Here is a 144179-nt window from a genome sequence, read left to right as displayed (position 1 = left end):
AGGGAGATGTCCACCTTCACCTCCTCAATTCTGGAGGTAAGAGTCGTGCGGCAGAGCGTAACAGCCTCCAGGATCCGCGCGGTGTCACCCGATGGCGCGGCGTCCTCGCCCGGGCCTGATGCGGCGCCATCTTCCTCCACGAGGTCCGGGCCATCCGCCCGGAATTTCCCGAGCTTCGCGATCGCGCTCTGGGCCCTCTTGGTCGGTGACATGCCACCGGGGTATGCACCGAAGGTAAGTAGTCCAAATCGCCCCCAGGGAAATCAGAATCGGTCCTCCAGGATAATAGTAGGATAACAGGCAGCCGGAGCTCACACTAGAAGCGTCCTACGCCATGCAGCTTCAGGCCACGCCCCCCCTTTAGGGTTAAATTTAATTGCGTGTTATTATGGTACAAAGTTGGGAAACACCAATGGGTTATGATATTTGGGAATCACCAATGGGTTATGATATTAAGTTGGCTGTACTTAATGAAGATAGGTACCCTAGTAGACTCTATACTTGATAAGCCTTATGTACCCCCTTCTTGCTTGGTTGCATGGTGTTTTCTGTTTGTCAGCATGTCTTCTTTTATAATAGATGGTAAATCTGATGCAGGGTAAATCTATTAATATTGGGTCTTGGAACGTGAGGGGCTTGGGTACTCCAGCAAAAAAAGCGATAGTTTTTGCTATGCTGGAGAGATTTGATATTGGACTGGCATGTTTGCAGGAGACCCACCTAACCAATATGTCTAAATCACTGTTAAACAATAGGAAATATCAACAACAATACCACTCAGTTTACTCCTCCTATTCAAGAGGGGTAAGCGTGTTAATAAAGGAGGGGGTGAGTTTCTCCTGCATCCAGGCCAGCATAGATGAGTTGGGGCGATATGTTTTCCTGTTTGGTAAACTTGAGGGTAATAGCTGTATTTTGGCAAATATATATATACCCCCACCGTTTAAAATGGAAGTTATCTACAAACTGATGGAATTTATTGGGGATAAAGAGGACATTCCTATTATCGCGATGGGGGACTTCAATGAAGTCCTAGATGTAAACTATGATAGGTTTCCCCCTAAGGTGCGGTCCGGGGACTTGGGTGAAACTAGGCTGAGCTGTTTCCTGAGTGAAATAGGTTTGAGGGATCTTTGGAGAGAGAGACACCCGAGAGTTAAACAATATTCCTGCTTGTCAGGATCGTATGGTACCCTGTCTAGGATAGATATGGTTATAGGAAATATGGAAATGGCACAAAATATAAGGGAGATAGAATATCTGCCAAGAGGGGTCTCAGACCACTCTTTGGTGAGGGCTGTGTTCAACACGGGGGTTAAAAAAATTCAAGGGTGTTGGAAGATTAGTTCTTTTTGGCTGGAACTCATGAAGGACGAAACGGAAGTCAAATTAAGATTAAGAGAATTTATAAGCTTTAACGCGGGCTCTGCGCCAATGAGTGTGGTCTGGGATACCCTAAAGGCGTTTATTAGGGGCGTGTTGATCCAACAGGTAGCAAGAATGAAGAGAAAATCCAGAATATGGGAGGAGAATATCAGGAAGGAACTCTCAGAAGCAGAGAATGCCTATGTCATCGACCCAACTCCAGAAAATCAAAAAATTTGGTTAAATAAACAACAAGGTTATAAAATAGCGATTGTAAAAAAAGAAGAGAGTAAACGAATCTTTGTGAAACAGCGATATTTTGGAGAAGGAGAGGGGGTGGGAAGATTGCTTGCACAGTTGGTTAAGACAAATTCTTCACCTTCACTCATTTCAAGCATTAGAAATTTAAATGGGGTGACAACTTGCAATAGTGAAGAGATAGTAGAAACCTTTGGAAATTACTATAGGGAGCTGTACCAGTCACAAGGTACAGGCGAGGCAGGGGCAATGGATAGCTTCTTGGAAAATTTAGAAATGGCGACCCTTACCCGGGAGGAACGGGAAGTTTTAGACGCCCCGATAACCTTTAGCGAGCTTCAACAGGCAGTGGCCGGGATGCCAAATCATAAGGCTCCAGGCCCGGACGGGCTCCCGGTAGAAATATATAAATATTATGGAGAACTGTTACTCCCTGAGTTGTATAAAACTCTAATAGACATAACGGATGGGAAACACCTACCGGCATCAATGACAGAGGCAACGATTATAGTGATCCCCAAAACGGATAAGGACCCGCTGGAAGTGGCCTCGTACAGGCCAATTTCACTACTGAATGCGGATGAAATTTTTTTAGCTAAAGTACTTTCAAATAGGCTGAATCAATTTATGACAAAGTTAATACACCCAGATCAAACAGGGTTTATTATGGGAAGATCTACTAGTATGAACATCAGAAGAACCTTCCTAAACATGCAGATCCCAGCAGAGAATGCAGGAGAGAGGGCTATAATGTCTCTGGATGTAACGAAAGCTTTTGACAGCTTAGAATGGAACATTCTGTGGCGGGTGTTGGAGAAAGTAGGAATGGGCCCCATCTTTATTGGTTGGATCAAAAGGATGTATAACGCCCCTAGCGCTAGGGTAAGGGCCAACGGCAGGTATTCTGAGAGGATCAAAATGAGCAGAGGGACAAGACAGGGTTGTCCCCTGTCCCCTCTGCTCTTTGCGTTGGCCATAGAGCCTTTGGCCATAGCCATTAGGGCAAACTCCGGGATTAAGGGCTTTCAAAGAAGCGGAGAGAGACAGGAAAAGATAGCCCTATACGCAGACGATGTGTTACTGTTTCTGGGAGATACTGGTCCATCCTTGACGCAGGCAGTCACTTTAGTAGAAAGCTTTGGAGATCTTTCAGGGCTGGCCATTAACTGGGCGAAATCCGAACTGCTTCGAGTCGATCCCCCGGATGTTGCATCTTCGCCGCCGGGGATAAAGGTAAGAGAGGTAGACGCGTTGAAATACCTTGGCATATTCTTGACACGGAACCCTGATCAATATATCAACAAAAATTTAATTCCCCTCCTGCATAAATTTAAGTGTAAAGGCGACGTCTGGAGTAAACTTCCGCTTTCAGTAATGGGCCATTGCAGCCTGATCAAGATGATTTGGTTGCCACAGTTGCTGTACGTTTTGCATAATGCGCCGGTATGGATTTGTAAAAAATGGTTTAGGAAATTGGAGACCCTCTTTCGGGAACTTATCTGGAAGAAAGGCACGGCCCGGATACGACTCCGGACGCTGCAAATGCCAATAGATAGAGGAGGCCTAGCGGTTCCTCATCCTAGGAGCTACTACTTGGCGGCGCAGATGCAGCACCTGGCGGGTTATGACTCGGAGCAGGGAAGGAAGCTAAAAGGAGGGATTAGAATGATAGGAGCCCCACATGAGTTTATAGCTGAGGTCCTGGAGGCCGACTCCTTTCGACATAACAACTCGATAACTAAAATGTTAGCCAAGGTATGGAAAGCGGTGAAGTTAAAACTGGGTTATTCAGGGTTATTAGAATCTACACCCCTCTGGGACAACAAAAACCTACCTGAAATATTTACTATCGGTAAGATTAAATCATGGGAAAAAAAGGGTATAACTAAACTGATCCAGCTTTATGATGGAGGGGCCTTAAGGACATTCTCGGATTTAAAAAAAATACATGATATACCACAACATTCATTCTTTAGCTACCTGAGGGTGAGACACGCCCTAGCAGCACAATTTGGGGGAAATATGCCCTCGTGGGATAAAATACCTCTACTTCAGAAGTTGCTCACCACAGATAGGGTAAAGGGGTTCATCTCAGGTATTTACAATCAATTAGGTATGGTTTCTAATCAGGAAGCTGTTCATCCGAACTTGAAGAAGAAATGGGAAGAGGATTTAGGAGAAATATTAGATACACAGTGGAGGAGAATTATGGAATTAGGGCCGGTAACTTCAATCTCCCCTTCCCAAAAGATCTCACAGTTGATGTTGGTGCACAGGGCTTACTACACACCCAAAAAATTACGTCAGTTTGGTAGGAGGATAGACGACAGATGTCCTAGGTGTCAGGGACAGGGAGATCTCCTACACATGTTGTGGTGTTGTCCGAAGCTTTTTCGTTATTGGAGAGATGTGTTGGCGAGTATTAATAGGATCTTTAAGTTAGAAATGGTAATGGATCCGATTCTGTGTGTATTGGGATGCAGGCAAGAGCCGAGAGAAGGGAGATATGTCACAGTGGCAGTGGTAAGATGTCTGTTTCAGGCACGTAGATTGATCATGCAAAGATGGCAAGCTGAAAGAGCCCCCACAGGAGGAGAATGGACCCAATGCATTAATGAATTAATCTGGAAAGAGAAGACACTGTATGTAAGGAGAGGAAACTATAGAGAGTGGAAGGGAATATGGACCCCTTGGATAACAGAGATGGGACATCCTATAGATTAGACCGAATAGGAGATATAGCGGTAGTATATTGATGTGTTTGAGTACATGGGTGTTTGGGAGGGCTACGGGAAGGGGGGGTTGGGGGGGAGGGACTAGGATGGGTAGGGGTAGGGTGGGTAGGAGATAAATAATACTGGTAGTTTGTTGCCGGTTAGATATGATTTAGGAAGGTTTGTAAATGTTGTTCGGTTATTTAATAAAAAAAAAAAATAGTGAAAATAAGAATTATAAACCACGATGATGAGATATTGTGCAGTGATATAGATGAGAGGCAATATGAATGAGTCTCTAGCACACGACCCCTGACGTGAAAAAAAAAAAAAAAAAAGTCAGTGCTCTCTATCACGGTGCTGGTGTCAGATCACTCTATCACGGTGCAGGTTTCATTGCTGTATGTCACGCTGCTGATGTCAGTGCTGTATATTACGGTGCTGGTGTCAGTGCTTTATGTCATGCTGCTGATGTCAGTGCTCTCTATCACGGTGCTGGTGTCAGATCACTCTATCACGGTGCAGGTGTCATTGCTGTATGTCACGCTGCTGATGTCAGTGCTCTCCATCATGGTGCTGGTGTCAGTGCTGTATATCATGGTGCTGATGTCAGTGCTTTATGTCACGCTGCTGATGTCAGTGCTTTATGTCACGCTGCTGATGTCAGTGCTCTCTATCACGGTGCTGGTGTCAGATCACTCTATCACGGTGCAGGTGTCATTGCTGTATGTCACGCTGCTGATGTCAGTGCTGTATATCACGGTGCTGGAGTCAGTGCTGTATATCACGGTGTTGGTGTCAGTGCTTTATGTCACACTGCTAAAGTCAGTGCTCTCTATCACGGTGCTGGTGTTAGATCACTCTATCACGGTGCAGGTGTCATTGCTGTATGTCACGCTGCTGATGTCATTGCTCTCTATCACGGTGCTGGTGTCAGTGCTGTATATCATGGTGCTGGTGTCAGTGCTTTATGTCACGCTGCTGATGTCAGTGCTCTCTATCACGGTGCTGGTGTCAGATCTCTCTATCACGGTGCAGGTGTCATTGCTGTATGTCACGCTGCTGATGTCAGTGCTTTCTATCACGTGCTAGTGTCAGATCACTCTATCACGGTGCAGGTGACATTGCTCTATGTCACGCTGCTGGTGATCATCTCCTGCACCCTCTTCTTTGCCTACCCTGACCTTCCCTCTCCTCCATTGCCTTCATGCGCTCCACAGTCCTGAATTGTCACAACAATTTCACATATAAAAAAAGAATGCTTGTAGTTGTCGATCCCAGATTCACCTCATACATGTGTTATGTCATTGGCCATGTGGTGGGACTATGTTTGCACAGCTAGTAATTATTTTGTGGCTGCAAATTTGACATGTAGGTTTGCAAAGTTCGCCTCCCATTGAAGTCAATGGGGCCCGCCGCGAACGTTGCGGTTCGCGAACTATCAGCCGCGTTCGCGGTCCGCGTTTGCGAAACGTCCCGTCAGAAGTTCGTCCATCACTACTAATGAGCATAGCAACATCCATCCTTTCCTCACCTCACCCATGCAGTTTTCCTGTTAAGGTCCTATTCTTCCATTGCCTGTAGTACTTCCTAAACCAGTTTTATCCTGTTGATTGGATGGGGTGTACATGCCCCCTTCTTGTTCAGATCTTTGCAGTCCTTGCTTTCTGTTTTTGCTCCCTTTTTGTTTTGTTTCTTCTTTTTTGAATTTTGCTCTGCCCTTACGCCTGCTGCAGAACTATCCAAGGTGTTCTGTTTGGGCTCTCTGCCAGCTAAGTGTGGTGTACCCCATGGCCTGTGTCCCTCCTTCTGATTATCCCCTTTATCCTGGATGTGGGCATCAGAGAAGATTCATTGCCATGATGGCTCATCACTCCTCTCCCTCGAGTCTCCCCAGAAACTCACGGAACAGCCCTTATGCATACAAGAGTGCTACTACAGCACACACTGAGGAGTTTTTTAAGGACTCTTGAGTAAATTTCATCTGAGTAGCGAACTTTTTTCTGCAGTAGTTCAGGGATCAAACTACTAGCCTAGTTATGTCGGGGGGTAGGCTATGTAGTAGGGAGTTTAATTTCAATGTTTTTACTGCTCGTGTACCCATATATATTTTTATGCTAACCATCATTGTACCTTATTCTTTGCATTTCTGTGCATTATGGGAATTTTACATATGGTTACCACTGAGGGACATGACATTGGTCTTCACTTACTGTTTGTTTTCACCCCAATATGGCTGTGTCTGACATTAGATTGGTCTCCTGGAACATACAAGGTCTCAATGACAAATTCAAACGCTCCCTAATATTCAAACTTCTATCATCACACAAACCCCAGATTCTCTTCTCACAGGAAGTCGTATACTGGTATTACGTAGATCTTGGGTGAGACAAGCTTTCCACGCTACTTATGCGAGAGGAGTAGCCATATTTATAAATAAAGCACTGCCCTGTAGAGTGGAGAGGGTGATACTGGACCCTGGTGGCAAGTACATAATCTTACTGTTGGAACTTCACTCAATACTTTGGGCTTTTGTCAATGTATATCTGCCTCCACAGGTGGATCACACTTTGCTATTCTCCATTTATGAAAAACTAGCGCCCCTTCCTTCTACACACATTCTATTTGCCGGTGATTTTAATTCTATCTTAGACCCTGTCCTTGATTCCTCTAATTCACTGTGAGCAGCTTCCCTATATCTCACCCAATGGGTTGACACTTGCGCTCTTACAGAGCTATGGTGCTGGAAACACGCTGACTCCAAGGTTTTTTCCCACCTTTCCGCAGTCCACAAATCAGGTTCTAGAATAAACCTAGCTTTCGGTAATTCTCAGGTACTTCCAAAAATTTCAGGGGCCTCGTATCTTCCAGGAGGTTTGTCTGATCACTCCCGTCTTGAGTTGTGCCTCCAGCTGGGCAGTTGGAAGGATCCAGGTACTTGGAGACTGGCTCCCAGGTGGATTCACAATGAAAGCGTGGCTGAACTAATATCCCCTCAAATTGACTCATATTGGTCTCAAATACCAAGATGATGTGGGATGCCTTTATGGCCACGATCCAAGGCTGCTACATATCTGCTATTAAAGCCACAGGAACCAATTGTAATGCTGAAAACTTGAGATATGAGAGTTTGGAAGCCTCATTTGAGGAGCATCCCAGACCAGCTAACCACCTCCAACTTGCACAAGCCCGGAGGGACATTGCGTTGCATTATACTTCTTTGACTCAGACTAATGTTCGCCGACTGACATCAAAATATTTGAATATGGGGATAAAAACAGTCGCCTACTAGCTAGTCAAGAAACTAGAACACATTTGTATCAATGAGTCCCTTTTACCCTTTAATTCTCTCAGAAATGTGGGTTTGTCTGTTGTAAATGTGGGTTTACCAATCGCCAATTCTTCAGATACCTTCAACTCCGTCATGCCTACACCACTCAATTTGGTATTCTCTCAGTACTTCTCATATAGACCAACCTTAAATCTATGTTATGGAATAAGCAACTGGTTAATTCCACATCTAACATCTATAAAGCACATTTACCTTAAGTCCATTTTGGTACGGAGTAATTGTTTGCCAAATGGCAAAGTGTAATTCCAGACCTGGATTCAGAGGATTGGAAAGATGTTTGGGAATACCTGTTTCTACAACTGATCTCTATAAGGGATATGTTAATCCAATTTAAACCGATTCATCGTGTTTATATGTCACCTCAAAAATTATGCAAAATCTACCCAAATTCCTCCTCAAACTGCTGGAAATGTGGAGATGCTGGTTTTAACTATTTGCTCTGAGGTTCAGGCCCTTTGGCTGTATGTCACAGGCTTTATCACTAGTTTAACTACGATTCACATCCCCTTAAGTGTATCAGTTTGCTTGCTGGGCTTCCTAACCCACTATCGAACAACCAGGACCTTAATTGGACTTCTGCTGTTTTATGTTAGGTAGAAGCTGCTTCTAAAATGGAAACAACCAGAGGCGCCCTTTCTAAATATGTGGAAATCATTAGTCAACTCTGCAGTCCCGCTTTACAAAGCCGCTTATCTAGTTAGGTACTGCCCATCCAAATTTGATCAAATCTGGCACATTTAATTAGAGTTGGATACAACTAATGCTACACAATAATGTTCAGATTCCCTTGTTAAACAACATTATCAGGCCGGTATATAGACAGTGAGGGTAGATATGCCAGTCTAGCCAAATTTTTTTAACTCTTTGCGCAATTTTACTTGTTCAATTGAACCGCTTTTTAATTTTGAGATGTTGGAAGATACACTCAAAAAATAAAATCTTTTCTGTTTACTGGATTTACGCTATGTGGAGGCTCCCTTTTTTTTCCCTTTTTTACATACTTTGGATAAATCTGAATGATCCACTGGGAGAAATATTGGAGCTATTAAGGAGTCCATGCGAGGCTGTGAATGCAGAAGTCGCATGTTGGAGTCCCAGCTTACCATCCTTGGAAAGGTGTTGGGTCGGGTCTGGTGCCTTATCAGCAGCACCTCATTGGCATGGATTTGACCTCCGTTCACCCCTGGTTGGGGTAGGCTCGTTTGACTTACGGCCTTTGGTCTGGAGTCCACCACCATTGGTAAGAGTACACTATTTATTACAGTATGATTATGTCCATGAGAATGCTGGATGCCTATTAGAATATATCTATCAGTAACACAGAGATTTGAACCCTCTGGTTGAGGCACACAAACTTTCTTTACATTGTTGTGGACTTAATTTGTTTTTCACATATATATTTACTGCACTTTTTTCAGGATTGCACTATTTTTGATATAATTAGGATTCCATTTTTTTTGTGATTTAAGAATCACATTATAGTACATTTTGTGTGATTAGGGTGTGGTGTGGAACTTCACTTTTTACATCTATCTCAATAGATCATTCATACTTTAATGTATATAGGTTGTAATATCACCATCCCTATATTATTTTTATATTGAACGCACCTTGATGTATATGCTCACATAGGTCGTACCATCATTATTTATACTTTTTGATGGCTTCATAATTTTTTCATTTTTGATGAGATTTATATCAGGACTTACACTTGATATGCTTCTTTGAACATCACCAGCGCTACACTTTGTTTTTATTTATATAGACAGTGAAGCTATGCCATTGTTGCCCTTCTGAATCATTTTTGTAAAACTCATCTTCTCCCACCGTGAAACTTCTGAAGATGGTTGGTTAAGTTTTACTTAACCCATATCCTCACCCAATCCTACCAGTCACGGCAGTATATGTTTGTATTTAGCCATATGTATTTACTGGTAATGTATACGTTTGAGCCAGGGTATGTCCAGAGGCTCTAAATTGTAACTCTCTTTTTCATCAAAATTCAATAAAAAAAAATATAAAATAAAAAAAATAAAGGTGTGTTGCGCTACAGTGATTGAAAATAAAAATACAGAAAAAATTATAAATAAATAAACGGTGCAGAAAGATCAGTTTCTCAAATGGACCATATTGGTCAAATGGCAAACTCCATTATTCAACTGTGCCTAAGGTTATCCAATCCCTTCACCAAGTGAACACGCCACCACCACAACAGGTTGGACTCTTTGTCAGGTCAACTGAGACCAGGCGATAGATGCAATCCGTAGGAGTCAGAAGTGCACCACTAAGATAGTGGACCCTAGGACTGACTGCTGCTGATAGTACTCAGGGAGGTTCAGGAAGCAGGTCTACTGGATCACTAACACAGATCCCAGTGGGAGCTAGAGCATAGATTCCTCAGGGTGCGGAGTCTAAGAGCCAGCAGGTGTTCACCAGAGCCTCTAGTGGTGACAATGGACTGCGCTGCAGTCTGGCTCCAGGTCACGGCCCCTAGGGTCTCACAGCTCACGGTCACGGTAGACTACAGGAGAAGGAAGCAGCAGGCTGGAATAACAAGGATAGTAAAGGGATAAGGCAGGGGTCAGGGTGACTAGCAAGGAGGAACAACAGAGTACACACCAAAGGTTCAAGGTCACAGGCAAACAGGGATAGTCAGGGACACGCCAAAAGGTTAGGGTCATGAGCAGACAGGAATAGTCGAGAACACAATAAATGTGACAAAAAGTTGCGATTCTAGTGAATCTAAAAAAAAAAAAAACAATAAAAAAATCAGCAGCTAGCATCAACAATGTAATAAATTGCGTGACAAACAGAAAAAATATAAAATGCAGCGCTAGTGAAAGAGAGGAGGAGACGTGTGCTGCGGACCTGTGATTGGTTATCACAGTTCTCGGGTGTCATCAAGGCACAGCTGATCGGTTTTAAACCATATTAATAGTATTCTTTTATTAGCGCAGTGGCGGTGCGTCCATAAAGGGCACAGGAGCGCTGCCCCCTCTCTCCTGCACTGCTCTATCACCAATAGATAGATTCATGCATTGCATGAATCTGTCTATTGTCGCCGCTGCCGCCCCCTATTCAGGTGTCCGGCCCCTTGTTGGGCGCCAGGAATCTTAATTACAGCGGTCGGGGTTTCTTTGGAAGCACCTGATTACAGCTGTCCGCTCTAATAGGCGTCCTGATTGGAGCCGTGGGCTCTAATAGGCTTCCAAAAGGGTAAACAGCAGGCGCACTGCTGTGCGTTCGCTGTTTACACAGTGTTGTGTTGGAAAAGCAAATACATCGCTTCCCTAACACTGACCTGCCTCTCAGCCAATTAGGTTGCCGGGTCTGTGTTACCTGTCACCTGATTGGCTGAAATCACAGGTTTCCGGTGTGTAACATCCATCCCCTATCATCCCAGATGAGGTCATTGAGGTGCATCTGCATATTATCTAAGTTTTCCACCGCAGACCTGCTGGATTGAATGGTGTAAATGCCTGGTTGACTCACCACTATATGGTGTGTGTGTCCACTCCCTGCGGTAAGCGTATCCAATCTTCTTATTTACATCTGTGAATGCTGTATGGAGAAGTCTGTCTACTCACATTCACTACCAATTTGAAGAAGCACCACTCCATTTTTCCTTTGATATAAGACTATATAACATCCAATAGAGGAATGTTTAATTGTATTTTGTATTTTTTATCACGTTATTGTTTGGTCTTTATGTCATAGGCACTTTTTACTCATTTGTCTATATTATACAAGGCCTTTTTTTGTGTTTACTGCACAGTATTACACTTATTGGGTAATTGAATGATGCCTTTTTTCATTAACAGACAGTCAAGAACACGCCAAGGTCGGTAACAGAGACAAACGAAGAGCACACGGCAAGCAGGAAACAGGAAGCCAAGCACACAATGAATACACAATGGTTGATCAGCACCGCTGGCTTGCAGTGCACAGGTTAATATAGGGTTCCCTGATAGGACCTGGGGTGGAGCCATGCTTAGAGGAGAGGTTATAACAACAGCCAGGTGAGAGTGGCTGGCCTCTTAGTCTGAACACATGAGGAAAGGTAAGCTGACAGAGAAAGATTACTACATAACCATGACACTCTTACATCATGCCTCTGCTTCTAGCAGTCATGCCTGTGATTGTCAGGGTCTTGCAATGTCTCATGGGACTTGTAGCTTCACCACAGCTGGAGGGCCGAGGTTGCCTACCCCTAGCTTAGACCCTTTATTACAGGGATATGCAATTAGCGGACCTCCAGCTGTTGCAAAACTACAAGTCCCATCATGCCTCTGCCTCTGGGTGTTATGCTTGTGGCTGTCAGAGTCTTGCTATGCCTCATGGAACTTGTAGTTCTGCAACAGCTGGAGGTCCGCTAATTGCATATCCCTGCTTTATTACGAAGGGTCAAACAGGCTTGATGAATATCTTCTCGTAGGGGTTATCAGCAGGGGATATACAAAAGAACCATGTCAGGAACAGTTCCAGAGCATCCAGGGGACTTCACCCAAACAACGATTTTGTAGTCAGATCCAAATAAAACATAGAACGCTGGATAGTGTAAAACCTCTTAAGGGTTGCATTAAATATGAAGTATTGCACTTACACGTATCCATAGTATAAACAGCAATGCATGGTAAAAAAGGAAGGCAGCCGCCACAGAACATCCAAACATGTAAAATGCACGATAACAGGAACTCACAGCTCAGCCTAACCAGTTTTGTCGACAAAAGGACTTCTTCCGGGGCCTGCGATTGACAGCAGTCTGCTGCTGTCTCAGCCAATGAGGAGGGAGAGTCTCTGGGCAGCCAAGGCTATTGTGAACATCGCTGGATTGGAGGGAGCTCAGGTAAGGATTGGGGGAACTGGGAGGGGTGGGTGCACACTGGAGGTTTTTTCTTCTACCTATGTGCATAATGCATGAAGTTAAAAAAAAACTTCAGCCTATAGAACCACTTTAATATTTTTCATTATTTCATTTAGGGTGGCACAGTGGTGTAGTTGTTAGCACTCTCGCCTAGCAGTAAAAAGGTGTCACTGGTTCAAATCACAACCATGACACTACCTGCCTGGAGTTTGCATGTTCTCCATGTGCCTGCATGGGTTTCCTCCAGATACTCCGATTTCCTCCCACACTCCAAAGACATGCAGGTAGGTAGGTTAATTGGCTTCTGTCCAAAATTGACACTAGTATATGAATGGGGACCTTGGATTGTGGGCTCCTTGAGGGTAGGGACCAATGTGAGTGTGTGATGTACAATGTACAGGGATAGGGACAATTGTAGACACTCACTCATGTTGGACTGGTGTCTTTATTCAACCTTACTAACGATGTAACTATTATTAAAAAATAATGCATTACATATGTAATGGAAACATATTGCAATAAATACAGTAAGGTATAAAAGTAAAATGTGTGTGTGAATAAATTACTGCGCCGCCTATGAAAATGAGCTGCCAACCAAACAATGAGACTAATTGTGAAAAGACTATGTGAATGAATATGTAGCACTAGAAATTAAAATCTGGGAATGATTCCAGGAAGGTGAATATGCACTCCTATATGCTGCTGGCGTGTGGATCCACAACTCAAGGTAACCAAATACCAAATACCCCTTACCCTTAGACGGTGGAGGCACAACCCTGGGTGTTGTTGAATTTTTTGAATGTCTGATCATCAGCATTTGCAAATGCATCAACATTTCATCTAAAGATCCTATTGTGATTTTACTGTGATGTCCCATGCATATGGACTTACCATCACATTCTTATCACTTGTTGACACATAATCTTTGCGGACTGATTATGTTATAGCTCATTTCATTTACATCAGGAACATATTAAAAGATCGCTGGTGATCCATGATGTTTTGGAGCATTTTATTTGGAGACAGGAAGTACAATTAGGTTATAAAACCTATTGACGCCAGCTAGACTCAGGTTCATCCCTACATAAACATACCAGATACAGTGTCCTTAAAAACATTCACCCCCCTGAGATATTTAATCTTTTTTCATAGAACATTAAATCACAGTGGATTTCATTTTTTTTTCATTTTTTTTGTTTTGTTTTTTTGTTTGTTTACACTGATCAACAATTCTTCTATATTAAAGCGAAAACAGATCTTTTAAAAGTGATTTAAATTGTAATGAAAAAAAAAATTGTATAGGTATACACCCCTATCAATTTAGTGTTCCATGGATGCATTGTTGGCATCAATTATAGCCTTGAGAGTGTGTGGATATGTCTGTATCACCTTTGCACATCTGGACTCCACAATGATTCCTTATCTCGCTTTGCAGAATTGCTCCAGCTCTGTCAGGGTCCACAGGGATAGTAAGTAAACAGCCATTTTCAATTGCATGCACAAATTCTCTATTGGGTTTAGATCTGGATTGACTCAGGAGCAAAAAACTAAGTGCTAAACTTCTAGTAAACAAACACCCAATTGAGAAAGGATTATCCTCAAATGTCACTCTGTGTGGGGGCAGTGCGAAGGGGTCAATCTCTGTGGGGGACTGGAGGTAGTGCAAAGCGGTCACTCTCTGTGGGGCAGTGCGAAGGGGTCACTCTCTGTGGGGATAGTGGAAGGGGTCACTCTCTGTGGGGGGCTGAAGGCAGTGCAAAGTGGTCACTCTCTGTGGGGCAGTGCGAAGGGGTCACTCTCTGTGGGGATAGTGGAAGGGATCACTCTCTGTGGGGGGCTGGAGGCAGTGCAAAGCTGTCACTCTCTGTGGGGCAGTAGGAAAGGGTCACTCTCTGTGGGGCAGTGCGAAGGGGTCACTCTCTGTGGCGGCAGTGCGAAGGCGTCACTCTCTGTGGTGGCAGTGCGAAGTGGTCACTCTCTATGGAGGCAGTCTGAACGGGTCACTCTCTGTGGGGGCAGTGCGAAGCGATCACTCTCTGTGGGTTTGAAAGTTTCCCAGCCATCAGAATACAGTGATCACTGCTGCCAGCTATAGCAGCCAGCAGTGATCGCCAAAAAAAAAGAAAGACACACTGCCTGTACTGAAGTCAGTTGATAGATTGAATTCTGTACAACCAGTCTGCACGTAGATAGATCAAAATTCTGATGGTTCAGCAGAAAATTAAATCTGTCTATGGTGGCTTAAGTTCACCAGTCTCTGGGTTTAATAATATCCTCAAATATTCTGAAAGGGGTACATCACTTAGGTGTAGAAATTCACTTTGAACTCCACCTTATTTCTAGAACTTTTTAGGTATTAGATGTGCAAACAATAAGGTGAGAGCGTATCTAATACCTACAGAGAGTAATGGAAATAAGGTGGAGTTCAAAGGAAACCATGTCATTACCTGGAGGGATTGGCATTTAGGGTGTTAAAACAGGCAGGGAGGAAATGTGATATCACCTCCTCACTGCCTGTCACTTTTCAAGTGGAGTGGTAGTGCCTATTGCAAGTGAATACACGCCTTTGGGCTCACACTGGTGTACAGACAGTTTTCCATAGCCATAGCTCCCACTGCTGTCAATCAAATCCAATGATGTTGGGCATTAGGGGGAGGGGCAGGGAGGAACCTTTCGTTTTAATCCATGAACTTGAAAAATAAGCTGGATATTGTGACGGGAGTCACTTTGGGCCCATGTAACTCAGAATCCCTTGGAGAGATTTGGAAACCCTTGTTTCAGCTACCTATGCACCTCCTATGTCTAAGTCACCCTGTGTATATTGGGGGCACAGGGTGACTGAGAAAATGATGGAACACTGTAAGCCCACGTACACACGGTCAGAGATTTTGCCAACCAAATCCGTCGGATTTTGCCCGTCGGATTTAGTCCGACGGATTGTGTCCGAAACTGTTGCATACACACGGTCAGGCCAAGTTGGTGAAAAATCCAATCTTTCAGAACGTGATGACGTAATTTTGTTACGATGGGACTACATTCAGGCTAGTAGCCAATAGCTTTGATGTAGGAATTTGATCTGAGCATGCGTGGCACTTGGTCTGATCAAAATGCTCTACACATGATCGGATTAGGTCCGTCCGGCCCAGTTGGTCGGGAAATCTTTCCAACATGTTGGAAAATTGGGTCGGAAGGAGATTCGGACGGAATCAGTCCAATGCATACCACACACAGTCGGATTATCTGACGACACGGTCCGATTAGACTCATTCCGACAAATTCTCCGACCGTGTGTACAAGGGCTTAGACTTGTAGACTGTTGCCATGCCATCTGCAAGCCCTGATTAATCAAAGCATTGCTTAGCTATTGATTTCAAGGTCTTCAGTGTAGGAGCCAGTCCGTCTGCTACTGGGGGCTCCTGTTACTGTGTGAAGGTGTTCTGTGTTTATACTTATGATAATGTGTATTCTGTCTTCTGAGCTAGAAGACGGCAAGTCTGATCTAAAAGGTCAGACCTCTGAGCCACCTAGGCTGGTTAAATGACTAGTTAGTTAGCTCATGTTAATTTATGTTTCTGGTTAAAGTTTGTATTGTTAGGGTAATATGATCAGGAGGGGGAACTTCCTACTCAAGTGTATATAAGCCTGTATTCTTGTTCAAACAAACTGTTCCAGATTTGCAGCCAAACAAGTCCTGCCTAGTTCTTGGTTGTAATATGCGGCTATAATATCTAATATCTATATTCAGACTGGAGAAAGTGGTATATGACGGAAGCACTCAAGCAGAGTGTGGGACATTCCATTACAGATATAAGGCGGGTTTTGCGACTTTACATAATGGCCCATGACATTCTATAGTCATACGCCACAATCCCTGAATCTGAAATGTAAAAAGAAAAGGTTTGGGACTTTGAATGATGCAGGTAAAACATAGCTGGTAAAGTGGTCAAATGCATTTCTTTCTCTTCTGAGGACATTGGACACCAAACCCAGATTATGTTACTAACATGTGGGAACACCAGAATTCCACTAGAGCTGTCACCTTTATTTATAACTACTATGACATGGAGCCTTATATCCCTCTGGGGATTTGCACGGTTGTACCTTGGTTTTCCGCAGGCCACTACCACAGCTCCCGGGACAGACACATCCTTGGCAGCCCTCAACTTGCTGAATTTGGAGCTGACTTATACGCACTTGCATAAGCTATTGAAGAAGTCGAGTGAATTCCACAAAACACACGTCAAGTTTTTTTAGATGCATTATAATCATGTGTTTACAGCTTAGATTTTTAGGAACTTTCTGCAATCATTAATTATTTTAATATATATTTTATGATATGGATTACAAGTCAGCCAACAACAATTATACTTTATACTGTACTGAATAAATGCTCCATCATGCATTTGACCACTTTACCAGCTCACGTGCTTCATTCAAAGTCCCAAACCCTTTGCTTTTAAACCTGAAAAATTATCTGTAGAATCCAATGGGATAAGGTGGACTTCGCAGCTGCGTGACCTATTTTTTAGGACCCTCGAGAAGCACAAAGTGGGAATCTGAATGCCTAATCGCTGCAGTTGACTTCAAGTAACTTGAGATAGCATAGACCACATCCAAAGTATGGAGAACCTTGTCTTCTGGTGACTGAAGCCTGAGACAAAATGAAGGCAGGACTATGACTTGATTAAGATAAAAAAAAAGCCAAGACAACTTTCGTCAAGAAAGACAGCTGAGGTCCAAGCACCACCTTGTCATCATGGTAGAGTACTAGAACTGGCTCTTTACATGAAAGAGACACCAACTCAGAGAACCTACATGAGAAGAAGTAATGGCTACCAAGAAATCAACCTTTTTTGTCACACAGGACCAAGGTAAGGTCTCAGATAGGCAAACAATTGAGATTTCTGTAAAAGATTGAGATCCCATGGTCTCAAGGGTGGCTGGGACAATCTGTGTGACACCATGCAAAAAGGGATGAACCAAACCAAAGAATGAGAAGCAATTGGCCCCTGGAAATAGGCCGCCACCGCCATTATCTGATCCTTGATTATGCTTAAGGCCAGACGCGTCTCAACTCCTGTCTGTAGAAAGGCCAGAATATGGCACACTACATTTTTGAGGATGAAAATGTTTTTCATTGCACTAGGATATATTATTTATAGGTCCTGTAATAGATATTCCTTGAAGTTGCCTTCCTAGCTTTTAAAAATGTAGAAATAACGGAATCCAAAACTCCTTTGTCGCTTAAGACTGGCTTTAATAGACATGGTGTTAAAGCCAGTGACCGTAAAGAAGGTTGGAAGATCACATTTTGTGACAGCAGGTCAGAAAGATCCAGAAGGGTCTGACATGTTTACAATTTCCTAGAACCATGTTCTCCTAGGTCAAGCCAGAGCTGTCAGAGTTTCCTTTGACCCAGATTCTGCAAAGTATCTGCAGAAGAAGCTGAAGTGGAGGGAAGGCATATATCAGGGAGAACTGATCCTGAGCAGAGCATTCACCACAAATGTCTGAGCATCCTTGGTCCTGGAAAGAAAAGTGTCCAGTTTTGTATTGAACCTGAACACCAGAAGATCCAGTGCCCTGTCGCTGACAAAGCTCCTTAAACACTTCCCAATAAGGAGTCATTTCCCCCAGCGACAACTATTGTCAACTTATGACTTCCGCCTGACAATTTTCCAATATGAACCACACATTAGGGCAAAAACGTGAAGCTCCACCTAGACAAGGATGAGATCCACTTTTTCCTGGGCCGCTTGACTTTTTGTGCCTCCTTGATGATTGCCTCAGTTCCAGACAAATTTACCTGCACTGCCAAGATACCCAGCACTCATCCCCAACCCATCAGGCTGGCATCTCTGTCATAATTACTGTCCAAGAGATGGGGAGAAAGGATCTTCTTGTCTCCAACAGAGTTAAAGATATCCACCAATCCAGAGACTGGAGGTAGGTAAGGAAAATGGTAAATTCAAGGACAGTGTCCTTCTGTCCTATTCTAGGAGAACATTACTCTGCAGAGACCTGGAATGAAACTGAGCAAAGGGGAAAGAGGTAATCATCTTTCATAAAAAACTCACATGCAAATGTGAATTGAGTGAAAACTCAGCATTCTATGTGAATCCACCTCAGCCTGCAGGTCAAGGTAGTTTTCCTGAGGAAGGATAATCTTCACTTGGCCAGTATCAAGGATCAGCCCTAGAAATTCCAACCTCTGAGTCGGAATCAGTGTGGACATTTGAAGTGTTAGTACCCAGCTGAAACTCTATAGTGTATGAGCTGTTATGGATATCGCACTGTTCAGAAGGGGATCAGATTGCTCCTGCAGAAGCAAGTCATCTAAAAACTGCAGAATTGACACTCACTTGGTCTGCAGAAGGCTCAGAACCGGATTCATGACTTTGGTGAACACTCTGGGACTCATGGACAGGCCGAACAGCAGGGCTACAAAGTGGAAATGGTGTTCCTCTACAGCCAGGGCCGTTTTTAAGGCAGGGCAAAAGGGGCAGCTGCCCTGGGCCCTGTCATTGTTGTGGGGCTCAAAGCAGCTGCCTCATACTTGCCAACTAACCCAGTTTAAATGTCTCTTTCTGTGTCCTGTGAAGTGCTGCTACTAATTCTGCCCAGCTCTGCCCCATTGTTGTGTACAGATGACTCACCTGCAGACCCTGTGTTTACATGTAAATAACCAGCATTCATATGTAAATAACAGCAGCATTCATATGTAAATAGATGCATCCGGCGGCAGAGATATGTATAGCATGACCCCTGGAGTGAGGAGATGATGTGCTGTAACCTCTAGCAATGAATCAGTGAGCAATATTACTGTACAGTAATCTCAACAAGCATAAATCATGTACTGTAACCTCTAGTAACTAATCAGTTAGCTGTAATGTGTGCTGTAACCTCTAGCAACCAGTCAGTGAGCGGTAATGATACACTGTAACCTCTGGCAACCAATCGCAACAGATGCCTGATCTGATTTTGAGTCTAGCTGCTATTTATTGTATGTCTCAGAGCAGGTGGAGAGCAAAACTGCATGGGGGGGGGGGGGGGGGCAAGAAAAGTTTTGCCCAGGGTCCAATCAATATTAAAGACGGCTCTGTCTACAGCAAACAGCATTTGGTGAGAAGGAAATATTGGGACATATACATCCTTTTGTCCACTAAAGCTAAGAAATCCCCTGGCTGTAGAGATGCTACCACTGACCTTACCGATTACGTATAGAAATTTGTTGAAGTGGTTTAAGGTCCAAAATCAGATAAACATTACCGTTTGTTTTTGGAATTGGAAAGAGATTTGAATAAAACCCACTGAACTGTTGGTCCTCTGGGATGATCACTCCCTCAACAAGAAGATGATCCAGGGCCTGCAAAAGATCCAAACGTTTCTGTGGATTCAAAGAAACATTGGAAAGCTTGAAAGGGAAAGCTTGGTAGCCACGGGTCACGACATGTTACCCACTCGTCTGCTATCTCTGCCTGCCAAACTTCAGCAAAAGCTTTCAAGCACTTCATTGGGAAGATGACTTAGCATCTGATTTTGCTTGACCTGGGTTTGGGGTTTGGACTTATTGGGCAAGGCCTAAGGGCAATGAAAGGAACAGAGCAGATAATATTTGAGGTGTGTGCTTGCCATTCTTAAAAGGAAAAAGGGTACTCTTACCATTCGAAAGATAGGGGACAAAAAATTTAAAAACTTTAGCCAAAGTATCCTGCGCATGTTCACAGATAGTAGACAAGAAATCCTCTGAATTAAATCTTTCAAGGCATCCAAAGCGAAACAGAGGTCACAAGGAAATTCTGCCAGATGGCCCCCATCACCATCTCCATTAGAGAACTCCAACTCTCTGGAGAGACATTTTGCCCCAACCTTAAGGCTCTGACCCAAAAAATCGTAATCACTGGCTGTAGAGCCATCCTCGTCAATGCAAAGGATGCTTTTAACGATAACTCTAACTGTTTGTCAAAAGTCTCCTTGAAAACTGAAATGTTGTCCAACGGGCAAGTCAGATTCTTGTTGAGATAAGAAACTGCTTATCTCTTGGTGAAGTCTTCCTCCATGTTCAGATACATAATAATTCTTTATTCTTCCTGGTTCCATGGGGTTTTATATATGTGAACGACTTGTGCTGTGAGGGAGTACATCGTTAGCACAGCTTTATCTAGATACTTGTAGCCTCTGATTGGCTATGTTCATGTGGTGAACTTCCTCCTGGATCTAGGTGTCATCACCTTGGGTGTAATCCTGGACGGAGGTGCCATCTTAGTTATACATTCTTCATTTGATGGGACCCTGCTGCTAGCAGCCATTTTGAGCAAAGAATTAATAAAGCACTTTTTATATACAGAAAAATATAGACTTTGTTAGTATAAAAGCTAGAAATAGAAAATGGACATTTTATCTGATTCATCACAGGTATTGCTGTGGTGGAGCAAACACCTTGTCGGGATGGGTTCTGTCTGCATATAGAACATCAGTAAGGTCAGGATGCATCAGAAAGGATTGATGATCGGGTGACAATGGATGCCATGATCCTAAGAGCTGAACTCTCTGAGAAGATTTGGGTAATAGCAGACTTAATTGAGTATGGTCCATTTCCGTGAAAGACTGTATAAATACCTTTTGGGTTAGAGTTAAATTGTGACTCTGCGTTGCTTCAGATGCAGAATCCTTAGAGGAGGGGTCTTCCGCATCCCCGTCCACAGGGATATCCTTGTATGTGTCATCCTCCCTGAGGTCCTCTTTCATTATAAAGAGAGAGGGGCAATGCTTGCGCTTGTAACCTTGATCATTAGAATCAGCTAAAATACCAGAAAGCTGTTTCATCCCCACTAATGCAGACAACTGGTCCTCCTATGTCATGTAGGAACTATAGACAAGTGCCTCAGAAGCAGCAGAACTGCCCTAAAAATTAAGGGGGCCACAGCTGCAAGGAAAAGGTTGACCTCCAGGGGACAGTTTACCAGGGTGGCTGCATATAGGTTCCTCCCTGCCTAGGAGTATATGAGACCACTCACCCCACCTCTCTGCCCTTTTGTAGACATGTGGCCTGTCGACTGGTAAATAACTGGGCCTGTGCTGTCCTGAGGCAGTCAGAGAGGGCACTATGTAAAAAAACACAAGTGCGCTGGTTGCCATAGAGATGTACTCCTCACTGATATACAGTGCTCCCATTGCCCCCAGGTGTGTGGATGTGATTCAACGGGAATACCTGCTGTGCCCCCTTGTGGTACTACCCTTAGTGAAGATCCAACCTGCTGCCCTCCTTTGACTGCCTTTTAGTTAGTAGCCAATCTGTAGCTATCCACATCACTCAGTGTGAATTTTTTACTCCACAATGTCCCATCTCCCTGTGACGTCACGTGCGGGATCCTGGGGAGAGCAGGGACTGGGTAGAAAAAAAATCTCTGCTCCTCTACAGGCGCAAAAAATTATACTTTACTCCCCCAAACCACCCCCAGCCACAGAATTGGATAGGCTTGTTTCCTGATCCCTTTGTAACTGTTGAGAATCTGATAGAAAGTGAAGAGAACTGCACAGCAGTGACCATCACCTTCAGACGCTTTCCAGTTAGGGAGGAGTTACATCTGGGAGAAGACTTCCTGTCTTTTTCTTGCCAGTGTCCATACACCTGTAGGTGGCGTATAACCCTGTTAGTGAGGATTACTAACCTGCTCAGGTGATGTATGTACAGGTATGATAAAGAAATCTATATAAACTACATTCACAAGCCTTTCTCTATCCAAATGACTGCTTACTTTCCCATAGAACATTAAAAGGTTTCATCTGGAAAGAACAATCCTTCATAAAGCAATGTTGGTTGCTACTAATAATACAATTTTTACTGGCAAATTTTGGATATGGTCCCTAACCAATGCTTCCAATACTTTTTACACCATTGTTGCTAGGCCGCTGGTCTGGAGTTTCCTGGTAGATTGTGGACCTTTTTATGATGATTTTTACCACATTTGCTTTTTGAAAATGAGTTGATACCATTTCAGTCAGTAAGGTGTCTTAAAAGAAATAGAAACAATTATTTCACAATAACATGGTTAGGTTCTTTGAGGACTGTCAGGTGTAATCTGTCCTGGTGATGTATCCACATTCTAATTTTCTAGTCCCTTTTTTTCTTTTTAACAGGGCCCTTCAATCTGGATCCTTCTGTCAGTTTTCAAACTGAACACCAGTGTATGTTTATGAGTAGGCAGATGTAAATGGATTATCATCTGTATACATCTGTGTCTGCTCAGGTTCGTTTTTTTAAACGGAACAGGGCTGTATCATTTTCCACTTAAAAGATGCATTAAGTAAATCGTGGGGGTGCCTTAACACACACTGAAAGTCATGAAAATAATATACCAGGGATCACTAACCCAAGTAAATAGCGAAAAGTGATATGAAGAGAAATAAAGAGGGTGTTCTAAAGGTGGCCTGCAGGTATTTACACGATTGCCCAGTTACACACACACAAAAAACCCTTATATATAAAAATACATAACTTTTATTGTACAGCAAATAAAAAAAATCTTAAAAACATAAAATTGGATCCACATATGAAACCATACAGAAAAAGGAAGAATTAATGTCCAATTACGCATTTCATGGTAACATTGCCAAATATGCTTGTGATAGTTAATAGACAATACAAACCATATATAAAAACAATCAAAGAAACAAAAGGAAAAAGTTCAGTTCATCTTAGGTTGTGGGGAGGCAAGAACAAAGACCAAAAATGAAGGGAGCCAGTCCATCTCAGCAACTTATTGCTGAGTGGTAGTAAGGGCTTAAATGTAGGGTAGATATACAGTATCTCACAAGTGAGCACACCCCTCACATTTTTGTAAATATTTTATTACATCTTTTCATGTGACAACACTGAAGAAATTGCACTTTGATAAAATGGAAAGTAGTGAGTGTACAGTTTGTATAACAGTGTAAATTTGCTGTCCCCTCAAAATAACTCATCACACAGCCATTTATGTCTAAACTGCTGGCAACAAAAGTGAGTACACCCTTTAGTGAAAATGTCCAAATTGGTCCCAAAGTGTCAATATTTTGTGTGGCCACCATTATTTCCCAGCACTGCCTTAATCCTCTTGGGCATGGAGTTCACCAGAGCTTCACAGGTTACCACTGGAGTTCTCTTCCACTCCTCCATGAAGACATCACGGAGCTGGTGGATGTTAGAGACCTTGCATTCCGCCACCTTCTGTTTGAGGATGCCCCACAGATGCTCAATAGGGTTTAGGTCTGCAGACATGCTTGGCCAGTCCATCACCTTTACCCTCAGATTCTTTAGCAAGGCAGTGGTCATCTTGGAGGTGTGTTTGGGGTCGTTATTATGTTGCAATACTGCCCTCTGGCCCAGTCTCCAAAGGGAGGGGATCAGGCTCTGCTTCAGTATGTCACAATACATGTTGGTATTCATGTTTCCCTCAATGAACTGTAGCTCCCCAGTGCCAGCAGCACTCATGCAGCCCCAGACCATGATAATCCCACCACCAAGCTTGACTGTAGGCAAGACATACTTGTCTTTGTACTCCTCACCTGGTTGCCGCCACACATGATTGATACTATCTGAACCAAGTAAGTTTATCTTGGTCTCATCAGACCACAGGACATGGTTCCAGTAATCCCCCCCACCCCTTAAACCTCTGTAATAATGCTGGCAGCAGTCATAAATCGATTTCCCAAAGGCAACCTCTGGATATAACGTTAAGCGAGTGCACTCAACTTCTTTGGTCGATCATGGCTAGGCCTGTTCTGATTGGAGCCTGTCCAGTTAAACCACAGTATGGTCTTGACCACTTAGTTGCAGCTCAGTTTCAGGGTCTTGGCAATCTTTTTATAGCCTAGGCCATCTTTATGTAGAGCAATAATTATTTTTTTCAGATACTCAAAGAGTTCTTTGACATGAGATGCCATGTTGTACTTCCAGTGACCAGTATGAGAGTGAGAGCGATAACACCAAATTTAACAAACCTGCTTCCCATAACACTAACAACTCACATGACATTGGGGAGAGAAAATGGCTAATTGTGCCCAATTTGGACATTTTCACTTAGGGGTGTACTCACTTTTGTTGCCAGCGGTTTCGGCTGTGTGTTGATTTATTTTGAGGGGAAAGCAAATTTGCACTGTTATACAAGCTGTACACTCACTACTTTACATTGTAGCAAAGTGTCATTTCTTCAGTGTTGTCACATGAAAAGATATAATAAAATATTCACAAAAATGTGAAGATGTTCTCACTTTTGTGAGATACTGTAGATGAATATATCCAAAGTCCTATGTGTTGGTTAAATGTTCTGGGGTCTCCAAAAGTAGAGCTGATGATTGTGTGCAAAAAGGGCTCATGGATATTAGCCACATTATAAACTGCTACACACTCACTTCCCTCCAAGTCAGAAAGTCAAATTAGCCAATCTCATTTTCAGAATATGTCCTCACAAGCCCACTTCATCTTTGGCTTGTGAGGACATATTCTCTGTATCTGAAAATGAGCTTGGCTGATTTGACTTGGAGGAAAGTGATTGTGTAGCAGTTAATACTGTGGTTAAATACCAGCAGGTCACCCTTAAAGAGGAAGTAAACTCTCCCACTCTGATGCTTCTTTTCATTTAGTCCACTATAATAAGTCATTATCAGACTATAGCCACTGTAATCCATCCCAAATCGCATATTACTTACTGTTTAAATAAACGTTAAAAAACTTGTTTGCAGGGGTTAGGCAGCGCCATCTTAAGTATTGTTTTCTGAGTCCACAGTGGAGTGTATTTCCGCCCTTACATTGAGCACTTCCTGTACTGTTAACCAAGCCTCCTTCTCAATCAAACGTTTCTATGGCAACCCTGCTTCCCTGTTCATAGCTTACTTGTTTATTTCATAGTATTTACTTGTGCCGATGTCTAATGTTTCCCTTTGTCAGACTTATCAGCTTCAGCTGATAAGACTGCAGTAATGGCCAAGTTTAGACTGTATGTGAGTTCACATGGTGCGTAGGAGGAAGCTCTGAGTGATTAGCAGAGTTCAGTGTTGTGCCGTAGGAAGTCCTGATAAAAAATAGATAAGACATAGAGAGTGTGCCTTAAATCAGGGGAGATCTGGGCATGCTCAGTGACTTCATTCAACAGAACAACAAGGATTACAACAATACTAAGCAAATAAGGAGATTTCTACCAGCAGTGTTCATTAGGGTTTTTTATGCTGATTTACATGGGACAAAGTTGTGGGGGAGGGTTTACAACCACTTTAAACACCTGTTTGTTTCTCTTATTACTTTTTGCTATTTACTTGGGTTGGTGACCTCCTGGTATATTATCTTCATAACTCCCAGTGTGTGCTAAGGCACCCCCATGATTTACTTAATACATCTTCTAAGTGGAAGTCTGATAAATTGACAGAAGGATCCAGACTGAAGGCCAAGTGAAAGGGCACTGATGTTAGTAACATTGTATTGAATGTACCTCTGTGGTAGACATAAATCTGTGTTCAAAAAAAGACTAAAAAAACTTAGAGTTGTAAAGTCAGAAGGTTTTCTTATCTTAATGCATTAAGATAAAAAACCTTCCGTGTGCAGCAGCCGCTCCAGCACCCCCTAATACTGCTTGCTGTGGGGGCACTCGACAGGAGGGAGGGGCCAGGAGAGCCGAAGAGGGAGCCGAGAAGAGGAGTATCCAGGCTGCTCTGTGCAAAACCAATGAGGTAAGTATAACATGTTTGTTAGTTTTAGAAATAAAAAAAAGAGACTTTACAATCACTTTGATGGGGATACATTACCAGGACCAGATGGATTACATCTGAGAGTCCTCAAAGAACCTAGCCATTGTATTGCGAAACTAGTGTTTCTGGCTGGAATGGTACCAACTAATTTTCAAAAGCAAATGTGGTACCAATCATCAAAACAGGGTCCAATATTTACCAGGAAACTCCAGACCAGTCAGCATAGCAACAATGGTGTAAAAAGTATTGGAAGCATTGGTTAGGGACCATATCCAGAATTTGCCAGCGAAAATTGTATTAGTAGTAACTAACATTGCTTTATGAAGGATTGTTCTTTCCAGACAAACCATTTAACTTTCTATGGGAAAGTGAGCAGCAATTTGGAAAGAGAGAGGCTTGTGAATGTAGTTTATATAGATTTCTTTATCCTGCATCACCTGACACAGAGCAGCTTAGTAGTCCTCACTAACAGGGTTATATGCCACCTACAGATGTATGGACACTGGAAAGAAAAAGACAGGAAGTCCTCTCCCAGACATATCCCCTCCTTTGCTGGAAAGCGTATGAAGGTGATGGTCACTGCTGAAGGTGATGGGCACTTTCTACCAGATTCTCAACAGTTCAAAAGGGATTAGGAGACTGGCCTATCCAGATCTGTACCTACGGCTATAATCGGCAAGAGGATGGTACCTGTACTCAATACCGGATGAAGATGGATGTGACACAGGGATGGCCTGTAATGTTACCAGTTGGCACTGAACCCTGCGTTACAGAATTCTGCGCAATTATATTTTGCCTGGTGATCCAGTAGGGTGCCTTTACTTTACTACCGCTCAGAAATAAGTTGCGAAGACGGGCTGGCTCCCTTCCTTTTTTGGACTTTGTTTTTGCCTCCCCATTATCTGAGATAAAGTGAACTTTCTCCTTTTGTTTCTTTGATTGTTTTTATATATGAATTTTATGGGTCGTCTTGTGAAACTCTTGTACACCGCGTTACTTGCAATCCAAGGTATCACTGTATATGGTTTTTAAGATTTATTTTTATTTTTTTAATTGCTGTACAATAAAAGCTTTGTATTTTCATATATAAGTTTTTTTGTGTGTAATTGAACAATCATGTAAATCCCAGCAGGCCATTCTTAGAACACCCGCTTTGTTTCTCTTCATATTACTGCTCATCACTTTCCACTATTCCATATATACCTGTTTTTAGGCACAAAAATAGGATTTTTTGTACTCACCGTAAAATCCTTTTCTCTGTAATTCACCGACCGGCACAGCTCCAGTCTGTAACAAATGGGTTGTTAGCCTTATCACTAGGAGAATACTAGGCATAGACAACACAGCGGTCCCTTGGGCTATAACCCTCCAGTCTGCCAGACAGACCTCAGTACGTCAACAAGCAGTATAACGTAAAGATAAAAGGAGAGGCGGGTGCTGTGTCAGTCGGTGAATTACAGAGAAAAGGATTTTATGGTGAGTACAAAAAATCCTATTTTCTCTTATATTCACCGACCGACAGCTCCTCTCTGTAAGAAATGGGACATCCCCAAGAAGTGCCAAACGAGGGGTGGGAAAAACAGCATAGAAACTCCATTCACAATGGCAAGTGGGAACTATTGAAACTTTACCCACAAAAAACAACAGTGCGTGGGAAAAAAAACCACCACAAAAACCAGGGTACCCTCAACAGGAGTGACTACCCATAACCGCACAAAAAACTGTGGAACGGAATGCAACAGCGCATTAACTTAACAGTACTGTGTTTTTATCGAAAACCAGGAAAAAAGGAAATATATATTGCATATTCAATTGCAACTATACGACCGCCTGCAAAACTTTGTGGCCAAAACAGGCATCAGCCGATGCACTGTCTACCTTGTAGAACTTGGTAAACGTGTGGACAGATGACCAGGTCGCCGCTTTACACACCTGAGCGACCGACGCTTGGTGTCAGAAGGCCCAAGATGTTCCCATTGCCCTTGTGGAGTGGGCCGTGACCGAAAAGGGGGGCACCTGCCCCTTCAAGGCGTAGACTTGTACTACAATCTGTCTGATCCACCTGGAAATGGTGGCCGATGAGACCGCCATGCCTTTCTTTGGACCAGCCACCGAAACAAACCGTCTGACTTCCGAAAAGGAGCCGTGGCAGACAAATACACCTTCAGAGCCCGAACCACGTCTAGAGCGTGAAGGGCCACCTCCTTAGGGTGCTTCGGCTTAGGACACAGAGATGGCAATACAATGTTCTCATTGATATGAAAAGCCGAGACCACTTTCGGTAGAAAAGACGGTTGCGGACGTAACACCACCTTATCCTGGTGGATAACCAGATAGGGCGACTTGCAGGACAAGGCCACCAGCTCTGAAACCCTGCTGACCAAGGTAATGGCCACTAGAAAGACCACTTTCTGGGAAAGAGTCAACAGGGGAATCTCCCTATTTTCAAACAGCAGTTTTTGAAGTACCAACACCAGGTTCAAATCCCATGGGGGTATCAGTGGACGCACCAAAGGGACTACATGTCGTACCCCCTTAACGAAGGTACTCACTAAGGAGTGTGATGCCAGGGGTCGCTGAAATTTGCCCTTTGATGGTGCTTAATGCCAATTTCTGGTCTACTCCTTGCTGAAGAAACAGCAGGATCCTGTATATGGAAAAGGAATGCGGATGCCATCCTTTCTCCTTACACATGGAGATGTAGGCCTTCCAGGTATGATGGTATATCTTCAGAGAAGAAGATTTCCATGCTCTTAACATAGTTGGGATCACCGAGTGTTGACAGACCCCGGTTCCTCAACACCTGGCTCTCAATAGCCATGCCGTTAAAGCCAGCGATGCTAAAGCAGAATGGAGACTTGGACCTTGAGACAGAAGGTCCTCTCGCAACGGCAGTCGCCAGGGAGCGTCTGTCACCAGACGCACCAGGTCTGCGTACCAAGGACGCCGAGGCCAATCTGGGGCAACCAGTATAACTGGTATCCCCTCGGCTTCCACTCTGTGAAGCAGACGTGGTAACAGTTTCAGTGGAGGAAAAGCGTAGATCAGCTGGTACTGATCCCACGAGGCCACCAGCGTGTCTGACGTGTCGGCCCACAGATCTCTTGTCCTGGACACGAATCTTGGCTCCTTCCGATTGATACAGGAGGCCAGCAGATCCACGTCTGGTGTGCTCCACCTCAGGCACAGCATCCTAAATGTCTCTGGATGCAATGCCCATTCTCCTGGGTCCAGCATCTGTCGACTCAAATAGTCCGCCTGCCAGTTCTCCACTCCCGGAATGTAAATGGCCGAGAGGGCCGGTACGTGTCGCTCTGCCCACCAAAGTATGCAAGCGACTTCTTGTTCCTCCTTGGTGATTGACGTATGCCACAGCCGTGGCGTTTTCCGACTGGATCCTGATCGGATGCCCCTGCAGTCTCATCGACCATGTGGAGAGGCACAGCCTGATCGTTCTCAATTTGAGCAGATTGATCGGCAACTTGGATTCTTCCGTCGACCAGAGGCCCTGAGCCGACTGAACCCCCATCCCTCCACCCCAGCCGGATAAACTGGCGTCTGTTGTGATCACCGTCCCTTTCCGGACTGAATCACCGAGGACCTCAATCCCCAGATCAGAGGGTTTCTGACCGACTGGCTCACCTGGATCTGTCAATCCAGGGACAACTGAGATTTGTCCCATTTTGTCAGAATCTCCTTCTGCAGGACTCTGGTGTGGAACTGGGCATAGGGTACTGCCTCGAAGGATGCTACCATGAGTGCCAGTACTCGCATGCAAAAGTGGAGCGACGACCACTTGCGGTTCATCAGAAGTTTTACCGCGGATCAGAGAGTCTGCAGCAAGCCTAGGTACTCCAGCCGCTGGGTCGGCACAAGCACCGACTTCCTTCTTTAGGTTCAACAGCTACCCAAATTCTTGCAGGGTCTGCATGGTGATCGCCACATCCTCCTCTAACTCTGAGGCAGAAGATGCCCTCAGGAGGAGATCGTCTAGGTATCCCACGATCGCGATCCCATGTTGCCGCAGCAATGCCAAGACTGGAGCCAATACCTTGGTAAAGACTAGGGGGGCTGAAACCAGACCAAAGGGAAGAGCCACAAACTGGTAGTGAGCTTCCCCAATTGCAAACTGCAGAAAAGTTTTGATGCCGGAGGCATATGGGTATGTGCAGGCACGCATCCTGGATGTCTAAGGACGCCAGGAAGTCCCCTTGATGGAGTGCAGCAACTACTGAGCTAACCGATTTCATTCTGAACCTCTGCACTTTTACAAAGAGATTGAGGGCCTTTAGGTCCAAGATCGGACGTCACCCTTCCTTCTTGGGAACCACAAACAGATTTGAGGTAGAATCCCTGGAAGCGTTCCGATTCTGGAACTGGTACAATCACCCCGCGATTCAGAAATTCCTTTACCGCCCCCAACAGGGCTTCCCAGTGAGTCGGGGATACGGGTATGCTGGAGGGGAAGAATCTGTTTTGCGGCCAAGAAAGAAACTATCTTGTAGCCTGTGAAAATCAGATCGCAAACCCATTGGTCGGATAACCCGGAGGACCACCGGGCTGCAAACTCCCGAAGGCGACTCCCCACCCGAGACATGGGTTGGGGAAAACCTTCATGCGGTAGCACTTTTATTCACAGGCTTGCTGTTCCGGGGACATTTTTGACCATCCATGGGCGTCCTGTCGTGCTGGGGGAGTTTCGTCGAAGCTCCGGCCTTTGGGAGTAAGGTACTCTTACCACCGGTGGCATTTTTAATAATGTCATCTAATGAGGCTCCAAAGAGCCGGTCGCCAAGGAAGGGAAGATCCGTCAGGGCTTTTTTGGATGCCTGGTCAGCAGACCAGCATTTTAGCCAAATTAGGCACCTCAGCACCACAGCTGACACTGAAGCCCTAGATAGCAGAGGGAGAGTATCCAGGGCCATGTCACAGACGTACTTAAGGCCTGGCACTAGTTGGTCTGCTAGTTCCACGCAGACAGGGGAAGCCTGTTGCTCTCCCAATTCACGGTGCAAAAATTTTGCCCACTCTGTCAGTGTCTGCGACACAAGTCCGGATGCCGGTACTGGCTGACCCCACAACCGTAAACAAGGAACGAGCCACTGCCTCGGCCTTCCTGTCCGTGGGATCCTTGAATGCAGGAGTCCCCTCAACCGGGATCGTGGTTACTTTATATGGTCTGGATACTGGGGGTCCACGACCAGAGGAGCCGACCATTTTTTGAGAAGGCTCTCCTCAAAAGGGTAACGCACGCACCGCCATTCATTTGGGGACCGAAAAGGTCTGTTGCAGGCGACCCTATTCCTTGTAAATTAACTTGTCAATATAGGTCAAATACGGGAACACCTTATGTGAACGTGCTGGCTTGCGGGACCCAAAAGGGACCGGTACATCAGCAGAGGGATCCGCTGGCTCCTGAATCTTCAGGGTATCACGCACAGCTGTGATAAGTGCTCCAACAATCGCTTTGTCGTCCCCTGACCCGGACTCATCACTGTCCGAATGGTCCTGGTCAGTGTCGCCTGACAAGACAGACCAGGGATCATCACCGGCCTCAGCAGGACCCAAGTCTGTGTCAGAGCTCTCCCCAGAGGAGGGGGGGGGCAGGGGCCTATTTAACGCACCTTTCTTCCCACGCACCGCCTCCATCTTGGCAACGAACGAGTTGAGGACCAGGGTGTCCATGGGCACAGTCCGCAGGTTACCCTGTTGCAATTGCCTGGATTTCGGGGGAAGAAACACTAGTTTCTGAAGCCATGCTGACCCTACCCTGTCTGCCACCCAAAGGGGACTTAGGACAGTGACAGTCCCACCCTCCTTGCTGCCGCTGACTGAGGGGCTCTTTCCCACCAGACTCACCATCCTGAGGAGCTCTGCGCTGTTCACAAGTAGTGCCTATAGACCCTGAGTGCTCCCAATTGCAGAGGAAACAAATGCTGCGTCGGTGGCAGCCGCCAGAAAGAGAGCTAAATATTCTGAAAAACGTGCTCAGGCTTCAATAAAGTGGCCGCCCAGCGTCCAGTACACAGACAGGAAACACAGGGAAAATGGCTGAGAGAGAACCTAAGCCATGCTGCTGCTAGAGAACACTGAAAAAACGTGTTCAGGCTTCCAGAAAGTGTCCGCCAGTGTCCTGAATAGGAGATCACTTGGAAAATGGCCGCTGAAGCCCAGGAGGGCATGCTGCCTTGCCCACACCTAAAATGGTCGCCAGCAGCTCCATGAGGTACAGAAAGAAAGCAATGTGACAGACACAGCGCCGCACCTGACCACAGCAGACCCTCACAGGCACCTTCCGGGAGCTTAACACAGATAACCCAGGACACCGCTAGCCAGCCAGCCAGCCGCCCGCCCCCCCATCCCAGGTGAGAGCCCAGAGAGCACACATACTCCGCTCAGCAGCCACATGCAGCATCCCCCCAGGGAGGGAGGGAGGGGAAGGTTGGGACAGGGGAGAGAAGAGAGGGAGGTGAGGGACCTCCGAAAGTGATGCAGACATCAGTAGCCCGGTCATATGTACGCCCCAGAGCATAAAAGCTCACCGACTACCTCTGGAGCGGAGATTTCGTCGTAGCCTGCCAAGCCGTAGCTGCGAACTGCACATACTCGATGGCCGGACTGGGGAGACTACAAGGATAAGGGTATCCAGGCTGTCACCCAGCCGACTGTGGATAGCTGATCACAGGATCATTCATCTTGCGCAAAAAGCCAAGCTTCTGCATTAAAAAAAAAAAAATGCACGGACCGATGGGCCCGCAGGGTTCCTAGGTCCTTCTCCTTCACTAGGCAAAATAAAACTGAGGTCTGTCTGGCAGACTGGAGGGTTGTAGCCCAAGGGACCACCCCCCTGGGCGGAACTAAGAGTTCTGAGTGTTGTGTTACAACTATGCCTAGTATTCTCCTAGTGATAAGGCTAACAATCCATTTGTTACAGAGAGGAGCTGTGTCGGTCAGTGAATATAAGAGAAACATTTGTTTTCTTTTCTAGTTGTCTCATAGGTGAGAAAAGTATAAATGGTTGCAAAAACAAATGAAAACTGAACACGGCGGTGCAAATTGATTTAAACTAAATACATATTCATAAGTTTTTCTGAACAGATGACACCCATGTGAAAAGACCCTTAAAGTGGTTCTAATGGCTGAAGTTTTTTTTATCTTCATGCATGAAGGTAAATTATCATTATGCAGTCTGTCCCCCCCCCCCCCCCCCCAATATTTACCTGAGCCCAATTGTGATCCAGCGATGTGCACAATAGTGGCTGTTCTCCTGGGTCTCTTGCTCCTCAGTAAGTAAACAGTAGTAAGGAAGGAGAGGGGGCAGGGCCTAGCCCCTATGTATCTTATGGGCACAGAGCGGGGCTCAGGAGTAAGCTGCTTCCTATGGTTGCACTCGAAGAGGAGGAGTCAGGAGCACTGGAAGGAGACCAGGAGGATCATCTGGGCTGCTCTATGCAAAACAATTACACAGAGTAGGCAAGTATAACACGTTTATTTTTTTTAATTTACTTTAAATATCAATTTAATGTATTTGGTTATTACTGTATAACCCCCCCCCCCCCCACCCTTTTTAATTCATATAAACTGAAGAGAACAATGCAATTGAATCCCATGTTCACCTTTTAGAATGTTACATCTAACTTATTCTAGTTCCAACCCTCCGCCTCAGTGCGACAGATTCTTCTCCTCACACCCACGGTCTCATTTTGAAAACAGTGCAGGCGTATAGGGCCCGTGTATGTTGCCGTGGCAGATGGACTTGTCGTTTAAATGAACTGTGAGCATGCCAATTAGTAGCTCTGAAAACGGACAACCCATACAGGTACAGACATACAGTTGTAGGCAGTGTCCACAAGAGCCTGACATTGCACCTGCGATCTGCTGATTGTGGGTGCAAAATTTTGCAGGCTCCCATTTAAAAAAAAAAAAAAATGCACTTTTTTTTACCTCAACTTAGCCTGTAATACAACTGCCTTATACATATCACTTGTGGCCAACTTCCCCTGTTAATTTGTTATGAGGTCTATACATTCTGTCCTAACCTTTTTACTACTGACCCACTTGAAACTATTTTGAGGGCCTATTCACACTAGGCAGTGTTAGGCCACTATTCCAGTGCGGTCGCACTGCAAGACAAGGAAAATGTCATGTCTTCCATTTGCCTGGTACACACCAGGCTGTACTTTTTTTTTTTTTCACAGCAGTGCAAGGCAATCCACTGGACTCGCACAGCGTGACAGCCAATTCAACTTAAAGCGGAGGTCCACCCTAAAGTGGACCTTCCGCTCATTGGAATCCTCCCCCCCTCCAGCGCCACAATTGGCACCTTTCGGGGGGAGGGGGGTGCAGGTACCTGTACAGTACAGATATCTGCACCCACTTCCGGGATAGCTCTCTGCGGAAAGGGGCGTAGACTACGCCCCTTTCCGAAAGTCCCCCGCTGCCTGCTGGAAAACACACAGATCCCAGAGGCAGCGGGTCCCCCCTTATTGCGCAGCGCGACTCGCGCATGCGCAGTAGGGAACCGGGAAATGAAGCCGAAAGGCTTCACTTCCTGATTTCCATACCCAAGATGGCGGCGGCAGCACCCGAGAGACGATCGAGAGATTGGCTTCGGGTGCCGACATCGCGGGCGCGCTGGGCGGGTAAGTGTCCTTATTTTAAAAGTCAGCAGCTGCAGTATTTGTAGCTGCTGGCTTTTAACCACTTCAATACCAGGCACTTAAACACCTTCCTGCCCAGACCAATTTTAAGCTTTCAGCGCTGTCGCACTTTGAATGACAATTGCGCGGTCATGCTACACTGTACCCAAATGAAATTTTTATCATTTTTTTTTTTCCCCCACAAATAGAGCTTTCTTTTGGTGGTATTTGATCACCTCTGCGGTTTTTATTTTTTGCTAAACAAATAAAAAAATCCTGAAAATTTTGAAAAACAAAATGTTTTTTTTTGTTTCAGTTTCAAAACTTTGTAAATAAGTAAATTTTCTCCTTCACTGATGGGCAATGATAAGGCGGCACTGATGGGCACCGATGAGGTGGCACCAATGAAGTGGCACTGATGAGGTGGCATTGATGGACACTGATATGTGGCACTGATGGGCGACACGGATGGGCACTGATAGGTGGCACAAATTGGCACTGATAGCTGGCATGGATGGGCGACATGTATGGGCATGGGTAGTCAGCACAGGTAGGCATGGATGGGCACTGATAGGTGGCATTGTATTGTAATATACTGTACTAATGGATGCCAATCAGTGCCAAACAATAATGCATGCCAATCAGTGATGCCCATTGTGGGCACTGATTGGCATCCATTGTGGCACTGACTGGAATCCCTGGTGGTCTAGGGTGGCATACCTTATCCTGGGCATCCCTGGTGGTCCAGTGTGGGCATCCTGGGGGGGCTGTGCTGATAATCGATCAGCACAGGCCCCCCGTCAGAGGAGCAGCCGATCGGCTCTCCTCTACTCGCGTCTGACAGATGCGAGTGAGGAAAAGCCGATTACCGGCTCTTCCTATTTACACTGTGATCAGCCGTGATTGGACACGGCTGATCACGTGGTAAAGAGTCTCCGTCGGAGACTCTTTACCGAGATCGTAGTTGCAGGGTGTCAGACTGACACCCCGCAACAACGATCGCCGCGATGCGCGCCCCGGGGGCGCGCAGCGGCTCATGATTCTGAGGACGTCATATGACGGCCGATCAGGATTATGAAACCACTTTGCCACCGTCAATTTGTAATAGGGCGCGCGGCAAGTGGTTAAAAAAAAACAAAAAAAACGGCGGAACTCCCGGCGGACTCCCGCTTTAAGGAAAGGTTACTGTGTGGCATTTCAATAAAGTGCAATGCACCACGACTTGTGCATTAGCACCGTAGCAACTATTGAAAATAACGCAGGAAGCAGAAACACAAGAAACTATTTCACAGATGCTATTTTTTGTATTAGCAAATATAAAAACGCCAGAGCTTTAAAACGCTTTGAAAAACTTGTGACGCTCAGGTGCAAATGCATTCATTTTCTTGTAATGTAATTTTTCTCTATTTACAGGCACATACTCCAAGAAATAGAGGGGGACAGGGGGAAGACACTCCAGCACAGAACATATGATTGACAGCTTCAGCTCTTCACGTTTCCTATAGGTTGTGTGGAGGGGGTGTGCGTCTTCCTTCCAATCAACTTTTCAGAGTGTGACTCCTCTAATCACCAGCTCAGACATGTTGTGTAAAATCATGTACTTTGAACTGAAGGAGGAGAGAGAAGATTGCAGATAAAAACAGATACAACTTATGTATGAGGGTTTGTTTCACCCCTGTGTACTGCCTGTGGCTGATCTCTTCACTGTGTATGTGTGTTTACAAACACCTTAAGGCCAAGTTCTAGTCAAGTGCCTAATGGAAGAAGGCCATAATGCAAGGCAGAGTAATCTTTGGGGTTTAAGTGCCTATGTTCACACCAAGCAAAGGAGGATTTCCAGGTGCAACAGCTTATCTTTCTAGAAGTGACTTTCCTTGCTTATAGCAAAATGGAAAGGATTATACAGCGTCTACAGTTTGCGCAGAACTTTACATGAGGGCAAACCGTACAATGACAATTCAATACATGGGGAATCATTAGGCCCTAGTCGTTCGAGCTTACAGTCTAAAAAGAAATTAGTAAATTGGAGACCCACGGTCCCTCAAGAACTTGGCTTCAACAGCCTTGCCATTAACCACTTGCTGCCTGCCCTATAGGCAATTGATGGTGGCAAAGTGGTTGCATAATCCTGATCGGACGTCATATGACGTGATCAGGATTATGAGCCGCTGCGCGCCCCCGCGGATGCGCATCGCGGCGATCGTTGTTGCGGGGTGTCAGTCTGACACCCGGCAACTACGATCTCGGTAAAGAGTCTCTGATCACGGCTGATCACAGTGGAAATAGGAAGAGCCGGTGACCGGCTTTTCCTCACTCGCGTCTGTCAGACGCGAGTAGAGGAGAGCCGATCGGCTGCTCCTCTGACTGGGGGGGGGGTCTGTGCTGATCGATTATCAGCACAGCCCCCCCGAGGATGCCCACACTGGACCACCAGGGATGCCCAGCAAAAAGGTAATCCTCCCTAAACCAACAGGGATACCAGTCAGTGCCCATAATGGATGCCAATCAGTGCCCACAATGGGCATCACTGATTGTCAAGCATTGTTTGGCACTAATTGGCATCCATTAGTACAGTATAAAATACAATGCCGCCTATCAGTGCCCACCCGTGCCGCCTATCCGTGCCCACCCGTGCCGCCCATCCATGCCACCTATCAGTGCCCATCCATGTCACCCATCAGTGCCACATCATTGGTGCCCCATCAGTGCCCATCAGTGTAGCCCCATCAGTGCCCATCGGTGAAGGAGAAAACGTACTTATTGACAAAGTTTTGAAACTGAAACAAACATTTTTTTCTAAATTTTCTGTATTTTTTTTTATTTGTAGAGCAAAAAATAAAAACCGTAGAGGTGATCAAATACCACCAAAAGAAAGCTCTATTTGTGGGGGAAAAAATGATAAAAATTCCATTTGGGTACAGTGTAGCATGACCGCGCAATTGTCATTCAAAGTGCGACAGCGCTGAAAGCTCAAAATTGGTCTGGGCAGGAAGGTGTTTAAGTGCCCGGTATTGAAGTGATTAAACTCAGAGCCGGATGGAACAGGGGCCCAATGCCCAAAAGCATCATAACAGGCCCAACAGAAGAGGGTCAACGTACAGTTGCCAAAGTTGAACAGATTTAAATGCACTGAAGACAGTGAGTTGATTAACCACTTGCTTACTGGGCACCTAAACCCCCCTCAGTCCCAGACCAATTTTCAGCTTTCAGCGCTGATGCACTTTGAATGACAATTGCGTGGGCATACAACACTGTACCCAAATGAAATTTTTATCATTTTTTTCCCCACAAATAGAGCTTTCTTTTGGTGGTATTTTAGTTACAGCTCGGAGTTTTATTTTTGCTAAATAAACAAAAAAAGATGCAAAAAAAAAAAAAAAAATCATGTTTTAATAGTTTGTTATAAAATTTTGCAAACGGGTCATTTTTCTCCTTCATTGAAGTGCGCTGATTAGGCGGCACCAATAGGCTGCACTGGTGGGCTGCATTGGTGGGCACTGATGGGCTGCACTGGTGGGCACTGATAGGCACAGATAAGGCGGCACCGATGGGCACAGATAAGGCGGAACTGATGGGCACAGATAAGGCGGCACTGATGGATGGGACTGCTGGGCACTGGTAGATGACACTGATGGGCACGGATATGTGGCACTGGGGTGCAGCACCTTTGAGGCAGATTGTGGGCACTGTGGGCACTGCAGGGGGCAGGTGGGCACTGGCAGGGGGGGTAGGTGGGCGCTAGCAGGGCTGGCCGTGATTGGGACTGATGTCCCGATCACGGCCGCCGGTGATCGGCTTTTTCTTTTTCTCCTCACGCTGTCAGCGCGAGGAGGAATAATAGCCGATTACCGGCTCCGTTATATCACATGATCAGCTGTCATTGGCTGACAGCTGATCACGTGATAAGGGGTCGGGATCTCATGGACTCGCCGATCACAGAGCGCGCCGCGCGTGCCCCTCAGGGGGCGCGCAGGCCGCTCGTACACGGGACTACGTCTATTGACGTCATCCCGGAAAAGGAAATCTGAGCTGTAGCCGTCATTTGGCTATAGCGCGGATCTCAAGTGGTTAAAGAGACTGAAGTTAACCACTTTCAGACCGGACCAATTTGCTGGTCAAAGACCAGACCACTTTTTGCGATTTGGCACTGCGTCGCTTTAACTGACAATTGCGCGGTCGTGCGACATGGCTCCCAAACAAAATTGACGTCCTTTTTTTCCCACAAATAGAGCTTTCTTTTGATGGTATTTGATCACCCCTGCGGTTTTTATTTTTTGCGCTATAAACAAAAAAAAAAAAACGCATTATTTTTTACTTTTTGTTATAATAAATATCCCCCAAAAATATATAAAAAAACATTTTTTTCCCTCAATTTAGGCCGATACGTATTCTACATATTTTTGGTAAAAAAAAAAAACGCAATAAGCGATTATTGATTGGTTTGCGCAAAAGTTATAGCGTTTACAAAATAGGGATAGTTTTATAGCATTTTTATTAATAATTTTTTTTTTTTTTTTTTTACTAGTAATGGCGGCGATCTGCGATTTTTATTGTGACTGCGACATTGTCGGGGACCCATCGGACATTTTTGACACATTTTTGGGACCATTGTCATTTATACAGTAATCACTGCTATATAAATGCAGTGATTCCTGTGTAAATGACACTGGCAGTGAAAGGGTTAACCAGTGGGTGGCAGTGTAGGGGTTAAGTGTTCCTAGGGGTGTGTTACTAACTGTGGGGGGGGTTGGGCTTTCATTTAGTGTACACTGATCTCTGCTCCAATCACATGGAGCAGAGATCAGCGTCACTAGTTGCTAGGCAGAATGGAAAAATGTTGTTTATACAGCATTTCCTCCATTCGGCCGCTCCGTGAGACGATCGCGGGGATGCACGCGGCGATCGAGTCCGCGGGTCCCGTGACCGGACTCACGGGGGTCCCGACCAGCGCGCCGCCGCGCTCCCGATGGCAGGGCGGCATCGAATATTGGACGTACATGTACGCCAATATGCCTGCCCGTGCCATTCTGTCGACGTACATCGTCGTGCGCTGGTCGGGAAGTGGTTAAATAAAGTAAGCTTAGAATGATATTCCAGAAGGGGGAAAAGGTCTGTCCCACAATTCATGGAATGGGGTAGGGTAATGGGGGGAGAAACAGAGGGGGCATGTCATTGAATACTTTGCCAGTGTTCAATCACCTGAAATTGCACCAGCCTATAACCCACAACCTACATTTAAAGACATTGAGATTTGGGTTACATTAGCACAACCATTATGTTATCTACAAAATCAGTAACTCCATCTTTTTATTCAAGTGGTATATGAAGAATTTAGGCAAAATCTTAAGTGGAATTGTTAAAAAGTACAGACAGGCAGGCTTTTTAACAGAAGATACTATATATCTCTTCTGACATAGATGTATCTGCCTGCCTGCCTGCCAGCACGGTTAAGCCTCGGGTTAAGCCTTGTACACAGGATCAGATTCTTGGCCAACCGAGCATCTGATTCCGTTCAAAGGGCATGTGCTAGGAACTTGTCTTGCATACCAAATATGGGTGAAGTTGAAAGTGCCAGCAAGAGTGCAGACATTGATGCGCACTTAGGCAAGTCTGTCATAATGTGCAAAAACCTCCTGGGGTTCCAACATTTTTCATTTAGTCTGGTGGTTTAATTCCACTTTAAATGGGGCTAAAACTGGATAAAGTGTGTGCTTGAAGCTCCTCCCTTGCCTAATGCCAAGTTTTCCTTACAGCTATTAATGCTACTGTTGTGAATCATCAAATCATCAAGAAAACAAGGGTTAAGTAGACAGGGGACACATGTGAAAAGCTGGGGGTCAAATACTCATGTAGGCAGCGGTCAGAATTGCCTCACATTTGAATATAATTGGAGGGTTTGCTGCATGAATATGCAGTCAACTCTAGGCCTTTTTAATCTAATGTAGCACATCTATGAATTCAGTATTAACACCTAGCTACATTTTTCAGTTACACCTGGGCATAGAAGACTCCAGAACAATTTATGAAAAAGATTTATTCCAAAGATTTTATTTTAAAAATGTTAATCTCTGTCAAGCAAATTAATCATACTTTTAAAGAGCAATGGAAAATAATCTACAGTCAAACACACCCATGCCTTTGACAATCACTGAGTATTAAAAAAATAAAGCTATTTAGCATGGTCAACAAAACCCAGAGACTTAGGAGCAGGGCAGACATTTTCCTCTGTGATTTAATGAGTAGTAAGACAAAGGATGAGCCATGGTCACAGTAAAGGAAAAACAATGTTAAAAATACATGAAAAAATTAACTCTAAATGGAGACAGAGGGCAAAAAGATGACTGTATTAAACACTGGGCTCACACAAGAATAAAGCCACACTTACCGGGCTAAGGGGAGGATCTTTGTGGAAACTACAGTAACCCAAAAGGAACCAATCTGACTGGCAGCTTTGGGCTAAAGAACAGTGCACATCACTACCCCTTTTTCAAAGCTGTACAAAGTATGCCCGTATGGCTATATCCACATGAGTGTTTTGTCACACTCAACAATTTTTCATAAAAACTCTTTAATAAAAAAAGTGGTTACAGTGTTTTACAATTTTCAGAAATATGATAATAGGTGCAGACATTTTTTCATGCAAAAAGGAGAATTAAAAAAAAAAAAAAATTTAAAATAAAAAAAACAAACAAAAAAAAAAAAACAAAAACAAAGAAGACGACAGGCATACATTCAAGGTGAATTCCCTCTGAAGTCTGAGGAACACATGATAGCTGGTGTTTCTGAAGTGTGAAAAAAAAAAACTCCCATGTGGACAAGCCCAAAACACAATAGAAGCTGATGTCAGATAAGGCAGCCTCTCACAAAGAGGATTTTGCTAATTTAAGGTTGATTAAAAAGTCCAAAGGTGGCCCGCTTGAAGAACAAGAGGCTTAGAGTAGGTCTCCATTTAGCCAATTGCTAATTCATGATAGCGTCCGTCAGCTGTGATCTTTCACTAATAGGACAGTGTGTTGACCTCCACTTGACACGGACAACACATCTCTGTTCTCAAGCTGCTTTCCTGTCATCTCATAAGGACTGCAAACATCATCCTCTTCACCTGTACCAAGTTGCTGGTTAGTTCCCATACCCCAGGAGAAGACATGGCCTGTAGAAGAGAAACATTAACGAAAAACAAAATGTCAAATGTGTCACGTGTACATGAAACTGGCCATTCCATCACATGAATACAGTTCACATAGTAAGAAATACATTTTTTCTTTTTAGAAACTATGTTAAGTTTCACCTGGTTGAATTAGATCATAACCAAGAGGGTTGCATAGGAGTCTCTTCATTGTATATTAAATCCTTTTCTACTATGTTGTGTTGATATGCGTGTACTGCCATTATGCTCAGAAAAGAATTTCCATAACACAAACTGTTTAAATCGGTTTACTTGTGATAGACAGCATTGTTAGGTTTCAGACTTCTTCTGCCTGGAGGCCTAGGGACCAGGGAAAGGGAGAGTGGGTTGTCATCAAGACAGGTTTGCTACTTGCATGTAGCAAGGTCGTGCTATGTGGGGAGGGGGGGTGTAGGGGGGTGGATTTTGTGTTTTTCTTTATAAAGAAATTGTAAAATCTCTTTTTTTTTTTTTTATTCAAGAACAAACACCTTTGAAGAGGCAGTACAAAAAGGACACTTTCATCACTTTAAAATCTCACGGGGGGCCTTACCATTTCGAGATACGGCATAACTGACAGAAGCTCCACATGCCACAGAAGCAATTTTAGGGAGACCGGGTATCAGTGTTGGTTCACTTTTCTCTTCAGCGTTCTCTCCAAGGCCAAGTCGCCCATACTCTGCACGCCCCAAACTGTATGCATTTCCTACAAAATTAAACCAGCAATATTAAAGTACAGTGCTGAAGGTACTTAATATATTTACAGGTTTTAGAAACCTCCTTAAAACTTACCTTCAGAGTCAAGACACACAGTATGATGCTGTCCACCAGAAAATCCCACCCAGGACTTTGTAGAGTTTTTAAAAGAGGTCAAGTTTTTGGGTGCAAAGCATGAGCTAGTAGTTTTGGTGCCTGCAGCAAAAGAATTACACATATTAAAACATGTATAAGCACAGAGCTACTGTACAAAACTTTAAATCCAAAACTACCCCCTGCCTCTACTCCTCATCTTTGTCACACCCAGTCAATGAAATGCAAAGACGGTGTACAATGGGAGAGGGAGAGGAAAGTAGCGCTAGTCAAAGATGGGTGGATCAGGTGAGATGCAGTTTACTCAGCAAGCTTCTTGCACACACTATTTAATCTTAGACTTTTTTGGGGGTTGGTATAGTTTTACTACAATAGGAATCACACCATTCATCTTTTCTCTTCATTGGGAACTGCCTGAGCAATCCCTTAAAAAAGGGGAAACAGCTGAGATACAGAGACTGGATATGAAATCATGGCAAGCCCTTAAACGCTATTGCTCATCAGTAATATGATAAGCATGAGGAGTTGGTGAGTGCAAAAGGAGTGTTAGATATTGGGCACATGGTGTGGAATATTTGGAAGTTTGCAATGTACAGTGTTTAATGTAATTAAATGGGAACATTCGGGCACCTTATAGTTAGTGGAGAGAACTGTTTACATGTTAAGTTCTAGATTTACACACACACACACAAGCTGGGCATAAAAACGCCAAATGTGGCAAAACTTGCCCAAATGCCAGGTGCATTTAGTACTTCAGGGGTTTCATTTCAATGGCAAGAATAAATTCAAAATTCTGATCAATGAAATAAAATGCCCAAAACACTAATCACTGCTAAACTCACCTAAGCTGGTTTGCAATAATGCAGCTTAGGAAGGTTTTTTTTTTTTACCACTTCAGCCCAGGAAGGTTTTACCCCCTTCCTAACCAGAGCACTTTTTACAATTTAGCACTGCGTCACTTTAACTGATAATTGCAAAATCATGCAATAATGTATCCATACGAAATTGACACATTTTTGGGACCATTGACATTTATACAGTCATCAGTGCTATAAAAATGCACCGATTACAGTTTAACACTAGGGGGCGATCAAGGGCTTAAATGCGTGTTCTAACTGTATAGGGATGGGACTGAGTAGGAGCTGTTCCTACTTACTAGGAACAAACATGTCTTCTTTCCTCTGACAGCACAGGGATTTGTGTGTTTACATACATACATATTGCTGTGCTGGTGCACATGACCACACACATCGGGTCACCCGCTGCTTCTGGTGGCTTTTAAGGGAACCCCGTAAGAGGTTTCATGCAGGGGAGCCATTCTGTCCCCGTAAATACACGTGAACCAGTTAATGCATTTTAACAATAGTTCTGGTTTGACAATCCAATATAAAAGCTTACATCTGTCTGCTGGTCATCTCTATACAACTTTTTGGATTCCCTGCATGCTTTGCAGCTTCTCCTAGGACTACATATCCTTTGGTACCTTCCTACCTGCAAACAAACGATTCCTGTACCCCCTCCCCCAGTTGAGAGCAGGCTTCTGAATTCCACAACACAGCAATGCCTATGTGTAACAAAATCCAAAAGGTAATGTGGGGGTTCTTTCACAAAGTTTACAAAATTTCAGGATCATTCAAAATAGCCTAGGATTAGGCTAAAAATTATTGAAATTCAATGTGAAAATGAATATGATTTTTTTCATTTTGACCATGGATATGCTTTAAGAGAAGTATGGGGTTGGAGAAAAATTAAGCCAATCATAATCCCCTAAATGGCTGCAGCTGCCCCCCGCCACCTCCAAGACTGAGAATTGAGAGAACAAAGACCACTGATCACTCAGCCTGAAGAGAGCCAGTAACTGTCAATGACCGGCTCTCTGCTCATCGAGCTCACTGCACCGTGGGATGTGGAGGAAGTGGGAGTGGCTAGCTCAGCCTCTCAGCAGCCGGATCCCAATCATATGGTTGGGAACTTTTGAGCCTGAACATGCTCTGCGACGTCAGCAGAGGGCTTTAGCCAGCAGTTGCCTGAAAACGGTTCACAGGCATGCAGAACTAACTAGGAGATGTATAGCCAAAAGCTTTTCTGGTTTTACCTTCTTTAAAAATTGTACCAGAAAAAAATAAAATAAAGCCAAGCAGGTCACAAAGGTATCCTGACCCCGTTTTCTCTAGCATAAGCCCCCTTTCACAGCAGTGCAAATTGTCATGCAATTTGACAGTTTCAAATTGCATAACAAGTCGTACCCTATTGCTGGCAAAGGAACAGCTCATGTCACAGCAATTATGAAAAAGGTTCCTGCACTACTTTGACGATATCATTGCAACTTGCATAGACTTCAGTTAAATGAAGTTACAATGAAATCAGCTGTGAAAAAAAAATAAAATAAATAAAAAAAAAAAAATCGCATCAGTGTGCAGTTTTTATAGTACAATTTCAAAGCTGCACTGGTGTGAACCAGGAATAAGTTTAAACTAACATTTCACATACAGAGAAAGAGGTCATCGTGATTTTATACAGTGACATAACTGTACGCCTACTCTCCCAAATTTAAAATAAAAAACAGTTAAGCACAGATTAGAATTTAAAAATAAGGAAGCATCAAAGCCAATTAAAGACCCTATCCACTCACCCAGCTGATGGTAGTTGGAGAGGCCAAATCCATAAACATGACCTTCTTGCGACACAGCAAATGTGAAATAAGCACCACAGAAAACATCTCGAAACGCAACACGTCCACAACCTTTCTCCTTAAGTCGGATGCACTGAGGAACAAGCAGCCTCTCTGCAGCAGGAAAAATAAAATAATCTAAGCATATTAAATCTACCTGAAAAAGGCATTCATTATTCTATAGTGAGCATTTTTAAAAAGTAAAAAATGTAAGAAAATAATAAGAACACATTTGGGCTTTATGTACACTGCTGCTGGTAAGTGGACATTTAAGAGTAGTTGGCCATTTTTTTTTCAGCTGCCTCTGAACTCTCCTCTATGTCATCTTATCAGTACATGTACACAGTGTCATTTATAGTTGTTTCTAAGCAGTTGAGTTTAGAAGTATTCCCCCCCCCTTCAAAAAATGTCTGTAACAGCTTGTAAACACGGCAACTCACATTTTGATTACACACGTTTTCTTGATTTGACAAATTGCAGAAAGGGGGGGGGGGGGAGCTTCTAAAAAACGCAAATGCGGCTAAACTCGGGACGCAACTGTGGCAAAATGGAAATTTTTAAATGTCCGTTACTATCTGTCAAGGTAAATCATTTAGGAGATTTAAAATGTCCCCTGTACATTAAGCCTTAAAGTTGTTGTAAACCCTCAAAGGATACACAGCGATTAAACAAATCCTCCTACATAAGTTTTACTTGTGCATCTGCCATCTTCCCTTCTCTACACCCTTTGAAAGGTGCAGATCTAGTTACAAATCTTTCAGCAGTACATTGGGGGTGGGTGGAGAGTATACCTACACTGTTTGAGAGTTGACGATAGGAAAAAGACAACCCCCTCCCCCCCTTCACATGGGCAGAGGGACAAAACATGTAGACTAGCTCCCTGCTCATCTCCCTCAGACACAGCTCATGTTATCTCATGTGTTGCACTTATCAGAAGTAACTCATGCTAACAGAGGAACAAAGCACCAGAGAGAAACCACACAGAGTGAGACAAGTAAATACTACAGATATTACAGGTGCATCTCAAAAAACATCTGAATATCAAAAAATGAATTTTTAGTAATTATATAAACGTGACCTGACAACCTTTAGTATCAGCAGCAAGCCTCCATCCCTAATGTGTTCAACATTTGCAGAGAGGGAAATGGGACTTTGAATGAGGGGTGTCACTGAATGGATACTTTGATTAAAAAATTGTTCAAATCACATCATGAAATCCATTTTTTTAATCATTTTTTTAAATTATTGCATATCATTAATTTCATTCACCTACAAGTATGGATTTGTCCCATTAATAGTAAATTTACTTCACAAGGTCTTATTTCTATATTCCTGCAGAACAGTATGGCCTGGTAAGCAGACATCATACATTTATGGTTGCGACATGGTCACCTGGTTTTTACTCAGCTGCTATCCTCAATCTAGATGCGATTCCTCACCTCAGCCCCAGGGGAGATCGATATTCCTGTCCTCTGCATCCCCTGGACAGATGTTGGGCATCACCTTTGGGCCAGATAGTAAGTTATAGCACCCCCCTTTTCTTGAGAGATGGTTCTCCGTTTAAAGGTTATCCCATATTTACAGATATTCTTGATTTTCAGAGCATTTTTACTCCTGATGATTGGCAAGACCCATGAAATGTGCGTCGAGTATATATCCAACTGATGCCCAGACCAGTTTGACTTACTATGAGCAATTGCTTATGTTTTTGGTTTTATGAATGGATGAGTCTGTCTATGCATTTGCATTGTTGTTAATGATGTTGCATTATATTTTGTACAATAACGGTATATTTAAACAAATGTATTTAAACAAGTGTACTATAGTAAATTGTGTCCTGAATCCGAGAGTGACACTTTTCATGATGTGATTTGTACTTAATAAACAATTTTAATCAAAGTATCCATTCAGTGACATGCCTCATTCAAAGTCCCATTTCCCTCTCTTTTCCAATGTTTCATAGTTAGTAAGGTTGAATAAAGACACCAGTTCAACCTGAGTGAGTGTCTACAATTGCCTCTATCCCTGTACACTCATCACACATCCCTACCCTCAAGGAGCCCACAATCCAAGGTTCCCATTCATATACTAGGGCCAATTTTGGACAGAAGACCCGGTAGACCCCGAAGACCCGATGTTGAACATGAATTTTTAGTACCGTAAAACACGCACTTTTCTCCCCCCCCTTAAAATCAGGGGGAAAAAAATTGCGGGTACGTGTTATACGCTGATCCTCCGTGATTTTTTGAGCTTCTGGGCAGCTCTAAGCCGCCTTTGGCACTTCTCGGCAGCCAAAAACCGCAGAGAACTACCGGGCACCATTTTTAAAAATAGAACTTGAAAATAACACTGACAAGGGGACAACGATGGACAAGGCTGCAATGATAGACAGGCTGCAATGATGGACAAGCTGCATGACAAGGCTGCATATGACACTGACAAGGCTTCAGATGGACACTGATAAGGCTGCATTGATGGGCATTTAAATGAAAGTTTTTTTTTTTTCTTAAACTTCCCTCCTAAACTTGGGGTACGTGTTATACGCCGATAAATACGGTAGTTCAATTCAAAAAGTGAAAACTAGTCTAGATTCATTACACACATAGTAATCTATTTCAAGCATTTTTCGCTTTTAAATTTTGAGGTTGAATTTCAGTACATCCAGGTACAGTGCGGTATGCACTCAATACTTGGTCGGGGCTCCTTTTGCACGAATCGCTGCATCAATACAGCGTGGAAGAGGTGATCAGCCTGTGGCACTGCTGAGGTGTTATGGAAGCCCAGGTTGCTTTGATAGCAGCCTTCAGCATGTCCTCATTGTCAGGTCTGGTGTCTCATCTTCCTCTTGACAATACCCCACAGATATTCTATGGGGTTTAGCTCAGGCAAATATGCTGACCAATCAAGCACAGAGATACCATGATCATTAAACCAGGTATTGGTACTTTTGGCAGTGTGGGCAGGTGCAAAGTCCTGCTGGAAAATGAAACGTTAAGATGGGCTGCATGGTCGAGTCACCAGAAGAAATCTATTACTGCGCAAATTCCACAAAGTATCCTGCGTACATTATGCAAAACAGCACAGAGACAAGCCTCAAACCTTATGGCACAGTGTCACAAGTCATTTGGAGTGATGAGACCAAAATTGAGCTTTTTGGCCACAACCATAAACCCTACATTTGAAGAGGAGTCAACAAGGCCTATGAGAAAAGGTACACCATTCCTACTGTGAAACATGGAGGTGGATCGCTGAGGTTTTGGGGATGTGCGTGCTACAAAAAGGCACAGGAAATTTGGTCAAAATTGATGGCAAGATGAATGCAGTACGTTATCAAAAAATACTGGAGGAACATTGCATTCATCAGCCAGGAAGCTACGTATGGGGCGTATGTGGACATTCCAACATGACAATGATCCAAAACACAAGGCAGAGTCAACCTGTCATTGGCTACAGCAGAATAAAGTGAAGGTCTGGGAGCGGCCATCTCATTCTCCTGACCTCAACATCATTGAGCCACTCTGGGGAAATCTCAAAACGTGCAGTTCATGCAAGATAGCCCAAAAATTTACAGGAACTGGAGGCCCAGAAATTATTAAATTCTGCCAGGGTATGTAAACTTATGAGCACAACTGTATAACACTCTGTGTAACGAATCTATATAAGATTTTATTTGGGTATAGCATCGCACAACCGTGCAATTGTTAAAGTAATGCAGTGCCAGATCGCAAAAAAATGGCCTGGACCACAGGGGTCTCTACGGTTTAGATTTTTGGGATGCCGCGCGTCTACATCACTTTCTTCAGTCCATCCCGAACCCCACTGCTTATTCTAGACCGCTGACTGTTTGAGGAACACTTCTCTGGCACGGAACCTATCTCCCGCCTTCTCTCTAAAATGGATGTTTTACTAAATGCCCCGCCACCAACGCACCGTATCTCTAGTCTCGCGAAATAGGAGGGGGACCTGGGTTACACCTTCACGCCTGCGCAGATTGCACAAGTTCTACGGTTCACCCTGAAATCTTCAACATGCACCAAGACACAGGAGTTGAATTATAAAATCCTCACGAGATGGTACATGACTCCTAGCCGCCTCCACCTTATCTTCCCGGACGCGTCTGCACATTGCTGGTGTTGCGGGGAAGATGGAGGTACAATCATACATGTTTTTTGGTCCTGCCCCAAGCTCTTGGACTTTTGGACAGCAGTCCGAAATATTGCCCAAAAATTTACGGAATGGCAAATCCCGAATGACCCGGCCTTCTTCCTTTTACATATATCGGACCTGCCCCCTGGGAAATATGCACGGTCAATCTTGCGCCATCTCACCAACGCGGCCAAATCTTGTATCCCTCTGCTCTGGAAGCAACAAACTCCCCCTTCCGTGGCCATGTGGCTACGGAGGGTGGAAGAAATTAACAAAATGGAAGATCTGATAATGACTGCCCAGGATAGGCAGGAAATTTACCGAAAGACCTGGTCCCTTTGGAATGTGTTTGTGTACTCGACAGAAGGCAGAGCCCTTCTCGGGCACTAGGGGGAGTTGGGTTGGTTAACAGGCGTTCATGCGGGGTACTCCGAATCACCTCCACTCCCCTTCCCTAATCTCTCCCTTGCCCCTCCTTCCTTTATCCTCCTTTTCCCTTAATCCTCCCCCTCTCCTACTATTTCTCTCTCCTATCCCATACCCCCTTTCTGCATTTTTCACCCTCCCCCTTTTTTTTTTCTTTTGTTTATGCGCCATTGCCAACCTTTTCTTATACATGCGACCTACTGACTGCTCATAGCGGTCGTGATTTCGGCCTGTGGGTCTGGACCTTGGGATATTCACTGAACTTGGTATATCTTTGGCCCCCCTTTTGCCGGAATTGGCGGAGGGAGGGTTCCTGGTGGGGTCGATTCACTATTTACGGTGTAATATGAAGCTGGTGGTCGTATTTCCTGTTACTATGCAGCACATTCTGGAGGCTGCGACCTTCACTGTCTATGTTGCCCCTTTTTGTTTGGGGGCTCTACCCTATATGTGTGAAAATTTTGAATAAACTTATATTTGCAAAAAAAAATAAAAATGGCCTGGTCATAAGGGGGGGGGGAGGCTTTCAAACCTTCCCAGGGCTGATGTGGTTAAAGGTCTAAAGGTTCTTTTTGTTTGTTTTTAAATGTATATGTGAAAGAATGCATTAAGGTGAAAAACCTGGAGGGTTTACAACTTTTAACCACTTAAGGACCGGAAGGATTTGCCCCCTTAATGACCAGGCCATTTTTTTTTTTTTTAATACGGCACTGCACCGCTTTAAATGACAACTGCGCGTTCGTGTGACGCTGTACCAAAACAAAATTGATATTCCCCCCCCCCCCCCCCGCCCCACAAAATGGAGCTTTTAGTGGCATTTCATCACCTCTGCGGTTTTTATTTTTTTGTGCTATAAAAACAAAGAAATAAAATAACACATACAAATTCATTAGGCCGATTAAATATTTTTACTTTTTTCGGGAAAAAAATTAAAAAAATTATATATTATATATATCCACGTGATAGCCATATATTAATTGGTTTGTGCAGAAGTTTTTGCGCCTGCAAACTAGGGGATAGATATAGGAACTTTTTTTTATTGTTTTTACTAGTACTAAGTGATCTGGGATTTTTAGCGGGACTGCAACATTGCAGCGGACAAATCTGACCCCAAATGACACTTTTTGGGGACCAGTGACATCATTCCATTGATCAATTCTATAATGCACTGATCAATGTAAAAATGACACTGGCAGGGATAACACTAGGGGGTGATCAAAGGTTTAAGTGTGTTCTAACAGGTTAAGGAGCCGTCAGGTGGGTGTTTCGTAGATTTATTCCGAGTGCGCCTTTGGTCCCCCCCCCTCCCCCTTCCAATTTTCAGGGAACTAAAATTCATAGCAATGATTTGAAGTTTGCACAAATTTCCAAACCTAGGCCTTTGCGTCCTCCACGGTTAGTAAATAGCTCTGGTACACGACCCAGCTGTCCCTGTTCGCCACATCCTGATGTATACAGATCACCATCGGCAGTAAGCATCACAAGGTGGTCATTTCCTGAGAAAGGGAACCCAAATACAACACTTGTTACATTAAAAACCTCTGAATTAAAAAAAAAAAAACAAACGCTATTCCTTTGCTACGTTGCGTTTACATAAAGGCTTAAAGGGGTTGTAAAGGTAAATGTTTTTTCACCTTAATGCATTAAGGTGAAAAAACATCTGACACTGCCTGCGCCCCCAGTCCCCCGTTTTACTTACCTCACCCCTCAAAAATCCTGCGCATGCCCCCGCCGTCCTTTTCACCGTTCAGCCTGGCAGCTGATTAGCTGGAGTAGATGGAAAGCAGCGCAGCCATTGGCTCGCACTGCTTTCAATCACATCCACTGACGCGGAGCGCCAGGGGGGGGGGGGGGGGGGGAGGGTTTGGACACAGGGACGTGTGATACAGCGAGCGGCTATAGCTGTATCACGGGAACGCGCCCGCAGGTGCTTCTCACCATGCGAGGAAGCTCACATGAACGTGAGAAGTACCTGCGGGAGGAAGCTGAGACAGCGGCCGAGGGACCCCAGAAGAGCAGGTTCGGGGCCACTCTGCAAAATGAGCTGCACAGTGGAGGCAAGTATAACATATTTAAAAAAAAAAAAAAAAAAAAACAACAAACTAAAAAATTCACTTTACAATCCCTTTAAGTCAATATATTGTACACAGACAGCCACAGTATATTGCATACTTCTAAAAACACTGTAAATCGAACTTAAAGCGGAATTTCACCTTCAAAAGTTCCTAGTTTTAGCAGCAGGGTGGATTTAATTTAAATCACTAGTAAAAAGGCTCGATTTAAATCAATTTGTGTTAAAGAATAATTTTTAAAGAGCAACTGTCATCTCTGTCCTGCAGTGGCTCCTCCTCTGACCCGCTGTTGACTCACCAACAATTCTATTCACTTTAGCGGGAGAGCTGGTGATGCGGCAGTGACGCAAGGTGAGGGACATGGCGGCAGCAGTGGATGCCCGCTAACAGGTGCTACTATGATGGATCTGAAATGACAGGTGTTCTTTAACCACTACAATACAGGGCACTTTCGCCCCCTTCTCTCCCAGCCCAATTTTCAGATTTCAGCATTCTCGCAATTATAATGAGAATTGCGCGGTCATGCTACGCTGTACCCAAAATTAAATTGTTATCATTTTGTTTGCACAAATAGAGCTTTATTTTGGCGTTATTTATTTTTTTTTGCAATATAAGGGGAAAAAAAAAAAAAAAAAAAAAAAACCACACAATATTTTCTTCTTTCTATTTTAAAAGAAATCCAATAAAAACCAATTGTCATAAATTAAGGGCCGGTTCACACTGCAGGTGAGGCGACTCCGACTTGCCTCGCCGCGACCTGCAGCGGCCTCGGCGGCGACTTGCAAATGACTTCTGTATAGAAGTCAATGCAAGTCGCCCCGAGGTCGCCCAAAAGTAGTACAGGAACCTTTTTTCTGAGTCGGAGCGACTCGAGTCGCTCCTCTCAGAACGGTTCCATTGTACAGAACGGGGGCGACTTGCGAGAGCGAGGCGAGTCGTGTCGCCTCGCCCGCTGTGTGAACCGGCTCTTAGGCCAAAATGTATTCTGCTACATGTCTGGTAAAAAAATTTGGTTAAGTGCATAATCATTGGTTTGTGTGATCACAGACATACGTACGCAAATGATCATGCACATATATGTACAGATAATCATGGGGACATGTGATTTTAGTGGGACATATGTTGTGTTATTTGGGGATATATGTGGGGACATTGTGTTTATACTGTGTGGTGATGTGTGTTTTCACTAGACTGGTGATCAGCGAGTAAAAAAACAGCTCATACTCACTGATCACCAGCCGGCTGCAGCGATCTGCTCTCCTCTCCTCAGCGACAACTTCCGTGTGAGGAGAGGAGGAGCCGATTGCCCAGCAACCAGCTGTTTGTTTACATCACATGATGACCGTGATTGGACACGGCTGTCATGTGATCAGGAGGGTCAATCACAGAGCTTTCCTGCCGATCCCAGATGCGCCGTATCTGGGTGACACAGGCGCATCGGGATCGCGCCGCTGCGTGGGCACGCACGCGATCCCCCTACTTCTGATGGATGTTCAGGAACGTCCACTCAGAAGTAGAGAGCTCCCACCCGGCCGTATATGTACATTGGCCGGGTGGGAAGTAGTTAAATGCAAGGACTTATTCTTGCTGGTAGTTAGAATCTTTAATATTTGCAAACAAAATTAAGGTTTCCCCATTGAGAATAAGCAGCTGTCAGGTTAGTAAATATTCCCAAAATGGGGTCTCTTTTACGGCTCACTGCCATTTTGCTCCTCAAGGGAGGAATAAAGCACTTCAAGCTATGTGCAGAAAGATCACAAGGTTTATAAGCCGATTAGAATGTGGTTTCACTTTTTACTTGCTTGCCCCCCCCTCACACTTAGAGCCTGGTACATATGCAGGTCTTTTCAAATCATATAGTTTGTAATGTACATATATTTGCAAAACAATGGTATAAAGGCATATTCCTGAACTTTGTTTTATCTCATGGTTATTGTGAAATGATGTGAATGCATCGATGCAGTGCATGTCATCTCAGCTTGCATTTATTGAATGAGTTAACCAAAAAATTTCAATATTGCTACATAATTGTGTTTATTCAGCTTGGAATGGAGCTTAGTTGTATGTATGTGTATATTACATAGAAACCCATCTTTAAATTTTAACCCCAAAAGCATTAAAAAAAAAAAAAAAACTATTTATTTATCCTCCCTGTTTAGCAGGTACCTGCTCCCACCAGGTAGGTGATCAGAGCATAAGTTATCCCCAACCTTCTGGGACATGTCACAGGTCCCAGAAGGCAGCAGGACCATTCCCAGTTCAGCTGCAGCTAAATGTGTATGCACACACACAGGTCAATTAGCTGTGGCCAAAACCAAAAAGGTCAGAAGCTCTAATCGCAATAACTACATTAATAACAAATATGGCCATATGTACAACATGTGCATGAGACAGAAGTTTCTCCACCGCAAACTCTTGCTAGCAGAGAAGCCAAGCTGCACGTATGAATGAGCCCTTAATCCACTCACCTGATGCTATTTTCACTACAGGAGCATCTATTTGGACCTGTACTGGAACCACACTCTTCTTCATAGGCTCCAGTAATCCAATAACACCATTGTTGTCCTATTAGCAAATAGGAAAATAAAACAATAAGCAACCATATGCACGTCAGGAGTACATTTTATACAATTATATAGATCACTCACTCACACACACTTTATACGTGTATTTTTCCTAGCTATTATAAATGATAGGAAGTAAAATAAAGTGTTTCCACCTTAGATTACCATTATCAAACATTACCCATCGGTAACATTTATACAAAGAAACATTGGATCAATTGGCTAGAGATAAAAGATTTTAATTAAAAACTCACTTTTAAAAAGGGGCGTGGCCTGGAGCAGCATGAGATAGGATGCTAGGGACTCGAGCTCTGCCTGCTGAATATCCTTAACCACTAATCCTATTATACCGTGCACTCCCAGAAGTCCGTGAACCTACAGAGCTATTTTTTGTGAGGACCCCAAGGCTGCCATTGCGTGGATTGAACAGAGGGAGACCCACAGATAAGTAAACACTTGTTTATTCATTCCCCCTCTACCCTTTTGATCCCTTTATATAATTTCTACCCGTCACCCCCCTGAAGTGGCATTGAGTGCAATGACTGACACATGAAGTTCTAATTATAGTCATCTCGGGATCTGGACTCAAGGAATGCCACATTAGAGTGTAGCCCTAGCCCAGTATTCCCTCTGAGATGAGGCATGGTTGCCACTAGGGGTCATTACAACAGCATGCCCTTACCTTCCCCTCCCGCCTCTGTCCTTGATGAAATGACTCCGGTCTTATGCGCCTGTCTAAGGCTGGATTCACACCTATGAATTTTTAGTGCATTTTGCAGATTTGCACTATAGAACGCGTTCCATAGGAAACCACGTTAAAATGGACTGTAGTGCAAATCTGCAAAATGCACTAAAAATGCATAGGTGTGAATCCAGCCTTAGGCTCGGTTCATCTCCAATACCCCCATTTATGAACAAACTTCTTCATTCACCAGTATTTACTGGCAGAGGAAGACATCACCCTAGAGAGCTCACTAGGGCTACAACTAACGATCATTTTCATAATCAATTAGTTGGTCGAATGTTGTTTCCATTAATCGGTTCATAACCTTAAAAGAAAAAACAAAAGTAATTTGTTGTTGGGCAGATTGAAAAACACAAATTGCCGCAAAAATGCATTATTACATACTTTTCTGCAGCTTCTCCATTGAAGTATATTGAACAAAAAAAAAAAAAAAAACACAACAAAATAGCAGCTTTTTTTTTTTTTTAACGCAAAAAGTCCTAGTCTTTTCCAAATAAGCAGCAGCTGAAAAAATCATGGATGTGAAGGTGTCCCATAGGAAACCATGTAAATGAACTGTAGTGCGTTTCTGCAAAAAGCACCAAAAAGCACCAGGCCTGAGATGTTTAATAGCTTAATGGGGTTAAAAACTAAAATTAGTACAAAAAGAGCAAATCGCTACTGTAAGGTGGTCATTTTTTACAATGGGACAGTGAAAATATTTACAGTAGCGATTTGCTCTTTTTGTACTATAAAGGGTTAATTTTAGTTTTTTAACCCCATTATGTTAGTGGCCGATCGATTAATTTCATAATCGATTAGTTGTTGATCAATCAATTCGTTTTGGCCCTAGAGCTCACTCAGAGTGAGCGACGTCCTATAATGTGTTACATTACATAGCGAAGTTTCACCACACTCAATACAGCGAGCAACCTGCGATGGCACAGGCTGCCCAGTGCTGAGCTGCACATATCCTTTATAAAATATGAACAGTATGCAGACATCGGAACTGCTCCTGTGAATGACCTGCTGCCCACTAACCCTTTCTTCACGGGTTGGACTACGTTTATGCCATGTTGGCAGTTAGGGATTCATGCCCGCACCAGTTAGGGACAGTGCAGGGTGGGGTGGGGGAAGAGGAGGGATTTAGGTTTTTGCTCAAAGATGACATGCCGACTTACTTCGTTAATGGTTCTTTTACTTGCTATTATGACAAATGGATTGTACTGCTAGGTCTTCCCAAGAAGTGCACATATACACGAGACAGTTACTGGGGGGGGGGGGGTCTTTGGGTGGACTCTGGGTCCAGGAGTTCTGCAAACTATTCCTTCTAACCCATGGCCACCTTGAATTCCTCACATGGAATGTCTGGGGCATGAGGGACCCAATTAAGAGGTCGACCATATTTTCACTCCTCAAAAAACAAAGGGCAGATGTGACAGTTTTGGTAGAAACTAGAAACTTACGCAGAGGGCCCAGTATTGCGGACAATTAAACGTCCATGGGTGAGGTGGACTTACCACCCAGTCTGCACCACTCACTCTAGAGGGGTTTCAGTCCTTATTGCAAAGGACACACACTTCGAGCTCCAGGACTCAGAGACCCAGAGGGCAAATATACATTCTTAAAAGCCAGGCTGCATGGAGATCTAGTACTTTTGATGGCATTCTATGTACCACCACCGTTTAACTCTGCCACACTGTCAGCTGGGTTTAGCTTCATGGCACTTCACACCTCCATCCCAGTGATATGGCTGGGCAGTTTTAATAACATCCTAGACCAACACTATAATAGACTATGTAGGCCCGAGACTGCCCCAACATCTCCCCACCAGACAAGATTTGCTAGATTGCTGAGAGACTTCAATCTAGTAGACTCTTGGATATACAAGAATCCCACAGAGTCTACTCTTGCTTCTCCTCATTACATCACACCATGTTTCCGAATAGACCTTATCCATTTATTCTACCTCCGTTAGCAGACGTGGGATTTTCCCCTAGGTCACTTTCCGATTACTGTCCCTATTGGGCCACGCCATCTCTGCCACACGACAGACCTCCCAGCCACATGGAGGTTAAACCCCTTCTTGCTGACACTGTTCCCTGAGGGGGATGACATAACAGCTGAATGGGAACAATACCTAGCCACTAACGAAGGTACTGCATCACAACAGATAGTATGGGACGCATTTAAAACCCACGCCCGCATGACACATGCGCATCAATAGGATTAAAACTTACTTCAGAAAAGCCAATGGCTGAAGCTACGGAGGGCTTGCTCTCGGCAGAGAGGGCATTTCTAGAAGACCCCACTAGTGATAGAGCCAATCTCAAACTGCGTTCTAGGACAGTAGACTTGATGCACTATGAAATTTCTAGGCGTAAATTATTCTTCTGAAGACAAAAATCGTTCGAACACAGGGAAAGGCTAAAAGCTTTCCAGCCCTATCTGGTGCATTGTGAGGAGAGGCCGCCCATAGCGATTTCACTTCTCTCTCCTGGAAATGCACAAATAACAGAACCTAGCCAGGTCAACACAATTCAGAAACTTTTTTTGCCTCATTATATACATCATTGTCCCCAGATCCAGATGATACATCCATGATTGAGTGATTCCTCTCTGGACTACATATCCTTCAGTTGACTGAGGAACAGGTCAAGGAACTAGGAGGCGCCACTCTCTGTGGATGAGATCTCTGGGGCCATAGCAGAATTCCCCAGGTCCGAGGCTCCGGGCTCGGATGGCTTACTGGTGAAATTCTACTCCACATACTCTGAACTACTTGCTCCTAAACTACTTCCACTTAATTTTTACAGACTTGGAACTACCAGTACCCATGAGGAAAGCAATGATTCCCAAACCTGTTAAGGACCCACATCTCCCGGAATCCTATCTTATGGGCGGGAAGTCTGCTGACATGATGACTTGCCGAACAGACCCGCCCACTGAATCTGGACTTTGGGGTTTCAAACAGCTAAGGGGGGGGGGGGGGGGGGCGCATTTAACAGATAAGGATACATGCAGGAGGCATGTATATCCTTATAGATCACCACTATGGCAGTAGTTTAGAATTGTAGTAATTTAGAATGGATGAGGGTGGGTTTACATCCACTTTAATGGAAACAATTAAATGCCCGACCCCAAAAAACTAATTTCTCAATATTATAACATGCTACCACTCCCCCAGGCAACCACGTCACCCTACGCCTTGAAGACTAGATAGGAATGAGAGATGGGGGCCTGTGGCAGATGAGGAATATAGTGATGTAAATTGGTCTCTCCCAGGCTGACCAACTTACAAGTTTTTATAAAACATTGATCATACCTCACACCGCTTAAAATCTCCAAGTACAAGCAAGACCAGTCCTCCAATTGTCCAATGTGTAGCCAAGCTACAGGTACATTTTATCACCTGCTATGCCAATGCCCCAAGATTCAGACAGACATTCTGGACACAGGTGATACAGTTCCTGCATGACACTATAGGCTCCCCTATAACATTACAACCCAAGCCGTGTTTCTTAGGCATATTTCCTGAGCTGTAACTAGATAAAATTTACCAAAATATTCCTGAATGAAACCCTGTTTTCCGCAAGGAAGGTTAGAGCTAGAGTTTGGATGAGACCCAATCCGCCAGAGCTCTCACACTGGATAGTAGAAGTTAATAATACACTACCCTATAAGAAATGTATATATTCCCTTGAAGTATGAACGGATCTGGGATAGGTGGCTTAAAGAGGAAGTAAACTCTCCCACTCCGATACTTCTTTTCATTTAGTCCATTATAACAATTACCAAACTGTAGCCACTGTAATCCAGCCCAAAATCCAATATTACTTACTGTTTAACCACTTTCAGACCGGACCATTTTGCTGGTAAATGACCAGAGGTCTTTTTACACTTTGGCACTGCGCTGCTTTAACTGGTAATTGCGCGGTCATGCAATGTTGTACCCAAACAAAATTTGCGTCCTTTTCTTCCCACAAATAGAGCTTTCTTTTGATGGTATTTGATTGCCTCTGCGATTTTTATTTTTTGCGATATAAACGTAAAAAGACCGCAAATTTTGAAAAAAAATGATATTTTCTACTTTTTGTTATTAGAAAAATCCAATAAACTCAATTTTAGTCATACATTTAGGCCAAAATGTATTCAGCCACATGTCTTTGGTAAAAAAAAAGTCAATAATTGTATATTTATTGGTTTGCGCAAAAGTTGTCACATCTACAAACTAAGGTACGTTTTCTGGAATTTACGCAGCTTTTAGTTTACGACTGCCTATCTCATTTCTTGAGGTGCTAAAATGGCAGGGCAGTACAAAACCCCCCCAAATGACCCCATTTTGGAAAGTAGACCCCCTAAGGAAATTGATAAGAGGCATGTTGAGCCCATTGAATATTTTATTTTTTTGCCTCAAGCGATTGAATAATGACAAAAAAAAAAATTTTTTTTTTTTTTTTTTTTACACAAAGTTGTCACTAAATGATATATTGCTCACACATGCTATGGGCGTATGTGAAATGACACCCCAAAATAAATTCTGCTGCTTCTCCTGAGTATGGGGATACCACATATGTGGGACTTTTTGGGAGCCTAGCCGCGTACGGGGCCCCGAAAACCAAGCACCGCCTTCAGGCTTTCTAAGGGCGTAAATTTTTGAGTTCACTTCTCACTACCTATTACAGTTTTGAAGGCCATAAAATGCCAAGATGGCACAAAACCCCCACAAATGACCCCATTTTAGAAAGTAGACACCCCAAGCTATTTGCTGAGAGGCATGTTGAGTTCATGGAATATTTTATATTTTGCCACAAGTTGCGGGAAAATTACAAACTTTTTTTTTTTAACAAAGTTGTCACTAAATGATATATTGCTCATGCATGCCATGGGCATATGTGAAATGACACCCCAAAATAAATTCTGCTGCTTCTCCTGAGTACGAGGATACCACATATGTGGGACTTTTTGGGAGCCTAGCCGCGTACGGGGCCCCGAAAACCAAGCACCGCCTTCAGGCTTTCTAAGGGCGTTACAGTTTTGAAGGCCATAAAATGCCAAGATGGCACAAACCCCCCCCAAATGACCCCATTTTGGAAAGTAGACACCCCTAAATTTAGGGGTACACTAGTGAGACTAGGTAATAAATGGCGGGTGCCCTGAAACTATAAAAAAATAACTAACCAACCAGCGTCACCTGTAACAGTTATATGGTGATCACTGGTGAAAGGGTTAACTAGGGGGCAATTAGGGGGCTTTATGCGGTAGTATATGGGGGTCCCTGGCGCTATAAAAAGCTGCGGCGAACCTAAATACCTACCTGCCTAACTAGCGTCACCTGTGACACTAATACGGCGATCAGAAAAATGATCGCTTATTAGGCTGGGTTCACACTGGAGCGATGCGGAAACGCCGCGAATCCGCGGCGGGTTCCCGCATCGCATGCCTCCCGGCGGCAGTTCACACTGCCCTATGCGAACTGCTGGGAGTGTCAGTGAAATGTTACTGACACCCCCAGATCAGTTCGCATATCGCAGTGCGATCTGCAAACTCGGATCGCATGGTGTGAACACCCATGCGATCCGATTCTGCTGCGGGCCAAAAAAAGGGTCCCGTGCGAATTTGCGGCGGGTGCGGCGAATGGCTGAACTCGAATCGCACAGAGATCGGATGTGATTTGCACTGCAGTGCGGTGCGAATCACATTCGTTCTCATAAACCGCTGCAATGTGAACCCAGCCTTAGTGACACTGGCGACGGGGGGTGATCACGGGGTTAAACCTTTATTGGGGGGGTTAGGGGGGTACATTAGAACTAAAGGGGGCTAACTCTAACTGCCCTAACAGTTATTACAGTCACAAATGACACCAATGCAAAAAAAAAAAAAAAAAAATGACATTGGTGTCACTGTGACTGGGGGGCAGGGGTAATTGGGGGGGTGTGAGTGTGCCTGGCATGTTCTACTGTGTGTGTAGAGTGTTGGTGCAACTTACTGATCCGCTCTCCTCCGTGTCGGAACGAAAAATACCGACACGGAGGAGAGAATACATCACTTCCTCTCCTGTGTTTACATTACAGGAGAGGAAGTGATGTCACCGGGGATTTCTATTCGTCGGGAGCGATCGCGAGGGGGTGGCCATGAATGAATGGCCGTCCCCTCGTCCGGGATCGCTCCCGTACGAATACCGACCGCCGCAGGCACCGGGCGGGGGCCCGATCGGGCCCCCGACCCGCGGGAGGCAAGGGACGTACATGTATGTCCTTATGCCTGCCCGTGCCATTGTACCGACGTACATCGGCGTGCGGCGGTCGGCAACTGGTTAAAGAAATAAAAAATAAAAAAAAAACTTGTTTCCAGGGGATAGGCAGCTCCATCTTAAGTATTATTTTCTGAGTCCACAGTGGAGTGTATTTCCGCCCTTACATTGAGCACTTCCTGTACTGTTAAACAAGCCTCGGTCTCAATCCAACGTTTCTATGGTAACCCTGCTTCCCTGTTCATAGCTTACTTGTTTATTTCATAGTATTTACTTGTGCTGCTTATCTAGCGTTTGCCTGTGTGAGTCCTATTCGCTTCAGCTTATAAGACTGCAGTAATGCTGTCCCATGCCATGCTTTATACTGCATGTGTCACATGGTGTGTAGGAGAAAGCTCTGAGTGATTATGAAGCCTCCTGGGAGTTCAGCTTGTGCCATAGGAAGTCCTGATAACAGAGAAGACAGAGTGTGCCATAAATCAGGGGAGATCTGGGCATGCTCAGTGACATCATTCTAAAGAAAAAAAGGGATAACAATACTAAGCAAGTAAGGAGATATCTAGAAGCAGTGTTCATTAGGGATTTTTATGCTGATTTACATGGGACAAAGTTGTGGGGGAGGGTTTACAACCACTTTAAGGCTCTTGAAACTTATGTTTAACAGGGGATAAGTGGGCCATGACTCTTCTCCACACTGGTCTCTGCACCAGTAGTAAGTGTGGGGGTGGACTGAAGAATACAGCAGTACAAAACACAAAATAGAGTGCATTTGAGGGATTTTGCAGTGCGATATCGAAATATGTTGCTGTATATTCTGTCAGAAGTATGTCACACATTTTCTTTTTGTTCAATAAAATTTTGTTTAAGAAGGGGAAACAGTAGCTGATGCTGGGATGATGGCAGCAAGGTCCCACACATGCATGCACAATGAGGTCACTACCCTGAATGCTGCTGCCATATGTTCCGACAGACAATACCATGTTTACGCAGCAAAAGACTCTAGAAATTAGTCAGCGACCACTGCACACATACGTGGATTACTGCTGTCACTAGTACCAGGGCCAAAACGCAGACGTTACGGAAGCAGTGATGGATTCCAACTGTAGAGTTGGCCCAGCCAGGCAGAGTATGGTTACTAACTGCAGTGGCAACTCTAGTAACATCAACTTAAAAGGCCATCGCTCATTATTTTTTTTATTTTTTTTGAGGTTGGCAAAGTATGTATAAAGGAGGGTAAATAAAGTATATACAAGCAGTTTCATGAAAACTCACAGTTCATTAAGGGTAGAGGTACCAACTATAAAGCTATCCCAAGTTAAAAATTATGGTGCCAGAGTTGGGTTTTATCGACAGGCAGGACCTCTGCTAGGTTCAGCAGCGAGAGCTTCAGTGAAAAACGGGTTTACAGCAGTACTACTTTAAAGATGCTAATCAACAGCGGCTCTTATGTCAAAGAAGGTTAACACCACACTACATACTCTGCTATAGGCCAGGCAGTAAGAGGAGTGCATGTCTAGCTCCCCCTCTCAACTCCTGGGTGAGCATGACACCCTGTGTCAACAATGCACTGCCACACACATGACCCACTACCCCCCAAATGTATCAACACACTTGTACACCAATTGACTATTTTCACATTACTGGGTTTAGTAACACTCTAAGGTCTACCACAACATGAGCAAGCAAAAGGGCTAAGAAATGCTGGTTGCATACCCTGAATGATCCAAAGATAAACACCCTTCCATCTTCCGTCAATGCAGCAGTATGGCTATCCCCTGCAGACACCTGTACAACTTTTTCTGGCAGCTGGACTTTCCCAGGTTCCGTTTCTGAACCCTCCTCTGATGTGTCCCGACCTAGTGCTCCTTCATCATTACAGCCAAATGTATAAATCTGTGAAATCAAAGAGAGAGTACCATCAGCTATAAATCATGTGGATACATGTAAATTAGAAAGGGTTGAACAAACTTGCTAGGTTGTTGTTGGGTCAACAATATTAGAAACTCACACTGCCAGATACTGCAAGACAAACTGTGTGCATTCCTCCAGCCTCAGCCTGTACTATTGGTTCTTCCAGCGGTACAAGTGCTGGCCTCTTTCGTTCCATCACATCTTCTCCAAGGCCCAACTGACCCACATCACCTTGTCCAAGGGTGAGCACCAAACCACCAACAGTGTTGTGGGAGCCATGAGCGACCACTGAAAAGCAAAATACATGCAAGGACTGCATTAAGGGTGGTGGTAGTTTGTAAAATCAAAGTGCAGAGAATATAAGGCTAGTTATTGTAGGTTTCCCACAACATTCTTAGAAAAAACAAACCCACACACAAACCAGTTAGTTATTCAACCCCCCCCCCCCCCCCCCAAATCTGAAGAAAGTATGCATAAGTACAGCATCTCACAAAAGTGAGTACACCCTCACATTTTTGTAAATATTTCATTACATCTTTTCATGTGACAACATTGAAGAAATGACACGGCCACAATGTAGGGAGAGTACGGCTTGTATAACAGTGTAAATTTGCTGTCCCCTCAAAATAACTCACACAGGCATTGCTGGCCACAAAAGTGAGTACACATCCCTAAGTGAAAACGTCCAAATTGGGCCCAAAGTGTCTTTTTGAGGATGCCCCACAGATGCTTAATAGGGTTTAGGTCTGGAGACATGCTTGGCCAGGCCATCATCTTTACCCTCAGCTTCTTTAACCAGGCAGTGGTCATCTTGGAGGTGTGTTTGAGGTTGTTATGTTGGAATACTGCCCTGCGACCCAGTCTCCGAAGGGAGGGGGATCATTCTCTGCTTCAGTATGTCCTAGTAAATGTCGGCATTCATGGTTCTCTCAATGAGCTATAGCTCCCCAGTGCCGGCAGCAATCATGCATCCCCAGACCATGACACTCTCACCACCATGCTTGACTGTAGGCAAGACATACATGTATTTGCATTCCTCACCTGGTTGCCACCACACATGCTTGACATGTGTTGCGGGGCAAGGACGCTGACGACATCGCTTATGCCGGTTCACACTAACAGTCTATGACAGGCCCGGAGGTGAATGGCTAAAAACAGCCGAGTGAGTTACTCCCTAGTGCCAGGCAGGCAACTCTTCAAAATGTAAGTGGATTACAGATATATATATATTTTTTTTTAACAAGCCTGAAGTTCTAACACTGGGAGCCTCCTTCCCTTTTTATCTTCCACATGACATCATGTGATCTGTGAAAGGGAAATCTGACAAGAATACTGTGACTGAGGATCATTTGGAGATATTGTAGTCTTCCAGCTGGTTTATAATTTCACCAGTATATCGATCTAGGGAGTACATATTAGTTAGAGTGGTGAAGGATTGACACAATGGTGGAGCACTCAATGCATTTATAGGCAAAGATGTTTTATTTCACAAGTTAATTGCTTTATTATTTTGCTATATGTCAGCCTCTCAACATTTTCAACACAGAGGAACCCTTGAAATAGTTCTCTGGTCTCAGGGGAACCCCTGCTAAAAATTTGAAATCTAACACTCACGATATATTAGCGTGATGGTCAGTGGGAAGAATGGTCCTTACACTTGGTCATTGGGAAGAATTACCTCCTTACAGATAGCTAAAAAGATCAATGGTGTAAGTGGGAACTTATCTGAGAGGCAGAAATTGCCCAATGCTGAAGGAACCCCCAACAGCCTCTGGAGGAACCCTGTTTGAGAATCACTGCTCTATGTACTTGATTTTTTTTTCTGGACTTATATTTCAGCACTCTAATAATATTGCACAAAAGTTTTTTTTTGCACTTTGACATGCACTAGCACTTTAAATATTTTTTGCAGTTTGTTTATTTATTACATATGTGTTATTTCGTTTATATGTTTGGATTACTGAATTTTAGATTTTTTTGGATGACGTTCAGACCAGCAGCACTCTTATCGCTATATACAGTTGATAAAGCAGCCTGGGAAATCCACTGCACTTTATATTTTACATTGCTTACATGTTCTTAACACTAGTGTTTAACAATTTGCCAAATCCCAATAACATCATGCATCCTTCCAGCAAGGCTAACAGCAAAATCAAGGCAGCTATAGGTGAGCTGTATCCTAACTGGTTGCAAGCCACTATAAAGAATATCACAGCACAAACAGTTCAGCCTATTGGCACCAATGTGTTGACCAACAGAGGGGGGGGGGGGGGGGGGGGGGGGTAATTGTCCTTAGAAAAGCTGCACAGGCACATATTAAAAGATGTGAGCCGGCTTTGACTCATTTTAGAGAACACAGATGTGATCCGAGCCTTGTAAATGGCAACTCTAATAATAGCCCAAGTGCTACCCAGCCAAAATCACTAAGTAACACAAAGGCACACAAACCTGTTTATAGAATTTTGGCCCTACTTACATGAAAACTGTTAATCGTGTGTGCTTTTCAAAAATGGAACTCATATACAACTATATTGTGCGTGGTTTTCACTTATACTTACATTTAGATTTTTTAACCTCAGGAGTACCATTGCTTTCTTCAGCAGGAACGCTCCTCTTCAAAGGTTTCTTTCCACGCATTGCAGTCAGTTACAGATAATATTTCTGAAGGCAAAAAAAGTGAAAAGTTACCATGAATGCTTCTATATAGTATTTTTAGTATGAAGCTTGCATGTTTGTTATACAAAGCCTTGATTATTTAGCATTTGTTAAAAACAAACAAGACATATCAAATCACAAGTAATAGACTTATTCCACTCAGTCCAGCTCTCTGTAAGAGGCCACAATACATATAGAGAGCAAGTTCTATAGAAAGATCACAGCACATGAAGGAACTAAAAACTGTAACAATTATATTTTCAGCTGCAAAAGTTAGGCAACTGTATGTACAATGTATTAGTAGGCACGTGTGATATTCCCATACTCAGAAAAACACATTCCGCTTTGCCTCCCGAGTATGCGGCAGATAAACTGAGCTTCCCCTGTTGGGCCAAGTTCCGCTTTAAGCAATGCAAGAATATACTGCTACCAACAGAGCAAATAGACATAAAAGTAGAAGTAAAAAGGCAAGAAAAAAAAAAAAGCCGTAGTTCTGGATTTGGAGAGGGATGACCCCTGCCAGGTTGTATTGCTGTCTGAGCCCCCCCCCCCCCCCCCCACCCCACAATTATGGAGATTCGCCCTCTCTATTTGTCCCGTTTACCAATATCACTAAAAGAAATTCCTAAGATTCGGGTTGTCCCCAGAAGACTAATGGAGGGGAAATCTTCCAAATGGGACACTAGTTCTGGTGGCCTGGGGGTCCCCTAGGGATTCCCTTAATTTGCAGGGATTTCCTGTTTGGCTATGGCACTAACAAACGAAAGAAAGAATGATAAACCTCCTCAATGGCAAAAAATAAACCAACGGGGGTTATATCCCTCCCTTACTCTATCCAGAATGAAAAGCAAAAGACTTTGCCTATAGTTATACTTTAAAGTACATAAAATATGAAGGCCAGTCCCTTTAAAGAATTTTACAGGGAGTACAAAATCCAATTTTCTCTATTGTTCTTCCAGCTTGATGAATTTGGCACCATAGGAGGTCCAAAAGCAGATCATAAAAGGGTGGGCACACCAGGGTGGATACATTGTTTTGCAAATCTATTTACTCTACAAACTGATTGAATTGGTTCTGATAAATCGCTGTTTTACTAACCTGACAGCTTATTATTCTAAATAGTTTTGTTTGCAAATATTAAAGATTCTAACTTCCAGCAAGAATAAGTCCATCCACTCGCTTGCTGTCACCACACCCCTCATCTTGTTGTGTCACTGCCACATCACCAGCCGTCCCATTAAAGTGAATGGGACTGTCGGTGAGTCAACAGCGGGTCAGAGGAGGAGCTACTGCAGGACAGAGATGACAGTTGCCCTTTAAAAATTATGATTTAAAAATGGACTTGATTTAAATTAAGCCTTTTTACTAGCGATTCAAATTGAATCCACCCTGGGGCACGCCAACACAAACCTAGGTGAAACCAACCACACACGCTACTTGCAGAGTCTTTTGACAAACTAGCATCTTTCAAGGCAGATACATTGACCATATAGGGCTTCAAGAAAGCAATCACAAAAGAATAGGTTGCAGTCATTTATACTCAAGAGACAGAAGCCAGAGTACATAAACTCCAAAAAGTACTTGTTGCTCTAGTGAAGTGGAATTAAAAAGGGGAGGAACAAATCTCAACTAAAGGGCCTGTACAATAGCCAGTCAAATCCAACTAGAAATAGCAGATCTGGACACCAAGGAACTCATTTAGGGCTTTCTGGAATGACTATAAAGCCAACACCAGATGCACATTGTGCTATAGGGCCAAATTTTGTTCTACTTCTAACTGAAGCAAAGAACGAACTTGGCTCCCCTCAAAAACACGTGCCCCAGGGAAAACATTGTTTCCACAGTCAATTATATCCTGTGAAGCAAGTTTATAAACTTCAAAAAGTAGAATTCTGGAAAAAACCTAACTAGTCTTAAAAAAAGCTCCCTCCCAATTCATAATACCTATGCAAGAAAGATGTATATACTAACCCATATTCCAGCCCACTCTGGTCCAATTGCATGATCCCCTCTGCCAGCCAGTTGTAGCTGCAGGGGAGAGGAGAAATAGCTCAACAATAGCTGGTAAATCCTGAAGCGGTGACATCACACATAGGCTCCTATGGTCCATTCATTGCCAGATAGGGGTGGATCGGATCGTTCCTCGGATCAGAGTCACGGATCGGATCAGCAAATAATAATTTAATTTGCAAAAACCTGTGAAAATTCCACCACCATATAGTCCCCACTGTAATATCCACAATCTCCCCCTCTGTAATATTGGCTGAGTATGGCAGGGTACGGCTGAGCATAGCTGAGTATGGCTGGGCGCGGCTGAGTATTGGCAGGGTATCGCTAGAGCAGGGCTTGACAAATTTGCTTGGAATCTAGTAGCCAGCTAAAAAAGTTAGGAGCCAGGTCCGTAATGGCAATCTGGACCTGTCCCTGGCCTGACATGGAGACAAGTGAGGGGAAGATAGCCAGCCAGGTCATTGCCCATAGCTCTTAAAAGGGACATTTTATTTATTTTCAAATGACAATTGTTTTTGTTTTTTTTATTGCATTTTAGTGTAAATATGAGATCTGAGGTCTCTCTGACCCCAGATCTCATATTTAAGAGGACCTGTCAAGCTTTTTTTTCTATTACAAGGGATTTTTACATTCCTTGTAATAGGAATAAAAGTGACAATTTTTTTTTTTTTTTTAAATAACAGTGAAAAAATAAAAATAAATTTTAAATGTGCCCTGTCCCGCCAAGCTTGCGTGCAGAAGCGAACGCATACGTGAGTAGCGCCCGCATAGGAAAGCGGTGTTTAACCCACACATGTGAGGTATCACCGCGATCGGTAGAGTGAGAGCAATAATTTTAGCCCTAGACCTCCTTTGTAACTCAAAACATGCAACCTATAGAATTTTTTAAACGTTGCCTATGGAGATTTTAAAGGGTAAAAGTTTGTCGCCATTCCATGAGCGGACGCAATTTTGAAGCGTGACATGTTGGGTATCAATTTACTCGGCGTAACATTTTTCACAAAATAAAAAAAATTGGGCTAACTTTACTGTTGTCTTATTTTTTTAATTAAATCATTTTTCCCCAAAAAAGTGCGCTTGTAAGTCCACGGCACAAATACGGTGTGACAGACAGTATTGCAACAACCGCCATTTTATTCTCTAGTTTGTTAGAATAAAAAAAAATATATATAATATTTAGGGGTTCTAAGTAAAGTGGAGGAGATGGGCGGGCAGTGAAAGCTCCATTAGCATTGCTGGCTGTCATATCAACAGCCGCCACTAGATGGCGCCAGATTCCAGAAGGAAACAGGACCGCGGAAGGCCTCAATTACCGATCCGGCGGCGGCGCGGCCCGATGCGATCACACGGGGGGTTGCGTGGGTACACGGAGACAGGATACCCCCAGCTGTGCTGCCCAGGAGCCAGGTCGCTAATTCTAGTGCGACCTGGCACCCGGGGTTTGTCGAGCCCTGCGCTAGAGTATTGCCAGGGTATTGCTAGAGTATTGGCAGGGTATTGCTGGGTACTGCAGGGTATGGAGGGATGGCTGCTTTCATCTCAGGATCTCTCCCCTCCACTGTACAGGTTAGTACTGAGAGGGGAGAGCGGAACCGGCGTCATGACATGACGCTGGTTTGTTTACAAGTAATCGCTCCGTCTGAGCGATCAGTTCAAACAGCCTGGGTGTAGAAAGATGGCCGCCGCTTCGGAGCTAGGCCGAAGCCGTGGCCTTTCCTAAGGCCGAGACCACGGAGCGCGGCATGTGCCGATCCGAGCGGGTTGACCCGTTCGGATCACGGATCGGTGACGATCCGTTGCACCCCTATTGCCAGAGCTCCCTCATCGCCCTTGTAGCCACTGCAGACTTGACACGGATGCCGGATCAAGCGACCGGACTGAAAATTATACATCTTTTTTACAAAGGTTAGTCACCAAAGGTGTTAGTAGGGGAGAGGGAGCATTCAAGAGGTTGTAAAGGCTCGTGTTGTTTCACCTTAATGCATAGGAAAAAAAAACACCTTGCAGTCACCAGCCCCCTAGCTCCCCAGTTTTGCTTACCTGAGCCCCGAATTTCCCTGGCACGTCCCCGCCGTCCCTCTCTCCACGGGTTCCCAGCTCTTGATTGGATAGATTGATAGCAGCGCAGCCATTGGCTCCTGCTGCTGTCAATTAAATCCAATGAAGCGGGCGCCGGAGGTGCAGGGCTGAGTCCTGCATTCGGCCTCTATGGGACGCCGAATGCTGGACTCGGAAGTACACCCGCAAGGTAACCCCCTCGGGGACAGCGCTTCTCCAAGGGGGCTATCCAATGTGGGAAGGAGCCCCGGGGGATCCCAGAAATGTATGTTTGGGGCCACTCTGTGCAAAACAAGCTGCACAGTGGAGGCAAGTATGACATGTTCGTTATTTAAGAAAAACTATCCTTTAGTATCACTTTAAGACTAGTTCAGTTCATCTGACTGTGCTTAACCACTTACCATAAAGTGCCTGTCCTGAAGGCAAGCAAGGAAGGAGGGGACGAGGGAGCTAGAGAGCCGGAGGTCTTGGGAGGAATACAGAGAACAAGTAGGCTGGTATTTTGAGACTAAGGTAGTGATGTTGCTAGGGGCTGGGTTGTGGGTAGGTTTGTAAGTGGTTGTTAGTATTTTGAATGTATTTTGTTGGGCGAGTGGCAGCCAGTGGAAGGATTAACAGAGGAGTAGCAGACACTGAACAATTGGTAAGGTGGATGAGCCTGGCAGCAGCATTCATGATGGACTGGGGGGGGGGGGTGGCCTTTGTAAAGGTAATCCAATGAGGGAGTTGCAGAAGTCCAGGCGTGAGATGACCGGGGAGTGAAAGAGGAAGTAAACTTCCTCTGTTGACATTTACCTATAGGTAGTGTAAATATCCCCTAAATGTATACGTTTAGGAGATGTTATATGCAGCCAATTACATCACAGGCACATGTGCGCTGAAGGAAGGGCCACTGGTGACATTTCTTCTGAGCCTTGTGTCGTGAACGGTGGCATGCGTGGGAGTGACGTCATTGCTGCTCTGGCCAGTCACAGGGCCCACGAACCTGGAGGTAAGACGAGTGAAAATGGAAGTGGCTGCAGCTGACATTGAACAGCTTTGTTTTAAGGCAAGTTTCACATAATGTGCTAGGATGCGACGCATCCTAGCACATTATAAATACCTTGCAGGAAGGTAAAGTCCAGTGGTTTACAAACACTTGAACTAGGAGCTTTGTGGAGTTATTGGTTAGGAAGGGGCATATTCTGGAGACGTTGCAGGGTTTGAGGTGACAAGATTTGGACAGTGATTGGACATGGGGCCTAAAGGATTGTTCAGAGATACTGTATGTGTGTTTAAACACATCAAGCTTATGAGTATTAAAGTGGACCTTCAGTCAATTTTTTCAACTTTGCATCTATTAAATCTTCTGCCCTTGTTGCTTTAACTTTGGATAGAAAAAAAAAAAAAAAAAGCCTAGGCTTATGCCATCATGCACAACTCACTTTTGTGAGTTTGCCAGGAAGGGCGGGGTGATGAGTCATAAAAGGGCCAATGAGAGTTGCAGGTGTGCCTCTGTGGAAATCCAGGAAGTGAACAGGCAGCAGCTTCAGCTGCCCACAGTTAGAATGGTTGCAGACTCAGTGGAGGACGATTTCTGCAGCATATTTGGCAAGTACAGAATCACAGTATTTATATAAAATAATATGCAAATCGTTCAGAGGGAAGCTTCAGGATGGCAAAGATCTTTTGATTACAAAATTATGTGAGCAGACTGCAGCTCCTCTTCCAATGACCAGAATATTAAAAGGGGTTGCAAAGGCTTGCGTTTTTTTTTTTTTTCACCCAATGCATCCTATGCTTTAAAATGAAAAAACACCTTGTAGTCACCGACCCACCCCCCCCCCCTTTAATTACCAGAACCCCAAATTTCTGTCAGCGCATCCCCACTATTCCTCTCTCCACAGGTTCCTGGCTCTTGATTGATAGCAGCGCGGCCATTGGCTCCCGCCAATCAAATCCAATGATGCGGGCGCCAGGGCCAAGTCCTGCATTTGGCCTCTATGTGGCACTGAACGCTGGACTCGGAAGCATGCTCACAAGGTAACGCCCTCGGGAGAGTGCTTCTCCAAAGGGAGTCATCTAATGCAGGGAGGAGCCACGAGGGGGGGGGACCCCCAGAAAAGGATGTTCAGGCCACTCTGTGCAAAATGAGCTGCACAGTGGAAGTATGACATGTTAGTCATAAATTAATAAAAAAAGTGTGTGTAAAATATATATATATATATATATATATATATATATATATATATATGAGAGAGAGATCTCCTTTAGTAGCACTTTAATTTGCCATCAACCATTGGAATCCATGAATGCCACAAAGTTAGACTTCTGTAGTGTTTCCTGTACTCTTTGGTTCCTCTGCTAAGCACACCCCCCCTCCCCCTCCTTTTCTACGCCTGTAAACGTGTGTGTACACACATTCTAACACAAAGGCACTTTTAAAGGATGAAAAGCAATGGCAAACGCCTGTAAAAGTGGCATTTTTTATTTAAGCTCAACATGCATGAGGCCTAAAGCACCAACAATTCTCTGATGTTAGAACACCCGATTCAGTTCAGGAAAACACACAATTCTGAGAAGCCTCGGGCTAGCTTTAAAACAGGAAGAAATGGGGGGGGGTAAACGGTGAACCAAACGCTACTTGGTGTGTGAGTCCCAGGGGAGGGAAATGACACTACAGAGGTAATACGACATTGGGGGAAGCAGTAAATTACATCCCCTGCCTGTATCCCCCCCGAGGCCCCCAGCTTAGAAACCCCTATACCTTCCCAGCTGTGCACACATGCACTCTGACCAGGCACTCACCTCCAACCACGTACTTCCCACCAGCTTCTCTTCACCTCTTCTCCGCGCGCGACTCCTTTAAGCAGCTGTTCAACACGTGCGGCGCCCTGGTGACGTACAACTAACGCGACAACCTCCGCTCTGACAAGTCCGAAGAGCACGTGACGGGCGCGCCTAGTGTAAAAGATGAGGCGGGATACTCTTGGCTCTGTGCTAGGGGCACCGCACAGACGATGTATTGATGTTACAGTGATATGGTGTAATATGTATATGGCGGCTGTTGCCTATAGCTCAGGTATTTGCCCGCGCATTGCTTTCCGCTTCGGGTGACAAGCGCTCCACTCGTTCGGCCTGCATATTCCCGGATGTGAGGCGAGGGGGCGTTCTATACTTGTACTGTGCTCTCGCTGGTTTCTAGTCTTCCACAGCACGTGGGACCGGTGAGATTTAGCACCGTAAAGTGGAATACCGGCTCGCTGTTGTTCCTCCGGTGAGTGTGATACTAGCGGCTAAATGAAGGAAGGGGCTTATTAGTAATAGAGATTAGTGTATGATCAATACATAGACACTGCTCCATCCATCAACACAGTGTATTGTACACAAAGGGGGCACCTTTCTAATGAGGAGAACGAAGTGGCTTAAATATTTCCAGGATTGTATACGTTTCTATTATTTATTATGGCTGTTTAGGAATAGATTTAGATATGGTGAGGTCTGTTCTGAGTGGAACCTGTCCTGGTAAACCACTCTATGGTCTTTGCCACCATGTTGCAGCTCAGTTTCAGGGTATTGGCAATCTTCTTGTAGCCTAGGTCATCTTTATGTAGAGCAACAATTCTTTTTTTTTTTTTTTTTTTTTTTTTCAGATCCTTTAGAGTTCTTTGCCATGAGGTGCCATGTTGAACTTCCAGTGATCAGTATGAGAGAGTGAGAGCGATAACGCCAAATTTAACACCCCTGAGACCTTGTAACGCTAAAGAGTCACATGACACCGGGGAGTTAAAAATGGCTAACTGAGCCCAATTTGACCATTTTCACTTAGGGGTGTACTCACGTTTGTTGCCAGCAGTTGAGACATTAATACGGTTGCAAGCCCTCGCCGTTTTTTCACCTTTATGCATTAAGGTGAAAAACTTCCTTTGCTGCAGCAGTGGCCCTGAGCCCTGTAATTCCCAGGATGGGAATGAGCACATCAGCTCTGGCCAGTGTCTTGTGTCCTGATTGATGGCAGTGTAGCCATTGGCTCCCACTGCTGTCAATCAAATCCAGTGATGGGGGGGGCAGAGCTGAGTCCTGCTGTTTATGTCCACAGTTGTAGCAGCAGGACACGAGAGCGTGCCTGAACTGGTGTCCACGAAGGAGAGCGCTTTTCTGGGGCACTCGAGAAGAGGAGGAGCTAGGGACCCCAGAAGAGGAGAATCGGGGCCACTCTGCAAAACCAAGTGCACAGCGAAGCTAAGAATGACATGTTTGTTTAAAAAAAAACTTACAACCACATTAATGGCTGTGTGTTGTTATTTTGAGGGGACAGCAAATTTACACTTATACAAGCTGTACACTCACTACCTTACATTGTAGCAAAGTGTCATTTCTTCAGTGTTGTCACATGAAAAGATATAATAAAAAAATTATTTACAAAATGTACTCACTTTTTTAATATACTGTATGTAACGCACTGTGGAAAATTATTGTGTTTTAGAAGTACCTGTTGGCAGGCAGACTTATTTAGCCAATACGGCCTAGACCCAGAAAGAGGGGGGGGGGGGGTTCCACAGCTAGAAGCATTCCAACACCTTTGTTCTGGAACCTGGGCAGATTTCTCTTCTCTAGACAAGGGGTCTCCAAACTTTCTTTTAAAAGGCCCAGTTTATTATTTTTCACATATTAGAGGGGCCAGTAGGAGGAGAAAATGTCCTGGCTCAGTAACAATGGCACCCATCATTGGTATCGATGAGGGGAATAGTGCCCCATCATTTGTGTCAGTAAGAAGGATAGTGCCCCATGGTTGGTTTTGGTGAGAGGGATGGTGTTGCCTGTGGTTGGCGTCGGTGGGAGAAGCAGTGCCCTGTTGGTGTTGGGAGGAGCAGTGCCCTGTGGTGGGTGGTGCAGTGTCCTGTGGTTGGTGTCGGTGGGAGAAATGGTGCCCCAAGGGCTGGATGTGCTGGAACTGAAGAGTCCAGAGAAAGGCAACAAGGTTATTAAGGGGACTGGAGGACCTTCGTTACGTGGAACGACTACATACATTAAACTTCTTCTCCCTGGAGAAGAGACATTCAGAGGTGATATGATGGCAGTGTACAAAATCCTAATTGTGAATCTAGCATAGGAAAAACCGATTTAGTTTCACGGAGTGTAAGAAAATATGCTGCCGCTTGATGATGAAATTGGAGGATTAGCTGTTCAACCTTAAACTGTTAGGGGTTTTTCACTGTCAGGGTGGTAAGGATGTGGAACTCCTTTCCACCATCTGTGCTGTCAGCGGGACGTATTAATAGTTTCAAAAAACTCTTGGATAGGCATCTTGGTGAATACAGTATACAGAGATATAGAAAAATTTTCCACACCCACAAAGGTTGAACCGGATGGACTGCTTTCTTTATTCAACCTTGCCTACTATGTAACTATGGATAAAGGCAAGCAAAGGGAGTTTAGAGACCACTGCTGTAGACTAAGGATGAGGTCAGGTATGTGTGCAAAGCCTGCCAGGAAGTCGGCGCTGCGCTAATCGCAGGCAGTGAGACATTTTCTGATCTCTGCATCGGAACAATTCTCACTGCCTGTGATCAGCACATTGCCGACTTCCTGGCGGGCTCTGCACATGGGCTGTGCGAACATGCTGGAGCTCATCCTTACTGTTGATGAAGCAGTGAATGCCTTGGTGACTGAGTGGAATCAGTACACTCTGGTTTATACCCGGCACCTTTAAACCCTGCTAGTGGCCAAAGAAAGGGTTAAAAGTTTGTGTTGCAGTGCTGCTGAAGCAATTTGCAGGCACTTTGGCTGCCTTACCCATTAAAGTGGTTGTAAACCCTTACAAACCACTTTGACCTACAGGTAAGCCTAGATTAAGGCTACTAATTTTTAGTAGATATGGCCACTGTTTAGGAGATATTTGCCGAAAGACAGGCACCGCTGTCTATGGCGCATGCGTCATAGACAGCAGCACGCAGGCGCACTGAGTGCGCCGCTATCAGCGGCGATATGCCGTGAGTGGCGGCTCCCGTGCGCATGCGTGGAAGTGACGTCATTGCGGCTTCATCGAATGACAGCGGCGGAGCAGCGAGACCCACCGAGAAGATGGATGCTTCAGACTACAGGGGACAGCGGTGACTTCGCTGGCTCCTGTGTCAGGTAAGTGACACATAATGGGCTACTATGCGATACATAGTAGTCCATTATGCTTTACCTTTGCAGGGAATCAGAGGAAGTAAACTCATCAGGGTTTACTTCCTCTTTAATTTCAATGGCCAGGGCATTTTGTTGAGCAGTGTATATACACTGCTCCTGCCCTGCCCCAAAGATGATGCTTGCAGGTTTTTTTTTTTTCCTGTCCTGGAAGGGGTCTTGGGTAAAATATTTCAGGGATTCTGTCCTTCGATACAAAATTAAAATCATTAACCAACCTTATTTTTTCTTTTCCTCCTATTCCCAGGCAAAATGAAGTATATCCTTGTGACAGGTGGTGTAATCTCTGGTATTGGAAAGGGAATCATTGCAAGCAGCGTTGGGACAATCCTGAAATCTAGTAACTTGCATGTCACCTCTATCAAGATTGATCCATATATCAACATTGATGCTGGAACTTTTTCTCCTTATGAGCACGGTATGTAGAACAGCTTTTTGTGCGTGATTGTCAGTCTGCCTACAAAAGACAACTCTTGTGTTTTTGAATGTGCGGCATGTCCTTTTGAAATTAAAATTGTAGTCCTGTTTCTTATGTGTTATGCTGACTGGTTTTGCTAGGCAGCCGTAGGTGTAGCTGCCTATAGTAAAAGTTGTTAGAACTTTGCCAGTGTGTGTTTTCCAAGTCCGTGTGTATGCTCTTTAGTAATTTGTACAGTGATCCTGTTGGAAGGCTCTTCAAAAAGGCACAGCATGATTGCAATTTTTCCATGGGAGAAAGCAATATTCTAAATGTTCTCCATGGATGCCAGAACCTGCACCAAGACCTACAATTAACGTACATCTAAAGGCTCCTAATTGACAATTAAAATAAGCCTTAATGCACAAACCTCATAAAGTAAGCAAATAAAAACTCCTTTCACATTCCCTGACTGAGCCAAATCCTTCTTCAATTCTTTCTCACACGCTCTCCCTCCCAGTGTTGTCAATCCAGAAAGCAATGAACATGACTGGGTGCAGCTAGATGCTTATTGACAAACTGCAGGCTTGTGAATCAGCAGTGACAATACTGATAGCTTCACTCCCTGCAAAATGTTTTCATCCCACTGTAGTGCAAGCAGGCACAGCCTACATAAGTGGTAACTACTGCCACAGGAGCAGTGCAGAATCATTAACCCAGATCATCATAGGAAGCTGCATTAGGTGTACTTCACTTGCAGGATCAATGGGTATTTGTGGGACTTTGCAGAGGGACTAAAACAAAACTGGAAATGCAAAAACAATTATAATTAAATTCTGCAGTGTGTATATATATATATATATATATATATATATATATATATATATATATAATTTTTTTTTTTTTATGGGAGGTCGTAACTGCTTTTAAGAGGAAGTAAACTCTCAAATATTTTTTTTTTCCCCCTCCCCTGCAAAGTAAAGGCATAATATACTAGTATGCTTCGCAAACTTACCTGCAAACAAAACCCGTGTCGTCCCCACTGCAAGCCGAATACATCTTTGCCCGTCTTCCTTCTGGGGCTGCGGACTCCAGCTGTGTGACTGGCTGGAGCCTTGTGACGTTGCTGCACATGGCCCTGAAAAATTGGCACGGGTGGCCATTCCTTCAGAGCGCATGTGCGATGACATCATCTGCGCAGTATAAAGTAAATATCTCTTGAACTGCGCATGTTTAGGAGATGTTTACAATAATTATAGGATAAGCCTAGAATAAGGCTTACCTATAGGTACAAATACAGGAATATTTACAACCTCTTTTTAAAGTGGTTGTAAACCCATAATAATAATAAAAAAAAAAAAAAAAAAAAAAAAAAAAAACCCTGCAAGACAAAGGCATTATGAGCTAGTGTGCCTCCATAGATGATGCACAAGAGCCCGCAAGCAGTTTTCTCAAGCCTAAGGACATGGATAACTAGAACCATGTCCTGTGGTCTGATGAGACCAACATCAACTTATTTGGTTCAGATGGTGTCAAGAGTGTGGCAGCAACCAGGTAAAGAGTACAAAGACAAGTGTGTCTTGCCTACAGTCAAGCATGGTGGTGGGAGTGTCATGGTCTGGGGCTGCATGAGTGCTGCCAACACTGGGGAGCTACAGTTCATTGAGGGAACCATGAATGTCAACATGTACTGTGGCATACTGATCCCCTTTCTTCGGAGACCAGGCCGCAGGGCAGTATTCCAACATAACAACCCCAAACACACCTCCAGGATGCTAAAGAAGCTGAAGGTAAAGGACTGGCAAAGCATGTCTCCAGACCTAAACCCTATTGATCATCTGTGGGACAGCCTCAAATGGAAGGTGGAGGAGCGCAAGGTCTCTAACATCCACCAGCTCTGTGATGTCGACATGGAGGAGTGAAAGAGGACTCCAGAGCTTCATAGGTTGACATTGGAGAACTCCAAGCCCAAGAGGGTTAAGGCAGTGCTGGGAAAATAATGGTGACCACATAAAATATTGACACTTTTGGCCCAATTTGGACATTTTCACTTAGGGATGTACTCACTTTTGTTGCCAGAGGTTTAGACATTAATGGCTGTGTGAGTTATTTTGAGGGGACAGAAAATGTACACTGTTATACAAGCTGTGCACTCACTGCTTTAACTTGTAGCAAAGTGTCATTTCTTCAGTGTTGTCACATGAAAATGTATCAAAATATTTACAAAAATGTGAGGGGTGTACTCACTTTTGTGAGATGGTGTGTATGGCTGCAAGCTAGAGCTGTGAACCTGGTATCACATTTTTCATCTGGTAAAAATAGTGATTTTTAGTGGCTCTACAGTAGGGCTGCAACTAACGATTATTTTCATAATCGATTAGTTGGCAGATTGTTTCGATTAGTCGGTTAAGAACTTAAAAAAAAAAAAAGGGGGGGGGGGTCAAATTGACGTTCATTTTCAACCACAGTGATGGGAAAATTTGGAAATAATAGAAAACTTCTTGGTCAAAGGAATTTTGTGACAGTATGTGGTTTTTGTTTAGAAATTAAGTGAAACTTTCAAACAAAATTCTTCCGTTCAGCAAATGTACAAAGATTTTTCATCTGAATATTCTCACCTGAAAATTGATCCATGAGGCCAGCATATGGCTCGGTACACACCTATGCAGTTTTTACTTTTGAACTGTTAATGCAGTGCTTCTTGCTGTGCGTTTTGATTTTTGCGCATGTGATTTTTTACTGCAATTTGCGTTTTTTTTTTTTTTTTTTTTTTGCAGATTAACCACTTCCCGACCAGCGCACGACGATGTACGTCGACAGAATGGCACGGGCAGGCATATTGGCGTACATGTATGTCCAATATTCGTTGCCGCCGTGCCATCGGGAGCGCACCGCCGGCGGCGCGCTCCCGCGCTGGTCGGGACCCCCCTGAGTCCGGTCGCGGGACCCGCGGACTCGATCGCCGCGGGCATCCCCGCGATCGTCTCACGGAGCGGCCGAATGGAGGAAATGCTGTATAAACAACATTTTTCCATTCTGCCTAGCAACTAGTGACGCTGATATCTGCTCCATGTGATTGGAGCAGAGATCAGTGTACACTAAATGAAAGCCCAACCCCCCCACAGTTAGTAACACACCCCTAGGAACACTTAACCCCTACACTGCCACCCACTGGTTAACCCTTTCACTGCCAGTGTCATTTACACAGGAATCACTGCATTTATATAGCAGTGATTACTGTATAAATGACAATGGTCCCAAAAATGTGTCAAAAATGTCCGATGGGTCCCCCACAATGTCGCAGTCACAATAAAAACCGCAGATCGCCGCCATTACTAGTAAAAAAAAAAAAATTATAACAAATTATTAATAAAAATGCTATAAAACTATCCCTATTTTGTAAACGCTATAACTTTTGCGCAAACCAATCAATAATCGCTTATTGCGATTTTTTTTTTTTTTTTTTTTTTTTTACCAAAAATATGTAGAAGAATACGTATCAGCCTAAACTGAGGGAAAAAAATGTTTTTTTATATATTTTTGGGGGATATTTATTATTACAAAAAGTAAAAAATAATGCGTTTTTTTTCAAAATTATCGCTCTATTTTTGTTTATAGCGCAAAAAATAAAAACCGCAGGGGTGATCAAATACCACCAAAAGAAAGCTCTATTTGTGTGAAAAAAAGGACGTTCATTTTGTTTGGGAGCCACGTCGCACGACCGCGCAATTGTCAGTTAAAGCGACGCAGTGCCGAATCGCAAAAAGTGGTCTGGTCTTTGACCAGCAAATTGGTCCGGTCTGAAAGTGGTTAAAAAAAAACAAATTGCTGCAAAAACGCATTACATTCTTTTCTGCAGCTTCTCCATTGAAATATATAGAACCAAAAAAGCACAGTTTTGTGTTAAAAGTCCCTGACCCTTTCCAAATATGCAGCGGCTGAAAAAAGCACAGATATGAACGTGTCCCATAGGAAACCATGTAAAATGAACTGTAGTGCGTTTCTGCAAAAAGCAATAACATATAGATTTGAACCAGGTCTAAGATGTTTAGTAACATAATGGGGTTAAAAAAACGAAAATTGGCCCTTTTTATAGTACAAAAAAGCAGATAATCACTACTGGAAGGGGCTCATTTTAGTTTTTTCTTTTTAATCCCAGTATGTTACTGGCCAATTAATCGATTAGTAGTTTCAGCCCTGCTCTACAGCGCCACTGGATCACTTTTGCAGGGCTCAGAAGATGAGCGGGCAGGAAGTTCTTAACCACTTCCTGCCCGCCATATAGCAAAATGACATGCGCAAAGTGGTTAAGTTATTCTGACTGGATGTCCAGCGGGATAAGCCGTGATCGCATGCCCATCGATGGTGTTGTCAGTCTGACAAACCGCATCACCGTTCTCGGTAAAGAGCCTCTGATGTATGCTCTTTACCATCTGATCAGCTGTCCAATCACAGCATAAGAAGCCCCCCCCCCCCTGAGGATTTCCACCCAGGACCACCAGGTATGCCAATCAATGCCTTCATTGCCACCCATGTGTGCCTATTAGTGCCTCATCAGTACAGCTTATAAGTGGCCATCAGTGAAGGAGAAAACATACTTATTTACCAACAGAAATAACCCCCCTTCTTTTTTTTTTCTTTTTTTAAATTCTCCTTTCTGTCATCTGTTTCTTATTTATTTATTTTTTTATTTATTTTTTTTACTTTTGGTTGTTGACATTTGTTCTTGTCATAGGTGTGTAATATCTAGAACACTTTATTAGCTATAACTGAATCTTATTTGTATTTTAGGTGAGGTTTTCGTACTGGATGATGGAGGTGAAGTAGATTTAGATCTTGGCAATTATGAGCGTTTTCTGGATATACGATTAACAAAGGACAACAACCTAACAACTGGAAAGATTTATCAGTCTGTTATTAACAAGGAGAGAAGAGGAGACTACCTTGGGAAAACTGTACAAGGTGAGGTTTGACCTATACAAGGTTGCTGTGTTAAGTGCAGCTGTTGCTGTCAAAGATATACCAGAACTGATCTACCGAATGGAGTGGCATGTTATGAGTCCCAGCCAGTTACCTTCTATAGTCAGCAGCATTGTGACACTGGCATAATTTGAATATACTGTGCATTAGACAGTGGCAGATATGAAAGCTGTAGATCTTGGTAGTGTTCTAAGACATTTACCTTTTTTAAAATGCTGTCCAGGACTAGGGATGAGCTCAGGCGTGTTCGCATGGTCCACGTGCAAAGCCTGCCAGGAAGTCAGCGCTGTGCTTATCACAGGCAGCAAGACCTTGCCGATCTCTGCAGCCGCGCACCGGGGCAGTGTCTCACTGCCTGTGATTAGCGCAGCGCTGCGTCGACTTCATGGCAGGGTCTGCATGTGGAGCATGCGAACACGCCTGAGCTCATCCTTATCCAGGACTTTCACGTATGTTGACACCTATGAATTGCTAGAACAGCATTCTTTGTTGAATGAATTGTATATTAAAAATTGAACGATGGATAATGGTTGGTTATTGTTGTTTCCAGTTGTCCCTCACATCACAGATGCCATCCAAGAATGGGTGATGCGGCAGGCTTTGATTCCTGTGGATGAAGATGGCATAGAACCTGAAGTCTGTGTCATTGAGGTATACATATCCTAGCTGTCATTTCTATGTGGATCAGTTCTGTGGATTGTATTAGGCATTCTACTTATCTCTCCGTTACTCTATTTATCATCTGTAAGGAACACTGCCACCAGACAGGTTTGCTCAGAGGCCTTATTCCAGACAGTAGCGCTCTTAAAGAGACAGGTTCTTTTATAGCTTGCATTAAGAGCCTTAGGGGCAAGGTTAACCCTTTTCAAAATAAGGGTTTAATAATGAAAAGGTCAAAATTGGTGCAAATAAAATATCTACAGAAAAATGTTTCAAAGAGATAAAGCCAATATACAGCCACAAAGAAATGAGGTAGAATTGAGGAGGAAGAATACTTGCAATTAAAGTTCGAGGGTTGATCAGAGTTTGATCGATGAGCTGGGTAATCTGTTCTCAAACTTGGCAAATGCTCCTGCTTTGGTAAAGGAGAACTGAACACTATCTTGGAATCTTCTCGCGCAAAACCCAATTTTTTATTTTTTAAGTTAAGAAAATGACTGATAAATGCTTTAAAGTCGTGTATTTGAGCCCTTACCTTGTTTTTTGGTACAGGCTGTTCTAAAACTACTGTCACAGACAGTCTGAAAAATGTCTTGGCGTTTATTTCCTCTATTCCTTCTTCCTTGGACAGACGCCATCTGCAAATCCCAAGTGCCTATGCTAGAGATCTATAATATTGTCATGGCATAGGCTCTGTTCACATCTCAATATGGGCCGTATGCAGAGAATGTGTTATGAAGTACATATGCACTTGGGAAATGCATTTTGCGTACAAAAATGTTTTGGAGGATGGGTAAGGTGTATTTTCAAGATGCTTATAAATGAGGTCAGCTTGCAATGCTGAGTTTTTTTGTTTTATTAGGGTAGCCACCCTGGGGAAACGTTGAAGGGAATGGCAGCCTGCACATACAACACTTAAGTCACTGTATTATATATCGGCCGATATTTGGCGTTTTTTTAAATTAATCAGCATCAACCAATTGTGCTGATAAAAAGGCTGATATATCTTCAGCACCACTTGCAAATGACTTCTGTAATAGAAGTCAATGCAAGTTGCCTGAAGACTTGTTTCCTCTCTGGGCAGTCTGCCAAGAAAAGAGCAAAGTGATACAATGTTTACACATATGAATGAACTGAACTCTGTGTGTAGGAGTTCAGTTTAACCATTTAAAGACTAAATCTTTTCTGCCACTTGTTGCTTAAAAGTAAAAATCCTGTATTTTCTGCTAGAAAATCACTTAGAACCCCCAAAATTAATATATATATTTTTAGACCCTAGGGAATAAAATCGTGGTTGTTGCAATATTTTATGTCACACGGCATTTGCACAGAGGTCTTTCAAATGCAATTTTTGTGCAAAAAAGACACTAATGAATTAAAAAATAAATAAATAAAACAGTAAAGTTAGCCCTTTTTTGGACAAAAAAAAAGTTTTGATTACCTGTTTTTGTGTATTTAATATTTTTTTTTTTGTATGTATAATTTAGATTAAAAACACAAAAGTGAACTGATTGGAGGTTTGTTTTGTTTAATAAATCTTTAAATGTAAGAAATGTGCTGTATCACTTATTACTTAAGTCTGCTTTCACAGGCAGTAGTTGACGGTAAAACGCTGCTAGCGGGGCACTTATAATCCAGCTAGCAGCCGAGGAAGAGGTTAAATACGCCCATGAAGCGCCGCTGCCCAATCGCATTGCATGCCCTTCGGCAGTGGTGCCTATTCATTTTAATGGGCAGGAGTGGTGGAGGAGCGGTATACACCACTCCAAACGTGCTGTTTGCAGGGATTTTTTTAACGTCCTGCCAGCGCATTGCCACAGTGTGAAAGCACTCGGGCTTTCACACAGACTGCAGGGGAGCCGTTTTGGGCTAAAAATAGCGCCTGTAAAGTGCCTGCAAAAGCGCCTGAAAGATGCCTCAGTGTGAAAGGTCTCTGTTAGATTGTATGAGATGAAGGGGGAAGATTAAAAATCGGCCTAACATCGGCCCAAATAAAAAAAAAAAAAAATTAAAAATCGGCATTTATATATTGGTCATCGGCCGCCATGATTTCTAAATATCGGCATCGGCCAGAGAAAAACCCATATCGGTCGACCTCTACAGTGTATCAATATGGTGCATGCATAAGTGTGTATTTGTGGTTGTTGGGTTCATTTTACTTTTTCAAGGCCAGTGGTTGTTGGAAGGTGCTGAATGAGCCCAACAAGCTCCCTCTTTTGGCACTCATGAAAACATGGTCTTAGTTTAACTCTTAGATCACCTGAAGAAAAATGTTAACACCTTTTTGTTTTCAGATCGGCAGTATTTGCTGGTTATTGAAAAGCTCTCAACCATTCTTTACCTCAGTTTTTTTTTTTTTTTTTTTTTTTTTTTTTTTTTTTTTTTACTTAAGACCTAGAACTGTAGTCACATTTGATGGATAATTTTAGCAATCCAGCTATGATCTACCTAGTTTGCTATCAATAACAGAACCATTCCACAGCTTCACTGCTTTTCTTAGGGGGAGATTTACTAAAACTGGTGCAGCTGTGCATAGTAACCAATCGGCTTCTAATTTTAGCTTGTTGAATTTAAAATAAGCTTTCGTGCCCCAGTTTTAGTAGATCTCCACCTTTTGTATTCTTATCACAGTTGGAGGAAAGTTGCATGTATTTTCTTTGAAATTAATGTTTTCCTATTCAACTAATAAACTTTTTTTGCAGCTAGGGGGAACAGTGGGAGATATTGAGAGTATGCCATTTGTGGAAGCTTTCCGCCAGTTCCAGTTTAAAGCTAAAAGAGAGAATTTCTGCAATATCCATGTCAGTCTTGTACCTCAGGTAAGAATGTATGGCTAATGAGGGATATTATGGGCTCATTGAGGGTAGGGACCGATCTGAGTGTGCAAGGATAGGGACAATTGTGGACACACTCAGGTTGAACTGGATGGACTGGTGTCTTTATTCAACCTTACCAACTATGAAATGTATTCCCTAGTCAGGATGTTAATTTCATAGCCTGTTAAATAAGCTTCCATCAGCACACATTTATGCCTTTTTTCTTTTCAGGTTATCCTTTTTGCTAAATCTTTACTCTGTATAAAAGCGAAATGATCTGCTATTTGCGAAAGCAGATCTTGTATCACAAATGTGGTGATCAATGTGAAGCATAACCAGTTGGCTTTTTTTTATCTGACATTCTAAGATTGTACAGCTTGCAGGGCACTAAGTAATAGTAAAATGTTGCATTATAGCATGCTTAAATCCAAAAACAAAAAGGTAATATATTGCAGGTCAGCAGTCTTTAATGTGGCTGCATTAGCTGCCTTTTCTCTGTTGTGTTTTTTTTTTTTATTTATTTATTTATTTTTTTCTTGGTGATTCGGCTAGTAATACAATTTAGTCCTACAATGACAGTGCTCCTTTACCATACTGTCAGGGCAACAGAACCCCACCCCACCCCTCTCCTGTTGCCAATAATGTAGATGGACGTGGTTCTGTAATCCTCAAAGTTAACCAAGAACAGTGTCAGTGATAACAGCACAGGAAGTTATCTGTGCACAAGATTACCATTAGGATCAACAGGATTTCTCTTTTTGACTTATCAAACACAAAACCCTTTAAATGGTATAATTTAAAGTGGTAATAAACCGAAAGATGAACATCTGCTATATTGCAATTTTACCAATTCCGACCTTTTTTTTTTATTTTTTTAACCACTTCAGCCCCGGACCAATTGTCAGCCTAAGGACCAGAGGTCTTTTTACAATTTTGCACTGCTTTAACTGGTAATTGCGCGGTCATGCAATGTTGTACCCAAATTAAATTTGCGTCCTTTTCTTCCCACAAATAGAGCTTTCTTTTGATGGTATTTGATTTCCTCTGCGATTTTTATATTTTACGATATAAAAGGAAAGACTGAAAATTAAAAAAAAAAAGATTTTCTACTTTTTGTTATTAGAAAAATCGAATAAACTAAATTTTAGTCATACATTTAGGCCAAAATGTATTCAGCCACATGTCTTTAGTAAAAAAAAAAAAAAAAGTCAAGCGTATATTTATTTGTTTGCGCAAAAGTTGTAGCGTCTACAAACGAGTACATTTTCTGGAATTTACATAGCTTTTAACTTATGACTGCATATCTCATTTCTTGAGGCGCTAAAATGGCAGGGCAGTACAAGGGTGCAAATTTTTGATTTCACTCTTCACTACCTATCAGTTTTGAAGGCCATAAAATGCCAAAATAGCACAAACCCCCCCCCCCCAAATGACCCCATTTTGGAAAGTAGACACCCCAAGCTATTTATTTGCACAAAGTTGTCACTAAATGATATATTGCTCACACATGCTATGGGCATAAGTGAAATTACACCCCAAAATAAATTCTGCTGCTTCTCCCGAGTACAGGGATACCACATGTGGGGGACTTTTTGGGAGCCTAGCCACGTACAGGACCCCGAAAACCAAGCCCTGCCTTCAGGATTTAAATATAAAACGCTAGCAAAAAAAGTTAGTGATCGCAGGGATCTGGCCTGACTCTGCGAACGCTGCAGTTATGTGTTTAGTGTTTTGTAAGTGACAGTGATCGATCGATACTGCACTTGGGTGGGGGTGGGTGGAGGGGAAAAACGCAGGGCTGATCCTGCTAACAATGCGTTTTTTTTTTTTTTTTTTGGAACCCTAAACTGCTGGGGACGCTAGTATAGATCTGATCAGATATTGATCTGTTCAGATACTATACCCCTACGGGAGGTGTATGCTTTGCGCGTGGGTGTTAGCGGTACTGGCACTAACCTAGCGCTGCCTGAGGCGACGCAGACCCTGACCCTAAAAACCTAATCGATATCACCCGCCGGGTGATCTGGGGGTTAAACCTTTTATTGGGGAATAAATGGTGGGTGCCCTGATGCTATAAAAAGCAAACTAACCAGAGTCACCAGTTACACTTATACGGTGATCGCTGGTGAAAGGGTTAACTCTAGGGGCAATCAGGGGGTTAAAATCTTTATTAGGTAGTATATGGGGGTACCTAACGCTATAAAAACCTGGCGGTGAACATAAAAAATAACTAGCTACCTAGCAGCACCAGTGACACTAATGCAGCGATCAGAAAAACGATTGCTTAGTGAAAGGGTTAACTCTAGGGGCAATTGGGGGTTAAACCTTTATTAGGGGGGGGTAGGGGGCTACCCTGGACCTAACACTAACTGCCCTGACACTTTTTTTTCTGTCACAACACACTAAATGCAGTGATCAGTAAATAAATGATCACTGCAATCAGTGACACTGTAACCGGTGGGGGGGGATGGGTGATCGGGGGGTAATTTGTGTGCCTGTGTGTACCTACATGCCAGTGTAGTGTTTGGTGCACTTACTATGTGTTCTCCTTGCAGTTTGGTTAAAAAGACCGCCCGAGGAGAATGACATCACTTCCTCCCTGCCTGTGTTTACACTACACAGGCGGGGGAAGCTTCTCATTCGCCAGGAGTGATCGAGAGGGGATGGCCAGAAACCAATGGCCATCCCCCTCATCCCGGATCATGTACGTGCTTGTGCCTGTCGGTGCCATTGTGGTGACGTACATTGACAGTCGGCGGTCCTTAAGTGGTTAATCTGGCCAGTAAATGTTGTTCTCTCTTTACCAGACTAAACTGTCCAGTGAAAGTGACAGTCGGTGTTAAAACAAAACCTTTAACACTGGCAGCGTGCTCAGTGACCAGCTTATATTTCTTCATGTAAAACCTTTATCTTAAAAGGTGTTACGTTTGACTTTTGTTTAGTCAAGTCCATCCGAAGCCGTAATCCTGCTACTACCCATCCAACAGGGTGACCGTGTTGGTGCTTGAAGGCACGTCTGTTGCTCATACAGTGAAATGGAGCCACTCTAAGGGCCTGTTCAAACCACATGCAGTCAAGTGTGTTTTTGATGCATTTAACCACTTGCTTACTGGGCACTTAAACCCCCCTCAGTCCCAGACCAATTTTCAGCTTTCAGCGCTGATGCACTTTGAGTGACAATTACGCGGTCATACAACACTGTACCCAAATGAATTTTTTATCATTTTTTTCCCACAAATAGAGCTTTCTTTTGGTGGTATTTAGTTACAGCTCGGAGTTTTATTTTTTGCTAAACAAACAAAAAAAGATGCAAAAAAAAAAAAAAAAATCATGTTTTAATAGTTTGTTATAAAATTTTGCAAACGGGTCATTTTTCTCCTTCATTGAAGTGCGCTGATTAGGCGGCACTGATAGGCTGCATTGGTGGGCACTGATGGGCTGCATTGGTGGGCACTGATGGGCTGCATTGGTGGGCACTGATGGGCTGCATTGGTGGGCACTGATGGGCTGCATTGGTGGGCACTGATGGGCTGCATTGGTGGGCACTGATGGGCTGCATTGGTGGGCACTGATGGGCTGCATTGGTGGGCACTGATGGGCTGCATTGGTGGGCACTGATGGGCTGCATTGGTGGGCACTGATGGGCTGCATTGGTGGGCACTGATGGGCTGCATTGGTGGGCACTGATGGGCTGCATTGGTGGGCACTGATGGGCTGCACTGGTGGGCACTGATGGGCTGCACTGGTGGGCACTGATGGGCTGCACTGGTGGGCACTGATGGGCTGCACTGGTGGGCACTGATAGGCATAGTTAAGGCGGCACTAATAGGCACAGATAAGGCGGCACCGATGGGCACAGATAAGGCGGCACTGATGGGCAAAGATGGGCACAGATAAGATGGCACGGATGGGTGGCACGGATAAGTGGCACGGATGGGTGGCACGGATGGGCACTGATAGGTACCACAGATAGATGGGACTGATGGGCACTGATAGGTGGCACTGATGGGCGGCACTGCTGGGCACTGATGGGCGGCACTGCTGGGCACTGATGGGCGGCACTGCTGGGCACTGATGGGCGGCACTGGGGTGCAGCACCTGAGGCAGATTTTGGGTGGCACTGCTGGGTGGCACTGCTGGGTGGCACTGCTGGGTGGCACTATGGGCACTGCTGGGTGGCACTATGGGCACTGCTGGGTGGCACTGTGGGCACTATGGGCACTGCTGGGTGGCACTGACAGGGGGGCACTTACTTTATTTCAGGATGGCACTGCGGGTGGCAGGTGGGCACTGGCAGGGGGCAGGTGTCCTTTTAAATTGCTGGCCGTGATCGGGACTGATGTCCCGAACACGGCCGCCGGCGATCGGCTTTTTTTTTTTCTCCTCACGCTGTCAGCGCGAGGAGGAATACTAGCCGATTACCGGCTCCGTTTTATCACATGATCAGCTGTCATTGGCTGACAGCTGATCACGTGATAAGGGGTCGGGATCGACCCCTTACACGGATCGGTGATCAGGCGAGTCTCACGGACTCGCCGATCACAGAGCGCGCCCCTCAGGGGGCGCGCAGGCCGCTCGTAACCGGGACTACGTCAATAGACGTAGTCCCGAAAATGTGGGTCCGCGCTATTGCCGTCATTTTGCAATAGCGCGGATCCCAAGTGGTTAAAAAAAAAAAAAAAACACACATGGAAAGTAAGTTATATGGTTTTCAGTGGCATAGTTCTCACCAGTGCTTGCAGTTCCAGTACCAGAAAAAAATTGACATTATTGCATATGTAGCGCGCGCTATGTGTTTTTTTTTTTTTTTTTTTTTCCCTTCTATTTGAAGTTCCTAAAGCCATAGTTTTAGGGTTAATTATACCAAATTATGGTTTCAGTATCATTCTATCTGGATTGCACTGGGTTCTGCTTGGTCACAGGTGTCGCTGTCACCACTGGCAAGTGTGAGAACACAGTTTAGCTAGGCGTATTGCATGCTATTCATTCTCGGATTTAGCCCAGTGGGCGTGTCATCTTGCTGTGCATTTTGGGAGAGGGTACTTGAGGTACTGACAAAACGTGCTTCTGGGTTCCGGTCCAGAAGATCTTTGTCTGCTTGGTCCTGGTCCTCCTGACCAGCCCCCATGGCCCTCGTCCTCCTGACTAGCCTCCATGGCCCTCATGGCCTGGGGTGTGGATCCATCAAATTTCAAGTCTCAGGGCTGGCTAGCCCAAGGCAAAGAAGCTGGGAGGAGGATTCAAAAGTTGGTTTCGGTGCCGTCTCTTCTGTGGAGAGGCCCAGCAACTGGAGAAGCAACCAGGGGAAGACTCTTTGGGAGAAGGCCACGCATAAGGCTGGTTTCTCAGAAGGAGCCTGGAGGCTCAGTTGAAAGACACCAAGTGAATCTACACTCATACGGTATTGCCGGACCGGCTGCAAGATACTGGTACCGTATGATGGCTCTCTAAATTTATCTACGTCCGTCTGTGGCAGAGACTTTGTTCAAGTGTTCTACATTCAAGTCTGGCGGAGACTTTGTTTTACTCAAACACTCCATCGGCTGCTAGGCCTGGTGAGAGGAGGTCTATCCAGTAGCTGTGAGAATCCATTTGTGAGCGGTAATTCTCTGGATTTCTATAGTGAGAGACTTCCTGTCTTTTGCAGTTCCAAGAGTACCTGAACTTCCTACCCAACCTTCTACCCTTCTTTGAGAGACTGTTTGTCTGCTTGTTGTCAAATAAAAATCCCAAAAGTGGATCCAGTGTCAGTTTCTGCAAATCTTTGGGCCATCTACCTCGGGAAACCCCTAGACGTATATGAGGTCAAGAAGGTAATGGTAAGTCCAATAAAACCAGCCACTCCTTCGGGGGTCAGTGGTACACATGTTTCCTGCAGTGGACTGTACTGGAATGCTGTAAAAAGCATCATAAACGCACTTGAGCACAAATGTCCTTAAGTTTAAGAAAAAGAGTGGGGGGGGGGGGATGCATTGGACTGCACAAAAAACACGCATGCAGAAAAGTATCTGGACTGCATTTCCGTGGTGTGAACTGGCCCTAAAAATGAAATGTTAGTGACCATATCACTAGGTGAAAATAAGGGCCAGCTCACGCCACAGAAACGCAGTCCAGATGCTTTTCTGCATGTGCGTTTTTGATGCATTCCAGATGCAGTCCAGTGCATTATTTTTTTTTCCACCCCCTCTTTTTCTTAACTTTAAATAAGGACGTGTAGTGATGTGATTTACAGCGCTCCAGTGCAGGAAAAATGCAGCTTGTTCTACTTTTTACTGGAACTGCAAGCACTGGTGTGAACTATGCTATTGAAAACTAGGGTTGCCACTTAAGACCGAGTACAAGTACTGATACTTTTATTTTTTTTTCCAAGTACTCGCCAATGCCGATTGCTGTTAACTTTTTGTGACCGTGGCACTGATGATGCGTGGACTGTCAGGTTTTGTGTTTTTGTAAAATATATATATATATTATACTTTTTTTTTTTTTTATCAGCCCTGTTGACCCCTGACATCTCTTTTGAGACACAGAAAGGGACTGAGGATAGATTACCCAGTCCTTTCTCAGCAGCCTCAGCTGCACTGGAGATGAATGGCCAGGAGACCGCGGCTGCCCTCTATTCATAAACTGAAGCATCGTAAACCTAGTTTATGATGCTCCGTCATGAATGGACAGAGTCAGTGATAACAGACTCTGTTTAACCTGAATAGAAGGAGCTGATGGATTTACCAGCTCCTTCCTCTGCTCTCAAGCCTCAGATGAGCTGCAAGCACCGATTTCCCCCTGTATAGATTTCAATAAAGCAGCTGGAAGCCACGGAGAGGAGGAGAAGTTGCTGTCAGGTGCTTTATTGAAATCTATACATGGGGGTTGGTGCTTGCAACTCAACCCACCGCCGCACCGATCACCCCTGACTGTCCCTGTGTACGCCTCCAGTCTCCTTCCGTGTGCTCCACTGATCATCCCCTGACTGCCCAGGTATTGGATAAAGCATCAGAGCATTTGCCTTCGTACAAATACTGTATCGGCACCAATACTAGTATTAGTGGAACCCAATTGAAAAATATTTAACCTACTTTACATGTGTTTTTGATGCAGAAAAAAAATGCACTGGCCTGCATATGGTGTGACTTGGCCCTAAAGCCTAAAATGGATAACAAATGCAACCATCACATCTAAGGATTTTGTTGTTGGTTTTGGGTTTAATAGCACTGTATTAGAATGTAATAGATTGAAATGGACCAGTTAAGAGAACTCTATTGTTCTTTTAAGCATACCTAAATCTGATCATATTTTCTTTACGTTGCTCTGCCCCGTCATTGAACTGAATACATTTAGTACTTTGTGCCATGGTGCTAGATGCTTCCTACGTCTACTTGTGGAGCCTCGCCTGCTCCCCTCCCCTGTGACCGATCTGACAGCAGCTAGGATAAGACAGATGCATCTTATATCTTAGTTCAGAATACTTCCCTGAGACAAGAGGAATGCAGAGGGGACAGGAGGGGTTTCTGTGTTTCTACAGGGCTTTTGCTCATGGCTTTTTTTTTTTTTTTTCCCCCCAGAAAAAAGCTGCATGGATCCCCTGTTCCCTGAGTAACCCCTTGTCTCCTCCCCCTACCCACCTCTAAGTACTGTCTTTGTTCCACCCCCTACTCATCTTCCATCACAGCGGCTTTTTGATAAAAAAAAAAGCCAAGTATAATTCTGTATCTAGCATTAATTAGAACCAAGTAATTTTGTATGGAAATTAAAAAAACAATAAAAGCAATAAAATCCCCTGCAGCCAGCAACAGTAGCCCAGCACACCTTTGCATTATATACATTGGCTACAGGTTCTGGAACTGTGTTTACTTTGCATTCCTGCTGGATGAAAAAAAAAGCCCTGTTCTTTCTACAGCTTACTAAGAAAAGGATCTCTTTTAAAAGGTTAGACTCCTTGACTAGACTTAAAAAGCACCTAGCTACATGGGACAAAGTACTACATGTATTCTGTCTCGTGGGACACAGAATAATGTAAATAACTTGATAATGACCATTCTTTAATGACGTTCATTGTTGATACATTTTAAGCTGTCTCTTAACTACTGCGTAGGACACCTAGCTAGCTATCGTACATTTCTAAGTGAATAATTCCTATTGTGTTTGCAGCCCAGTGCTACGGGAGAACAGAAAACAAAGCCCACTCAGAACAGTGTCAGGGAGCTTCGAGGATTGGGTCTTTCTCCAGATCTAGTATGTGGTGACATTTTTGCCTAATTTTTTTTTTATTATTTTTTTTTTTTTTTTAAAGCTTGTTTTTCCCTGCTCTTATGAAAGAATGAGAGAACTAAATTGTAACTTGCTTTTGCTTTATTACTAATCTTTCCTGCAGGTTGTATGTAGGTGTACTACACCTTTGGATACCTCTGTAAAGGAGAAGATATCCATGTTCTGCCACGTGGAACCGCAGCAGGTTTGTTTTTCTATTGTCTGTATACCTGATACTAAAAGTGTGCCATTTTCATGAATTCCTTTTTAATGGAGTCCAAGCATAATTCCACAAAGTTGCTCCATTGGTGATCATTCTAGATAGAAACACAGGCTACTCACACATGATTAGCTTTTTATCCATAGAGAATAACAGAGCCTAACTCCTTTCAGACATGGAAGGTGACAGGCTCTTCATTGTTCACTGTGATAAAAGCCTGTTTATGCAATGTATTGCATGTCTCCTCTTGGAGAAGTTTTGTAACGCTGCCAGGTGTATAGGCAACACCATATGAAACTGCTGGAACTCAGTATGTGCCAGCATCAAACTATAAGAGCTAGTCAAATGAACTTCACTGTAGGGTACCTTATAAAAAATGTTACAGCCCAGTCAGAAAAGAATACTGTTCCAAGGAAACTTAAAGTTATAGTAAAGTCTTCTTCTATGCATCCTCCAAATGCATAGTATCCTGCATTTGGAGGATTGGCCTGCTGCACCCAACCTTGCATCCTTTTTTAGAGCTTCTATTGCTCAAAGACCTTCCCCTTGCATGCTGGGTATTTTCTCTTTGTGGATAGGTCTCGGACCCTATCTGAGCATATGTTAGAACGTTTCTCCTTGGAAGGGAATTCTACGGTAGTCTGTTCCTATTGTGGATCCACTTCAGCAGGCACACCACTGTACAGGTAAGTTTGCTTACCTTTTGCGTATTCTATGAACAGACAACTATAATTCAAGTCCCAGTTTGAACTGGCTGGTTATGCCCTCTGTCCTGTGCTGGCAGTGACTTTATCATGCCAACCTGTGTCAGATTGGGTTAGTTTGCTCAAAAAATGGATCCTCTCCACCATCGGCATACCACAAGTTTATTATTTAAGCATATACAACAAATGTCTGGAGCCTTATACTTAAATTATGATGGCTTGTTACAAGATCCAAGCCTAGTGTCCACATAGGTCTGATGTCTGTACAGTTTTGCAAAGCACTCTGATTATGCTGTTGGAAAGTGGACGACACTCCTAAGAAGAAGCATTTGACTCGCTTGACCTTCAAAGGAATGTTTCCTTTACAGTCCTGTACTGGAACAGTAATTGGTAGGGGTGCAATGGATCGTCACCGATCCGCGATCCGAACGGGTCACCTTGCCCGGATTGGCACATGCCGCTCTCCGCGGTCTCGGCCTTAGGAAAGGCCACGGCTTCGGCCTAGCTCCAAAGCGGCGGCCATCTTTCTACACCCAGGCTGTTTACACTGTGATCGTTCCTCTCTCCCCTCTCTGTACTAATCCGTACAGTGGAGGGGAGAGATCGGATGGAAGTAGCCATCTCTTCATATCCTGAAGTACCCAGCAATACCCTGCCAGCCCATACTCTGCCGTGCCCTGCCATGCTCAGCCAATATTACAGTGGGGGAGATTGTGGATATTACAATGGGGACTATATGGTGGTGGAATTTTCACAGGTTTTTGCAAATTAAATTATTTGCTGATCTGAAAAATGATCCGATCCGTGACTCTGATCAGAGGAATGATCCGATCCCTGAGTTTTTTGATCCGTTGCACCCCTAGTAATTAGTAATACCATGGGAGGTCACAGCATGCTTCTGCATCCAGGCAGGAGGTCTAGGAAAGGTTGACAAAGCCATCCCTCTTCTACTTCTGCAGAAGTAGGCTCCCAGGTATCTTCTATACAGAGCTTAATTTCCACTCGGCCTGCAGGGTTTTAACTCAGAGGTCATCTAAGTTCTCTACCAATTTTTCTAAATGTCTAATCTAAAAGGTGTGCCTCCACTTCTACAGGTGGGGATTGATTGTGCAACCTGATGGATCCTTGGATAGTTTGTCCAACACTCACGTGCAAAGAGCCCCTCGTTTTGCCCACAAGTTATCCTCTTGGCTCTGATGCCCCCTTTGGTTTCTCCTTATCATTGTCCCTGTGCTTCTGCACATAACTGTGGACCTTCTCCGTTTTTTCTGGGTTCCCCTCACACCTAGACCCCTTGATTCAATCCCTTCCTCAGGACGTGCCCCTGTCTTTTGGAACATAAGCCTCTTGTGGAACATCATACCCCTTAGTGTTCCCTTGTCCAGCTCTGGCTGCCCTCTTTCTGGGTGCATTTCTGGATTCTGGTGCTGCTCAGCCAATCCAGTCACTTTTTGGAGCATCCGCTCTTTTGTTCAATCAAGTGGCCTTTCCTGGAATCCATAACTTTTTTTTTTTTATAAGCCTTTCTGGATATTTTTGTTCTGTCTCTCACTATTTAAAATCCTACCATCAAAATTTATAGACTGATCACTTCTTTGTCAGTGGGCAAACGTACAAAATCTGCAGGGGATCGCTTTTTTTTTTCCTCACTGTACTTGTTAACAGTGGGGTGAGAGTTCAGCTTAATACCTTGCTAAAAAGGTCTTCTACCTTTTTTTTTTTTTTTTTTTTTTTTTTTTTTTTTTTTTTTGTGTGCTCCAGATTCCTTGTTATCCGGCAGGGAGTTCATCCCTTCCATTGCGTAATGCATTTGGGGAAACTACCCTCAAGGTGGCCCTCCCCTCTTTTTCCAGACACTTTTCAGCTGCATCCCCAACAGCATTAGTTGCACATTGTCACCCATAAGTTCAAAGCCTTGGAAACTGGCTCTCCTTAATCATTAAGCCTTGCACTGAGAAATTAGGTTTAAGCACCTAAGTGCACTTTAGATCCAACCTGTCGAGTGAATATCATTGCGGTAGAGGCCTGGGCCACACATGTATGTCCAACTGCAAGTATCCTCTGCTGAGATTAAAGTATGGCCAGAGGATTTCAAGAGACCTGTTCAGATGGGAGTAATGCCGCGTACACACGATCAAACAAGCGGGTGGAAAGGTCCAGCAAACTGAAGCCTGCCGGACAATCCCCCTGTGTGTAGCCTCCGGCATACTTTTTTGACCCGAAAGTACGGCGGACTTAGAAAGTAGTTTTGCACTCCAATCTTCCCGCCGGACTCACATTTCGGTGGACAATCCGGCCGTGTGTGTGCCAATCCGCCGTACTTTTGAAATGAGGGGTCTTTTCCCGCCCGGAGAAAAGTCCGCTCATTCCGAGCGGGTCTCCAGGTAGGCCGGGCCCGCGACGGAGACGTCGCTGGCCCCGCCGCCTGGTATGGACTTAAAGGGGAACCCCAACGCCGAAAAAAAATCGGCGTGGGGGTTCCCCCCAGGTCCACATCAGACCCTAGTCCGAGCACGCTACCCGGCCGGCCAGGAAAGGGGGGGGGACGACGAGCGAGTGCCCCCCCCTCCTGAGCCGTACCAGGCCGCGTGCCTTCAACATGGGGGGTGGCTTGGGACCCCGACGACCAACGGCCAGGGTTGTCGGGAAGAGGCCCTTGTCGTCAACATGGGGACAAGGTGCTGTGGCCGGCCGGGTAGCGTGCTCGGACAAGGGTCTGATGTGGACCTGGGGGGGGAACCCCCACGCCGATTTTTTATTTATTTATTTATTTGGTGTTGGGGTTCCTCTTTAAGTCCATACCAGGCGGCGGGGCCAGCGACTTCTCCTTCGCGGGGCCGGCCTACCTGGAGACACGCTGGAAATGAGCAGACTTTCCTCCGCATGTGGGTGAGTCCGTTTATTTCAAAAGTACGGCGGACTTAGTACGCCGTATTAGACCGCTGAAAAAGTGCCGTGTGTGGGCAAGTAGCCCGTTCGGAAAGTCCGACGGACAGTCTGACTGGAAGTCCGCCAGACTAAGTCCTTCGGACAGACGGCTACGTGTGTACGCGGCTTTAGTCATCGTCCTGTGCAAGAACTGCAATATCTTAACCGTTTAAAGTCCACATTTTTCAATGAGTTAGCGTGACTCAATATGCTCTACCAAATGGTGGAGCAGAACGTTAAAAGGTTAAGGAAGGTCCTTAGATGGCTCTCCCCCCCCTCCCCTGTTTAGTTTTTAATCAGGTGAATGATCTTGCAAATCTGCGATGTTGTGTTCCTTTAATGGACTCCAGATAAATCCTATTTTGCTTGTTAAAGTGATTGTAAACCCATTCAGCTTAACATAGCAATGAGAAATAAAAAGGAAGAACGTGTGTATAAATATAAAAAACAAACTTTTTTTTTTTTTGTGATTTACATTCCCTTGTTCTCATCTGCCCAAGTCCCCTTTCACACTGGGGCACTTTGCAGGCGATAGAGCGCTAAAAATAGCGTCTGCAAAGCGCCCTGAAACAGCCACTGCTGTATCTCCAGTGTGAAAGCCCTGAGGGACGTTAAAAAAAAAAAAAAAAAAACTCCCGCAAGCAGCAGTATACACCACTCCTTCACTGCTCCTGCCCATTGAAATTGGGCAGCACGGCTATACAGCTGGTAAAGAGCCGCTGCAGCGGCACATTGGGGACGGTTTTAACCCTTGTTCTGGCACACCCCTCCTGCACAGCCTTTCACTGGAAAATATCGGGGTGCTGTTCTACTCCCCCCAGCTTTTGGGCCCCTTTCACACTAGGGCGGGAGTGGCGTTGGCAGTAAAACTACGCTATTTTTAAGAGGCTGTAAACCCCGCTAGTTGCCAAATACCGCCGCTAAAGCGATGGTAAAGCTGCGCTAAAAATAGCAGTTTTACCGCCAATGCCACTCCGGCCCTGCTAGTGGCCGAATACCGCCGCTAAAAAATGGCTTATAGTCTGATCATTGGAGGAGAGCAGACTGAGTTCCTGGCACAGCTAGAGAGCTGACCACTTATTGTGGTAAATTTTTATTTGGCAAGCCGAAAAACTGACAGAGGCACCAGGGATTTCACTCAAAGGGGCGATACAAAGAGAACAATATACTTTTTCAAACAAGCACATATCAGGAATATGAAATCTTGGGTTTATATATTTAAAATATTTCATATCTGAAGTCTCTGCTCTATGGTGGAGTAAAATAATTCAGAATCACTTATTTACTTATTTTTTTTTCCAGGTGATCTGTGTACATGACGTGTCATCTATATACAAAGTCCCTCTCTTACTAGAGGAGCAGGGGGTAGTTGACTATTTTCGCCAACGTTTGGATCTGCCAATCGGTCGTCAGCCCCGCAGAATGTTAATGAAGTGGAAAGAGATGTCAGACAGGTGAACAAACACCAGCTTGTATTATCACCGTTCAAGAGTATTTACTGCAAACCATTCTGTAGCAGTTTTGAAACTAAGCATAGCTTAGGGCAGACTTTGGAAATTAACATAATCGTGAAAGACGGTACATACAAATTGAGGCTTGAGTGGTACCACAGTGTGACTGTCCAGATAGCTGGTCTTGTCAGTATTGGGAAGTTCTAGAGAAGGTGTACTTGGCTGCCTTGTAAACGTACCAATACCTGAGCTGACCTTTCATTATTTCTTTTTTATCTAGATATGACCGATTACTGGAATCTTGTAGCATTGCTCTTGTGGGAAAGTACACCAAATTTTCAGATTCCTATGCATCAGTTATCAAAGCATTAGAGCATTCTGCACTGGCTATAAATCACCGCTTGGAGATCAAGGTAAATGGTCTTCTGTTGGTGGTAAATGTATAGTTTTATTATCTTGTGTGTGTGTATATATGTGTATATATATATATATATATATATATATATATATATATATATATATATATATATAATGTGTGTATATATACACACCTTTTTTTATTATTTTTCATTATACAGCACTGCTGCGATCCTCTCCTGCCTCTGTGAACAAGAGGGTGGGTTATGTTATGACTCCTCCCATCCTGTTCCTGCACAGAGAGAGAGCTTGCTTAATGGCTGGCCGCTATCCAATAACAGAGTGGGTGGGTCGGCAAGGGGCTGGACAGCATCAGCACATCTGTTTCTATGTGAGGCAACTGTGGAATTGTCCCTGAGCCCCGGTTCACACTATTGCGATGCCAGACATTGCATGTAATGCGCAGTGCACTGCTGTTCACATTACATGCAATGTCTGTGGGTGCAATGTCAGCCAAAAAGATAGTATGGCTGATATCGCACCGCATTCGGTGCAAACACTCACAGGACCCTTTTTTCAGTTTGGACCAGAATCAGATTGCATGTGTGTTCACACGTATGCAATCAAATTCATGTCCGAACTGTCAGTTTGCAGTGGGATATGTGAGCTGAAATGGGGGTGCTGTTAACATGACACTCCCCAGCAGTTTGCATATGGCAGTGTGAACTGCCATGCATGCCAGGTGCGATGCAGGATTTTGCAGGGTTCTCGCATCGCAGTAGTGTGAACCGGCCCTGAAAGCAGAACCGAGTATTGAGGAGAGCAAGTCCTGCAAACAGGATAGTGTATAATGTACAAGACACTGTCAGCAGGGTACTTATACACTAGCACCATACAGTTTTTACCCCAACACTACTGTATATGTTATACACATACCAGTCTAAATGTAAGGTACGGTGTCAGTGTACAGACTGTACTGCGCCCTCCTAACACCCTGTACTGCACCCTCCCTGTGTTGCCTCCCCCACCCCCCCCCCCCCCCCCCCCCAAAGCTGCCACCTCTGCCCCATGTCTCTCAATGACCCTCCCCCTGCAATCACATCCTTTCTTAATTCTCCTACCCTGCCCTCATTTAACCCCCTCTACATGTTTGGTATTGGCGAGTACTTACAAAAAATATCGGTACTCAGTTTTAAAGTGTATGTGTGTATATATATATATATATATGTATGTATGTGTGTATATATATATATATAATATATATTGCATGTATTGTAGAAACCAAATTTAAACAACTCAAAGTGGAGCTCCAGTCAAAAGTCTAAATATACTTTTTTATATTTTAGCTGACAAAAGACTTGTTCTGTAATGATTCCAGTGTTGGTTATATTCTGTTTAGCCAGGGAAATCCCTCTCCTACTCCTAGTTCAGTTCTACTACTTCTGGAGTATCTCCCTGCTCATTGTACAACAGTAGTGTGATGATGCTGATTTATGGTTTTCATCCATGTGCTTTAGACGTTCCCTAAATTTATCTGCAAACTCTGCTGAACGCATGTTCTTAAAAGCTGAAACTGGCATTTAGAAACGCCCCTTTTGCCACGATTGCATGCCGCGTTTGCATCTAGAAGTGTTTAAGATAACATAAGACTCCCCAAGCTCAAAAAACAGTATTAACTGTTTCAGCCATTTTGTGAGACCAGAGTGAGTAGCAGCAGCTGTGTACTTGTATTTGGCGTGTCACTTGCCAGAACTTGTGGGTTATCCACTTGCCACGTCATCTTCCACAATTTGCTTATTCAAATCTAAAAACATGTGGGTCAAATTCCAATTTTACTTCGGATAATGGCAATGCTAGTGGTGTATTGGATCAAGGGCTCATTGGGGGTATAGAAATGGTCTATGAATCATTGCAAGCAATTACAATTGTTTTGTACAATTTGGAAAACTTTTGCGTCTGAACTTTTTTTTTTTTTGCTTCTGGAAAAAACAAGGCTAAATGCAACTGCCTAAAAACGGCAAAAAAACTAGATTGTGTACATGGTCACATAGGATAACATTGAATGAGTTCAGGGGCAGTTGAAAAAAAGTGTCCAACTGCCTCTGTGCGTCTAACAGCATCTCGTGTGCATGGGGCCTAAGGTAGTTGTGCACTACTATACTAAAAAGACTAACAGGGCTGCTGTCAGCTCTGTGCTCCCACAAAAAAAAAAAAAAAAAAAAAAAATATATAAATGAGACAGTGCTGGATAAATAAAAAAACAAAATAATATAAAATTAAAATCAGAAAATTGTGTACGATATGAGCTCTAAAAAGTCCAATAATTTATAAGTGACATTTCTTCCACTGGCATGCTGCAGGAAGATGACCTTTTTTTTTTTTTTTTTTTTTTCCCCCTTCTTGCTTCACACAACCTCCATATCCATAGTGCTCCCACCACCACATGCAATGCTTGCCTCCTTGAAAAGACCCTGCAAGGGGTCAAAACATGCCTTGTACTCAGTGCAATGCTCCCTTCAGGAATAATCCTCACTGGTCCTTGGCAATCTCTGTTGGATTCTCAAAGGACAGGTGGTAATCTATCAGATGTAGATCCACATTGGCTGCTGTTTAATTCCACAGATGCATAGAAAAAAAAGTGCCTCCAATAGTGCAATATCCAAGGGATTAAGAACTAAACCTTACTACCCCAGCTCGTATTAAACTCACATTTTAAAAGTTTTAAAAGCATTGGTCTTGCTTGTTGCGACGAGGTTCCACGGCGAGGCTTCACCTCCACTAGTTACGCCACCTCTCACGTGGCTTCATCTGGAGGAAGATAGATGGGTAGATTATACGCTACCAAAAGTTTTTGGACACCTGCCTTTAGACTCACATGAACTTTAATGGCATCCCAGTCTTAGTCCATAGGGGTTCAATATTGAGTTGGCCCACCTTTTTGCAGCTATAACGGCTTCAACTCTTCCGGGAAGGCCGTCCACAAGGTTTAGGAGTGTCTTTGGGAAGGTTTGACCATTCTTACAGGAGCACACTTGTGAGGTCAGGCACCGATGTGGACAAGATGATGTGGCTTGCAGTCTCCGCTCTAATTCATCCCAAAGGTGTTCTATCGGATTGAGGCCAGTCAAGTTCCTTCACCCCAAACTTGCTTATCCATTTATTTATAGACCTTGCTTTGTGCATTGGTGTGCAGTCATGTTAGAACAGGAAGGGGCCGTCCCTGAACTGTTCCCACAAAGTTGAGAGCATGAAATTGTCCAAAATGTCTTGGTATACTGATGCCTTAAGAGTTCACCCTCACTTGGAACTAAGAGGCTAACCCCAACACCTAAAACCCCCCCACCAAATAATTTGGACCACTGTACAAAGCAAGGTCCATAAAGACATGGATTAGTGCATTAGGGATGGAGGAGCTTGACTGGCCTGCACAGTCCTGACCTCAACACTTTTCGCATAAATTAGAGGGGAAACTGCAAGCCGGGCCTTCACATCCTTATCAGTGCCTGACCTCACAAATGTGCTAACTGTCAAACAATCTCATACACACTCAACCTTGTGGACAGCCTTCCCAGAAGAGTTGAAGCTGTTCTATCTGCAAAGGGTGGATCAACTCAATATTAAACCCTATGGCCTAAGAGTGGGATGCCATTAAAGTTCATGTGCGTGCAGGCGTCACAATACTTTTGATTTATTGTATATTTTGTTTAAAATTGTTCTAACCTTTATCTGTTGTCCAATGGTGTAATTTTGTTGGCTGTGGGGTTTTGTTAATTTTTTATTTATTTTTTGCACAAAACTGATTTTTGTGTTTTTGACATTTGACAGTATATAGACTCTGCTGATTTGGAGCCAAACACTCTTCAGGAGGAGCCTGTGCGCTATCATGAAGCATGGCAAAAGCTTTGCAGCTCAGAGTAAGTAAAATGCAGAAAGCAAAAGCGGCCACCTGCTGAAAAATACAGGACCAGTTACCTTGCACAAGGAGAGAGCATAGCAGAGACTGGTCTTGCAGAAAGCTTCTGCACTAAGGCATAGTTTAACACTGCAATACTGCACAGATCTGGAGGCATTGCACAAAGCACACCAAGATTCAAGTAATACACAGGTCTTTTGGAGTGTGTGTGTGTGTAATATTGTAACATTGGGGGATGTCTAGCTCAGTGGTGGATGCCTTTTGAGTAAGTTCACAGCAAACAGGAACTTTTAGTTTAAGGGCATGGTAGCCCACTTTATTAAAAGGAACAAAATAAAGGAAAGTTCATACATGCACTTGGATGCCCACACAGGCATTCTTCTCCCAAAAACAATAACAAGTAAATGCCAAGCCACCTGGCTCTCTTCAGCAGTACTGCCACTTAGGCTTTACGCTTTAGCCCTCTTGGCCATATAACAGGGTTCCCGTACAACTACTGTACCTCTTTTCAGCTTCCTTGCTGCTCAGGCCTTCCACTTCAGGCTCTCATCTGTCTCCTTAGATGCACACAGCGTCTATCTAGAAAGCAGCCCCTCACTGCTCTGATCCTCAGACTTGGGTCTCTGGCTTTCATTAGTGCACACCTGCACTCTCTGGACTCCTGGAGACCTCCTGTCTCTCCGGGTTGAGCAGTCTCCAACTGGGAGCCATGTGGTCTTCCCATACCCTCATTATAAATACTGAGCTCACCTGAGCACACACCCTGCTGGTAATCTTCAAAGTCTGGATACAGGGTTGGAGATCCAGTCCCACCCAAGACACTATGGAATCTCCAAACTACAGAGCCCCATGACCAAATACCAAAACCTGGAGAAAGCTGCGGAAGCAGTTTTCTGCAGTCCACATTTATGCGCTGTAGCCTTGCACCAAGCAAATGTGCATACCCTGTGTCCTCCAAACTATCAATTTTACCTTAACAGCATCTCCTACAGACAGACACATGCACTGTCTTCCCTTAAGACCCCTTTCACACCACACTGCTGATGGCATCGGCGGTAAAACGCCGCTATTTTTAGCGGCGTTTTACCGCCGGATTTGTGGCGCATTTCGACCGCTAGCAGGGCGCTTTTACCCCCACTAGCGGCCGCGAAAGGGTTAAAACCGCCGGCAATACGCCGCAATAGCTGCGTTTTGCCGACGGCATTACATCGCTGCCCCATTGATTTCAATTGGGGAGCAGCGGTGGAGGAGCGGTAAACACACCGCTCCAAAGAAGCTGCTGGCAGGACTTTTTTCTGACCTCCTGCCAGCGCACCGCTGTAGTGTGAAAGCCCTCGGGGCTTTCACACTGCACACAATGGTGCAGCTTCTTTAGGGCGGATTGCAGGCGCTATTTCTAACGCTATAGCGCCTGCAAAATGCCCTGGTGTGAAAGGGGTCAAAGTGAAAATTTCCAAATTGGGTCCAAAGTGTCAATATTTTGTGTGACCACCATTATTTTCCAGCACTGCCTTTACCCTCTTGGTTCACCAGAGCTTCACAGGTTGCCACTGGAGACCTCTTCCACTCCTCCATGACCATGGAGCTGGTGGATAATGGACACCTTGCGCTCCTCCACCTTCCATTTGAGGATGCTCAATAGGGTTTAGGTCTGGAGATATGCTTGGCCAGTCCATCGCCTTTACCCTTGGCTTCTTTAGCAAGGCAATGGTTGTCTTGGAGGTGTGTTTGGAGTCGTTATCATGTTGGAATACTACTCTGTGGCCGAGTCTGAAGGGAGGCGGATCATGCTCTGCTTCAGTATGTCACAGTACACGTTGGCATTCATGGTTCCCTCTAACTGCATTTCTCCAGTGCCGGCAGCCCCCCAGACCATGACACTCCCTCCACCATGCTTGACTGTAGGCAAGACACACTTGTCTTTGTACTCCTCACCTGGTTGCCGCGCCACACACACTTGACACCATCTGAACCAAATAAGTTTATCTTGGTCTCATCAGACCACAGGGCATGGTTCCAGTAATCCATGTCCTTAGTCTGCTTGTCTTCAGCAAACTGCAGGGTTTCTTGTGCATCATCTTCAAAAGAGGCTTCCTTCTGGGACGACAGCCTTGCAGACCAATTTGTTTACAAACTATTTTTATTTGGTACAACAAGCTTTGTCATATGCCAAAAGGTACAACACCAATTTGATTGTGTGTGTGTGTGTGTGTGGTGTATGGTCTGAGCAGCAACAGGCTGACCCCCCCCCCCCCCCCCCCCTGTTAAACCACTGTATGGTCTTGGCCACCATGCTGCAGCTCAGTTTTAGGGTATCGGTAATCTTATAGCCTAGGTCATCTTTATGTAGAGCAACGGTTCATTTATTTTTTTTTTTTTTAGATCCTCAGAGTTCTTTTCCATAAGATGCCATGCTGATCTTCCAGTGACCAGTATGAGAGAGTGAAACCGATAACCCCAAATTTAACACACCTGAGACCTTGTAACACTGAGTCACATGACACCGGGGAGGGAAAATGGCTAATTGGGCCCAATGTGGACATTTTCACTTCGGGGTGTGCTCACTTTTGTTGCCAGCGGTTTAGACATTAATGGCTCTGTGTGTTATTTTGAGGGGACAGCAAATTTACACTGTTATACAAGCTGGACACTCACTACTTTACATTGTAGAAAAGTGTCTTCTCTTCAGTGTTGTCGCATGAAAAGATATCACAAAATATTTACAAAAATGTGAGGAGTGTACTCACTGCTTATCCCATAGTTCAGCTTTAATTGGTGTTTTTACCTTGAAGTGGGAAAAAATTTAATATGGCAGTATTCTAATAAAAAATTAAATGTTGGTTTCATTGTCTGTCTTTAGGCAGGAATGATGAAGTAGGTGTATGCAGGGGCATGTCTGCCTCGGGCAGCATTTTGGAGACTACAGGTCCCAGCATGATCCCCCTGAGATCTAAAGGGTTACATCCTTAGATCACAGGTGTTCATGCTGGGACTTGTAGCCCTTCAATGGGGGGGGGGGGGGGGGGGTCACATCCTTAAGGGTTAATGCAGGGATCCTCCCAAAAGTGAAGGACTGCTGCAAGCCGCAGCATGAACTCCTCAGAGCTGAGGATGTGACGCCACCCCCCCCCCCCCCCCCCCAACTAGTGCAGGACTACAAGTCTAAGCATGAACTCCTGAGATATAAGGATGTGACACCTTAGAGCTCAGGGCCTAGTGTTCATTCATGCGGAGACCCCACATAGCCACTTGGTGAGGAAGACAAATTTTAGTCTTGCCTAGGGCAGCACAAAACCAAAATACACCACTGTTTAGGCACCTTTTTACAGCATACATTAGCATATAGATAATCATATTTTTGTAGCATCCTTACAGTAACATTCCTGTGTTTGTATTTAGTGGCGTGCTAGTCCCCGGAGGATTTGGTGTTCGTGGTACCGAGGGCAAGATCCAAGCGATATCCTGGGCACGCAAACAGAAAAAACCATTCTTGGGTGAGCTTGTACACATTTAATACATTTCTAGTTACGTTTAAAAGCTTGTAGTAGTAATATATGAAGTTAGATTGTTCTAAAATCTTTTCTTGTTTACAGGGGTTTGTCTGGGGATGCAGCTAGCAGTTGTTGAATTTTCAAGAGAAATACTAGGCTGGAAAGGTAAATGCAGCATATAATTTGATAATATAAGGCTTGTTCATTTTAGAAATTACATAACGCACTGTTCTGTCGTGTGATAGCACTCTATTGTATTTTTTGGGTGCTCATGCACCAGCACATGGTGCCAATACCCCCCTAATTAAAAAAAAAAAATTAAAATAAAAAAAAGTTCTATCACAAACCTCAGATTCAAAATGGCTTCCTATTGCCTCATCTGTTACCAGTCAGTATTTAAATTTTATCTGGAGCTCTAGGTCATGGAAATCAATAGGGAAAACCACTTACCAGTACAGTACAGGTAGATTGCTCTCCCATTTATCTTTTATAACAAGGAAGGCACCTACTGTATTTTAAAGTAGATGTAAACCTGATTCATGAAATTTGACCTAGGCATATATATCTGCAGTGTTTTCTTATTTCTCTCCAAACCCCTTAGTCCTGTGTCTTTCTGCTGCTCTGTTCTGTTATCAGCATGATAACTTCTGACAAGTTCTCTGTGTTGGGGTGGGTGTTATAAATGGATTAGCAGAGAGCTGGTCTATTCACGGTTCAGCTCTGCATGTTTCTTCCTCTGCCTATGTGGAGGGTGGTATGTGCCTTTCCTCCAATCAGCTGTCATACAGTGTATGCCAAGACTTCACCCCCACTGCTGAATGAAGAAGAAAAAATTCCAACACGATGTACACCTAAAGTATATAGCGAACTGAAGACAACAGATATACATGTAAAATTTTGTAGGGAGATTTGTTTCATCTGAGGCTGTTCACTTCACTGGGTATATGTGAGGGTGTACATCCACTTTAAGCTGAATACCTACTTTTGTTTTCACTATAATTGACCAACCCCAGCATAGATCATACCTCTGTACCATGTTGTTCTGTTGTCTGAACATCCCCTGATATTCTGGGTTTAGTTGTGGCTATGTGACACTATATCCTGCTGATACAATGTCCCTTCCACTGACCCTTCCTGCAATTACCAGAGTCTAAGGCACCCCTTTTAAGTCTTTCAGACTCTGTAAAGGCTTTAACTTCCTTTGCGGCTCTGATGGTGAGTGGGATCGAATACATCCTATTTAGCATTTAGTCACACCTACAGCAAACCTCCCAAGTCCCACTGCACAGATTACAGCGTTATTCAATAAGGAAACTTCTTTATACACAGCCTATTCTGAAAGCTAGCTGTGCTACTTCTGGGCAGGATTGAATAGATCACAATTAGAATTCAGTGCCGACCAGCGTGAGCAGGGAGAGTCCCAGAGCCCTAGTCTCTGTGAAGTGATTTATTTACATATAAAGGAAACACCTTTTATAATAACCCCCCATAGCCTTTAAGATACAAATCCCTTTTTATGTAGTTATTTTTTTTTTCTCTCCACAGATGCTAACTCTACAGAGTTTAATCCAAAAACAAGTCACCCAGTGGTAAGTGTTCACTTTGGGCAGCCTAAATGATTCTTATTATGTTGCGGTCTACTTGTAAAATGTTTTAGCAATGTGTCTTGCTGTGACATTTTTAGTACACATTGACCTTTTGAAGCTGTTAAATGCTGTCTGAATAGGCAGTAATTGACATTATCACATTTCAACACTTTTAGTCAGTTGATCAGAAATGGGCTGCGTGTTTTTTTTTTTTTTTTTCCCTCTGTTTTTCCTTTTAATGCTTCAGCAGACCTAATTGACACTGTTTTCATGTAAACCAATGTTGGAGTGTATTTACAATATATTTTTTTTCTGAAGCTGCATAGTAAGCAATGGTGTATAGTAGTAGCAGTTCTTGCTTATTTTGATGTATTTCAGGTGATTGACATGCCTGAACATAATCCAGGTCAGATGGGGGGCACCATGAGATTGGGGAAGAGACGAACTATATTTCAGTCTCAGAATTCAGTTTTGAGTAAGTATTGATATTTGCTAATTGGTGTGTTCCATAAACATTTGTGTGTGTTTTTGTTTTAATTTAAGCTATATTAGGATAGTTGTACTAATGCTGTTTAAGTTGTTACCAGTCACTGTATAGAAGTGTGGGGGGAGGGGGTTACTTTTTAAATATCATATATAAACCTGAACTTTGGCATAATAAACCAAACTTCTCTTTCGTTCATTGACAGACACAGCTCCAGTAATCTTAACCCTAGGGTTATTACACCACCTTCAGGAGAGGGCTAGGCAGAACATGTAATACATGTGAAACACAACAGAACTGTACAGTTCCGCCCAGGGGGCGGTCCCTCTGGTAATAACACCTCAGCCTGCTTCCTGCAGCTCAGTACGTCAACAAGCAGTATAATGTAAGCCAATAGGAGGGGAGGGTGCTGTGTCCATCAATGAACGTCAGAGAAAAGGATTTTACAGTGAGTACAAAAATCCTATTTTCTCTTTCGTTCATTGACGGACACAGTACCTGTCTGGATCTGGGGCGAACTGGGGGAGGAAAAGTTGGCAAACTGGGGGGAAAGGAAATGGTAGCTGATGTTGGGGGCAAATGGGGAAGGGGGTGGTTGTAGCTGATTTGGGGGCTCATTGGGTGAAGGGGGCTGGGGATTTGTAGCTGATGTAGGGACATACTGGGGTGGTTTTTAACTAATCGGAGAGAACATTAGAGGGATATATAACATACTGGGGAGGCGGCACTGCAGGAATCGCTGACTGGTGAAAGGAGTTGCAATTCAGACCAGGGGTAGCTGTAACTTATTGGAAGAGTGATGTGAAAGGTAGTCTGGGAAACTAGATGCATCATTTTATGTCCCTAGAAAGCCTTAATGTGCTACTTGGATTTTGGGTCCTTTTGGTTAGGCTGTGAAAAGTCTCACGTGTGGTATCCCCATACTCAGGATTATTAGAATGTATTTTGGGGTGTAATTCTAAGTATGCATATGCAGAAACATTTTAATATTAACTGTTAAAAAAAAAAATCATCATTTTCCAAAACTCTGTGGCAAAAAGTTACATTTTTAAAATGCTCATTATGCCTCTTAAAGAGGAAGTAAACCCTGATGGGTTTACTTCCTCTTTGATTCCCTGCAAAGGTAAAGCATAGTGGACTACTATGCATCACATAGTAGTCCATTATGTGTCACTTACCTGGCACAGGAGCCAGCGAAGTCACCGCTGTCCCCTGTAGTCCGGAGCCTCCATCTTCTTGGTGGGTCTCGCTGCTCCGGCGCTGTCATTCGCCGGAGCCGCAATGTCACTCCCGCGCATACGCACAGGAGCCGCCACTCGTGGCATATCGCCGCTAACTGCAGGGCGCCACTGTCTATGGCGCATGCGCCGTAGATAGCGATGCCTGTCTTTCGGCAAATATCTCAAACTGTGTAGGTTTAGGAGATATTTCTTGGACCTACAGGTAAGCCTTAATCTAGGCTTGCCTGTTGGTCAAAGTTGGTTGTAAGGGTTTACAATCACTTTAAAATATACCTTGGGGTGCTTGCTTTCCAAAATAGGGTAATTTTGAGGGTGTTTCCATTGTCCTGGTGCTCCAGGGCCTCCAAACGCAATGTGATAAGTAGGCAGGAAATTGGATACATCATTTTTTTTTTTTTTGAAGGTGCTCCTTGGGCTAGGCTGTGAAAGTATTAAACGCGGTGTCGTCACACTTGGGAGAGATGGTAGAAAGTCTTTTGGAGTGTAATAATGAAATGGTTGTTTACACAAAGTTGTCAGTTAATAAGATAACATGCATCATAGGCATAATTGGCATTTCACCCCAAAAGAAATTCTGCTACGTCTTCTCTCAAGTATGGTATTACCACATATGAGACTTTCACAGCCTAGCCAGGCAGGCCCACAATCCAAGGAGCACCTTCAGGCATTACAAGGGCATAAATTACCAATTTACTTTCCTGACTACCTATATTTATTTATTTTTTTTATTTTTTTTGAAGCACCAGGACAGTGGAAACGCCCACAAAATAACCCAATTTTTTAAAGCAAACGCCCCAACGGGTAATTGTTTTTCTTATTTTTTTTCTCTGCATTTTCGAAAAGCTTGTGGCCAAAAAAAAATAAAAAATTCAAGAGACTTGTTTTGCCTCTTAGAAAATATGTTGGGGTGTTTACTTTCCAAAATGTAGTTATTTTGTGTGTGTTTTTTTTTTTTTTTTTTTTCTTGGCTCTTCATTGCCTCCTAAAAATGTGATAAGTAGTTGGGAAATTAGACGTTAAATTTATGGGCCTTAAAAGCCTTAAGGGTGCTTCTTGAATTTTGGGCCTCTCTGTGATTGGGCTGTGAAAATGTCTCATCCCCATACTTTAAAAAAAAATGTTGACAAAAAAATATATAAATTTTAAAGCCCACCATGCCTCTTAATAAATATTTTGGACTGTCTTCTTTCAAAAAAGGGGTAATTTTTGGGGTTATTTGTACTGTCCTGTCATTTTAGGGCCTAAAGAAATGATAGGTAGTCAGAATATCTGGACTGATCAATTTTCATATATACCGTATATACTCGAGTATAAGCCGAGATTTTCAGCCTCTTTTTTGAGGCTGAAAGTGCCCCCCTCGGCTTATACTCGAGTCATCGCCGTCTGCCTGCCCGATCAGCGTGTCGAGCAGACAGACGGCGGCCATTCTACTATTCAAAAGCCGCACCTCCCTCTCTGTGATAGGCGGAACACTCAATTTCCCAGCAGTCAGTGTTCCGCCTATCACGGACATCCGCTCATTCTCATACTATGGACGAGGATGAGAGGATGTCCATGATAGGCGGAACACTGACTGCTGGGAAATTGAGTGTTCCGCCTATCACAGAGGGTTGCGCGGCTTTTGAACAGAGGAATGGCCGCCGTCTGCCAGGAGGAGAGCGTGGCACACAGAGGCTGCAGATTGGCACAGCACAGGGACGGACGGGACACAGGGACGGACACAGGGATGGACGGGACATAGGGATGTCTCACCCTCAGCTTATACACGAGTCAATAAGTTTCCCAGTTTTTTTGGGGTAAATTGGGGGCCTCGGCTTATACTCGGGTCGGCCTATACTCGAGTATATACGGTACCGTAGCTTGTAGATTACAACTTTCACACGGACTAAATGATATACAGCGAATTTGAGTTATTTTACCAAAGAAATATAGCTGAATACATTTTGGTCTAAATGCATAAGGAGGATCATTTTTTTTCAAAATTTTATAACAAAAACTAAATTAAGGCCCCTTTCAGAAGTGTGGATAAAATTTTAAGCTTTTAGCTGCGGATAGACAACTTTATGGCCCCATTCACACACTGCATTTAACTACTGTTTCGTTACATGGGGTTTTGTGCAGTTAAAAAAACAAAAAAAAAACAATTTGACTGTGTCCAGTAGAGCTGCATGATTCTGGCTAACGTGAGAATCGCGATTCTTTTTGCTTAGAAGATAATCACGATTCTCTCGGTGTAACATCTTTCACATTAAAACAAAAAAATGTTGCTAACTTTACTGTGTTGTGTGTGTGTGTGTGTGTGTTTGTTTTTTTTATTTATTTATTTTTTTTTTTTTTTACTTTTGAAGTGTATTTTTTCTAAAACAATTGCATTTGAAAGACTACTGGGTAAACAGTGTGACATAAAATATTGCAGCAATTGCCATTTTATTCCCTAGGGTCTCTGCTAAAATAAAAAAAATTATATAAATATATTATTTATTAATGTTTGGGGGTTCCAAGTAATTTTCAAGCAAAAAATATTGATTTTAACTTAAGTGTCAGAAAAAGATTTAGACTTTAAGTGGTTAAACTTCCTGCATTTACAAGTGGTTGAAAGTTTGGCAGACTGCCCAGATTATTTGTTTACACAAGAAGTTCTATGCCTTTGATCTAAGAAGTTAGTTACAATGTTTTATGCAAGTTCTAAACTTGGCAGATTGCCCCTGATGCTTTATTTTGACAGCTGAGTGAGCAGATAATCTCTCATTGTTTATATGAAAGAATCGCCTATTCTCAGTGGGAGAGATCATCAGAGGAGAGAATCAAGATCGCGTTTTTTTAACGATTAATCGCGCAGCTCTAGTGTCCAGGACCGATTTTATCACAACCATCTGTACATAACTGCAGGTAACCGCAGTGTACTATTTCACCTGCGGATAGCAGCAGTAACTAGGAAAGAAAAACTGGAAGTGCATCAGAAATGGCAAGAATGTTCCACCGCAGCTAAATGCAGCCACATGTAATCGCCTATAATCGCAATTTACAACTGCACGTGATCACTGTGTCTTGGAAGTTCAAAATAACAAAACATACTTTTAACAGCAGTAGGGCAGCCGCCCATGTGAAAGAGGCCTTAAAGTGGTTAAGCTTTGTTTGTTGTCTTTGTAGGGAAATTATATGGTGGCCAGGAGTATGTAGAAGAGAGACATCGACACAGATATGAGGTAATTCACCTATAAAGTTGTAATGTTTTTTTCGCTTCTCTCTTCCTATAAGCTGTATCCTTCCTGCTCTGATGTATTTCATTTTTATTATATGTATCCGTTTTGTATTTGTCTTGTGTTCAGCATTACAGAACAGGTCTGAATGTAAATAACTACTTGTAGGGGGTGCACCATGGCCTGGATAAATGGGAACTTTTCACAGACGTTGCTTGAAGATGAATTCCAGGCAATTCTAAATGATAAACAATAATGCATCTCCATATTCGTTTTCATTAATTGAATACATCGTTAAATGTGTGTTTTTTTTTTTTTTTGTTTTTCCCCCCTCAATGAAAGCTTAAGTTAAAGTACTTGATTTTACCTAGTAGTATCTGCTTGTGAGCTCAGTACATTAGAGCAAACTAAAACAGGATTAGAAGGAGCACAAGGAGCCTAGTCAGTTGCACAGTAGTGCTCATATGCTAACAAGGGACATGCTGAGAGGAAGAGCGCATAGCAACAGACATCAGACATGAGCTCATCTGCTTTTCCTCCTACTGACCAGTCACCGGCTGTAAATGTCAACTGCAGCAGAGAAAGATTAGGTTTGTGCTGTGTAAGAGTGCTTTGCAAATCATAGCTAGCTGGACAAATACAAATCCCTTGGCAGGTTAAACCGCTCCCATATATGCATTTCATAATAAATATTTAGCCGTGTGCCTGAAGTTCAGCTTTAAAGTACTGCACAAGTTTTTGTATTTATGAAATGACAGGTCCTAGAATCCTCCCCCCCCCCCCCTGATTACAAGGTAATACAAGGGATGTTTACATTCCTTGTAATAGGAATAAAAGTGACACTTAATATATATTTTACCTTTTTTTTTTTTTTTTTTTTTTTTTTTTTTTTTCCTCTCTATCGGCACGCAATGAGGAAAACACAGCTATTGAAATTTTAAAGCTGTGATGTTCCCGGCGCTCTATTCAACCAGGCAACGGAGGCAGCTCTCCTGCGCCCCACTCCATTTTCAGCTCCATTAGCGCCAGTTTTTTTTTTTCTTTTGGCAAATTTCCGAAAAAGGATATTCTCTTATATTCACCGACTGACACAGCTCCTCCTAGCCATTGGGTTGTTACGCCCACCTTTAGGAGAATACTAGGCATTACTTGTTGTTTAACACTCAGAACTTTCCAGTTCTGCCCAGGGGGTGGTCCCTTGGGTAACAACCTGCCAGCCTGCCATGCAGTCATCAGTTTTATTTTGCCTAGTGAAGGAGAAGGACCTAGGCACCCTGATGGGCCCATCGCTTTTTTTTTTTTTCCTGCAGAAGCTTGACTTTTTGCGCAAGATGATTGATCCTGTGATCTGCTATCAACAGCCGGCTGGGTGACAGGCTGGATACCCTTATCCTTGTAGTCTCCCCAGGCTGGCCATCGAGCGTGTGCAGGCCAGAGCTCTGTGCTGGGTCAGCCACAACGAAACCTCTGTGAGCTTTTATGCTCCGGGGCACACATGACCGAGCTACTGATGTCTGCGTCAGTGTGCCTTGCCAGCAGCCACCTTGTACTGATCTGTGAGTGGGTCTGTAATGGAATGTCTCCTAGCTCTTCAGGACTGGTAAGTACAGCCCTCCCTGCCTCGGGGCTGAGCAGCTGGGCATTCCCTGGGAGGTCGATTCGGGGGTCCCTCACCGCCCTCTCTTCTCTCCCCCTGTCCCTTTTCCCCCTCCCTGGGGGGATGCTGCTGAGCGGTGTGTGTGTGCAGGGGCTCTCTGGGGGGGAGGGGGGGGTTTGATTGCGCTGGCTGGCTGTGTCTTGGGTCCTGTTTGGGCCTGTGAGGCTGTACTTGTGTCCTGTGCAGCGCTGTGCTCACCGCCATAATTTCTCCCTGTCCCTCATGGTTCTTGCATTCAGCGGCCATCTTAGGTGTGGGCAAGGGAAAGCATGCTCTCCTGGGCTTCACCAGCCATTTTCCTTGTGATTGTCCCTATACAGGACGCCGGCGGCCATTTTCTGGAAACCTGAACGCGTTTTTCAGTGTTCTCTAGCGGCAGCATGTGTGCCTGTGCTCTGACGGCCATTTTTCCTCTGTTTTATGTCATTATTAGCAGCTGCTTCCACCGACGCAGCACTGTTCCTTCTGCACCTGGGAGTCAACAGAGACTACAGGCACTACCTGTTGGATAGCGATGAAACCCTTCAGGGTGGTGAGTACTGCAGGAAAGAGACCCTCAGCCAGCAGCAGTAAGGAGGGTGGGACCATCACTGTCCTAAGTCCCCTTCGGGTGGCAGACAGGGTAGGGTCAGCATGGCCTCAGAAACTGGTGTTTCTTCCCCCGAAATCCAGACAATTGCAACCGGGTCGCCGGACTGCACAGTGCCCTTGGACACCCTGTCGGCGGTCCTCAATTAGTTCGCCCCACCCTGCTGAGGTTGGTGACCCCTGTTCTGTCTTGTGAGACGACTCTTACCAGGACCGTTCGGACAGGTCCGTGTGCGACAAAGCGCTTGTTGGAGCACTTATCACAGCTGTGTGTGCTACCCTGAAGATTCAGGAGCCAGCAGATTCCTCTGCTTAGGTAGTGGTCCCTTTTGGGTCCTGTAAGTCAGCTCGTTCACCTAAGGTGTTCCCGTACCTGACTTATTTTGAAAAGTTAATTTGCAAGGAATGGGGTCAACCGCCAACGGACCTTTTTGGTCCCCAAATATATGGCTGTGCGTTACCCTTTTGAGGAGAGCCTTCTCAAGAAGTGGTTGGCTCCACCGGTCGAGCCCCCCCCCCCAGTATCCAGGTTAAATAAAGTAACCATGATCCCGGTAGAGGGGACTCCTACATCTTAGGATCCCACGGACAGGAAGGCCGAGTCAGTGGCTTGTTCCTTGTTTACGGTTGTGGGGTGCGTGACTTGGGAGAACAGGCTTCTCCTGTCTGCGTGGAACTAGCAGATATTAGCTAGTGCAAGGCCTTAAGTACGTTTGTGACGCAGCCCTGGATACTCTGCCCGTTATCCAGGGCATCAGTGTCCGCAGTGGCGCTGAGGTGCCTAATTTGGTTAAAATGCTGGTCTGCTGACCAGCCATCCAAAAAAGCCCTGATGCAAATCTTCCCTTCCTTGGCGACTGGGTTTTCGGAGCCTTGTTGGATGACATTATTAAGAATGCCACAGGTGGTAAGGGTACTCTACTCCCACAGGCCAGGAGGGAAAGGAGCCACGCCGTAGGCAAGGGTCCTCATTTTCCGCTCACAAACAGCTTTTTCGTCCGCCCCCTGTTCATTAAAGTGGAAGTAAACCCATGGATTTAAACAGTTAAAAAAAAAAAAGGCATGCCGGGAATGCTAACTGCACATTGGCTGTGCTCTCAGCCAAACTATCAAACCATCCAATGGCTGGTGTCATAATGAATCACATGTGCAGCACCATAGCAGTTGAACATTAACCAGAGGCAAAGATGGCAGCTACCTTGGCTGAAAACGATAGGGGAGTTTACTTCCACTTTAACAGACAGAATGTGCAGTCTGATGATTGGGTAACCCCAGAAAAAATTTTCACTGCCCTAAAAATCGTTGCTGAACTCCAGTGGAAAAGTTTGCAAGAGTCTGTAGGTGATCCTGCCGTCTCTGCCCTAAACAAACCTCTTACTGTTCCAATGTTATGTTCCTTTGTTAAAAGATTCTGCAGATTTGAGACACTACTAACGGCTCTTTTTAATCGTGCAGTTACAGCCCTGCAACCAGCTCCCTATACAGTTTCTGTATGTCAAACGGCAGCTAACAGGACTACTACATTAAACAACTGACATGACCATGTATTTCAGGATAGTGTTATTACAGAGCAGGAAGCATCAGGAGCCTTCTAAACACTGGCAGGTTATTCAGTGAAATGTGCTACACGTCTTTTGTTCAGTGCAGACCAGTTGTGAGAAGCTTTTCACGTTGATAATTTTAAATCCCAATTAAACACAGTGATTTCTAACATTTTATGGGGCTTATAAATTTAGTGGAGCATTTCTTTTTCCTCAAATAGTACAGCTTACTGTACTTCTGCCCCCCACTGAAATTAACGCTATATATATCGTAGACACCAGATGTGTTTCTGCTTTGCTGTTCACAAAACGCATTGGCCTGAGGGTTCCAGCCTGGATAAGCTGTAGCGTCCAAGGATTTGCCAGGGTTACCTAAGTGGACAACTGCTAAAGTCTGAGCATGGTCATATGCTCCTCTATACCCAGAAATCCCACTTCATTAGGGAATTTAGCATGAGCGCTGACGGGGGTAGGAGTGAAGGAGCATGGATAGGAGAGTATACCTTGCCGGAGCATGAGGGAGGGAGAGCCTGTCGGGAGACTACCTTTACTCTAAAATGGAATAGTCATAGAGGTTGATTTCCTGAAAGCAAATATACTGTGCACTTGGAAGTGCAGTGCTCTAGATCTGAGGAGGAGCTCTGCTGATTTCTATCATCCAATCAACCCCATACTGTCTCTTTATTCTGATGTCTTTCTTTAAGCCATAAAAAGCTACAAGTAGAGGATAACATATGATTTTTTTGCTTTGATTTTTAAGAAGGCGGTCCTGATTTATTATTTTATTTTTTTAATTAAGGTAAACCCAGAACTTAGGCTTGACCTGGAGGCCCGGGGTCTGGCATTTGTTGGACAGGATACAGAAGGAGAAAGAATGGAGATAGTAGAGTTAGAAGGTTAGTATTGTACCAAACTTGACTACCTTATGAATTTATTTTTGTTTTTAACTGATTGCTGACCTCGCACTGCTGTAGTTCTACTGCTACAGTGCAGGGCTACTGCGCCGAATCGCGTGTATATAGTGCATCTGGAAAGTATTCACAGTGCTTTCCCTTTTCCACTTTTTATTATGATACAGCCTTATTCCAAAATGGATTCAATTTTATTATTTTCCTTAAAATTATAAAAACAATACACCATATTGACAACATGAAAGAAGTTTGTTTGAAATCTTTGCAAATGTATTAAAAAAATAAAAATAAAAAAAAAATCACATTACTTAAAGCAGAGTTCAACCAAAAAGCGGAACTTCTGCTTTAAGGACTCCTGAACCCCTGACTTGCCACATTTGGCATGTTGTTGTTTTTTTTGGGGGGGGGGGGGGGGGGGGTTTGGCCAGTCTTCTCTACATGTGCCTATGCCCTCTTTCCTCTTAAACTACTTTATCTAGCAGATGCACTCATATATACCTGTGAACGGCACTACTCTTCCCTTTCTTATCTAGAACACTCCGATGGCCAGTAGAGAGTGACAACATAATATAACCACCAATCAATACAGTTTGATTAAGGGGAGTAAAATGGGTACCCTTTGTCTCGAAAATGCCTTACCGATCAAGGAAGTCTGATAACTCAAATGTAAGCAAAAGGCTTACCAGCTGATTATCAGAAATTCCCGGATCGTCTCAAGCTCCTCGTTTTCGGTTACTCGGTCACCTGTAAAGCACCTCCTAGGCAAAGCTAGCCACCTGACTCTGACATTTTGTTGATGGGCAACTCCTATCCTCATATTGATTAGTGGTTCCAAATGAATAACTACTGCAGTAGGGAACAGACACAAAAGATGCGCTCAGCATCTTTCCATATGACTGTTCTGCTTTATTATGATGAAATTGAAGGCTTTTATACACATGATTGCGTAAGTATCACATTAGTATTACAATTGTACTTTTATGGTACAAGGGGCATTACATAGGCAGGCTAATTCTGATCAATACTCGAAAAAATGCAAACATGTTCTGAAAACATTATTAGTGCCGTGTGCACAGTGAGGGCAGTGTGCAATACATATAAAATAGAATACAAAACTTACAAATTTCCATTACAATTAGACTAGAGAATTTTGTTTCTCATGGTCAGTCCTTCAGGTGATTTTTGGTAAACTCTGCTGCATTCTCGCTGGCTCCCTTAGGTTCAGATCAGCGGGTCCTTGCCAATGAGTCATGGCCGGGGACCCACCAATCGGCAAAGCAGGTGACACGAGAGATCTGTGTTTTTTTAACAGTACAGATCTCTGTGAAAGCAGGGATATGCAGGTTTGTCTCCCTGAAAAGCCATTAACACAACACTTGCTCGGCACCCAGTTAACCCTTTGATTGCCCCAGATATGTTAATCCTCTCCTACCCAGTGTTATTAGTACCGTGATAGTGCATATTATTACTATAAAAAAAAGTGTAGTGCCACTTAAAAATCAGTCAGTTCATAAACCACTGAAATTTTCAGTGAAACAATTTTCTTGTTTAAGTGTTCAAAAACCAGTCAACGTTCCCCTGTTGAGTAAATGCTCACCAGAGCAGAGGGCTGCCCTTACAACAGCTTATACATGCACCTGTGACTGTCAGAACTTCCCAGTGTGAGTGCAAAGCTTCACAATCCTCTGCATTCAATGGCACCAGTTAAATAAAGCTCTCCAGGAGGCAGGAATAATCTCCAATAGTGTAGTACTTTTAATGGAACAAAATGTAAAAGCAATCACTAGAAGTCCAGAGGTCAGGCGGTTAAGGAAAACTTGTCTTAAGATTAAAAAAAAAAAAAAAAAAGTGTGGCTCTTGCTGAAGTTGAAAGTACAATTCTCCTGGCAGTTATGTTGTCGCAGTCTCTAATACTTTGAGTCAAAAACCTAGAACAAGTACGTAGATACTTGGGTCAGTGACTCAAAGTATTGATGCCAGTCAGCTAGTGTGTTTTTTGGGACAAGAGGTCAACAATGGAAGCCACCATGTTTTTTTCATGAGGTGTAAGGGATTCAAGAACATATGCTATGCTGGCATTGCATGTTTTCTTGTACAAAAACAGAAATAAATCCTCTTTAATTGACTTTCATTCATACTTAAGGTCTTTATTTGTTTATAACCTAATCTCTTGTGGTTTTTCTAGATCACCCATACTTCGTTGGCGTTCAATATCATCCTGAGTTCACATCCCGCCCTATCAAACCCTCTCCTCCATATTTTGGCTTGCTGCTTGCCTCAGCAGGGAGACTAGCCCAGTATATTGAGAGGGGATGCCGCCTTTCTCCCAGGTAAAATTTACTAGATTTTGCTGCTTCTCCTCCTTCCACAATTTATGGTGGTACAAACAGATCATCATTCAAGCGTACGATCTTAAGTTGCCCATTAGTCTTCTGTTTACAAATTCTCAAAGTTTTACCGGGGAGATGCTCAGGCCTCATTTGATAAAAGGATTTTTAGGCATTTCTTTTGTCACAGGCACTCTTAAGTTCTGTGTTTTTGGGGTCTTGTGTTTTTTTTTTTTTTTTTTTTTTTTTTTTAAATTTCTTGCTGTTCATTCCTCAGTTGGACTGCTTTTGGATATACTTGGAAGGTTGTATCTGGCTGACCAGAGATTTTTTGTTTGCCAGTATTCAAAACCACCTGTAGGTGGCAGTATATAACCCACTGGATTTTGTTGTAAGTACGAAAATCCTCCTTTTTTTTTTTTTTTTTTTTTTCAGTGAGTAATTTTTTATGCACTTACAAAACAGATAAAACTGACCAAAAAAGCAAATAAGAGAAGTTCATTGTTATTGTGGAGAAATCTGAGGGGGTGCTGTGTGTGCAATGCTTCAGGGGAGTATCTATACAAATTTTGTTAGTCTTTTCTATTGGTGAGAGGCATGGCCGTACAGAGTACAATCCGCCTGTTGTACCTGGGAGCTCAGTGCGTCAGGGGAGTATCTTTACAAATTGTGTTAGTCTGCAGCATAATTTAGCTCACTGACATGTAAAATATGCCGTGGGCAGCTAGGTACACATGCATAGCTGCTGGCACCCACAGTTCTATGCATATAGATTTATTTTTTTTGCAAAAAATATCAACGAGCTAAACTGGGCTACAGCTGTGACTCTTGGGCCCCAGAACAAGCAGATTTTGCTCTACACAGCAATATTCGCTAATGTGCGACTGTGTGCAAGAGCCCTAAAGCTGTCTGTGTATACTCCTTCAGATCTACGTATTATATAATATGACAAACCTAAATATCTCATTCGGTTTGTCTCAAATCAGACAGGCCCTTCCAGCTGATAGTAGATCTAAAGGAGATTGTACATTGTATGGCCAGCTTAACATCTCCAGCTCTTAGAGATGCCCACGTTTGCTTTAATATGACTTTCTCATTTTCTTTACAGGGATACATACAGTGACAGAAGTGAGAACAGTTCTCCTGACACAGAGATTGCAGAACTCAAACTACCAGTAATAAATCATGAATGATGTTGGGTAATGAGCACTTGTCTACTCTCTACTTTAAATATGGAAAAAGCACACTTTATAATATCTGATTTGGTTAATGTTATGCATAGTTATTACACTTTTCTTGCAAAAAAAAAAAAGATCTTTTAAAGAACAACTATCATTATTTAACTGCCCAGGGGACAGACTCTTTGTCCTCTAAAAATGCTTCTATATGCTGGCTGTAGCTTCACTCCCTTTTTGAAGCCCAATGGACAGCCAGCAGAGCCCCACCCCTTATCTAAGCTGAGTCATTATGAATGAACAAATAGTGCTGCTTGTTCGGTGATGGTTAAAGATCAGCGTTTTGGCTCTGTGTAAAGTAGATGCATTACACAGAGCCACAACTCTGAATGATCTTTTACTATTCTGAATGAATACTTTGCACTACTCATTCATTCATAACAGTGACGGATTACTCAAAGGTGCTGCTTTCTCTGTATCTTACAGGGGTGCTTGTACAAATCCGCAGCTCAGCTGATGGATCACAGAGCACTGCAGCACTGTGTGAGCTTTTACTATGAGCGATCACCAATGTTGGGCCAGTGCTGTATAAAATACTGGCCACTCATTCCTAAAACTGAAAGTTTACACAGCACTGTCATCCATTGGCCAGGCTGTGGATATGTAAAAGCAGCCCTGACGGACAGCTGTGTGATCTGTTTTTGTAATTGACAGCACTGATTTCTGGAGCAGCCCCCTTCCTAGCAGTGTTTTAAAACAGGAAGGATTAACTATTATAAATAAAAATAGTAAATGGTGCTAACACCAATTGTATTAAAAAAATAAAACTTGATCCAATGTGTTGCTGAGTAAATAAATTGGTTCAAATTGTCCCCATAATCTGTAAGTCCATGTGTTTTAGAAGAATTGCACGAATTTAAAAACATCCATGTGACCATCCAACAACAGAAACCATCTATGGTGGTCAACTACGATGGTGGTGTTCTGCTCACCACCAAGCCAAAAAGTTTGCCATGTGATTCAAATGCTGACTTGCCAGAATGATTTGACCTCTCAATTAAAAGGTCACAATGCACTTTGAGTTATAGTGGAGTTCTGCCGTTTTTTATTTATTTAAGTCAGCAGCTACAAATACTGCAGCTGCTGACTTTTTTAAAATATGGACACTTACCTGTCCAGGGAGCCCACGATGTTGGCACCCAAAGCAAATCTGTCCCTCGGCTGTCAGGTGCTGCCGCCGCCATCCTTGCGGCTTCACTTCCTGGTTCCCTACTGCGCCTGCGTGACTCGTGCTGCGCTATCCCACTGGTCCCCTGCTGTTTTCTTTGATCCATGTCTCCCAGAATGGGGGGGGGGGGGGGGGAGAGTGGCATAGATACTCGTGGGTGGCTCGGAAGTGGGAGCAAAATACCTGTAGTAGACAGGTATCTGCTCACCCCTGAAAGGTGCCAAATTTGACACTGGAGGGGGGAGGAATTGGAAAAGCGGAAGTTCTATTTTTGTGTGAAACTCCACTTTAAGTTTCTCCTCTTGTTCTACTCTGCTGGTATCCAATCTCCCCAGGAACATCAACAGGGTCCTAAGGTCCACCTATGGCTGTCTCCAAATGCACATAAACCAAAGAGAGAACCTATAATGTAGTATATATTATATTCCCAAATTATGAAAAAGCAAAAATAACCCACACATTTTAGAGATTTGTATTGGACACCAACACAAACTACTTGAGTGACACAAGGAAAGGCATCTCCTTTCCACTTGCACCACCAAAACAAAGAATTGACTCTGAGACTTAGGTGCTCACTCACCAGAAAAATGTTACCTCTATTATAAAAAGGTCACTGTATGCTTTTTTTATTGGGGTTCTCCTTCCCTTTTACTCCACCAATCCAAAAAGGCCTTAAGGTCCACTGATCTCCCCCAAATCATATCGCCAAGTACATGAGCCAAAGAAAAGAAACCATATAGCGTAGTATTTGTTAAGCAGCCATTATTTTAAAAGCTTTTATACCCAAAGACTAACTGAGAGAGGCATGTACAAGTGCACTGTAATGTGAACTTTGCCACTGTGATCCCACATGTTTCTCTTTTAACCACTTGCTTACTGGGCACTTAAACACCCTTCCTGCCCAGACCAATTTTCAGCTTTCGGTGCTCTCACAATTTGACAATTACTTAGTCATGCAACACTGTACCCAAATAAATTTTTTGTCCTTTTTTTCCCACAAATAGAGCTTTCTTTTGGTGGTATTTGATCACCTCTGGGGTTTTTATTTTTTGCGCTATAAATGAAAAAAGACCGAAAATTTTGAAAAGAAACGCATATTTCTTTGTTTCTGTGACAGAATTATGCAAATTATAAATTTTTCTTCATAAATTTTGGCCACAATTTATACTGCTACATATCTTTGGTAAAAATAACCCAAATTAGTGGATATTATTTGGTCTTTGTGAAAGTTAGAGAGTCTACAAGCTGTGGTGCGAATCGCACAAAATTGATCACATCTGATGTACTGGTGGCCTATCTCACTTATTGTGACCCGAACAAGTCAGGAAAGTACAAATACCCCCCAAATGACCCTTTTTGAAAAGTAGACATTCCAAGGTATTTAGTAAGAGGCATAGTGAGCTTTTTGATGTTGTAATTTTTTTCCCACAATTCTTTGCAAAATTAAGATTTTTCTTTTTTTTTTCTCCACAAAATTGTCATTGTAATAGGTTATTTCTCTCACGTGGCATGTGTATACCACAAATGACACCCCCCAAAAAATTCTGCTACTCCTCCTGAGTATTACAATACCACATGTGTGGGACTTTTTCACAGCCTGGCCACATAGAGAAGCCCAACATGCAGGTAGCGCCATCATGTGTTCTAGGAACATAAATTACACATCTAACTTGTTGACTATTTATTACACTTTTGAAGCACCAGAACAATGACACGTGACACTGATGACAGATAGCACTGATACGTGGCAATGATGACACTTATACGTGGCACTGATGACACGTGCCACCGATGACAGATGGCACTAATACATGGCACCGATGACGCGTGGCACGTGACACTGACAGGTGGCACTGATGACCGATGGCACTAATACGTGGCACTGATGACAGATGGCACTATGTGGCACTGATGAGAGGTGGCACTTATACGTAGCACTGACAACAGGTGGCACTGCTGGGGGCAGATGGCACTGCTGGGGGCGGATGGCACTTTTTTTTTTTAACTCGAGGCAGAACGGCTGCTGCTGCAGCCGTTCATCTCTCCCCTCTCACACTGTCTGTGTGAGGAGGGAGAGCGGCGCTGAGAGATGATCTCATATGAGATCATCTCCCATTGGACACGCCAATCACGCTGTGATTGGCCGTTTACAGCGATCTGTGTTTGCCTGTCCCCGGGGGACACGGCGAACACAGAACTTCCGCGATGCGCGGCGGCGCGCATTGCGGAAGTAAACATCAGGACGTCCAGGGACGGCCACCCGGACGAACGCGCCTGCTCTACGGCCGTCATTCGGCTATAGGGCGGGCGCGAGGTGGTTAATGTACTCAAAGTAAAGAATTTTATGGTAAATTAAATCTCATTTTCCATGAACAAGGTGTGCTAAATCTAAATTCTAGAAAATTGTCTAAATACTCAGCTGTCAGTTATATTGCGGCAGGTTGGCTTGGCTGCACGAATCGTCGGTTCGTGCATGAGGTTCTGTGGGGTGGGTGCGCCGATTGGCCAGCTGGGGGAGCCAATCTGCGTGAATGGTGGACTCGATGGTAGCCCGCAATCACTCCCCGCAGAGACAGAGCGGGGATCTGCCTGTGTAAACAAGGCAGATCTATGTTTTGACAGGGGATGATGCTATGCAGGAAGATGGATCTGCACACACACACACACACACACACACACACACACACACACACACACACACACACACACACACACACACACAGAACACGTTTAACCCCTTCAGTGTCAGTACAATGTCAGTGCATAGTTTTAGCACTGTAATGTCACTGGTTCCCAAAAGTGTAAAAAATGTCAGCTAGGTGTCTGATCTGTCCGCAACAATGTCGCAATTTGGCTAAAAAAAATCTTTGATCACTACCATTACTAGTAAATAAAAATGCCATAAATCTTTCCCTTATTTTGTAGGCGCTATTACTTTTGTGCAAATCAATCGACAAGCTTTTGGCCGAAATTTTATGGAAAAATTAGATTTTACATTTTATTTTGATTGCGTATCTTTTATAGCAGAAGGTGAAAAATATATAAATTTATTTATTTATTTTTTGCTATAAAACAAAAAAAAGCTCTAGTTGTGGGAAAAGGACATCAATTTTATTTGGGTTCAGCATCGCATGACCATGCAATTGTCCAGTTAAAGGAATGCAGTGCTGTATCGCAAAAAATGGCCTGGTCAGGAAGGGGGTAAATCCTTTCCGGGGCTGAAGTGGTTAAAATACATATATAGGAGCTGTTCCAGTCACCAAAAGATTTGTATTTCCATTCAGCCAGTCATGTGAACTAGGCCCTTGGGGCAACCGAACCTAATGTGGTGTTTGACCAAAGACCTCTATCTTGATTACTTCACTACAGTTGAACAATAAAACCTTGTAGGAGACTGGCTCCAGCCTGTGATTAGACGGGGAGAATTCATGTAAAGAAAAAAAATCCTGTTTGCTTACTTAAACCTAGTATATAGTATTTTAGTTGTGCCTACAATTTGTATTTATTTAAGGTGACTTTAGTGCAATGCATTTTAAATCAGACTTTGCTTCAGAAATGCGGCTAATTTTAAATCTCCTTCCCTTTTTCAGATGTTTGTCCACCAGCTGAAGAAAAAGTTGTACAGTGTTGTTTTTTTTGTTGTTTTTTATCATTTTTACATGGATCATGCTGGGACAGTTTATTTTGACATTTTCTTTAAAGTTGGACCTGATTCATGTTTTGTAAAATGAATTCTTTCCAGTATTATTGAATTCTTCTGCCTTTCCTACCATACAGCTACTAGAGGTGTAGCCTCTAAATATGGAATAAATAAAATCTTCCATCTCCATACACCAGAGTTCTGTGTCTATATTGAGAAGCAATCATCTGCTGTAAACAAGTAATAGGTTCCAGAAAAACATAGCAGATGGTATGCTTAATATTGATGTGTATGGATGGTCATTCATGTTGCTAATAAACTTGCACTGGATGTTTCCAGATGCATAGTATGATTACTAATAGCTTGACAGATGCATACCTTTTTAATCTAAAGATTTCGGCTACACTCTGTTATGATCATCTCAAAGTGGGAAGATGTGTGTGTATAAATATATAATATGTATAAATTACCTGTTACAACTGTATATATTTTGAAATGTGTGAAAGGTGTATTCAAAATTTCAAGTCCTGAGCTACCAGCCAGGTATTAAGGGTTACTCGCCACCCAACCCCTACTCTGCCCACCTCAAACACACCCTCCTAAATTATTCATGAAATTACACTGTTAAATGTTTAATGCAGCATTATGTTACAAATATAAATATTAACAACTTTACCCTAGTACCCATCAGTGCAGGCTGACCCATGCCTGGGGATCAGAGAGGGGAGAGCTGGCTAGATTTTTCACCACCACTATTCTGTTGAACAACTCACTTGAAAAGCAGTTTTTCTAATGGCAATTATATCTGCCAGAGGCGTTTTGAGCTTCAGGCTCAATCATCATAAGAAACTTACTATACAATTCTTCCTGGCAACCTTCTATAGAAATGCTGCCAAAAGTATCATCATTTCCATTGGGAAGCAGTTACTCCAACATTAAAATGTCCTGTTCCAGCAGATCTTCACTTGACTGGACTTTGCAGGGTTTGCCTGGAAATGACCTTTGGGCACAGACTTCACTTTCCAGGTCTGCTGGCAAAGACCCATTTTGTGAGCTGACTGGTCAGGCTAAACCAGAGAGCTACATTTTACATTGGGCACTTTTTTTTTTTTTTTTTTTTTTTTTTGTAATTCCTTTATTTTCTAAGAAGTTGCAATTTACAAACGTGTGTAAAACAAAACCTAATCAAGTAACAAGGAAAGTTTTGCAGTTCGTTTTACTATGCCTTTTGACATTTTGATCGAAGTATAAGTGGTCATGTACAATACTGCAGACTTGAAATTGTTCATCCTATAACAGATCATGTAGGGCACTTTTTGAGGTTTCTCTTGACACTACTCGAACACATTGGGCACCTTTTTAACGTTTCCCGCTTTTTCTCTCCTGAAGGGGTTACTACTGTGGGGCTGAGCTCTGATGTAATTTGCTGGGTGGTGTCAGGCTCTGTGTTTTTCTTTTCAGCCATTCAGCATCAAGGGCGCACCTTCCTTCTGGTGCTGCTCTGCTTGCAAAGAGTCACATAAAACTCTGATCTTCAGTCGGTTCCTACTGCCCACTTACAGTAGCTGCAGTCACTTCCAGCCATCTGACATACATTGGCACAACCAGCTGTTTGAGTGTTGTGATTTCCTGAGGTGTTGCCTTACCACAATGTGGTTGCATCATTACTAATTATACCTGCAGGGGGACAGTCTCATTGCACCCGGTGCCTCAGTTCACACTCTACTAATGGCTCCTGTGCTGCCTGCAGCATGCCTACTGATACAGCCAATGTCCAAAGCCTAGAACCATGTTACCATGTAGTTTCACCACAGCTGGAGAGCGGAGGTTACCTACCCCTTTGTTGGACTTTAAGAGCAGGGGGTAACATGGTTCCAGGCTGCTGACATTGGCTGTATTAGTAGGCATGCTGCAGCCAGCACAGGAGCCATTAGTAGACCCTACCCCTGGTCTATCACATCCTTTAGTCTTCCCTGGCTTCATCGCCTCAGGTTGCTCTGCCCCTGTGGACTGAGGTTGTTCTTCTTGCCAGGCCTCCGCTCCTTCTTCCAGCTCTTTTACTAGCTGTGGGCAGGTCCGGTTGTTTGGAAAGTCCGGCGGTTTGTCTGCCGTATAGTCTGATCGTGTGTACGCAGCATTATCGGTATTTCAGCGACCACTTGTTTCGAATTCTTTGGTTCGTAGCTTTATTCAGGGGATAGCGTGGCTTAATCCTCCGGTTAAGTCACCCCTGAACCCTTCTGCAAGAAGGGTATCAGAGTTTGCTGCTCTTTCTTGTAAAGAGCCTTATTTAATTATTCACAAGGATAAGGTGGTGTTGCATCCTCATCCTAACTTTCTACCAAAGGTAGTGTCAAGTCTTTTTTTTTTTTTTTCTTTTCCCTCCAGTAAAAATATTTTATTCAAGTGAAATAACATAACAAACAAAAGAAATCACAATATGTAATCTCAATAAACAAATATTGTGTGACAAATACTAATGTCTATTCCGGTTACATTGACATAAACATGAACTCGAGGTCTGAAACCAGCTAAGACATCATTTGCAAAAAAACAGCAAAGGCGTATGTGATACCACATTCATAAAGAGTGCAGTATCCTGAGTAACTGATATCACAGCCCCATCTGTAGGTTAGGTGATTTATAAGGGGGGGGGGGGGGGGGTATAGGGGATCACAAAGAGAGGGTAGAAAAGGATAGAATAGAAATGGAAAAGGATCAAGACTGTATTCCAAGGAAACCCTCACTGAGGGATTCTTTCACTCGCTTTCCAATGGAGACCAGGCGGGACCCAACCTAGACAACATTGGACGTTCCGCTAAGGTCGAGAAGCCCCTCAGCCAGTGGACAAGCTATCAAATGCGTCTGAATACTTAAACTGTACCCATGGGGACCAGGTTTTGTGAAATTTTTCAGATGATTCATTGGCTATAGCCAGAGTCTCTTCCATTGCAAAAAATGCGGTTTACTTCCCTCAGCCATTCTCCAACTGTTGGGGTTGAGGTCGATTTCCAATATCTAGGGATCAGGGATTTAGTGGCAATGAGGAGGTGTTTTGACAAGGACCGTTTGTATCTACCAAGAGGGAAATCGGAGATATGTAGCAAACAACATGCAGGTGTAAGTTGCAGTTTTGTGTTTGTAATGCTTAGGATTAAGTCACAGATTTTTCCCCAAAATACAGAGATCTGGGGGCAATTCCACCAGATGTGCAGCATGTCTCCTTTAGCCTCACCACACCTCCAGCAGAGGTCTGTGGAAGCAGGGTACCATCTCTTTACTTTCTCTGGAGTGGCAAACCATTGTGACAGTAGCTTGTAAGAGTTTTCCTGTAGCCTAGTGCTAATAGAGCACTTATGTGCCAGGATACATGCGTTTTGCCACTGCAGATCAGTAAAATGGGTCTGGAACGACGTTTCCCATTGGTCCCTAAACCGGACTGGGTCTGTGTTGCCGAGCTGCTGGAGACATGTGTACATAAGTGATGTTGTCCTCTCCACAGGTTTGCCCTCAGAGCATATGGATTCAAAGGGGGTAGGGGTCCCTCAGTGTTTCCTTCTGCCTTATGGGGGCGAGTAAGTAGTGGCATGCTTATCTATAATTCCAAAAAGGGAGTTCCCAAGGTTTGAGGTCACCCAGCAGACTATGATGCGAAAGGATCTGTCCGTGTCAGGTGTAGGGCCAGAAGGGGTGATGTACCTCTCAAGGCAAATGTTTTTCGTGCCCATTCCTGGAGGGAAATCCGGGTTATTCAACAAGGGAGTTAAGGGTTCCGGTGAGGTGGCAATCCGATAATCTGAGGTGGTCTTGTGGAAGACCTGTAAAGTAGCTTTAATGAGTGGGTGCCGCAACAATTCTGGGGGGCATTTAGCCCAGGGTAGCCATGGGGAGAATTTTAAAGGGGTTTGGGAGACAGTCTCCTCTAAAGCCACCGAATCCTTATTTTCAGTGTAAGAGTGGCAATCTATGACTCTGGCCAAATGCGTGGCGTAATAATAAAGCTTGAAGTTCGGGAAGCCTAATGCCGCGTACACACGTAGCGGACTATCCGACGGGCTTCCCGCCAGACTGTCGGACTTTCCGAACGGGCTACTTGCCCACACACGGCACTTTTTCAGCGGACTAATACGGCGTTCTAAGTCTGCCGTACTATCTGCCCTACTTTTGAAATGAACGGACTCGCCCACACACGTGGAGAAAAGTCCGCTCATTTCGAGCGTGTCTCCAGGTAGGCGGGGCCCGCAAAGGACCCTGCCACCTGGTATGGTCCACATCAGACCCTTGTCCGAGCACGCTACCCGGCCAGCCAGGAAAGGGGGGGGGCGAGCGAGCGCCCCCCCCCCCCTCCTAACCCGTACCAGGCCGCGTGCCCTCAACATGGGGGGTGCCTTGGAGAAGGGGGGGGGCCATGCGGCCCCCCCCACCCAAAAGCACCTTGTCCCCATGTTGATGAGGACAAGGGCCTCTTCCCGACAACCCTGGCCTTTGGTTGTCGGGATCTGCGGGCGGGGGGCTTATCTGAATCCAGGAGCCCCCTTTAATAGGGTGGGGGGGGGCAGTATGTGGGGGGCCCCCTTATGTGAATGAGTATGGGGTACCATGTACCCCTACCCCTTCACCTGTAAAATAAAGTACAAAAAAAAGCACAACACACAAGATAAAATAGTTTATTGCACAGCTCCGGGGGTCTTCTCGCCGGACTCCTCCGCTATCTTCTTGTAGCTCTTTTGCTAGCAGAGGAGCCCGGCTTTCTTCCTCCCTGCCCCCCTCTTCTTCCGACTTCGGGGGTCTTGTCCCCCTCTTCAGTTCTTCCGTCGCTTCTTCTGCCGCAATGACAGGGACGCGCTGCACGGCGACTTATATAGGACAAGGGGCGGGGTCATCGGTTGATGTCACATGGCGACAGTCCCAGCATCCTCCGGGACTGTGACATTGTAAGGGGGCGGGGTCACCATGTGACATCAACCGATGACCCCGCCCCTTGTCCCTATATAAGTCGCAGCGCGTCCCTGGCATTGCGGCCGGAGAGAACGTCGAGTCAACATCTCCAGGAGAAGAAGAACGGAAGGCGGTGGTGGCAGAAGACCGGGCCACCGCCTGTAAAAGAGCTATAAGAAGGCGCGGTGGCCCGGCAGAAGAACTGAAGAGGGGGACAAGAAAGCCGGGCTCCTCTGCTAGCAAAAGAGCTACAAGAAGATAGCGGAGGAGTCCGGCGAGAAGACCCCTGAAGACGGAAGACCCCCGGAGCTGTGCAATTAACTATTTTATCTTGTGTGTTGTGCTTTTTTTTTTTGTACTTTATTTTACAGGTAAATGGGTAGGGGTACATTGTACCCCATACTCATTCACATAGGGTGGGGGGGGGGGGCGGTATCTGGGGGCCCCCTTATTAAAGGGGGCTCCTAGATTCCGATAAGCCCCCCGCCCGCAGACCCCGACAACCAACGGTCAGGGTTGTCGGGAAGAGGCCCTTGTCCTCATCAACATGGGGACAAGGTGCTTTGGGTTGGGGGGGGGCCGCGCACCCCCCCATGTTGAGGGCACGTGGCCTGGTACGGCTCGGGGGGGGGGGACGCTCGCCCCCCCCTTTTCCTGGTCGGCCGGGTAGCGTGCTCGGACAAGGGTCTGATGTGAACCTGGGGGGACCCCCCACGCTGATTTTTTTCGGCGTTGGGGTTCCCCTTTAAGTCCATACCAGGCGGCGGGGCCAGCGACGTCTCCTTCGCGGGCCCCGCCTACCTGGAGACCCGCTCGAATGAGCGGACTTTTCCCCGGGCAGGAAAAGTCCGTTCATTTCAAAAGTACGGCGGACTGGCATACACACGGCCGGATTGTCCGCCGAAATGCGAGTCCAGCGGGAAGATTGGAGTGCAAAACTACTTTCTAAGTCCGCCGTGCTTTCGGGTCAAAAAAAGTATGCCGGAGGCTACACACGGGGGTATTGTCCGGCGGACTTGAGTTTGCCGGACTTTTCCACCCGATTGTTTGATCGTGTGTACGCGGCATAAGCCACCTACTGCCTTCGGCCTCATCAATAAACGGAGGCCAATGCGTGGCTTCTTGCCGGCCCATACAAATTTCCAGAGCACAGATTGTAACTGTTTAAAGAAGCTGGCCAGGATTGCGACTGGTAGTGTGTGAAAAAGATAGAGCATTCTAGGGAGTACAACCATCTTTATTATGGCCGCACTCCCAAACCAAGAGAAGAACTTAAGGGACCATTTAGATAGGTCCGATTGGATCCGCTGCAGCATGGGTTTAAAATTTTGGGAGAAGACGCTGCTAAGCTGAGGAGGGAGCAGAATTCCTAAATATTTGAGCGTGCTTACCACCCATTTAAAGGAATTGTTTGTACCCGTGCCTGAGCCTCTAGCGGGAGCGAAATATTCATGGCTTCTGACTTGGTATAATTGATCTTAAGATTAGAGACGTAGCCATAGATAGAAAATGCCTTCAATAAGTTGGGAATGGACGTGTGGGGATGCGTCAGGAAAAATAATAAATCGTCAGCGTATGCCGCTGTTTTAGAGCCGACTTGGAAGCCTGTGATAGCAGGAGTTAGGTTAACAACGCATATGAAAGGTTCCAGGGAGAGTATAAATAGAAGGGGCAGCGCTGCCGAGTTCCGTTTTTAATAAGTACTGGCTCTGATAGGGTTCCGTTAATTTTTAACTGCGCCGTGGGCTTCCTGTACAAGGAGGAGATCCAGGACAGCATGCAAGGTTTCAAACCTATGTATGCGCAGGTTGCCAACAGATAGTCCCACGTGACCCTGTCGAAAGGCCTTCTCCGCGTCAGTTGACAGCAGAAGGCCCTCGAGACCCAATCTGTGACAATGGTGGATCAGGTTCAGAGCTTTGGTCACGTTGTCTCTGGATTCCCTCCCCTGCATAAACCCAGCCTGTTCTGGTCCAATTATCTGGGATAGAAAGGGCGTAAGCGATTCGCTATTATCTTGGCCAGAATTTTCAAATCCAAATTGAGAAGGGAAATGGTCCTGTAACTAGCACAATCAGAAGGGTCCTTACCCGGTTTAGGGAGCACCGTAATATGTGCCCCCAGGAACGTGGAGGGAATTTGGCGAGGTTCCATAAGAAAATTAAGCGTTTTCAAGAGCGGTTTTTCCAGAATATTTGAGAATGTCTTATAATAGTGAGTCGACAGCCCATCAGGGCCTGGGCTCTTACCGGGCTTAAGGTTCTTGATGGTGTTCAATAGCTCCTCCAAGGAAATCGGTCTCTCTAGAGACTCCGCATCTTCCGGGGAGAGTGTGGGCAGGCCACTATGCTGCAAAAAATCCCTGTCCCCTCCCTAACTCCCCTGGTTTGTGTTGGTGAGGGATGTCATGAAGTTTAGAATAGAAATGATGGAAACTCTCCGCTATCTTGTCCGTCCTATTGGTTAAGTGGCTGTCTACAGCTTTAATCGCCAGAATGGTGTTGACTAAGGAGGCCTCCTTTAACGCCCTAGCCAGGAATTTCCCTCCCTTGTCCCCATGTTCGTAATAAATGTTGTGTTTGAGGAAGAGAGCATGTTTACTTTTTGCGTCTAAGATATCTCGGAGCTCCTGACATGTCGCCAGAAGTTCCTGTGCTTTTTGAGAGTCCAGGGATTGTTTATGTTGGGTCTCTAGACCCGCAATTTTGGCTGATAAGGTCTTAATCTGCTTTTCTGCTTCCCTCTTGTGGATGGCCCCTGCTCTGATGAGTTTTCCTCTCATTACACATTTGTGTGCCTTCCAAATTGTTAGGGAGGAGAGATCGCCAGAGCTGTTTTCAGAAAAGTAGTAGCGTAGAGCATCAGTTAGCTTGGGTAACAGTTTAATGTCCGTTAACAGGGAGGAATTCAATCGCCACATGCATGGCCTAGGCCGGTGATCCGCACGATCAATAGAGAGGGAAGTAGGTGCATGATCAGAGAATGTTTGGATTCCAATGTGTGCCTCACGTAACCCCGGCAAGTCTTTTTGCGTGACAAATATATAATCATAGTTTGTTAGGTTGAATAAAGACACCAGTCCATCCAGTTCAACCTGAGTGAGTGTCTACAATTGCCCCTATCCCTGTACATTGCACACTCAATGTGTCCCTACCCTCAAGGAGCCCACAATCCAAGGTCGCCATTCATATACTAGGGACAATTTTAGACAGAAGCCAATTAACCTACCTGCATGTCTTTGGATTGTGGGAGGAAACCGGAGTACCCGGAGGAAACCCACGAGGCACAGGGAGAACATGCAAACTCCAAGCAGGTAGTGTCATGGTTGGGATTTGAACCAGTGACCCTTCTTACTGCTAGGTGAGAGTGCTAACCACTACACCACTGTGCTGTCCAATCAATCTGCGCATATTTATTGTGGCGGGGCTGGTTAGCATGTAAAATCTTTTCCTGTCGGTTTTAGAGTGCGCCACGAATCTACCAGTGTCATAGAATGAAGAAGACACTTGATAAGTTTCAGGGTGCCGTAGGCCACACTGGATTTACCTGTAGATGTATCCTGAGAAGGGTTAAGTGGTATATTAAAGTCCCCCCCCCCAATCAAGACACATCCCACGGCAAAGCTTTTGAGTTCTTCAATAAGGTGTCTGCAAAAGGTTATGTGTGCCCTGTTTGGGAAATATACGTTAGCTAAAGTCAACGGGGTCATTCCCCATGTCCCCTTCAGGAACAGATACCTGCCCTCGGGGTCTGCTGGGTGACCTCAAAACCCGCCGTTTTATGTAGCAAGATCGTGACCCCCTTAGTCTTGGCCACGGGGTTTGTGGCATTATATGCCTTGGGGAAATTTTTGTGTCTCAGGTTAGGAATTTTGGTGGATTGGAAATGTGTTTCCTGCAGGAATACAAACAAGGGTTTTACCTTATTAAATTCTCTAAGTAAGGAGGAGCGCTTCTCAGGAGTATTCAGTCCACGAACGTTGTGGGAGATCAAAGTGGGTCTGTGACCTAGCATTGAGTAAGCCATGGCTCAGGCAGTCCGCTGTCTCGTAGCCTATAAGAAAGAGAAACAAAAAAGGGGGAAGAAAAGATGAAGAGAAAAGGGGAGGGGGGTAGGGGATAAATGCGGGGAAGGGGGGGGTATAGCCCTTAGTATCGGGACGTATATCAGGGAAGATAAATCAAGGAGCTGCCTGCAGTAAGCAAAACTGCAGGCTTTTTAGTAGTATGCGGGCAGTATCCGTGTCGCAATCAGCGGCACAGCTCTGCCTACCTGCGGGGTAGGTGGGAGGAACTCCGAGCAGAGGATGCTAATGCACTTCTGAACTTTGAGCAATCTGCTATGTGCACTGAAATATCTAAACCGAGTTCCATATAGGAGAGCTGTAATCAGAAGGCCCCGCGGCCCAACAATGTTCGCATAAGGAAGCACATGTAGTTCCTTGGCAGTATGATAAGGACACAACTAAACACAGGTGTTGCATGTAACAGTTAACAAAGAGGAAACAAAACAGCAAACACAGCAGCAATAGTAATTGTAGAAAATCCCACGGCACCAGGAGGGTACAACCAGGTCGTGATAAAAAAAAAGGGGTATTTGGGGGGGAGGGGGAAGAGAGGGTAAAAGTAACGTAAATAATGTAAATGTCCTGTTTCCAAAATAAAAATCGGATCAGATAAGGTGGTGTTCCCCAGGCTGACTATAGAAACATGAGCTACTGTTGCCCCAGCGGGAACCTGGGACCAGCTCGGCCAAGTATATAATCCAAGGTTAGGTAGGGTCTCAGTCTGGGTCTCGACAGTTAACTATCGTCTTGGACCATGTTTGTAAAGGCACGGCCACCCGGGGTGGGAGAAAGCCAGTTAACGACCCAGCCGGTCTTGGATGAGTGAGCAAGGGGGGCCAACAAAAAGAAAGGCAACAAAAACAAAATCCTTATGCCTTATGCCCATAGTATGAGAAAACGTGACCCGTCCTTCCAAGTCACGTAACTCCTTCAGGTGCGATCGCGGTTTCTAGGAGGCCGGGCTGGAAGGGATGAGCGGCCCGAGCTTAGGCTTCCAAGCTTTCCCATTTTGCTCCTCTTAGGTGGTGGTTTGACCGGAGACGATTGGGTACCCACAGGGCTAAGATCCATTGGAGGAATCTTAAACTCAGCATACCAGTCCGGTAGATCTGTGTATGGGATGTTGAGGTTCGTGCATAAGTCTGAAAGCTCATCTGGCATCCTTAGAACAAATTGTCTCCCATCCAAAGTAGCTTGCAATGCAAAGGGAAAGCGCCACTTGTAAACAATCCCTTTTCCTCTGAGTGCATCCAGTAGAGGGTGCATTGCCCGCCTATTGCGTAAAGTGATAGCAGACAAGTCCTGGAATAGGGAGATCGCACTGTCATTAAAGAAAACATGATACTTTTTCCGTGCTTGGTTCAAAATCTTCTCCTTTAATGGAAAGCTTTGGAGACAGATATCCCTGGGTGGTGCTGAGTCCATGGGTTTCGCTCTCAGAGCCCTGTGAGCTTGCACCAAGTCTATAGGGGTGTCAGCTGGATTCTCTAGGAGATTGTTAATAATCGATCGTAGGGCAGAAGGGATTTGTTCGGGGCCCACTGACTCTGGGACTCCCCGTACTCTGATGTTGCTCCTTCTACCTCTATTATCGAGGTCCTCTAAATGGCGATTGATTTCAATCAAGTGAGCAGAGTGAGAAGCAGCAGTGGCTTCCAGCCTATAGCTCTGTCCCTCCTGCCCTCCGCTCTTTCCATGGCGGTCATCTTTTCAGTCAGCGATAGCAGGTCAGCCTTCAGGTCAGTGATCGCTGAGAAGAGGGTATTTTTAATGTCGGTAGCTATGGAGGTCATGTCTCCCAATGTGAGGGGGTGATTGGGGTGTCCCGGTCCGCTTACCTTGTCCTCCGCCGCTGACTGAGAGCCGTCACTGAGCTCTTCCTCCTCTCCTCGTGCCAGCGCCATTTTAATCGGCATGTTGCGGCCTGAGCGGGTCTGGGTGGCGAAAATGTCCTGGATGCTTTGGGTGCGTGAGGAAGCTGAGGGTCGGCACGTTCGTGTCCCAGTGTTGTGTCGCCCCAATTTGCTCATTTTTCAGCTGTCAGACTGCCAAGGAAGAGGCTAAAGGACCGCGGGTCTCCCGGAGCTCTGTGTTCAGGCAGCCATTCTCTGCGCACACCAAGCCACGCCCTGTCAAGTCTTTTAAACCAGGATATTCTACCTTAATTTTTTTTTTCTCCAGCACCCGGTTCTACGGAAGACATGTCACTACATTCTCTTGATGTGGTGAGAGCAAAGTCTACTTGAAGGCGACTGCTCAGATTTGAAAAACTGATGTTTTGTTTGTATTGTATGAAGGTCCTAAAAGAAGACAGGCAGCATCAAAATCGACTATTTCTAAATGGATTTGACAAGTAATTTGTTCAATATTAAAGAAAGGAAGGGATTCCGGTGCTTTGTTTTTTGTAATCTCTTATTAGAATGGTGCAATACAAGCTTAAATGGCTCATTAAAATCAGTCACTATTTATTTGCAGGTGAGAAGGTAGCCATCCACAGAGGGTGTCCATAACCTAAGTATACAAGCAAAAAAGACAGTAAGGGGGGGGGTTTTGGAGGCGCCAACTCCAGTAGTTCGATCACATAAATATATTGTTTTTTTTATAACTCACTGGTTTGCAGGTTCATAAAGTGGTGATGTCCATCAAAGGTTAAAAAAAAATCCTGGAGTGTGTTGGTGATAGGGTGCAGGCTCCGCTGGCAGTCCTTTTGCTGTAAGGATGTTAGTCCTGGTTGTTTTAGCAGCTAGTCTGTGTTGTACATGGTGTGGGGAGCTCCACGCTAACCACCCTGGAACGTGGGGGAGGAAGTGATGTCAGCAGTGCTCAGCAAGCATCCAGACACAGAGTATAGAACGTACAGGCTATGTGCTCGGGGCTCACAGTTCCTTATACTGGCCTGTTTGCTCTCAGGAGGAGAGCAACTTAAATACAAGTGCAGGAACTCCAGCTGGGAATGTGGGTGGGAAGTCTGTGGCTGTGGAACCATAACAGCCAGCAGACCCACATTTTTGAAAAAAAGTGAAAGAAAAAGGGGAATGAGGATTAAACATTTATTTAATACAAAAAAATAAAATGAATGTGAATTCATACTAGAATAAAAAAAATATATTTTTTGAAAACCAGATAAAATGTTTGGGTTTAATAATAAAAAAAAAAAAAAGCATGGAACATGCACTGCTAAGATAAAATAAAAATTAAGGATATTTTGATATGGCAGTTCAGCACAGTGGAACTATAATTATAATAATGTGTCCCTATTTCTTCATTAAGCCCCAACCCCCCCCCCCCCCGCGAGAGAGTGCCCAAAGAATATATCCAGTAGGTTTCTTGCTGACATAAGCGTTTAAATGTTCTGTGGCAGGAAGACCTCTGGAAATGGCCTCTATAACCCAGACTCTAATGCCCTTAGTGGATTTTTGATGTTCCTTTAAAAAAAATGAAGGGGGACACTATGTTTGCCCCAACCTTTCTCTATGAATAGCCTATGTTCCCCAAAACGTTCATGTAGAGTGTGTATGGTCCTGCCCACATAAAAAAAGACCACATGGAACAATTGTGAAATTCTTGGATATTTTATGTTTTACCTTTTTAATGGTAAAGTTTTTCTGACCATGATCAACAAATTTACAGGTAAGACATAATTTATTCCCACTAACGGAATTAGGGGAATGTGTGAAACCGGAGCGGATGGAACATTTTGAATTTTGCTAGGTGCTATTTTACTCTTTATATTTTTTGCTTTGCGATAGGATACCTTAGGTTGTTGAGTGAGGGAAGAACCTAAAAAGGGTCTCTGAGCAGGATGCACCAGTGTTTGGCTATGATATTCGCCATTTTTTTTATGACAATCATGGAACTGGATTGTGAATCGTGTTGGTTGCAGATCCTCTAATGTCTTTGCCTTTGGTAAAGGTTTTTTCACTTGTTGAAGGAAGGCTTCTTGAACCAGATTTGGTGGATATCCTTTATCCTGGAATTTTTCTGAGAGAAGTTTACCCTGGGTGTGGTAGTCTTCATCTTTAGTACAGTTTTGCCGGATTCTGTAAAATTGACTCCTTGGTATGTTCTTGATCCACCTCGGGTGATGACGGTTTTGGTAGTGGATATAGGAGTTTCCAGCGGTTGGTTTGACAAGTGAAAAAACCTTAGGAAAAGACATTAGAGGATCTGCAACCAACACGATTCACAACCGAGTTCCATGATTGCCATAAAAAAATTGAGAATATCATAGCTAAACATTGGTGCATCCTGCTCAGAGACCCTTTTTTAGGTTCTTCCCTCACTCAACAACCCAAGGTATCCTGTCGCAAAGCAAAAAATATAAAGAGTAAAATGGCACCTAGCAGAATTCAAAATGTTCCATCCGCTCCGGTTTCACACATTCCCCTAATTCCGTTAGTGGGAATGTATCGATGTGGGGAAAAAATTATTTCTTACCTGTAAATTTGTTGATTATGGTCAGAAAAACTTTACCATTAAAAAGGTAAAACATATAATATCCAAGAATTTCACAATTGTTCCAATGTATGTACGTAGTGTACTGCCTAACCTGCCCATGTGGTGTCTTTTACGTGGGCAGGACCATACGCACTCTACGTGAACGTTTTGGGGAACATAGGCGTTTCATAGAGAAAGGTTGGGACAAACAGTGTCCCCCTTCATTTTTTAAAGGAACATCAAAAATCCACTAAGGGCCTTAGAGTCTGGGTTATAGAGGCCATTTCCAGAGGTCTTCCTGCCGCAGAACATTTTAAACACTTATGTCAGCGAGAAACCTACTGGATATATTCTTTGGGCACTCTCTCGCAGGGGAGCTTAATGAAGAAATAGAGACACATTCTTTATTATAACCCCTTCCCGCCGAGCGTACGCAGATCTGCGTACTTGGCTTCCGGGGGGTATACCGCGGGATGATGCCCGCACCTGCAGGCTGTTATGCCGGAGGAGCGGGAGGGGATGCCCCCCCTCCCGCCACTGTTACCGGTGCTCCCGCTCGATCGGGAGCACCGGTTCAAGATCCGACGCCTCCGGCTGCTGGGGAGGAACTGGAACGAAGCCGTAATCGGCTTTGTTCCAGTCTCCTAATAGTAAACACGGAAGCGCGTCATGACATCACTTCCTGTTTACTCGGCTGCCAGTGGCGCCGGTTTTAAAAAAATATACGGTATTCAGAATCGCCGTTCCCTCCATAAAGAGTACCTGTCACAAGGGATGTTTACATTCCTTGTGACAGCAATAAAAGTGATCCAAATATTTTTTTTTTTAAAACAATTTAGTAATTTTAATATTAAAAACATTTTTTAAAGAGACCGCCGTCCCCGCGAGCTCGCGAAGCAAAGAAAACGCATACGGAAGTCGCGCCCGCATATGTAAACGATGTTGAAATCACACATGTGAGGTGTCGCAGCGATCGTCAGAGCGAGAGCAATAATTCTAGCACTAGACCTCCTCTGTAACGCTAACCTGGTAACCATTAAAATTTTTTAAAGCGTCGCCTATTGAGAATTTTAGGTACCGCACTTTGTCGTCAATCCACGACTGCGTGCAATTATAAAGTGTGACATGTTTGGTATCTATTTACTCGGCGTAACATTATCTTTCACATTATGCAAAAAAATTGGGCTACTTTTACTGTTTCGTTTTTTTTATTCATGAAAGTGACCCTTTTCCCAAAAAGTTGCGTTTAAAACACCGCTGAGCAAATACCGTGTGACATAAAATATTGCAACAATCTCCGTTTTATTCTCAAGAGTCTCTGCTAAAATATATATATATATATATATATATATATATATATATATATATATAATGTTTGGGGGTTCCAAGTAATTTTCTAGCAAAAAATATGGATTTTAACTTGTAAACACCAAATGCCAAAAATAGGCTTAGTCATGAAAGGGATAATTATAGTTCCACCATGCTGAACTGCCATATCAAAATATCCTTATTTTAAAATATCCTTTATTTTTATATTTTTCCTTAGCAGTGCATGTTCCATGTATTTTTTTTATTATTATTAAACCCAAACATTTTATCTGGTTTTCAAAAAATATTTTTTTACTTTTTTTTTTTATTATTCTAGTATGAATTCACATTCATTTAATTTTTTTGTATTAAATAAAAGATGTTTAATCCTCATTCCCCCTTTTCTTTCACTTTTCTCAAAAATGCGGGTCTGCTGGCTGTTATGGTTCCACAGCCGCAGACTTCCCGTCCACATTAACAGCTGGAGTTCCTGCACTTGTATTTAACCACTACAATACAGGGCACTTTCGCCCCCTTCCTTCCCAGCCCAATTTTCAGCTTTCATCGCTCTAGCGCTTTCAGTGACAATTGCGCGGTCATGCTACACTGTACCCAAATTAAATTTTTATCATTTTGTTCGCACAAATAGAGATTTATTTTGGTGGTATTTATTCACGACTCCGTTTTTTATTTTTTGCGATATAAGCGCAAAAAAGCGGAAATTTGGAAAAAAACAATATTTTCTTTTTTCTATTTTAAAAGAAATCCAATAAAATCAAATTTTGTCATAAATTTAAGCCAAAATGTATTCCGCTACATGTTTTTGGTAAAAAAAATTCCGTTAAGTGTATAATAATTGGTTTGTGTGATCGCGGACATATGTACGCAAATGATCATGTACATATGTGTGCAGGTGATCACGTACATATGTGTGCACATAATCATTGGGACAAGTGATTTTAGTGGGACATATGTGGGGGACATGTTTTTATTATTAGGGACATGTGTTTTTATTTTTTGGGGACATGTATGTTTTGGGGACATGTGTGTTATGGGGACATATGTGGGGACTGTGTTTACACTGTGAGGTGTGTTGTGTGTTTACACTAGACTGAAGATCAGTGAGTAAAAAGCTGTAAAAAACAGCTCATACTCACTGATCATCAGCCGGCTGCAGCAATCTGCTCTCCTCTCCTCAGCGATGACTTCTGTGTGAGGAGAGGAGGAGCCGATTGCCTAGCAACCGGCTGTTTGTTTACATCACATGACGGCCGTGATTGGACACGGCCGTCATGTGATCAGGAGGGCCAATCACAGAGCCCTCCTGCCGATCTGAGATGCGCCGTGTCCCAGTGACACGGGCGCATCGGGATCGCGCCGCTACGCGGGCACGCACGATCCCGCTCCTCCTGATGGACGTTCCTGAACGTCCTATCAGGAGTAGACGGCTCCCACCCGGCCGTATATGTGCATTGGCCGGGTGGGAAGTGGTTAAGTTGCTCTCCTCCTAAAAGCAAACAGGCCAGTACAAGGAGCTGTGAGCCCCGAGCGTAGCAAGTAATTGTTCAAGCTTTAGGGTTTAAAGGGGAAGATTCCACCTTTTCAAATAAAAGCGCACTCCACAAGGGCTGTTAGTGCTTCGTGGGCAGTGCATCACCGAGCCTCCATGGCTCAAATCTGCAAGGCTGTAACTTGGTCTTCAGTCCATATATTTATCAGGTAGATGTAAAAAGTCATGAGGATACAGCCTTGGGGTGCAGTGTGCTGCAGGCAGCAGTATAATTCCTCTGATCTCATGGTGCCCTAATTTTGTTGTTTCCCCCCCTCCCTTCATTTGGCATTGCTCTGGGACCTCCCACATAGTAATTACTATGGCTCGTGTCCTGTGATGTACGATTAGGAAAATAGTATTTTTATAACCGCTTACCTGTAAAATCCTTTTCTTTGAAATATATCACGGGACACAGAGGTCCCTCCTTTCTGGTATACACGTGTATTGCTTTGCTACAAAAACTGAGGTACTCCCAGTAGTGGGAGGGGTTATATAGGGAGTGGACTTGCCGTCTTAGGGTGTGCCAGTGTCCATCACCTGAAGGTGGCCTATAACCCACATAGTAATTACTATGGCTCTGTGTCCTGTGATGTACTTCAAAGAAAAGGATTTTTACAGGTAAGCTGTTATAATAATCCTATCCCCCCCACTGGTGAAACTTCACATCCTCCAGTCCCAGAGTCTTCTGACTTCACTTTTGCACCAGAGTCTTGGTAGCTTCCTTTTTGATACAGACCCATTTGCAAAGTTTCACTCCAGACCTCTGCATTAGACCATTCTATCAGGATAGTTCCTGGGCAGAATTCATTTGACACTTAACATCAGGTTATCCCTTACACGGTGGCTTAGGAATTCAGTACTGGAACCACAGTTGAAGTCCTTCCTTTCCATTTTCTGGAAGATCCGCAGAATAGATGCGAGCCTGTTGGGCTGGGGGGAAGCTTTGGGCACTCTAAGTGCAGGGGCTTTGTCATCATAATCTCTTAAATATTTTTTGTGCTTCGGTGATCTGACTCTCCTTGCAACGTTGAACCAACAAGCTGGAGAGTTATCCAATACAGATTCAACTGGACAAACCATTGTAATGGTGTACATCAACCATCGGGGAGGAACTAGATGTTTCGCTGCAGCAAGCGAACTAGAATGGATCGGTCCTTAGCAGAACTTAATGTTCCAGCCTTGTCCACAATAGAATACCCTGGGTGTGGCAGACTGACTTCTTTAGTCGGCAATGTCTGGACCCAGGGGAGTAGTCCCTATAGCTGGAGATGTTCCACAAAATGTGTTGCAGGTAGGGGATGATGGATGTCCACCTCCTGGCCAGGTTTGTCTACCAGTACAGGAATCCCCAAGCAGAAGCAGTAAATGATCTGGTGACTCAGTGGGATCAGTACATCCCAATTTATGCATTTACTTCCATTAAATAAATTATGCTTCGTTGGGATAAAAGACGGTGAACCCCACATCTCAAGCAGATGTGGTACACTGACCTTGTAAGACTCGTGGTGGATGCTCCGTGAACTCTTTAAGATTGTCTGGATCACCCCCAACCTTGTTAGCGCAGATGTCAAAGCAAGAAAGAAATCTGG

General features: G+C 44.1%; 2 protein-coding genes across 2 annotated transcripts; one reads left to right on the top strand and one right to left on the bottom strand.

The window, feature by feature from the left end:
* Positions 1 to 40933: 40933 nt before the first annotated feature.
* Positions 40934 to 73512, bottom strand: LOC143982343 (regulator of chromosome condensation-like). The gene is made up of 10 exons (XM_077480979.1): positions 73167 to 73512; positions 66215 to 66317; positions 63754 to 63944; positions 63459 to 63638; positions 54673 to 54769; positions 51506 to 51628; positions 45522 to 45674; positions 42872 to 42991; positions 42633 to 42785; positions 40934 to 42064 (listed from the first exon to the last, which is right to left on the bottom strand). The coding sequence occupies exons 2-10, from the start codon at positions 66291 to 66293 to the stop codon at positions 41895 to 41897; spliced, it is 1266 nt and encodes a 421-aa protein (XP_077337105.1). The 5' UTR covers positions 66294 to 66317; positions 73167 to 73512; the 3' UTR covers positions 40934 to 41894.
* Positions 73513 to 76797: 3285 nt separating this feature from the next.
* Positions 76798 to 126480, top strand: CTPS1 (CTP synthase 1). Its single transcript, XM_077480978.1, has 18 exons — positions 76798 to 76968; positions 81739 to 81909; positions 82478 to 82578; positions 85290 to 85406; positions 93549 to 93632; positions 93772 to 93852; positions 98802 to 98953; positions 99231 to 99363; positions 103133 to 103221; positions 106620 to 106714; positions 106814 to 106876; positions 108257 to 108300; positions 108676 to 108772; positions 113173 to 113228; positions 117808 to 117904; positions 120105 to 120249; positions 121355 to 121445; positions 126240 to 126480. Exons 1-17 carry the CDS (start codon positions 76803 to 76805, stop codon positions 121437 to 121439), a joined length of 1776 nt encoding a protein of 591 aa, XP_077337104.1. The 5' UTR covers positions 76798 to 76802; the 3' UTR covers positions 121440 to 121445; positions 126240 to 126480.
* Positions 126481 to 144179: the final 17699 nt, after the last annotated feature.

This window comes from Lithobates pipiens, unplaced genomic scaffold (assembly GCF_037356315.1).
Source record: "Lithobates pipiens isolate NorthernLeopardFrog02 unplaced genomic scaffold, aLitPip1_a1.2 Scaffold_16, whole genome shotgun sequence".
Taxonomy (NCBI): domain Eukaryota; kingdom Metazoa; phylum Chordata; class Amphibia; order Anura; family Ranidae; genus Lithobates; species Lithobates pipiens.
Note: the sequence above shows the minus strand (reverse complement) of the source record. Positions and strands in the feature narration are given on the sequence as shown.

Bases quoted from the DNA above. Each gene is read 5' to 3' on its own strand.
- LOC143982343 (XM_077480979.1), bottom strand. From the start codon at position 66,293: ATGCGTGGAAAGAAACCTTTGAAGAGGAGCGTTCCTGCTGAAGAAAGC. The intron at 51,629-54,672 runs GTGAGTGGATTA...TCCCTTTCTCAG, and splicing joins TGTAGTGAAAATAGCATCAG to GAAATGACCACCTTGTGATG. The intron at 45,675-51,505 runs GTTTGGAAATTT...TTCCTGCTGCAG, and splicing joins TGGAGGACGCAAAGGCCTAG to AGAGGCTGCTTGTTCCTCAG.
- CTPS1 (XM_077480978.1), top strand. From the start codon at position 76,803: ATGAAGTATATCCTTGTGACAGGTGGTGTAATCTCTGGTATTGGAAAG. The intron at 108,773-113,172 runs GTAAGTATTGAT...TTGTCTTTGTAG, and splicing joins GTCTCAGAATTCAGTTTTGA to GGAAATTATATGGTGGCCAG. The intron at 120,250-121,354 runs GTAAAATTTACT...TTTTCTTTACAG, and splicing joins GGATGCCGCCTTTCTCCCAG to GGATACATACAGTGACAGAA.